General features: G+C 38.0%; 2 protein-coding genes across 2 annotated transcripts; one reads left to right on the top strand and one right to left on the bottom strand.

Annotated features, from left to right (window-relative positions):
• The first annotated feature begins 34,432 nt into the window (after window positions 1-34,432).
• On the top strand, window positions 34,433-104,608 carry LOC131035320 (dolichol-phosphate mannosyltransferase subunit 1). The gene is given in 9 exon segments (XM_059208037.1): window positions 34,433-34,727; window positions 34,853-34,923; window positions 36,462-36,514; window positions 69,549-69,785; window positions 102,926-103,025; window positions 103,163-103,200; window positions 103,437-103,688; window positions 103,791-103,905; window positions 104,131-104,608. Coding segments are annotated over 6 exon segments (720 nt in total). The 5' UTR covers window positions 34,433-34,727; window positions 34,853-34,923; window positions 36,462-36,514; window positions 69,549-69,675; the 3' UTR covers window positions 104,236-104,608.
• On the bottom strand, window positions 34,837-35,657 carry LOC131035310 (uncharacterized). Its single transcript, XM_057966985.2, has 3 exons — window positions 35,325-35,657; window positions 34,997-35,125; window positions 34,837-34,896 (listed from the first exon to the last, which is right to left on the bottom strand). Exons 1-3 carry the CDS (start codon window positions 35,502-35,504, stop codon window positions 34,837-34,839), a joined length of 369 nt encoding a protein of 122 aa, XP_057822968.2. The 5' UTR covers window positions 35,505-35,657.
• Window positions 104,609-144,179: the final 39,571 nt, after the last annotated feature.

Genomic DNA, 144,179 nt, shown 5'->3' with positions numbered 1-144,179 from the left:
TGAGCAATAGGCTCTTTTTGTTTAATCTCTAGAAAGCATGTCTCCCCGTGTGGTCATTAGGACTACTAGTGAGGAGAGAACGACCCAAGTGGTAGCGAGGAAAACCCACCTCTTCCTAACCACTATAAATAATTGTATCCATGGTGAAAGCCATGGGTAACGTGTGTTGATTAGTTCATATCAACACTATGTCTCCTCATAAACCGATTTGATCAAATTTATTTGATCGGTAGTAGGGCGTAACCCCTACCAGCTAGGAGCCTTCTGTATTTACAGAGCTAAAAGTTCCGCATGTATGGCCACATGAGTGGATGCCCTTACTAGCACCTTTTTGTTTTAGAAAGTCAAAATCCTTCTAGTTGTTGGGGCAGGAGGTTGGACCTCTGGAGTGGCCCACACACATACGATTCTTAGTAGAGATACAAAGTTCACCACGGGGAGTTTTCAAGCATCTAAGTATCCGCTCTGAATAGCATAGCCTCGGGGGAACCCCATGTGGGATCAACAACTATTGTCCTAGCCAACCATAAGAATTGTGCTTGTCTTCTTTTGAACATTCAAAACATCCAAGATCAAACATCAAAACATTGTGTCTTTTGTGTCTTCAAGTGTATGCAAAATATTTTTACATCAAACAACACACTTTCTTTGGAGTCATTTTTTAGTCTAAACACTTGCAAACATTGAGTCCTCATCAACATTGTGTCCTCTTGTCACGAGAAATAGTCAAAAATTCAGATTTGGTCACAACAAACAACTTTATACATTGGAAAAATTGCACTTAGTTTCTGGAAACGCGTCTGTGTCTGATAGAACCACATCTGTGTCATTTAGTCATGTCTGTGAAGGGTAGAAATGCATCTGTGTTCTCTTAAGAAAAATTGCATTCACAAAATCTCATAAACGCGTTCGTGCAGTGTTCAACCACGTCTATGTCATTTAACCGCGTTTGTAAAGTATACAGGCACGTCTGTGTTCAAAATTGGAAAAATTTACAATCCAACAAATAAGAGAAGTCAGTTTCAGACTTATTGAGCTTCCTAGGTTATCCCTTTGGGTTTTCATCTAGAATTCAGCCTATTTCTAGGTCTCACAAAGTTCATCATTGCTTTACACCTTACATTACATTCACATTTGTCTAAACTTGAGTCAAAAGGTCACTCGCTTGTCCTCATCATACTTTGTCAACACACTACATACAACAACATTTTGCTAAGTGGTCCCTGATCAAGGTCTATCACCTTTGGGTATCATTTGGTCTTACTTAGAGTCAAGGTCAACTTACCTCATCAAGAGAATCTATCATCTCTTTGGAAGCCACACCTACTCTACTATATACATACTTGGTCTTACACTTTGGACATTGCAAGTACACCTCAGATTCATTTACATTCCATCCAAACTCTTAGTCTTCCATACTCTTTTCCATTTTCATTTAGTCTCACACATATTGGTCAATACCTAGTTCATGGTTGAAACTCGTTCCCAAAAATCTAGGAGAGAAACTAAAGAGGCTCAAGAGTCTGCAAACATGAGTGCCTATGAGTATGACAATGATGTCTTTTTCAATTCTGATCATACCACATTACCTTACATGGATGCCTATAGAAACATTCCAAATGTTAAGAACATGGACACTACAAACAACAATGACAAACGCAATGACAATATGGATAAATTTTTCATACATTCAGCAGAAGTGGAAGACTCCATTATGGATCCTCGTTTCAATCTATTGGTTGAGGAAATAATGAGGAGAGATAGACAATACTTCTTACAAGTGATGGCACAAAGTGGAGCCAAGATACATCATGATTTTGATGTCTCAAATAATGGAACATCGACCTTTGCAACAACCTCACCTCAACATGGATCAACGGAGGCCTAATAGTGGAGGCAATAGAGGACCACATATGGTGCCTGAATCACCATCATATTTGTTTCAAAAACCTAAGGTCCGACATACAAATGGTCAAGCATATGATACTCACCTTCGTAGGCCATTATGGAAGTCTTATGCAGAAAAATATGCTCAATCACATACCAATACTAAGGACCAACCATCAAATCAATTGGATATCCAAAGGCATGCTCAAGATTTGGACACAAGAAAACCCCGCGTCAAATTTGGGGGCAACACATTAGAACAAACTTATGACATGCCTATAGAGTATGGTATACATGGACAAAACAAATATTTCATTCCTCATCATGACTCTATACCAAGTGGTCCTTATACGCAGCATCATTATAGACCTCCTTCATATGAACATGTGTATGATCAATACCATCCATATATGCAACATGCTCCTCCACCTGGTGGTTCAGGCATGGGGTATGGTCTAAGAAGGTGGTCTCCACCTAAGAACAATTTGGAGCAGCAAATTAAGGACTTACAAAAGAAAATGGAGGACATAAATACACTGAAGCTAGTTTACACAATGAGAGACATATGTCCCTATCCACTTGACAAAAGCATTCCAACGCCTCATTTTCCTAGACACATCGTGACACCTAAGTTCGATAAGTACAAAGGCAAAGGAGATCCTAAGGCACATATAAGACAATTTTTCATAGCTTGCATTGAGGTAGTAGCAGAAGAAACATATTTGATGAGATTATTCCCACAAATATTAGGTGATCAAGCTATGGAATGGTTCTCCCAACTTCCACCTGGAATTAAGTCATGGGGTGACTTAGCAGAGGCATTTATCCAACATTTCTCATACAACATAGAGATAGACATATCAGTCACTACTTTGTGCAACACCAAAAAAAGGGATGGAGAGTCTTTTTCATCATTTTTACAAAGATGGAGGAATCTAGCCAGCATATGCTCTTGTGAAATTCCACAAAAACAAATGGTAGAGATGTTCACCCAAAATTTTAACAAAGACATTGGTTATAAATTCAGAAAAGCTTGTTTGTCCACCTTTAAGGACGTCATTGAAAAAGGCTTAGCAACACAAAAGGTCTTAATTGAGCAAGGAGTAATTAAGATATTCAAAGAAAACAAATAGGACTTTAAAGGAAAAGACAAGCCAAGATTTTAGAATAAAAACAAGAACATAGTCAATGATGGTGTTGTCGATGCCAATACAATACAACCCAAAATCATTTTTTGGGGATCAAGCTCTACAAACAATCAGGTGAATACTCAAACAACTTCCAAATCACGAAGGAAGTATACCACATTGGGAGAACCACTTGAGTCAACTTTCAAGAAGCTAGTGGCAAACAAAATAATAACAATTCTAGATTTGCCTCCATATGAGCCAAAGGTCAAACCAAATTGGTGGAATGATGATGAATACTGTGAATATCACAAAAGCAAGGGTCATAAAACAAGAAATTGTCATCAGCTGAAGAACATCATACAAGATCTTATTGATAGAGGTGATATTGAGATTGAAGGACACTCATCCAATCAAGAACATGAAATATTTAAAGAACCATTCCCAAAACATGACAAGGGAAAAGCTAAAGCCACAGATGAGTAGACCAACTATGCCAGAGCATCCTATAACTATGATTCAACTATCAATCACATTTCGATGGACAATTATATCTCTACCATTATCATCAAGGACAAAACACTTGAAAATTATACCCAAAGACCCAAGGTTGTCCTAAAAGGCATTGGATCTTCTTTTGAATCTACCTTTGAATGTAATGTCACAACTCGTTGAGGTAAATTCACTTTGCAAGGTGCTCCACCTAAAAACATCCCTTCCTCATCAACCAAACCTAAGTATGACCTTGTAGAATAGTTAGGGAAGATACCTGTGCTTATCTCCATCCTTGAAATTTTATGCATATCCCCCACACATAAAGCCATTCTTGACACAACTTTGAGAGATACTTTTATCCCCACTGATCTGAACATGGACCAGTTTCAAGCCATGGTGGGATACCTTTCCGTTCCACACTCCCTTACATTCACATAAGCCGACGACACCTCCGTGAGCCAACCACATAATGCACCTTTACACATTGAATTCTTCCTACACAAACATCAAATAAAACAAGTCTTGATAGATGGAGGAGTTGGTCTCGATATATGTACTTTGAACACAATAATACAATTGGGATATTCAGATAAAGTTGTGAATGCTACAAACAAAATTACCATCAAGGCATATGATGACGAAGAACGCTTATCCAAAGGCACAATTACCTTACCTCTTAGAGTTGGGCCAGTTACAAAGGATGTGGTTTGTCAAGTCCTTGATTTAGATCTCGCATACAATATACTCTTGGGACGTCCATGGATTCATGAAATGAGAGTTGTTCCTTCAACATATCATCGATGTATCAAGTTTCCACACAATGGAGTTGAAGTAACAATTAATGGTGATCTGAATCCATTCATATATTGCAACAATTTGTGACCTAGATCAGAAATAACAATCCCAGTCAATCGAGAGGTTGTTCCTTCATCAACATATGTTGATGAATCCTTGAAAGCTTCTACATCAAAGCAAACGGAGCTAAAAGAAAAGTTCAAGATTAAAGACCTGGGATGTGGTGAATATATCTTTCATGTTGATCAACTCCCACTATCTCCTAAGACATTCAATCAACAAGAAGAACCTACAAACAATTTGCAATATCAAGGAATTGGGTGTGAACCACCTAGTGTTGTGGCTACTAAGTCTGAATACAAATCTCCTCTAGTGGTGCAAGCAACTCTTGATATCAATAGTCCTAAGAGTGGTTCCAATGAAGAATCTATTGAGTGTATGGCCAACCCTCTTGAGAACTCACATAGCCTTACCATATCATCCACTCATTCCATTTCCACTCCTCTCTTAGACTTTGATCAACAAGAATTACAAAAGCCCTTACTCATTAGGGATCAAAAATCAAGATTTGAAAAGAAAAATCTAAAAGTAAAAAATAAAGAAAAGTCCTTCAGTCCAAATCAAAATCAAAAGCTATTGGACTCTGAAAAAATCAAGGTCAAGGATAAAAATCCTATGAAAGAAAAAGAACAAGAGATGATCTCCCCTAATATCAAAATAACTGGGGGCAAAATTTCTACAATTTTAAGTCAAAAATCATACTTGTTGATCCTAAGTCTCCATCATGCTATCCTACTTTCACTTATTTTCACAATCATAAGCCTTCATCACTCATCCACTTGTTTAGCACATCCTTTCCCTTCTAGTGATACATCATGGACCTTTAATGGAGCTTCCTCGAGGGACTTTGTTATCAAGGATGCCCAAACTTCTTTAGGTGACACGCGTAGGGGCCTATGTAGTCCACATGCTAGTAAGTCTATCTTAGTTCCTTTATCAAGGAAGACAGTCACTCGAGCTACACATCATTCAATCAAGGAACTATGCAGTTACAATCATAAGGTTAAGCCTCGTACATTTGAGGTAGGTGACTTAGTTCTCAAAGAAAATCCTAAAAATCAGTAAGACCGAGAGAAGAAGGGCAAGTTTGAACCAAATTGGCTTGGTCTTTATATCATCACAGCAACCTATGGATCTAGTGCATATCAACTCTCAACTCTAGATGGCGAACCTTTGGAGGATCCTATCAATAGCATGCACCTTCGCAAGTTTTACACATAGTTCTTCAAAGTATCCTAATTCAAAAATACAAAAAAAATAAAAATACAAAAAAATCATAAAAATTAAAAATTGTTACTTGGTGAAAACCTGGAAAACAGGCGCCTTGTGACACAAAAAAATTGAAAAATAAAAAAAGTAAAGAGAAATAATTTTGTCCAACGGTGAAAACCACTTTAGTGGCGCCCTGGGCAAGTACCATGGTGAAAACTGAGTTACCGACACCATGTGTAGAGACATTGCTCCTCCCTCCTTCAAGATTCAATATCATCCTTTCACTTTGCACACACTCACAACCTATCCATCCATAATAAACACCCATTCTCATAATGGCTTGTTATTGATCTACCCAAGATTGGTTAGCCATTCATAATAACATTCATTTTCATCTCTTTCCATCCATAATAAATTAGTTCCTATCTATGGCTAAGGCAAATCCTACATCTAGTGATGGGCGTAGAACTAAGAGCATCACATGTTCCAAGGAGTACAGTTTCTTCCAGTTTTCTTCAGTCTATCCGTGCAAAATCCACAATAAAGCAACATTTGCATCACGGATCCGCAATAAAGTTTCATCTTCTCCATAATAAAGTATCAGTTGCATGGATTCAATCAGTTTCAGATGAGACATAACAACAACAATGGGTTTCAACAAATCAAATCTTTCAACAGACTCAGACAACATTACGATTCAGTGCTATCTATCCTTTTGTAAAAGTAAACATTGTAACCACAATCAAATAGACTTATACAAGTGATAAGAGACACTAAACTTGAGGACTACAGTGGATGTTGGTGTCGAGTCTTGGTTTTCTTTTGATTTTATCTTTTGGTGACATGTCTTTTAGCTTTTTCGCGATGTCTCTGACTAGAGATTTTATCTCCAGAATGTCTTTGACTAGAAAGGCGAGGATGGGGTATCGTCACCTATTTTTCTTTTGTTGTCTATGGATTGTCTCTTAGTAATGCTATGACTTGTCCAAGGATATGAGGACACTGAGAAGTCTAGTATGAACTGGGGCATTCCTTGTTTGTGACTGTATGATCTCCATGCAAACAGGTACAATGACTTTTTGGGTCAAACATATGCCTCGATTGTCATAACCTACTTGCCATAATAAATCTCAATGATGATAACGCACAAGAAGATCTTTCACTTCCATATCTTCTACCTTCCATCCCCTTTTCTTGATTGACCTCCATCATCCTTCTTGAGTCCATGTAGCCTACTATCACACGACTGAGTATAATGGCACACCAAAAATATCTGCATCACATATTAGCATTTCATACATACATATAGATATATTACAATTGCATCACATCCTGCACACAACACATGTTAGCACATTTTACGTTTTCATCATGTAAATAGTTGTGTACATTACCATACTCATCTACATTTCATACATTCACATTTGCATCATGCATAACATTTAAAAACATAAAAGAAAAAAATATTGCATTTCATCATGTACATATTTGCATCCATATCATAAGCATCACATAGAAACATGCATCACATAGAAATATACATTACATAGGTCCACATGCATATAGATACCGCAAGGATGAATCATCTCATATATATTAAATAATCATAAGTGTCATGATACAATGATGTCAAAATCATATGGCTACAATCACCCGAAGGTGTCATCATACAAAATGATAGAAAACTGATACATAGGGAGCCCTCTAAGGCTATGATAAACTCCCTCCCTCAGAGCCAGCTAGCCTCGATAGAGTCTAAGCCCTGGAAGGACCCACCCCAGGATCATCTCTCCTATCCCCTCTATCTAGTGGTGGTGGAGGACCCATGACCCCACCACTAGATGCATGTCTCCTGTCTCTCCCTCCTATGGTTGTCGCAGTCTGTGATGGTCTCTAGAAGCTCCTAGCTCGCTGATTTGGTGGCACCGCTCCATAGTATAGGTCTCGCCAGTAGCCTATCTCCTCCCCTGCCTGCAAAACATAGGCGTATTCGGCCCCTGTGTCCTTTGCTACCTGCCTCCCTGCCCTCAATGTTGTCTCGGCCTCTGTACAGTGTTGAATAGCCTAATCCCTCTCCCACTCGATGTCCCTCAGCTATCTCCTGAGCTTGGTTGCCTCCTTCTCCAAATCTTGGATCTCATTTGCCTGTCCCTGGCAGATCTCTCTCAAGGATAGTAGCTCATCCTTCTCCTCTTCTCTCCCCACACCTTGTCTGTGTCCAACCCTCATCTCTAGTCCTAGATCCTGAAACACTCATCTCAGTGCATCCCTGTCTCCGTCTCGATCGTAAGGAACCAAATCTGCATCGATCGGTATCCTCAGTATCCTATATATATCCTCTAAGGTGACTGTCATCTCACCCATCGACAAATGAAAAGTCTAAGTCTCTAAGTTTCATCTCTCAACTAATGCAGTCAGCAATCCCATGTTTGCCTAAAACTCAGGCACATACAGAATATGTTGTAGTCCCATAGCCTGAACTGTTGCTCTCTCCTCAACTGTTAGCTCTACTCGCAAACTCTGAGTCGATGAGAATCTCTCTCGTGACTCCAGCATAGGCATGTCCTCTTGCAGTCAAGAAAACAAACTATGTCGATCATAGTAGCATTCCCTATTCATCACAAAGTGCTACTGTTTTTAGTACTCCCTATTCATCACAAAGTACTACTTTTTGGCATTCCCCGTTAATCACAAAGTGCTTCTCTTTTTAGTACTCCCTGTTCATCACAAAGTACTTCTTTTTTATCCTAGTAACATTCCCTGTTCATCACAAAGTGCTACTTTGATCTTATATTTTAGGGCACCTACTTGAGTGTATCCTCTTGAGTAGCTTATCCAATTGACAATGTATATTCTATCACATAATTGTCAATTCTAGCCTAATCCAATTGGCAACGTATGTTCTATCACAGAATTATCAATTTCTATGATACTCCATGTTCATCACAAAGTGTCTTGATCTATCCTATCCTAGGGTCTCTGCTTGAGTGTATCCTCTTGAGTAGTTTCCTGACTAGCAACGTATGTTCTATCATATAATTGTCAATCCTAGCCCTATCTACTATCCTAGTCTTCCCTAGAGGACTTGCTTGAGTGTATCCTCTCAGCAACTTATCCAATCGACACCGTATGTTCATCACAGAACTGTCGATTTGTCCTTAAAGATGCAAATGCGCTTACAAAATGCACATATGCGCCTGCTCTACATAGACACACCTGAATAACACAGACGTGCCTATCCTGCATAAACGTGCCTGCAAGACACAGACGCACTTGCATTGAAGATAGACGTTTTCTGAATTCATAGACACACCTGACACAAACACATACGTGCCTATCCTACCCAGACACGCCTGACACCAACGCAGACATGCCTTAACATTTCCCCCCCCCCCCCCGATTGACATACCTAAAGCACATTTATTGCCCTACTTGACATGCATTTATGAGATCAACAATTAATGCAATAAAGTACAAGGAGGTTTTGTGGTACTTACCGGCTCTCCTGCATCTGCTGGCCTCTGAAATCGACGAATGCGATCGAATCAGTGCACCAATGCCATCATTGTTGACTATTGACTGCTCTTTGCTCTCTCTACACTCTGATCTCTTGGATGTGTGGATGACAATGAGGATGTTTTCCCCTCGTGGTCTATCTTATAGACTGCCCTAGCCCTCATTTCCTGAGTCATTTTTCTTTATCCCGTGACTCTGTCACTTTATCCTATCCAGTCAGTCCATTCTAGCCTTTCTTTCTTATCGAGAGATTGTCTACAATCTTTTCAGACATTTTCATCTAAACTCTCGAGGGGGCATATCATTCCCATCTTGGGGCAACTCTGTATTAGTTTATATTATCTTCTTTGAAACAACACGATAAGCTGCATCGTCTCAAAGAGGGACAAAATGTAGACACCTAAAATTGTCCTGTCTAATTAAATAAATATTTTTATTTATTTAATTATTTTAGCCTAATTCTTCTATCAATTGAATAAATCTTTATTTATTTAATTCATTCATTTATCTTCTTCTAGCCTTATTTCTCATTTAAATAAATACTTTTATTTATTGAAATTACCCTTTTCCTAAATTAAATAAATACTTTTATTATTTAATTGATCCCACTTCCTCTACTAATTAAATAAATCTTTATTTATTTAATTAATTCATTAGCCTTTTCTACCTATGACACATGGCATTCATCTCTTAATTCCTACACTACCTAACCTCTCATTATTTTTCTATTTCCTCTACCTACCCTCTAATCCTAGCCGACCATTTATCTTTTACACCTCTTAATCTTATCCCTCCATTTCTTATAGTGTCTTCTATATAAGAGGATGCTTCCTTCATTATCAAACCTAATCATTCTAAGTAGTCTAATCAAGCATTCTAGCATTCAAACTTTCATATGCGATCAAGCCTACTTGCAAGCACATTTCTGTTCTGTGTTGAACTCTTTTGCACACATAAAATTTGAGAGAAAATATATCAAGCAAGATCAATGGAGATAGGAAGAATGGATCTCCAAACCCTATTGGACATGTGATGGTATAATCTTTGTGATTTCATTTGATTTGCATTGTCTTAGGTAATCTTCATATGTTATGGTGGATCTTTTTTGTTGTTAGGCTAGGGTTTTGTGGTTGAATTCATTTAGTCTTTCAATATTGTTGTTATCCATTTTTACCATAAACAATACTATAGTGCAAAAATATTTCCAAAGAAACTTATAAACTCTTTAGATCTTAACCCATAGAACCAATACAACGAATCAAAAACATTATAAGAGGCAAATCTAATCATATTTTCATAAAAATCCATAAAATTACCAACCAACAAAATAAGATAGAGCATGTCTAAATGTACATGTTATTCATTTATGAATAGGATGGCTTAAGTTGTAAACTAATAGGGATTATATGGTTGAGTCATAGGTTGAAAGACATTTTTGGGCTTAATTTACAGGGGCTTAATTTTTGCATTTGTAAATAGACATTTACATATTGTTTCTAGAGAGGAAAATTGACTGATAAAAGTGTAACATGGAATATTGGAAGAAGTAATTTTCATAATAATAACAAGTGTATATGTGCTAAAATTAAGCATGCCACATGCCTAAATCCAAAATTAATTTCACATAAAATACTTGAGTGAAATTTATGCTTAAGTTTTTGTTACAAAACCCAAATTTAAAGATATTATAAAAAAAAAAAAAACTTTAAATTGAAAGGTAAAATCTCATCACATATTAACCCAACCTATAAATCTTCTTATAATAGTTCAAAACATAAATTCTTTTAGAAAAAAAAAAGTATGAAATAATTCTAAAATCTCAAATTTTGATCATATAATTTTTTATTGAAATTAATAAAAAATAACATTTTTTTAATGAATATTAGCAAGAAAGGATGACATACTCCTCCTACTCTAGTTTAGCATTTGAAATAACACTCTAGATTTTACTATTATTTAGACTATCTGAATTATGATTCTTTTATTCAACTATTATTTTAGGATTTGATAATATTTATACAATAATTAAGTTTTTATCACAAATTAACTAACAAAAATAAGTCCTTTTCATTCCAATCATGATATTTTAAATTTAATTTTACTAAACTTTTATATTCACATTAAAGATTTCTTGTATATGTGATAATTTAACTGACATTTTTTAATTATTATGAAGTTTACTTCTTCCAATATTCCATGTTACACTTTTGTTAGTCAATTTTTCTCTCTAGAAATAGTATGTAAATGTCTATTTACAAATACATATATACATTTGAAATATATTTGTGTCATGAAGTTTTTCCCTTTCAATATTGCATGTTTCACTTATATTATATTTGTGTCAAGTGCACTAAATTAGAATGATTGTAACGATATGTTATATATTTCTGCAAAAATTATTCCTTTCAACATTTTATATTTAGTATCTCTTCACATTTAAAATTTAATTTAAGTTTATATTGTACACAATTTAATAACAATATTTTTTTCGGCATTTCCTATGATCTATTGAGGAGCAAGTGCTAGTTATAATGTTGTTAGCCCTATTGAGGAGCAAACTTCAAGGGATCCTCAATGTGAATTGAGGAACAATTCCACAAGGTGAAATTTAAGGAAAATTCCACACTTACAAATGCGATCCATGCTCAGTAGAATTGATACACAGAGAATTGAAGTCCATGGCTTAAATCGTTGTGCTTCTAACTTTTAATTCTTCCGCGCAAAGCTATTTTGTTGTTTCAAACCACTACAACCAACAAGACATAGTTTTTGAATTATGCCCAAAATTCAAGCTTTTCGTGTAATTTACTGATCAAAAGCTAGATAAAAATCGTTCAACCTTTGACTCAGTTCGATTCTCTAACAACTAGGTATAGAGAGGTCACGATACCAATCACACATGTTTTGTTTGGACAAAGCAATCAACAATTTCATTATCAATAACAGGTAAGCATTCTTCCTAAATTTTAGAGCTCAAACCGAGTGCTTTTCTATTGTTTGTATTGTTGGCTAGAATTTTGTCTTCTTAGTGCAAATGCATTTGGTCTCACACTCTTTCACCTTAAGATTAATGTCATTTAAATTTCAGTTGAATTTTTTTAGGAAAAGCTTAAAGATCAAACCTAATTTGTAGAATCAAAAAAATCCAAACCAAACTTACATGAGGTGAAGTGTCATATAGGTATTGATTCCTTGTGTGTGGTCAGTCAATTAAAAGAACCTTGAAAATACCTGTGCTAGCTCAAGGCTATGTGAAAGAATTTAAATTCTGAATTATCGGAAAATTCAATCAAATCCCTAAAAACCATATGAACATACCCTGCACTATATGATTCGGCTATTTTGTGGATTCGAAGAAACATTTGGACTAAATGAGCATTAGAATCTCAATGGGTTACTATTCATTATCGACTTAACAACTCTTGATTTACAGACCTCAATGTATAGCCTATAACTCTTGATTTACAGAATTTGTAGGAAAGAGCTTTCTTTTTGTAGCAGTTGTTTCTATGCCACCTTCATGGATTGTAAAATTTATAGGAGTTTCTAGTCTGCAATCAAGTTTCCCAAGGACAAGGGGATGCCTGCTGCAGTACAAATGGTGAACCATGGATTGAAAAATCTAGTATTCTTCATCAACTGTTCATTTGGATGTTTAAAACACCTGAAAACTTATCAGTTGTGAGGTGGAGACAATCATGGGTGTTTGGCATCTTTAAAATGTTATTTTTACTGTAGTATCTTTGATGCAAGGATTTCCATTTGTATAGTTGAAAATTAAGAATACAATTTCTATAAATTAAAAAAATTAGTTCTTTGATTTGCTATTGGTTGGTGTAACCATATAGTTTATTTTAATTAAGTCGATAGGCTTTTAGTGGGGGCTTTTTGCTCGCCGAAGTGTAAGACAATCCAATGATTGTTGCTTTTTGGTGACCGGTCACTTTTCCCCACGAGCGGTAGGTGGCTTCTTGGTTGTTTGGCTTAGATTTTGACGTGTGTCCCTTGCACGAATCTTAGTGAAGCGGCGAACGGTAAGTGATGAGTTGTGCTTTGTTTGGTTTTCATTTCCCATTATCATTTCAAATGTTTTTGGTCTGCAAGTTTTGGTTTTTTTAGGGTTCCATCTATCATTCAAGTATTTTTCGTGTGGCCTGGCCAAATCTATGCTTTTATCAGTCAGTTCCCCACCTTGAAGTATGTCTTGAGGATTTTGAAATTTTTGCTATGGATCGTCTCAGATGTAAGTAAGACATTCTTTGTTTTTTTAAGTTTAAATTTTTTTGTGAGGGTTTAATATTTGTAATTTTTAATGTTCTTTTGTAGTTCGTAGAATTTGGATGAGCCTCCCGATGGCTTGCCGCACATGCATAGGCACCTCACATTTGAAATGCCGCTCTAGCAGGAAAATTGCAAAGAACTGATGTTCAATGTTTTTTTTATTGGCCATTCTGGTATTTGATGTTGGGTTTTCTCCTTAGATGTGTATTTCAAAGAAATGATACTGGTTTTTTTTTTGTGTGGCTTGGCCAAATCTATGCTTCTATTAGTCAACTCCCCACCTAGAAGTATGTCTTGAGGATTTTGAACTTTTTGCTATGGATCGTCTCAAATGTAAGTAAGCCATTCTTTGTTTTTTTTTAAGTTGGAGGTATACGTTATGACTATTTGGGTATTTGAAAAATTTGACATTGGTTGTTTTCGTGAAGCACCTTTTGACCATATAAATTTTATGACGCTGGGTGTTTTGCTCCTAGATATCTGGGTATTTTTAAAAACTAATGTTCAATGCTTTTTTTATTGGCCATTCTAGTATTTTGATGCTAGGTTTTCTCTTTAAATGTGTATTTGAAAGAAATGATACTGGGTATTTTTTGCTATTAAGATATTTTTTTCTTGAGAAACATATGAGGTCTCAATCTTATCTAGTATTACACGCGTTTTCTAAACTTTCATTTTGTTATCATTTTCCTCGGGGCATTAAAAAACTTGATGTTTGATGAACATTTTGTTATTGACTATCTTGGCATTTAAAAAAGGACATTGGGCATTTTCTTTATATGTATTTTAAACAAATTACTGTCGAGTTAAAATTATTCTAACAATCAAATGAGGTCTCAATCTTTACTAGTATTGTAACCTCACTAATCCGCAAGAGTTATGGTTTAGATTTCTACAGTGGCCTATGATTTATACCCTAGTCTTGTTCTTACCAATGTCTCTTTTAGTATAAAAAAAAACCTTAAATCTTGGGTCGGGATTAGTTGCCTTGACAGGGTGTGGTATGATCTTGGATTGTATCCTAGATTTGCAAACTGATTCTAAACATACTGCAAAAATACTGATTGTAGAGATTGTGCAGTTACTTGACTCATGGTTCTAATTTCTACAATCATTGAATGTCCACATACCAGAAGATGATATTGGTATGAATGACATTGAGGAAGAAGAAAACAACACAAAGCATGCATGCATCCTCCATTGGTGACAATAAATAAGAATTCTTGATATAAGATTGTGACAATATTTATTTAAGTCATGCACAAAATTAGTCTTGTAATATAGTTACTGGTTTTGTGCATGGCCTAAATACTGTAGTAGTTTTTGGTTTATACTCACAAATGAGATTTTATGGGAAACTGATTTTGTGCATGCCCTGTTGTAAAGATCCCATTATGGCACTGGCTGAGAAATGTTAGGAAAAGATTCATGGGGACTCGATTTACACATGCCAGTTGCATTTTCTTAAATGTCTCCAAATCCTTACCAACAAAACAATTTCCAGCTTTAATACGTGGATAGTTTACAATGCATTAGCAAATTTATGTTTTAAGATTAGCCACCTTGGCAAAGCTTACACAGTTTGTTAAGACTCCATGCCTCTTGACTTTGATGGGACTCCTTGACCTAAACAGAGACTCTAAATACAAAAAATAGCCACAAAATTTAGGAAATATAAATTAGTGTGCTGCAATTATAAGAGAGCATTCACTTAAATTGACATTATGTTTTAGTAATTGGTATCAAAAGGGTGCCAGAGTCTTTTAGGTACTGCCCAAATCTTCTAAACTCTTTCCTTCCATTTTTTGAGCATGGAGAAAACTAAAAATGTATGGGGTCTACATCCGTAATTTGAATGCACTTGATAACCCATGGCCATTAATAGTAACAACAGTAACAATTTTATGAAAACTCACCTTTTTTGTTTTTTATTATATGAAATCTCATTTTGTTTGTTTTCAATTTTATTATTTCCACTTTAAAAATATAAATTAAAAATTTGGCACTATTTAACCTTGCTTTGTTTATTTCAAGGAGATGCTTTGATGCCTAGCATTATTTTTTCCTGGTGCGGGTTTTGGACCGAGTGCAAAATGATCAGCTTTTAAGTCAGGGATTAATTTTAGGTATTTTATTTCACTATTTTTCCCTTGTTGAGTACTACATTTGACACTTCTACAAGAAGATTTATACGTTTTCCTTCCAATTATAGCTATTTCTAAGAGATGTTTTATTTTATAATTTTGAAAGGTTTAAGCCCAAAAACATTGTGTTTTCCATCAACGTTGGATTCAAATGTAACTTCTTATCACATTAGTTGATATTTTTTTAGCTCATTAGAGAAAATTTTATTTCCTATGTGCTTGTCCTGGCAGTCTATTTTAGAAGGGGTAGTTTTAATTAGGTTCTAGAATAGAGGAAGATGAGGGTGAGGGATTTTAAATTTTTCACTCTATTGGCATTTCCCCAATAATGTAATACATATATGATATAAGCACATCATGATTATGGATTTTGCAGGCTAGCTTGAGGGTAGAGTTTGAAGCCTATTTATTGCTATTTAATTGTATCTTTGGTTATCATAATGGTTTAATAATCAATTATCGAGGCAAATGCCATTACTCCATCTCCATTTACAATAGTTTTATGTAAATTGGAATATCCAAAACGTAGTAATAATTTTAAATTAATATATAGATTTATGATTGCTAAATAACACAATACCAGTACAATATATATACTCCAGTATTCTGTTTCGGATTGTCTGTACCTAAGTTTTGTTGAATCTAAATCAAAACTAAGACAACCACATTTTATCTCGCACTAAGATAAATAATATTTACTTTCTCATGATAAGTATATTTGTATTTTTATCTAGAATGCACTTATTGTAAATTTCTTTCAAAAAAAAGTAACCCTTTTTCATTGTTGTCCCACAGAGCTCGCCTAATACCAATAAGAATTGCATCGAACAACATATAATCAATATCAAGTGCTATGTAAGAGGAAATGACCTCCATTCATATTCAATCCATATGAAACGCACTTTTGGATTGTTGATAAATATATTGATGAATTTTTGGGATGGAAAAATAATAATGTTTTGGTCAAACCTTTTATTTTTGACTTAAATTCAATAATCATTTTCCCTATTCCTTTCCCACTTAATCAGAGACATTCACTAGCCTCTGCATTTGGGATTTATTAATGATATTGGAAGAAATAGACTACCAGTACAGTGAAAAAAATAACTCTACATAAAGTATATGCATGTGCCTACTACAAATTTATTCATTCTTTTTCATCTGTTCTCAAGTTGGAGAATCATTGTTTTATTCATTTTATTTTGTAAAGTAGTGTGAGGTACAAAAATTTTAGACGAATATTTGAAATAGTTTTATGGTTTAGAGGTTTAACTGTGATAGAAAATCTTCAAAGAGACATAACAGTAACTTTTAGCTATTTTCTACAAGTCTCACTGCAAGTGTTCTCTATAAAATTTTACTCTCTATAACTTGAATCCTTCACATTATTTTAACCTATTCTATTTCAATGAAGCTCTCTTTGTAGGTTGTGCAAATGGAAATTGCTTTTATTTCTTGTGAGAGCACCTACAACACCATCATGTGGAGACACTATATAACCTCCAAAATAGCCCAGGTGCCACTCAAACCTATATTTACATGAATAGTGAATACATAAATATACTTCAAGATGTTTGCGCATTGCCATTTCTAATGATTGTAAATCTTTGATGATTTAAGTTTTATTTTGGGTGAAATGACTAAGTTTTTGGATGATTTTAAGGTTGTTGGTGGGAGATTTGGCATCCATCTTAATGCATTTTTTTATAAGGTGTGATGTGGTTTTAGTGCAAGTTGACTAACACAGAAGTGGGTGTTGTTTAGGACTTGATTAGTTACACACTTTTCATTTCCCTTGGCATTGAAGTTTTGGTAAGACTTTTTTCAAGACTCAAGCCATAAATTGACCAGAACACCCAATCACAAAGATGACATTACTGACTAAAACATAAAACGTCAGACCGCATCTTTCCATTTTAGAAAATTTGCATAATTAGTCTAGTGACTAAGATAAAAACTCTATCATTTTTTATCATCAGCATTGTTTACTACACAATACATTTTGTGCAGAATCTCGATTAGCTGAAAAAGATGGCAATTTGATCCATATCCAACCAATTAAACATAAGTTGTTTATTATTTGCAATTGCCCATTTATTGTTTTTCATTTTAGACTGCTAGCAACAATCACAAGTGTGCAAGAAATTGTATGATTGAATAAGGGAGAAATCTATTGGGTGCAAACTTTTGCATTTTCTACCACCTTTTGGCATGGGTAGGTATTTTTATAGGCATTGTATTGTATTGGACTTGGCCTCTATCAGTATTTATGTTTGGGTAAGTCGTCCACTCAAGATATGAAGATAAGTGGTCAAAAAGGGGGTATAAGTGGACACTTTTTTTCAGAAATAAGGTGAACTTGAACTTGGAGGCAAAATTTGAAAGTCGTCCACTCAAGATATGAAGATAATCAAAGAATAAATATTGTAGTACTCTAAATCTAGTTTCCAAACTACTAAACTTTTTCAAAATTGGATAAGATTAAGGGGGTAAAATCCTTTGCGTATGAAAAACAGACCCTGATTTTTTCCTGAAAAACATAACATAGTGTCTGACGTGCGTATCAAAAAAGTCATAGTTAGATTTAGTATTTTGACAAATCCTTTGGCATAAAGATAGTTAAGAGTGAGCACTAGAAGTTGTGTATTTTTGTAATTTTTTGTTGAGAATTTTTTTTTAATGATTTTTCCAATCAAGCACATCCTGAAAATTAGGTACCTATTCGTGCACGAAGCATAACTTGCACTAAAAAAATTGAAAATACAATTTTTAAAAAAAATATTGTAAAGAATCAAGTGCACTACAATAACACATAAAGATTTTTAAATTTGGATAAGTAGATCAAAAGTTATTAAAAAATTGTACATGTATGTCTGTGAGAACTATGGAGACACTGGTAAAAGAAATTCAATAATAATATGTTATTGTTGTTCAAATTTTAAAATATATATATATGATTAGAAAGATCAGAAGATGGGTGAAAATATGGTGGCAATTTTAGAAATACCCACTTGATGAAGTGTAAACCCGATGATGACAAAGTCGAGAAACCAAGTTGATAAAACAAAACACGTCAAAAGGGGGGGAAATGGAGGGAAATCAAAGTTCCAACCCATAGCTTTGTCATCCAGACCTATTTCCAAGCCTAAACAATCAAAAGCGTGTACGGGGGTACCTATGGTATAAGAAGCGAGTATGCGGTAATAAAGCTAAAACAGCGCGTATGCGCTACTTTTGTTTTGGGAGTGTGTATAATATGACATTGTATATAATATGTGTGTATACATATAATATATAATATATAATATATTTTATATAATATATAATATATTAAGTATATATATACACACATATGTGTGTATGTATGTGTATTGTCTCCCTCTCTCCCCCTCTCAAGCGCGTACAGGGTGCCTCTCTCTCTCTCTCCACACCCTATACTTCTCTCTCTTCGTCTATCCCTCCCCACTCTTTCTCTCTCCCTACCCCCTTTATCTCCCCTACTTTATATTGTTGTATTGCAATTAGGTCTTCCATGTAGTGGTCACCATTTGGATGAACAGTACACCTAATAATCCCAAGGTTCACAGTTTGAGCTTGAGAGGCTATGCTTTCCTTGATAGACTTAGCATTTGACTCAGTGTACAAAACCCATTGTGCATCATCCCTCTCTCTCTCTACCTCTCTCCCTCTCCCTTCCTCCATACCCCATCTCTCTCTCTCTCTCTCTCTCTCTCTCTCTCTCTCTCTCTCTCTCTCTCTCTCTCTCTCACTCTCTCTCTCTCTCCTCTCTCTCTCTCTCCTCTCTCCATCCATACCCCATCCCCCCCCTCTCTCTCTCCCTCCCTCTCTCCCCCTCTCTCTTCCTATCCCTCTCTCTCTCTCCCCCTCCCTCTACCTCTCTCTCCCTCTCTCCCCTCCTCTCTCTCTCTCTCTCTCTCTCTCTCTCTCTCTCTCTCTCTCTCTCTCTCTCTCTCTCTACCTCTCTCTCCCTCTTCCCCCTTCTCCCTTCCTCCATACCCCCCCCTCTCTCTCTCTCTCCTCTCTCTCTCTCTCTCTCTCCTCTCTCTCTCTCTCCTCTCTCTCTCTCTCTCTCTCTCTCTCTCTCTCTCTCTCCCCCCCCCCCTTCTCCCTTCCTTCATACCCCATCCCTCTCTCTCTTCTTCTCTCCCTCCCCACTCTTCTTCTCTCCCTCTCTCCCTCTCCCTCTCCCCCCTCTCTCTCCCTCCCTTTTCCTTCACATTTTCTTTACTACAAATAGCATGTATGGGGTACTGAGCCTATTAGTTCGCTGCCCTGCCATAACATTTTTAAGGTGTAGGAGCAAGCTCACGGTAATTATGAGTTCTAAGTGCATATAAGGTGAAAAAAAAAATACTATTGGGCTTGCCAACATTGTAGGGACTAACAACGCATGCGTGGTTATTAATATACCGCATACACGGTACTTAGATATAGTTTTATTTGTCCAAGAGCCTCAACAACCTCAAAATAAGTTTTTGAGGTTGTTGAAGGCCCTAGTGCAACTGTGTATGCACTTCTATCACTATTTTATACATAGAAGTAAGTGAATTTTTTGTTTTTACATGATTTCAAATGATTGAATCTTTTGATTGATTGAAAAACAGGTTTTAAGGACCCAAAACCTTTACATCATAGAAAGAAAGATAGCAGCAAAAGGAATAAAAGTCCACATACAAAACGACTAGCCAAAAGACTAGCAAATAGAAAGAACAGCAAACCAACAAAACACAGCAAAGAGACCAAGGAGACACTACATAGCAATTTTCTTTAGCAGATCCTCTGCCTTTGTCACCAACTCATCATAGGTCGCCCCAACTGCTTTCAGCTCCTCCAGATCCTTATTCACTTTCTTTTCCTTCCTCTTGCCTCTGGTGCGGGTTCTGGGACCTTGAGCTTCCCCTGTTCCTTCAGCATCCAGGTCAATTTCCTGGATTTCCTTGTCGTCATCAAGCTTTCTGATGAGGGTATGGGTATTATTGGCCGAGATTTTCAGAATGCTAAGGCTCTGCTCCGCAATATTCTTAAGGCACTCCTCAATTTTTTCCACTTTGATGACTGTGTCCGAGAGGGTTTTTTCACTAGTTACCGCCAGGGTTTTTTTGTCCAGCATCTCCTTTTCAATCTTCTCAAACCTGGTATTAAAAGCATCTCTGATGTCTTCCACTTTAGTAATAGTGTTTTTCAAATCCTCAATATAATCGACCATTGTATTCCCCTCTCCAATGTTAATGGTCTCCAGAATCAGGATTCTATTGCAAAGTTTTTTATACTCATCCACAGCATTCTTATACCCATCAATAAGCCATTCAATAGTTTTCATAAAACCATTCAAGGCCTCGAGAGGAGGGCTAGAAGAGGGATTCACTTTTCCAGGGGTTACCTGTTCGTTTTTAGGAATATGGAGGGCGGAAATAGTGTCGGCGGCCCTGAGAGTCTCCTCCATTGTCTCCATGTCCAGGCTGTGCTCGGCTTCCAGGGTCCTAGTTTGCTTGTCATCTTCCAGTTCCTTACCAGTCTCCTCCGGTTCCTTGCCAGTCTCCTCTATTTTCTTATGCTTTTTCCGGGTCTAGGCTTGGTTTTTACTTTTCTTCTTCAGCAACCCCTTAGGGTTCTTCTTCTCCTCAGAAAAATCATAGTATTCTTCTTTTGAAGAGATACTGATCAAGGGTTTGATTTGAAGTTTTTTGCTCTTAGAAGAAGAGGGTCTTGATTTCCTCTTCTTACTACTCTCATACTCTAAATCATCAGAGCTATCCTCATTATCAGTCGAGGAATCATTGTCTGACTCCTCCTCCTCTGAAAAATCAGAATCGGACATATCTTCCTCAGAGTCCACAAAGAGCTGCATCTGGTTGATTTGACTGGCCTTTAAATGGTCATAAATGAGGACCATAAGACCTTGGTGCATTGCGGTATCGCCCCGAGGATTTTCTTTGTAGGCTTTTAGGGAGGCATTCATTGAGCAGAGCAAGAAGTAAGGAAAATTCACCTTATCATTATGCCTAAAATGGTTTAACAGAACAAAATGATACCCATAGACTTTCGTAAACCTACCATCTAGAGTTATATACCGCATTAAAACAAAGAGAATTGCCTGCCAGGGTTTTGCAAAAGCCCTAGGTGGGTAATAGGTTTTGCTCAACTTTACCAATCTTTTTTTCTCTTTCTCTATAACCGAGTACCTTTCAATGGCTTCCTTGTTGACCTTCCTGTCTCTGTAGAAGTTGCAGCCCTCCCTGTTGAGACCCGTAGCTTTAGCTATTAGATCTTCGTCAATTTCCACCATTTGGTCACCCATTTTTAGCATGCCCTTCTTCCAATTTTTTCAGAAGAGGCTAGTTACCATTCCATCACAGTCGTGGAGTCTCTCTATGAAGCTCGAAAGACCACCCTTCTGCAAAATTTCTCACACCTCATCTTTCTGTTTCCACTCTTTGCAACTACTTGGCTCATATCGTCTCCTATTTCTGCCCATGGTGTCGTTTCTCACAGCCAAATTTTGAAATTTACAGAACTGGTAAAACAAAGAGCTTTTCGGAGCTAAAACAAATACCTAGAAAGCGTGTGTGACCTTAATGTTCTGATAGATTATAAAACAAGTTTTGCTGGCTTTGATGTTATAATGAGTGATTTTCTCATTATAGAAGTAACTCGAGGTGCTTACATCAGTACTTTTCATAATTACCCTGTCAATCAAGAGTCTTTGGGGTACTTCAATATCTTTCATCAATTATGATTTGTTTGACATCTTCGGGGAGACCGCTCTCACCCATCCACATGGTAATAGTCTCATTCTTAACCGCCACATTTGCAGCCCAATCAGTAGAACAGTTGGCCTCTCGATAGATATGGGATATATGGCATTTTTTAAAGGTTCTAATGATGTCAATAGCAGAGCTAATTATATTGTGAATTGACCATGAGGTCTTTGAAGTCCCATTGAGACATTTTATTATATTATTGGAGTCCCCTTCTATCCAAAGATAGGGGCAATTCCATTTTTTGGCTAGGATAATGCCTTGAAGGGCTGCCATAGCTTCCACTTTATGATTGGTTTGAGTACCAATAGGGACAACAATCATACCTTTGCAAATGCCTCTGTAATCTCTAATAATAGCTCCACAGCCTGAGGGACCTGGATTTCCTTTGGCTGCACCATCGAAATTGATTTTGAGCCAGCCTTGGGGAGGGGTTTGCCATTTAGCTTCAAGCCTTTTATTGTAGCTGAGATTAGGACCATCAGTGATCTTCATATTCCACACTCTTAAGATATCTGACTCTAGGGAGTTAGCTGAGTAACAAGAAACCTCCACGATTCCCATATTTTCCTGGATAGCCCTTTGAATTTTCTAAAAAACAGTGTCTTGTTTTAGGGACACGTCCCTGAATATTTGGTTGTTTCTTTCTTTCCAAAGACCCCACAAAATGTGAGGAAGAGAGAGCTGCCACATACATCTCAAAAAAGAGTTAGTCCATTGAATTTGCTAGGAGGAGAACAAATCTCTGATGTTACTGGAAAACACCCAAGCTAAACTAAAGCTCTTGAGGAAACTTTCCCAAACAAAGGCTGAGAAGGAACAGTGGAGGGCAAGATGGTCCACTGACTCTTCCTCTTGAAAGCACAACACACACCTATTAGGAAGGGCAAAACCTCTGCATTTTAGGTTGTCAATAGTAAGGATCTTATTTTGGAGGATAGTCCAGAAGAAAAAATTGATTTTGGGAGTGAGACCTTTTAAACAAGCTTTAGACCAGAAAGGATTTGTAGGAGGGGGGGGGGGGATAGGATACAATACATCAAAGACACAGTTAAAATGCCTTTGGGATCATGTTTCCAAATGAGGGAGTCCTCTTCCTTATTCAGCCAAATAGCAGACAAATGGATTTTGAGCTTAGAGAGGCTAGGGTGAATACTATCAATGTTCTGCCAATTGTTCCCATCCCAGTAATCTGCCACTAAGGAACCAAAAGAGCCAATACAGGAAGGGGCATGGGAGGCCCACTCATGGGAATCCAAAAGGGGTTTATCAAAAAGCCAGGGATCCTCCCAGATTCTAACTTTTCTGCCATTTCCAAGTTTCCATATCACTCCTTTAGCAATCACATCTTTACATTTAGAAACATGGTTCCAAATATGGGATCCATTTATGTTGAGATCCGAATTAAGAAAAGAAGAGAGAGAAGAAGATAGAAGAGAATACTTACTTCTCCATATTTTTCACCATTCAGAGTCAGAATGAAACCATCTCCAAGCTTGTTTGGACAAGAGAGCTTCATTTAAAGTGTGAATCCTCCTGAGCCCCAGACCACCTTTGCTTTTTGGCCTACAGACCTGATCCCATGCCACCAAGGACATTCTTTGCTTTTCCTCAACCCCAGACCATAGGAATCTTCTTTGAATTTTCTCAATAGCTTCAGCATACTTGACTGGAATTATGAATAGGCTAAGAGCATAAATAGGGATACTTTGAAGAGTAGCCTTAAGGAGAAGGAGCTTACCAGCTTGACTTAAAAGAGCCCCTTTCCAACCTGCAAGTTTTTTGTGAAATTTAGAAACTAGAGAACTCCAAAAGGAGTCAAGAGGGGCAATCCCCATGGGGAGTCCAAGGTAGGTAGCAGGAAGGTCAGCAATCTTACACTCCAAAATTCTGCTGATCCTCTGTTGTCTTCTCTCTGGAGTATTAATGAAAAAGACATCACTTTTGGCCCAGTTAATAAGCTGCCCCATTGCAGATGCAAATTTGCACAAGGTATTCTTCAGTACTTTAGCTTCTGAGATGCTTGATTCCCCCATAATTATTGTATCATCAACAAACTGCTGGTGTGAACAAATAAGGTTAGCAGAAGAAGGTTGGAGGCCCTTAAAGGATCCTTGCTGCACCAAATTTTCCATGGTCCGACCAAAGCATTCTGCCATAATAATGAAAAGGATGGGGGAGATAGGATCTCCTTGCCTAATACCTCTCAATGCTTGGAAAAAAGTTGAAGGAGAACCATTGACAAGAACAACAAAGGACGCAGATGTGGTAAGTTGGGAGAAAAGATTATTGTGATTATTTAATAGTTTTGATTCAAAAAAATAATGATAAGATGCATATTTATGGTTATTTGATTCTTTATGAATTTTTATTTACATATATATGTAATATGATTCTATTTAGGACAACCGATATCAACCATGGTAAAGAACAAGTGAGGAACGATGGAACAATGAGAGGTTGAAAAGGAAAGACAAATGAAGCATATAAAGAAATTACGTGACATAAGAACAATGGGACAAGAAGGTATGCCATCCTCAACAACTCAATTAGATTTACCAAATGAACATAATGCACCTAATGCAATTGAAGAAGAGACATTTGATTTACCGTATGAACCTAGTGCAATTGAAGAAGAGACCACATTGAATAATCAATTAAATGATGAACATACACCTGCTTTGTTTGATGAATTGAATGTACACAATGCATCGATGTTAACACCTCCTATAATCATTTGTAGGAAACCAAAGTATCTAATTGGAAGAAACAGTCCGTCAAAGTTTGACAATTTTTGGACTCGAGGCACTTGAGAGGTCACACTGGTAGGGTATGACTCTCGATGTTGCGGCGCTTTAGGATGCATGAGAGGAGCATGCCTAGCATAAACCTGCTCACCCGGACGTGCTCGTGACGTCGGTTTGTACACACGATGAACCGAATCAATTCTAGCCTATCTTGCAACTGACGGTTTTCGCAGCAGGCGAAAAAGTGCTCCCAATTGAAAATGGCTCTGAGTCCTCAAAAACTAAGATAGGCCATTATAAATTAGCCTCACACAACCCCACAGGTTCAAACAGATTGATCATATGTGTCTTGGATTGGAAAAAACAGTCTGTCAAAGTTTGACAATTTTTTGGACTCAGGGCACTTGAGAGATCGCGTCGGTAGGGTATGACTTTCGATGTTTCGACGCTTTGGGATGCACAAGAGGAGAATGCCTAGCGTAAAATTTCCCACTCGAATGGGCTCGTGACGTCAGTTTGTGTACACAATGAACCAAATCAATTCTAGCCTATCTTGCAACTTTGCATTGCATGCAACTGATGGTTTTTGCAACAGGTGAAAAAATACTACCAATTGAAAATGGCTCCGAGTCGTCAAAAACTAAGATAGGCCATTGTAGAGGATCCTTATATGATCCCACAGGTTCAAACAGATCGATCATATGTGTCCTAGATTGGAAAAAATAGTCCGTCAAAGTTTGATAATTTTTTGGACTCAGGGCACTTGAGAGATCATGTCGGTAGGGTATGACTCTTGACGTTCTAGTGCTTTGGGATCCACGAGAGGAGCATGCTTAACGTAAACCTACCCACTCAGACGCGTTCGTGACGTCAGTTTGTGCACAGGATGAACTGAATCAATTCTAGCCTATCTTGCAACTTTCCATTGCATGCAACTGACGATTTTTGTAGAAGGCGAAAAAATGCTACCAATTGAAAATGGCTCTGAGTCGTCAGAAACTGAGATAGGCCATTGTATAGGAGCCTCACGCGACCCCACAAGTTCAAGCGAATTGATCATATATGTCATGGATTGGAAGAAATAGTCCGTCAAAGTTTGACAATTTTTTGGACTCGGGGCACTTGAGAGATCGCGTCGATAGGGTAAGACTCTCGACGTTCTGACGCTTTGGGACGCATGAGAGGAGCATGCCTAGTGTAAACCTACCCACCCAAATGCGCTCGTGACTTTTTTTTGTGTACGCGACAAACTAAATCAATTCTAGCCTATCATGCAACTTTGACAACTTTGACAACAACTAAGCAACTTTTACATCTTTTGTCCAAATGAAGCCAAACTTTGACAACTTTGACAATAATTGAGCAACTTTGACAGTAATTGAGCAATTTTTACATCTTTGATCCAAATGACCCCAAACACAAGAACCAAAATTTGACTATTGCGAGCATGAGGGTGCTCTCGCACCACACATTATTGTTGTTTATATTCATATTGTTGATTACATATGCAAATATTCATTTAAATTTATAAAAGGGAAGCCACCAAATACATTGAATACACAATAATGAATTGAATACAAGGAGTTTTGTAGGGTTAATTCAACATTTTAGAAATTTTATCAAATCATATTCCACGATTGCAATGTTTTATATCATAGATTTTTGTTGTTTATATTCATATTGTTGATTGCATAGGCAAATGATCAATTAACTTTATAAAAGGGTAGCCACGAAATACAACGAATACACAATAATAAACTCAGTACACATTTATTGGATCGAATATTAACACACACACACACACGCATATAAAAAAAAGGCATGTCTGCCAAGTCAATACAAGTATTACAAAAATGTGGCATATGCCATGTCCAAATCAATATACAATAAAAATGTAGAATATATCTACATGTATTGGTCATTATATGACCACAACTAACACTATATGATCCTAAACTTGTGGTGGATCATTAAAATCAAGCCTCTTCGATGTAGTATGTAGCTCTATAGATGGCTGCAAAACCACAATTCAAAAGTCAAGTTAGAATTCTTTTTTCTTATGCATTTAACTATAATTTATTTGCAATTGAAATACAGATTACCTCATCGACTGATCTCGGAGCTAATGTCTTCGCTCTCCTCTCCTTGTCACTCTTAGGAGTCTTCTTGAAGACAAACTTAAAAGGATCCACATTATGGTTGAACCGTGAAGGGGGCTATTGTAGATTAAATGTACAATTAATACTAACATAAATACATCAAAGACACTTAAAAGCTATAATATAGACAACAACGACTTCTCCAATGGACTGAGGATGGCTCACCATCGATGGAGAAACTGTCGCTATTACCTATACAAAAAATGATTAAAGATTAAATACAATTAATATAATGATAAGTATTGCAGGTTAAGAATAATTAATGTAATATATCAAATAAAAGTGTACCAGATCCTGAAATGCTTCTCCAATGCATGGAGGAGGGCTCACCATTGATGAAGCAGCTATGGATATTTCCTGTTGTAGCGTCGTAAATTGTACGCACTTGCTAGGGTGGTACAATTTCACACCTAGTTTAGCACCCGCCTTGGCGCATTTTGCATTTTGCATTGCATTTCCCCTTTAGCACTTAATTAATTAAATTAATTAGGTCTAAGGTCCTATTTTATCATCTCCTATATCATAAAGTTGGGCCCTTTCATTAAAGTGTGCCCCTTTCATTTTATTCTTCCAATACATCATTTAATCAAAAACCCTAATTAGGTCCTATTTTGAACTTGGGGGCTTGATTTCGGGGGTCAAAACATCTCGAAATCACCTGTAACTTCGGGATTATCTCTAAAATCATCATATCCAACAGCCCTGAAAATTTGGTGAAAAGTTGTCGGGACCATGGCGCCCGGAGTGCACATGGTCCTGGACATTTTTCCCAAAATTTTAGGAGCGCGATCCAATCATAAAATAAAGCTTAACCCCAAGAAATTGGCGGGAGATTCAATCTCTAGGTCGGCCAAAAGTTGAAATTAAGACCTAGGGTTTCATATATAAGAGCTCTCTTTCTTCATTTGAAAGGGGGGGAATTTTGGGTTTCAAGGACCTTCTATGCAGCGAAAGAGCAGATCTTTGAAAACTTCAACAACATTTAGCATCCATCCATCAAGCATTCATCAATTTCATTCATCCATTTAGGGCTTTGAAGGCATTGAAGAACAATAAGGGATCACCGACTGAAGATTGGCTTGTACCCCTCCCTTGGGGTTGGGTATGATTTCATGTTGTTTTCATGTCTTTGCATAAGCTTCATTATATCATTTGTATTCATACTTTAGATCACTTTGCATCTTGATTTGGAGCATTTACATTATCATTTACAAGCAATTAGGGTTTACTTTCTAGGTTGTTCTAGTTTGCTTACTTGCATTTTAGGATCTTGCACACACACAAGGTCTGCACACACACTACTTTTACAATAAAACTTGGCTATTCGTGGAGGTGGAAATCACCAAAGCGGGGGTTTGACTAAGGCAAAACCCTATATAGCCGCCCACCATACCTTTTCAGATATAAGTGCAGGTTTCGGGATTCGGACGACGCCGCAAGTTGCAGATCCGACGGAAGCAGATGAAGACTGAACTTCACACCAAATTCCAGCCCAGAAAGCTAGGACAGGGGCATGGGACGCCCTGGTCCTGCCAGGACAGGGGCGCTGGGCGCCCTGGTCCTTGGGACAGGGGCGTTGGGTGCCCTGGTCCTTCTGTCAGACAGCAAGTTTCAGTATTTTTCTGACAGCTTTTCAGGTTGCAAAACAACAGTTTCAGGAGTAGAATCAGGACAGTGGCGCCTGCACCCCCGCCCCAAACATTTTCACTCAAATTTTAACTCCAGTTACGCATCTGCATTCTTGTCTTGTCCTTGTGTTTACAACTTTCCATTATTTAATCTTAATTCTGCAATCTTGTTACTAGTTCATACTTGCACTTTGGGGTTAAGAATTGAACTTGCATCATTCTATCTATCATTTGCAACAAAGGAATAGAAATCCTAATAGGTAGCCCATGGCTCTCTCTTCCACAAAAAGAGGTAGCCAATTGTGTGATACCTCTAGGCTCTTTCGTATTCCACAAGTGTGTGATTGAAAGTGAGATTAGGGCACGTTTGCTTAGTGTCACTTTTTCCCCCACACACCTGTATGAAAAAATTATAAGATTATAATTTATCACAAGTTCACATGTACACATGCATATAATCATGAAATCAAGAAAATAAAGTAGAGATACATACCTCTGCCCTCTCTCAATCCACGAGCGAATCAGGTGCATTCAACAAATCCACGTAGCTCAATGGTCATTGTACATGTTAAATAGACAAAAAACACTAATCAATCTACAAATCCCAACTAAGACAATTTCAACATTTTCAAACAATTGTACAACTAAAAATATCTTCAATTACCTTCTTCCCACATTTTAATTGTTTTGCTTAGGATGAGGCCTAGACGCGGAGGGGGTACCCTAAAAAAACTATATTAAGATGAGATATTAGCATATATAATATATTAAACATAATTTTAAAAATCTAAAATGAAATGACTGCATATTCCATCAAAACAACGTAAAAAGGGATGTACAAGATATGATATCGTATAGCCTTGTAGCCCAAAATCGATCACTGAGAGTGTGATGTCATCAATCAGGGACATTTGGTCCCCTATCAACACCTACAAACCAAAAATTGGACCAAGCGTTAAAGATAGTTAATATATCTTGTAAATTTTTTGAATTCAAAGTGTACTATTTTGTTTTAACATGTTACAAAATTTATGCCTTGGGCATCAAAGTTGCAACTGTAGTAATTACGGGAGGAGTATGGGATACCACTGCTGCATCTTGAAATGCATATTATTTGTATCAATTTAAATCGATGTATAAATGAAAATTCATTTATGTAATTACAAATTTAAAGTGACTGATAAATAAAATGCTATGAATTCAAATCAACACACCTATGTTTGTGGCTGATGGCCAAACATGTTCATCAACTCCTCTGTCAGTGCCACATCCTCAACCATGCGGGTCTGGCATCTACTTCCACAAATCGTGCACGAGTGAGATGTGGATCCATTTGCAGCGGCCGCGTCATCCGTCCCTGAGCATATCCTCGAGCAACTGACAAACACATGTTGAATGGGCTCTTTGTCGCCACCTAGAGAAACTAATGGCTCATCATCCAGTACAAGAGGGTGTGCTAACTGTGTCCCATGTTGGATCATGACACCAGTCAATGTTGTGGCCACTTGAAGAGTTTGTAGCTCCATTGACTCTTTCAGCTCTACTGAGACAACTTGATGCACCTTGGGTTTGGGTGCTAGGGGGCGGCGACTCTTCGAGGCTAATCGCCTACGGCTCCAAGTCTATCTTGGGCAGAGCTGCCACCTCTACCATGGAACTCTCTCTTTTCAAAATAGTTTGGCCACACATTGAGGACAAACTCACAGTATACTTTTCTCAAAAACTACAATTGGACCTCATAATTATTACAAGGTGGATCATCAAAGACCATCCACCACCTCTGCCAAAAAAGTTTCTTCATCTGCACATTGGTACACCAATGTATGAGAAACCTCTTTGCATTAAGAGGTAACGACTGACCAGTTTTAGGATCAACAAAAAGGGCACATATTTGTTATATTTGTTGTTTACTAATATTTTTGTTTTTCACTCTCTCGTATGATAACCCACCAGCATAGTATTGACGACACATATCTCTAAAGTTTCCCCATTTTGTAATTTGTGTGGAAATGGTTGTGGCACCACTAGCTAATGTTTCTAGGCTAGTGGCGAGGGATTTATGATGCTCAAGCTTAGATGTTTTCAATTTATTAATCAATCTATTTATTTTAGATGTGTTTTACCCTAACTGATTAATCAATTGCTCCTGTGTTTTAGGTGTACGGTCAAAAGGAGGAACCAAAGGTGTATCTTATGGGTTTTGTTCGGGGTTTTTATGAGGTACATTTTGTTGTTGTTGTTGTGGATTATCAGAATCCGGTTTTTGAAACAAAAAATAAAAAAAACTAATCAAAATAAATGAAATTTAATTTAAAACATAAAACAAATTGAATAAACGAGAAGGAAAGACAAAAATTGAGAAAAACTAACCTTGATCCATAGCATTTGGTGGAGAAATGTGGCAGCCCATTCATGGTTTTGTGGAGAAAAAAGAGGAAAAAATGCTGTGGTCATGGGGAAAATAAGATCCAGTCCTTCTTTTAAAAACTTTTTTCGTGTACACGATTTTTTAGGGCTTATGAGCACGTACACCCTCACTTTCCTAAAAACAACGTGTACACACTCACTTTCCTAAAAGCAGCGCGTACGCGGTATCTTTCTTTAGGCTCGGGAATAATGGACCTAAGCGTGTATGTGGTGATTTCAAATTTTAGTACTACATACGCGTTGCTTGTTTTTCCATGTTTTTTTAAGGTGGTGTCCACTTTTCTGACCACCATCTTTGTGCACATACCCGTCTATCAGTTTTTTATCTCTACATTTCTTGTTTGAATCCTTTAATCTTTTATAGTGGTAGTATTATTTTTAGATGGGGACCTCAGTCATGGTCATTGACTCCTCAAAATCCTCTTACACTATCTTGGACCCAATAAACAAAGAGAAAGCTTGATAATCTTGACTACATACACACCTTTCCTCATATTTCATTCCCGATTTTTATTTTTCTACTGAGATCAAATGCCTTCCTCACAAGCTAAATTTTTCCCTCCTTATGATGGAAGGGATATCCCTGAGTGAGGGAAGGTGAAAGAAGCCATTGTTTCATCCCTTGCTCACTTCATCAAATCTCTGATCGCTTCCCATTCTACTAATACTGCTTTTGTACTTTTCATCCAGAGTCATAGTTTAGTCTTACATGTACATAGTACTGATGAGCAATATATAGTGTGGCCATAAAGTCATAGTTTAGTCTTACATGTACGCAATACTAAAGATTAATAGATAGTGTTTCCGTAAATTCTATTCTGGGAAGCCTATTACAATTGAGATGTCCTCCATTTGTAGAAGGCTCGAGTATTTGTTTAAGGGTCAGGAACAACAGATGCAAGGAGTACAACCAATTGTTCCTTCTAGTTGAAGCCCAAAGTTTGGTATACATATGCCTACTAGGGAATATGGCTTCCTAGACGCAATCACTCTTATTAAAGATTTGAATCATTATCAACTTCAAGTTATATGTCATGTGAAAAGTATTAATTGCATGTTGATGCAGTTATGTGACCATTGCACTAAGTCATTTTAATTGTTGTTTAGGCAATGCTACTAGGAATGACAATAATTTTTCCTCATTTTCCAGCAAACAGGGAATTAAGAAAGAAACTTTTAGTATATCAGTGAGCATTATAGTCCAAAATTATGTATTTAAACAATTATAGATATAGTTTTAGATACTTTAAATCTTAAGTCTTTTAGGGGAACACTTTGCAACAAAGATCAACCAAGGCAGATCTATTTCCAAATCCTTAAATTGTAGATCTTAAGATTTTTAAATATCATAGGAAATGGAGAGAATTGAACTCTCAACTCCATTAGGAGCAACAATTTTTACAAGTGTTTGTCAACCTTCGACATCACTTCCAATCATTTTTAAAAGGATATTAACTGGGTTGCCAGCTCCCCAATAGGCTGACATCAAGGCATTACTCAAATATCCCCTTTTTCTTAACAATTGTCCTAAACTACATGCATTTTAAAATAGACTCTTTTTTTTTTTGCCTAGATTATTTTTGTTTACTTCAAGTTAGATATTTACCCACTCTTATGCATTTTCTTTTTCATTCTTCAGTATAGGGAATAAGTTGTTACCCAAGCACAATAGATCCACTGTTGAAACCATGAATACTACATTTGTTGGAGAGAATGCTTATTTGCAATCAACTTCAATAGGAACTGCAAATTGAGCATAACACTGTTTATAACTGGAATGATGCAATAGTTCTGTCTATAAAATACATTTGAAAAAGCATCTTGTATTTTCTATGGTGAACCTCAAATTTCAATAAAATATACATGTAAGACCGATGATTTAAGACTTTTTTATATCTATTATACAAGTCACTATTTCAGCGATTATGTTACCAAATTCAAAACTGCACTCAAGCTAATGATAATGCATGTGCATTAAAATTTTATTTTTATTGTTTAAAATTTAAAATTATGGTGATATTATATTATATTAATCTATGTTAATGGAAATATGTTTTCTAAATCATTTTAAATCATAAACTTGATCTAGCTTATGTAGATTATAATCTTCCTTGTCATATGTTTAATGTTGGTATTTAGATCATATATTTACCTTCCTATGATACATTTATTGTATACGTTCAAGATTTAATCGTCCATGCTTCTATCATTAATATAATCATTCTAGACATATAGATCTAATTTTGGTGGTGTAGATCATCTAAGTTTCTATGAATTACGTATGTGTAGAGTCAAGGGCTATCATAAGTTACTATGCAAAGAAATATGTAGGACAGTGAACTTGTTAGCTAGGTAGGACTTTGGAGGTGCCAACATTGATTGAACAATGCCTTGAAGTTGAAGGACATAATTTTACTGTTCATGCCAATGCATTGATTAACCAGTCGTGAATGTCATTGATAAGGGTTTCATGATTACAAATGTGAAATATGTGAGTTCTTGGTGGGAGGACATTTCCTCTAAACCTGCATGTAAAAAGCTTTTCACTATTTGTATTCATGCATATGATAGAATATTAATGTTTATATGTAATAAAGCATGGAAGATCTGCTAGAATAATAAGATTTATTTGCAATGAAGAATGGTAAATTAGTTAGAATATTAATGTTTATATTTGTTAATTTTTTCACCAACCGATGTGTAGCCATGCTAAATAGTTTTAAGGCTTTAATTTGTGAAATGATCAGTGGCTTTTCAATAGCTCTATTCTAAAGACAAATATTATGTATTTTGTTTACTTTTATTATGAATCTTTATTACTTACTATTTTTCGGAAAGAGCTGAGATGTTGATCATCTCAATCTATTTTTAATTTGTCTTTTATGTTCTTTGTTTGCTATTTTTCGCGTTAAAAATATTGTTCTAAGCTCTATAAATTGCTCTAAAATTTAATAGATTTCGATGAGGCCAAATTCCAAGGATTGTCCTTTTTCTTTCCATAAAATTGAGATTCTTCATACTTGTTTTAAATGCTATCACTAATGAAATTAAATACAACTTCCAAACACATACATTCTATAATACAATCACTAATGACATTAAAGGTCGCGCGTTTTACACCATCGATTTTGCAATTCACAGCTGCAATTAACTAACACGTTGTACAAAAAGTCCATTTTAGACCTAGAATAGACATAGCCGTAACAGTAGCACATAGTATTAATCACAATTGCTGAGATTAAAGGTGTAGCCGAATGACGTACTGTTGATAGGGTACCGTGACAGGCAGTGGTATTGAAAGTTTAATGAATGCATATTCAAAGCTTACTGAATGCATATTGAAAGCTTATTGGGTGGAACATTGGATTAATACTGTGCTATGAACAGAGCTTAGGTTGTTTAGTTTGGTTTTAAACAATCTTGGAGATTTCAGCTTGCATATTGGACAGAATTAGAACAGATTTCTGCAGGTTTAGCCTTGACAAATACAATACATTTGATTCTCAGTGAATTTAGGGTGTTGCCTTTTTGAAAGGGTTAAGTTAATTTGGTTTTCTGAATACAAGGGTTGTTCTAAAACTATTGTCTTTTGCAGCTTAAATAGCTCACTGTGCTGCTTGTATGCTTTGAACGCTGCTTCTGATTTGGTGAACAGAAGAAATAAAGGTAATTAACTATTTTGTCAGATGATTTGTGATAGATTTTTATAATAAAAATATATATTTAAAACAGATTTTACCAATTTTTTTAGGGCTTGAATTTTATGATCACAGTTGCGAAGTTCCTCAACGAGCGGCACCGTGTAAGTAATGCACTTGAACGGAGAATTCATGTAGTACGTATTTCCCATATTACTGAGACCTGCTCCCTGCACATTACCAAATTGAACAAATCAGGAAAGAAAAGAGCCGTAATTAGGGTTTCATCAAGTTTGAACCCAAATTTGACAACAACGAAAAAAAGAACATATCAAAATTTACCCCATGGAAGAAAGAAAAAAAATACTAAACAGAAACCCTTAATATAACTCATTAAAAAAAAAAAGAGAGAGAGAACACGAAATTTACGATATTAGGGGTCCAAAAATCTGAGATGTCCCATCTCGAAATAGGCGAGAATTCAGGGGTTGAAGAGGGCGAAAATTCCACCAGAGCCGTGCCTTCGTCGTCGTCATCATCATCTACATCCATGAAATTCGTGGTCTCCCGCTCGAATCCGCGAGTGTTCTCTTCACGATTGTGCAACATTTTTCCACCAGACCAACAAACAAACAAAAAGAAAGTATATCTTAATTCCTCTTCGTCAGAATTAAAATAACTCAAAATCTGTGAATCACAAATCGAAATTGAGCTCGCGGAGCACACTTGCTAGGTTGTAGAATATAGAATTCATCTCCGCAATGCTTCTATCATTCGACGATGCCCACATTTGAAGGTATTTTCTATATTTTACACACACTTGGTTGGCAACATTATCCCCTGATGGTTTTAATTGGCTAATCAGATTGGCTAGTTGCCCATTTGTAAGGCTGTCAATTACCCTTTTCTAGGTATGACCTTAAATCTCGAGTTCTTATTCATTATATTGTTATCCATCTCCTTAATTTTTATCTTGCAGAAGAGTGAGCTTAATTGGCATGTCTTTTAGTAATAATTTTAGTATGATTTCCAAGATCCATAGCATACCAAAAGAGCATACACATATGGAGTTGTGACACATCCTCCTTTTTGAATTTTCTATCTGAGTTCATCTTGGGATTTCCAATTTTCCACCAATTTCTACGATAGGCTTAACAACTCTATAAATCTCTCTTTTTCTGACTGACCACATGATTGATGGACTGAATTTTAGTATAATACTTTGCATTCACTTGCATTACAATGACATTTTGGTTGAAGTAAATTCGTAATCCAATTTTCGTAATGATTAATCATTGCTCTAGTTAATGCTAACTGCTTGTATTGATGAAATGACACTACTGCTCTTCAACACTACTCTTATCTGAATGGCAAGTGTCGATTGCATTTTACAATGGTTTATTGGGGTCTCACTTGAGCTTGCCATGCTTTCCCCTTTAGGAATATGATCCTTAGCATAGTTCCATAATATTTTCATTATTTTTGTTTTTTGTATTTTTAAATATGCTGTGTTATTCATGACATGATTCCTTAAAGGATTTTGTCGCATTTGCATTATCTCTACAGGTTGGGATGAAGGTGTTTTGGGCATGCAACTAGGAGAGATTGCAAAACTTCCGGTAACCTCCTCCTTCACATATCCTTACTTTCTCAACTTTTTATGCAGACATTTATACCAGCCTTTTCTAATTTTAAGACTTAAAGCTCAATTAGTGGACATAAATGTACATTGTAATGGGTTTTGACATAGCAATTCACTGCAGCTATTGACATATGCTTAGGTTTAGAAAATTTCTTAATGTACAGTTCAAAATCAGTTGGTAGTTGGATGTGACTTTTGGCATGTATTCTTATAATTAAAGGGAAAGTGACTTTAGCACCAGTAATCTTTTGATTGTACCAAACAAAGCATCACTTGTCAAAGTAAAATAAGATTAGTAATGCGATTTTCATTGTAAGTGGAAAAGAGAAGCACTTCTTTTAGTTTGATAATGCAACTAACTTCTGCATTTAGCCAACTGACAATCTGTTTAGATTCCGTCCATCTTTCCATTTTTTGAAGGGATTGTAGGAATTCTAGTAGGAATCGCAGTGTTCAGTTATGCCTTGTAGATTCAAACATTGAATGGTTTATATTTCTGTTTATTATTATATATGCTGGTATATCCATTTGGAAATGTAAATTTATTTCTACCTAAAGAACATAATGGGCCATTTGCACAAAATACATGTCCTCCAATTAATTGTTGACTGTTGAACACAAGATGCCACTGAGGGGGGGGTGAATCAGTGGTTTCCAATCTTAGCCCTTTTAATCCCAAATGTGAATATCGGTTAACATATCAAAGACCAAGAGGATTAAACCTGTCTATGTGTACCGGTTAGCAGATTTAACACAAGGTGAATACACCGGTGAGATAAGGGAAGAGATCAATATGCAAGCACACTCAATGACACATCACATAACATCAAATATACAAGGAAAACCCAATGTGGGAAAAACCTCGGTGAGAAATGCTGCTGAAGTCTATTGCTCCAATCCAGCCTCACAAGTAAAACTGATTACAAAGTTTAGGGCACCTACCCCTGATTTTAGGGCATCAACCCAAGGAGCACCAACCCCTACTGATTTAGGGTACCAACCCAAGGAGAACCGACCCCTAACTATTTATGGACACCAACCCTTGCACTGAGCACCAACTCAGTGATTATAATGAATGCATACAATACAAGAGTAATAATTCGATTACAAATTGAGTTTTGTAACCATTGCATTTAATCACCCTACCGGTTTAACCTTGCACAAATCACTACCGGTTCTCTGCTCACACTGTTCTTGCTCTCCTTCACTCTCTGCTGCAACCTAACTGGTTGAGTCCTCTTTTTGTTACTTTGCATCTTCTCTGCCGGTTCACTTTTCTCTGATCTCTACCGGTTCTCTACTCACTCAGACCCACTGCAACTTGTCACTACTGGTACTCTGCTCACTGGTCAAACCCTGCTCTGTTTCTGCCTTGTCGGATCACTACCGGTACTCACTCTTTTCTTCTTCACTCTTCTTAGTCTGATCAACTCTCTAATTGCACTCACTTCACCGGCATCACTCTCTCATGCAACAACATCAATCAACTCTAATCTTCGATCTGTATATTTATATATCTGCTTTCCTGCCAAAATGCAATATTCAAATATTTCCCGCCTAGGGTTTTCTCCACCGACCAAATCCGTATCAAATTAGATCGGATCACCTTTCTTGGATGGATAACCTGCAATGACTCAACCATCTTTGCCATTTTCGATGCTTCCAGTGCACGTTTGCTATTTTTAGCAAACACAGTTTGTTTGTCGCCCATGCTCTTATTGTTTGTCGGCCATGCTCTTTGTCAAACACACTAAATGATCTCGTAGTAGTCATCACCAAATCCGATCCGCACTTGGACATCCTGCATTGATCGTTGCACTGGAGATCTTTGCCTTTCGGTCTGCATCGAGTCACAAACCTTTGAACTTGACCAGTGAAAGTCATAGTCGACATTTAATGTCGACCTACCCATTACCAACCTTGCCAAAACACACTTCATCGACTTCTGTATGTCTGCCCCCTGGAGTCCTATTGATGTGTATTTTGTACACAGCCAAACACAGAATAAAATACCCAAATGGTACCTTATCCTCTCTTGAATAAAGCCTCTGAATGCTGAAGATATCGCGAAAAGGATCAATCAGGATGACTTCAAGGTTCTTCGTTGTAGGATCTCTACGTGTGGATAAGCACCAGTGGTATGATGTGATTTGCTGGAATCACAAGGGGACTTACACTTGATGACTGAACGTCTGATTTGCTGGAATCACGAGTCCTATTTACTAACTGGAAGGCAAACAAATGGCAAAAGATGCAAGGTTCAGGAAGTCTACTCTACTACCTAGAATGCGAGAAGATGGATGAATGACTAGGTGGAGTCCTACTGGGCCGGGTCTCACCATCAGGCTTGAACAATTCGACACCAGCTCAATGCGATCTTCTAAGGGGTGCTTCCAATATGTTCAAATCGTACACCATCAGACACTGATCACCATTCAAGATAATGCATGGAACAATAGACGTGTAACGACTTAAGATTAAGCTCATTTTATTCCAATTGACCACGCAAGGCGCACTTAACATTAGCAAGGGGCTAGTGGTTTGGATTAGACGGATTCCACACAGGTGCATTCAACAATTTTCTTCATTCAATCTAATCATCTACCATCTAGAATTGAAGATTCAACAAGAAACCATGCATATTGCAAGAAACGACACACTTCACCATTACTTAAATGAAAATGGAGTTTATTTACAATCAATGGCAACAGTTTCTTGCCTTGTCCTCCTATTCTATTCTAATTGCTATTCTATCAACTGACTATTCACCTTCTAACTATTAACTAACTATTCCTTAACTATTTTCTATTAGCCTTTTCAAAATGAAGAGTCGGGGCTTATATAGTGCCTTTAATACAATTCAATGGCTAAGATCAATTTGAGATCAATGGCCAAGATTCTACAATGAAAACCCTAATTAGGGTTTGCTACAACAAACTCAATTCTGACCAATGAAATAATTGTATTAATTGGACACATGTCTTCTCTGGAATATTCGACCAATGGATAGTTGGGGTAGTGTTGTGACCATTTCACACATCGCCCCATTAGAATGGGGACCCCCTCTTTTTGCTTTGTTTTTGCTTGTTCTTCTCTCTGCTTTTAGGGTTTTGAGTGAGTGAGTGGTCTGTCTGGGCTAGGGCTAAACCTTAAGGGTTCCTTTGACGTATTCAAGCTAAGTCCAGTCAAATTTTGGAAAGTTGTTAAGTGTCTTCCTGAAGAATTAAGATTGTTGAAATAAGGTAAACCTTTTAGGGGAGTCAAATAGGTCTCAGGTTAAGTTTGGATTGAAGGTTTTTAGGGTGAGGTCCAGTTTGTTTCCAGGTCTGAGTCAGTTGAGCATGGTCAGTGAAGAAAGTGAGTCTAGTGGGCTAAGTTAAATAGGTGAAGAAATAGATCAAGAGCCTGATAATGTCAAATTCGCTCCTGACCCTCTCTGAGGGCCCAGGGCGAAATTCCTTGTAGACTGGATTTCCTTCACAATTTTGGCTAAGTGTTGAGATATTTGAAGGGGAAATTGTGTGTTCTTGCTTGGAGAGTTTTTTGATCAATTTTTGGAAAGTGAGATGATGCCTGAAACAGAGAAGTCGCTCCTGACCCTTGCTGAGGGTCCAGGGCGAACTTTATCCTAAACACAATTCCTTGTTTTGGATGAACTTGCTAACTGGTTCCTGGCCTTGAAAATGACCTAACTCTGCCTTGTGAAGTGATTGGAGACTTAAATTTTGAACAGTTTAGCAAGAAAGGGTAATTTCGCTCCTGACCCTTGTTGAGGGTCCAGGGCGAAAATCTTAGTAAAAGCATATTTGTCATTGACTTTTCTAATTTGTTTTGTGCAGGGTCTCCTGGAAGGAGGATTGAACGTGACTTGAGGCAATTGAAGGTTTGAAGACATGAAAAGAGATGAATTTTGGAGACTAAGGGAAAAATCGCTCCTGACCCTTGCTGAGGGTCCAGGGCGAAATTTTGATTTCCCTCATTTTGCAGTAAAGGGAGACCAAGTGTTGGACATGAATTGAAAATGAATGACTTTCTCCACCCGCCTGAAGGAGTTTTAACTTGAAATGATGAAGGATCTTGTTGGAATCATCAAAATCGCTCCTGACCCTTGCTGAGGGTCCAGGGCGAAAAATCTTATGGAGGTCATTTCTAGCCTTGTTTGGTCGATTTGAGATGTCAAAGGCATGATGAAGGATGAAATGAGTGTGATAAAGTATCTAGACTTGATTGAAGATGATGAGATGATGGAGTTTTGCCCACGAAAGGTAAATTCGCTCCTGACCCTCTCTGAGGGTCCAGAGTGAAATTCTTTATATGCACATTTTTGGACTTTTCTTGGACATGAATTTTTATTCATAGCATGAAACAAGATGACATCTTCCTTAGCAAATAAATTTTAAGATGAAAAGTGAAGCATTTTGGTCTGGATGGCAAAAATCACTCCTGACCCTCTCTGAAGGTCCAGAGCGAAAATTTCAAAAGCACATTTTTCTTGCAAGGTCAAAGTGATTTTTATGATTGGAATAGATGAAAGCAAGTATGTTTTACCCATTGAATATAATTTGGATGATCAACGAGGAAGCAATCAGGCTAAAATTGGAAAATCGCTCCTGACCCTTGCTGAGGGCCCAAGGCGAAAAACCTAATATTGGACCTTTTACTCCGAGTTTGAGCAAAGCAATGCCTATGCACGAGTTTGAAAAGATGTTTAATTTGCCTTGAAATGACAAGGGATCGTTGAAAGTGAGGATTTTGAAGGCAATTGTAAAAATCGCTCCTGACCCTTGCTAAGGGCCCAGAGCGAATTTCCAAAGTTCTCTCCCCTTTGTGTGGAATTAAGACAAAATCTTGCTTGGACAGGAGGAGGACGTAATGTGTTATGCTTTAGAGGCGATTTGAATTCTAAAAGATGAAGGAATATGCCTAATTTGCAAAAGTTGCTCCTGACCCTTGCTGAGGGTCCAGGGCGAAAATCATAAAACCAACATATTTCCTTCAAAATTGTGCTAAGGCAAGATTGTGCTAGGGTAGAAAAGCCCTTCAAAAACATGATGAATGATGATTTGCCTAGAAAAGTTGATGATGCTAAGCCAGGAAGCAAAAATCGCTCCTGACCCTTGGAGAGGGTCCAGGGCAAAATCTTCATGAAGTTTCATTAAGCCTTGTTTTAAAAATTGATATTCTCCAATTTGCATTAGATCGCCAAAATTGCTAAATTTGAGGCATTTGGAAAATTAAAATTAAATTTGCATTAAATGAAAAGCATTTTGGCATTTAATAATTAATTTTAGGCCTTGAGAAAATCAAAATTTTATTTTGGAGGCATTTAAAATTAATTTTCTATTAAATTAAAATTCATTGGTGAGCGCTCAAGGCATTATTTTGCTCTTATTTTACAAGTCGGCCACCCTTTTTGAAGATTTTATTTATTTTTAACCTCCTTTTTGCCAAGTCGGTCTTGTTAGGAAAAAGGGTAAGCGCTCTATATAATGGGGTGCTTTGTTCAGGTTTAATCATTCATTCATCCCTTCCTTTAAGTGCGAAATTGGAGAGCAAGTTGGAGGTGCGAAATATTGCTTCTTTGGAGCGAATTTCTTCTAAGTGTTGAAGGCTAACTAAGGTGGAATCTATTCTTTTGAAGGCTAAAGGAGGCGCAATTCATCTGAGGGAGAACTTTGATCTAAACTTTGCCTAGCGAAATCCATTTTTTTTTGCATCATTTTCAAAGGTCTTAGAGTTTAATACTCAAGAGGAGGTATGGCGAAATCATCTTAACATCCTTGGTCAAGACTTGATGTTTTGGGCACTTTTTTAGAAAAGTCTAAGTGTTGCATAGTTAATTAGGAAATGATAACTCAAGATTTATCATGAAGTTTCCTAATTAATATCTTTAATCTTCCTTTTGAATTTTAATTTCTACACTTCGAGATATAATGCTTAAGGACTAATTTTGAAATGTTGTGTAGGTATCAAGATGGCGACTCCAAAGGTAGGAGCATCCACTAGTCGCCCAACTCTCATCAAGGAAGATCAAAAGAATGACGAATTGGAGACTAGGATCGTGTCCAAATGGAGTAATATCGGAGACACCAACTGGAGAAACTTCAATGTGAAGAAGTTCCGAGAGGTCCCCTATATTGGCAAGCCATCACCTGTTGCGAAGAGGATAATTGAAAGTGGCATCATCAAGGCGACAGGTTTCCCTCCAGCAGTCAAGTGTCACGAGCTGATGATCGAGTGTGCCCGCCACTATGACTCACAATCAAGGTCGATCGTATCCAAAGAAGGGAACACCTTAGCCTACCTTTCAAAGGAAGCTATAAGCGAGGCTCTTCATCTTCCAGAGCATAAAGATATGATTTACAAAAGCCTAGAAGGAGCCAGGTCAATGTATGAAGATGATCCCGACACTTGCCTGAATCTCATCAATAAGAATTGGTTGCTCAAAAGTCGTCCTCGCCTGAACAAGATTCCCAACACACCGCATAGGATCGACTTCTAGGAGGAGTACAGAGATTTGATAACTTTGCTCAATCGAGTTATAGGGGCTCCTCAAGCCTTCTACTTCGAGAAGTGGATGTTCTTCTTCATCCAAGTGATAGTCCAAGGAAAAGGAACGATTCATTGGGCCAGAATTATTAGCCATTGTCTGGATGTGCAGTTGAGAAGGCTAAGACCTACCAAATCATTTCACATGAGTTCATATGTTATATATGCCTTAATCAGGAGTTTCGAGTATGTAGGGCTACCTCACAGAGGAGTGATCGGAAGAGGACTTGGAGAAGTGAGAGTCTGTGACTCTTATGTTCATTTGCATCATCCTCCTAGAGGTGACTACAAGTTAGTCAATGATACCTTCACGATGAACATCACTAGGATATTGCAAGGTGGGATTCATAACCGACTATCTTTGGATGCACAAGAACTTGTGAAGAAGTATGGTGCATGGTTCATCCAGTTTCAAAAGTTTACAATATATCAGAGTTCATGGGTGTCCTTCACCTCCTTACATGTTGCTGAGGTATCCGACAGACAGGATAGTGCTACTTGAGGTAACTAGACAGTTAGCAGCGTATGCAAAGGTATCCAGACACAAGCATGGAAATGGAATTCCGGTGCCCATCATACTAGGGAATTCACTTGAAGTTTGTCCTAACACTCAAGCCTCGGAAGATGCAGAGAAGGAATTGGCCTTATATTCATTCACATCCTTTGCCTCGCGGGAGAACTTTGATCCTCACTGTTATATGGAGGAGATAGTCGGTAAGAAGTACAAACACGAATTTTAGGTGGAGGACTTTTGGATGAATCTCTCGAGCGATTTAGAGGTCAAAAGAAAGATGCATTCTAGGCTACCCTTAGATCTCATCAGGAAATGCAAAGTTTATAGAGTAGCTGATCAAGCTCAGGATAGCGGTAGACATCTCCAGTCGTCTTATGACAAAGAAGACAAAGCAGTGAAGATAGATTGGAATGAGCTTGAGGTTTTAGATTTGAGAGCTTTGATGGCTCCTGTTTTATCATGTACTCACAGATGGGTGGACGTACAACATCAGAAGTTGAGAGAACAGAATGTGTCAATGACTTTTACTTTGGAGGCAAGACCAGAAGAAGGAGAAGCAAGCATAAGTGAGAACACTTCTCATCCTAGAGGTGCAAAGAGGAAAGAAAGACCTGAGAAAAGGGAATCTTCCAAGAAGAAGCAAGAGGCCAATCGAGATCACCCATCAAGCACATCTTCTCGACATGAAAAGAAGGCAAGCCAAGGAGAAGGTCAAGGGAAGACGGTACCTGAAGTTGATGAATCTATGGAGTCCATGGTACAGAATGATAAGCCTGAAAAGGGACAGACACCTCAGCATTCATCAAGTCAATCTCCCCAAGTTGATGAGCTACATGAAGACAAGAATGATGATGAAACGACATCCCCTCTCCGAGAAGATGAACCACTGCCTAAAGAAATACAAGTAAGAGAGACAAGATCTGCCATTCCGGATTGGTTAAAAGAGAGATTGACAAGGGTGATCGTAATTGAAGAAGAAGAAGATGTATTTGATTTAGAAAGCCTCATGGCGAATTCTTAGGGGGTAATGGAAAAGAAGAAGGCCACAAAAATGTCCAAGGTGATAAGGGATGAGACAGGATCTAGGAAATTGCAAATTGCTACACCAGTAGTGGACAGGTATGAAGGTGAAATTCTTGCAGATGAGTATGACTTAGAGACATTTGAGCTTGGTCCACTCACTACTGAACAAGCAATAGAAGAAGCGACTGATTCATGTGAAGCACTTAAAGACAAACTTAAAGAAGAAATGGAGAAGAATAGGAAGCTTGAAAGGGAGGTCGGTGCTCGGAGAGGCTATTTTAGTCATCTCAACCAGCCCTTGAGACGTCAGGATCCAACAGTATCTCCTTTGCAAGCACTTCCCCTTGAATCAGTTGGCGAAGCAGAAAGGGTCAAAAGCTTGGTTCAGCTTATGAGCTCTTGGATTGACAAATCCCACACGGTAGCTGTTGAATTTGCAACAAGAATGATGAAGACAATCCATCGAGCTATCCAGGTCCTTGAGATTATCCACAATCTAATGATAACTGTAGCCACTTTCGTTCACACTAGAGATGTTATCATTCCGGTCCTGCAAGTAATCAGACAAACACCAAGGAGGATCCTAGCACAAGAAAAGATAATGGATGGAGGAACTCATAACCTACTTCAGTGGTCAGCTCTACTCCAGATGAAAGAGGTTCTTTTCGAAGATATCAACACCAAATGTAGTCAAGTTGAAGGTGTCATCCATCCGATTCAGGATAAGGTGTTTGAAGCATTGTGTACCATTCTTGGCAGGCGGATCGAGATTGAGACAGATGTGGACCTTCAATAATTAGAAGAGAGAGTCAAGGTCATCTTTTGCAAAGATGAGAATGTCATCACAGATGAGCAACGAGACCTAATGTTCACTACTATGCTTCTGATTGAGAGGATCAAAGAACTTGAACCTGAATGGGAAACAGCTCTTCTCATTGCCTTTGATTAGGTCATTCACTTGGAAGAACGAATGAAGAATCTTCCCGAGATTCCCATTGCTGAGATTGAAGGAATTGTGTCCAGATTTGTTGGATATGTGAAGAAAGAGCATAGGAAAGGGAACAAAGTTCTAGAAGAAAAGTTGTTATAAGATGAGGTGGCAGCTTAATTCCTATTGGTCTATGTTTCCTCGATATTTGTGCCAATTAAATATTTGGCTATGCATTTAATAATATTTTTCTAAATGGGGATATTTTTGTAACAAACCCTAATTAGGGTTTAGGTGTCAGAATCTCAGCCATTGATCTTCTTTCGATCTGGGCCATTCATTGTAATTGAGGATGCTATATATACCCTCACTCATTTTCATTTTGTCATTAGAAGATTAGAAAAGAGAAGATAGAGAGATTAGAGATAGAAGTTAGAGCTTAGAGAGAAGAAAGTTATTGTGTAGCAAGATTGAGTAGTGAAGAAAGAATTTTGAACAATTGTTGTCCATTTGGCTTTGAGATCAATAAAATATTGAAGTTATGGTGTTTTATTGCAATACTTGTGGCTATCTTCATGGTTGTTTATCTTCTTGAATCATTCTTAGTCGAAGTAGTATTTAAGTTTGAAGGACTAAGTGTTGTGCTTGATCTTTGGTGAGATTCACATTCCAAACCACTAGCTTCTTGCTGATTGTAAGGACGCCTTGCGTGGTCAACTGGAGATATTGAGATTGCTTGAACATGCAATCATTGTTGAAATATTGATATGTATCTATATCCTTGATGATTTGAAAATCACTAATCACCTTAGAAGATCGCATCAATTCCAGTAGACTTGTGATTCCTTGGCGATACTGAAATTGGTAGAATCTTACCAAGTCTAGCGTACATTGAGTCATTCTTAGGATTAGATTAGCATTCGTCTCTTGAAACCCTTATCTTTTGATCTTTTTGAGAATCTGTTAGTATTAGGAAGAACTTGTTCCTGTAGATCTAAAGAGCGTGACATGGACAAGCTTTCTTAGAAAGTGCGTAAGACCCCTTGAAGAAACAGCATTTACAACGACCACTGGTGCTTATCCACACGTAGAGATCCTACAACGAAGAACCTTGAAGTCACCCTGATTGATCCTTTTTGCGATATCTTCAGCATTCAGAGACTTTACTCAAGAGAGGATAAGGTACCATTTGGGTATTTTATTCTGTGTTTGGTTGTGTACAAAATACACATCAACAGGTAGGTACATCGAAGTTTGTGCCATCTTTAATGAGTCAGGTACATTGAATCTGGACATGTTGAGGTGGACCAATCCGAATGGAGGAGTGATGATTGGGATGCCACCTTATCTAACACTTGGTTGATGCCAATTTGGTGATGCCTTCCTTCAAATGCTGGACTGGAGGATAGATGGAGAAGGTCGCCCTTAATGATGCTGGACTGGAAGAGGTTATTCCTGATGATGCTTGACTGAAGAAGGCTGTCCTTGTCGATGCTAGACGGAGGGAGGTCGCCCTTGTCCTGGCTTGATCTTCTTTGATGAGGGTCCGCCAAGTAATTGATCCTCCGACTCCGAGGCTGCCATTTGATGCCTTCTCCTTTGAAAGCCTAACTATACAACCTTGGAAAATGATGAAAGAAGACCGGATTTTGCTGGACAAGGGTTGAATTGTGGTCTTCCTTTGGATGAATTATGCCTCCATTAGCCTCCAAAAGGCCTCACCTTCCACTAGCTTCTCCAAAATCTGGAAATTCGCCTCCACTCTGCTGGATTTCGCTCCTCAAATTGCTCCTCAATTTCACACTTAGAAGGATGAATGAATGATTTGAAACTTGAAGCAATACTCCCCCATTATATAGAGCGCTCACCCTACTCAACCATGAGGCCGACCTAGTTTTTTAATAATAAAATAAGATAAAATCCCACCTAAAAGGAGGCCGACTTGCTTGTAAAAGCAAATAAATGCTCTTGAGCGCTCACCTTTTATTTTTTTAAATTTCAAAATTAATTACAAGGCCCAAAGGTGGATTTTTCATTTATTTCAAGGCCCAAAAAATTAATTTATTAAATTAAAAATGCCTTAATTAATGCGCATTTAATTCAATCTTTCCAAATGTTTTAAATTTGGCAAATTTGGTGAAATTTGGGAATATCAAGGTTTGACTGAGGCTTAGTGAAGCTTCTTCAAGATTTCGCCCTGGACCCTCTGGAAGGGTCAAGAGCGATTTTTCAATTTTAGGCCAAAATTTCACCTTAGTTTGATCATTAAACTCCTTCAAGGCGATCTCCAGGGTTCATTTACCTCCATTACTGAGCTGGCTCATCAAAATTTTGAAGGAAATAGTGCATTTAGGGGGATTTCGCTCTGGACCCTCTGGAAGGGTCAGGAGTGAAATTCATAATTGGGCTCAAAATTTTCATTTTCTAAAGTTCACAACCCCTTCAAGGCATTCCAAATAGCATTTTTCACCGAGGTCCAGGCTTAGTCTCATTCAAAACTTGGAGAAAAAAGGTGGATTTAGGCTTTTTCGCCCTGGACCCTCTAGAAGGGTCAGGAGCGATTTTCCATGCCTAGGCTTACTCCTTCATCATTTTAACTCCAATCAACTTTACAAAGCTAGGAAATAGTCCTCTTCATTCACTCAATCCATGCTTGGTTCGTTCCTGCAAGGCAAAATAGGGGATTTTCAAATTTTCGCCCTAGACCCTCTGGAAGGGTCAGGAGCGATTTTTAGGTTTTAGGCCAATTTTCCAATCCTTTCATCTTCAAATCACTTCCATGGCATAAAACATCTTGCCTTACTCCCCTTCAAGTCATAAAAACCAAAATCTCATCTTGAAATGCAAGGAAAATAGGAGGATTTGGAAGTTTCGCCCTGGACCCTCTGGAAGGGTCAGGAGCGAATTTCCCTTTGGGCATCAAAATTTGCATCTTTAGCAATCCAACCCAACTTCAAGGCAATTCAAACGTCATTTTACACCCATGTCTAAGCTTGGCCTTGCTCAAACTTTGGAGGAAAAGATAGGTTTTAGGATTTTCGCCCTGGACCCTCTGGAAGGGTCAGGAGCGATTTTCAAGTTTTGAGCATGTTCCTCTATCCTTTCAACTTCAATTCACCTTCAAGGCTAAAAACACACTTCTCCTTGCATGTTCAACCCAAGTTTCACTTGATTTCGCCAGGGAAAATAGGTGTTTGAAGAATTTTCGCCCTGGACCCTCTAGAAGGGTCAGGAGCGAATTTGCCTTCTTTGTCCAAAATTCATTATTCTGCATGCTTTTAAATCTTCAAATGTATCAAGTGACGTCCAATCTTCATTCCAAGAGACCCTGCACATAAAAATTTAGCCAAAATTAGTGACAAATAAGCTCAAATAAGATTTTTGCTCTGGACCCGCTAGAAGGGTCACGAGCGAAATCTTCATTCCAGGCTAAATTGCTCAGTTTTTTTAAGTCTCAAACCATTTCACAAGGCAAGGTTAGATCATTTTCCAATTTAGGAACAAGGTTTCAAGCTCAAACAAGGTGGCAAATGAAGTTTATGATGAATTTCGCTTTGGACCCTCGGGAAGGGTCAGGAGCGAAATTCCTAATCTTGGCCAAAATCCTGACTTCATTTTCACATTTTTCCATCCAAACAAGTGTTTTGCCCTCAAAGATGCCTGGGAACGAGTTGGTTCTAAGTTTGGGTCAAACTAGACTGCCTTATGGAGATTTTCGCTTTGGACCCTTTGGAAGGGTCAGGAGCGAAATTTGACTTTTTGAACTCTCCGTCAGGATCATTTTATGGAATATAACATTTAAGTATAAGTTCTTATACAAGTTATATTCCATATATACTTTCAGGATGTTTGAGAGTGGTTTCAGACCTCCAGGAGCTATATTGCAAAATCTAGTTTTTGGAGGATTTTCAGTTTTCCAGACTGTTGTGACCATTTCACACATCGCCCCATTAAAATGGGGACCCCCTCTTTTTGCTTTTGTTTTGCCTGTTCTTCTCTCTGCTGTTAGGGTTTTGAGTAAGTGAGTGAGTTGTCTGGACTAGGGTTAAGCCTTAGGGGTTTCTTTTGGATATTTTCAAGCCGAGTCCAGTCCAATTTTGAAGATTATTAAGCATCCTCCCGAAGATTGCAATTTTTTAGGATGAGCCTGTCAGGAAGTTAGGTATGTCTCAGGTTAGGTCCAGTCAGGGTTTTTTGAGGGCAAATTCAAGCTATGTCTAAGTGTTAGCATTTTGATGATGGAATTGTGTATTCTTGCCTAGGTAAGTTTTGATTAAAATTTTGTTGAAGGCTTGCTAACTGGTCCCTGGCCTTGAAGATGACCTAACCCTGCCTGGTGAAGTGATTGAAGATTTAAATTGTGGATATTTTGGCTTATAAAGGTGAAATCGCTCCTGTCCCTCTCCCAGGGACCAAGGCGAAAATGTTATTTGGTGCATATTGGTTACTGACTTGTTTAAATTGTTTTGTGCAGGGTCTCCAGGGGAGATGATTGGACGTGAATTGAAGATTTTAAGGATTTTGAAGATTTGAAAATGATGAAATTTGAAGGATTAAGATAAATTCGCTCCTGTCCTCCACTGAAGGACCAGGGCGAAATGATTTATTTTGGTCATTTTTGGCCTTGGTTGATCAAATTGAAGCATTAAGGACACAATGAAGGATGAAATGAGCATAATGGAGCATCCAGACTCAGTTAAAAGCAATGAAAGGTTGGACCTTTTGCCTAGCAAGATAAATTCGCTCCTGTCCCTCACCAAGGGACCAGGGCGATTTTCTTTACACACACCTTTTGGGACCTTTCCTGGACTTGGGCTCTCGTTCATGGCTTGTAAAAGGATGATATCTTCCTTAGCAATGAGATTTCGAGATGAAAAGCGAGAAGATTTGGCCTAGAGGGCAAAAAGCGCTCCTGTCCTCCACTGAAGGACCGGAGCTTGAATTCCAAATTTGCATTATCCTTGCAAGATTTAAGTGATTTTACGATTTGAAGAGGTCAAGGGGAGTGTGTTTTGTCCGTTGAATATAACTTGAGTGGGCCACAATGAAGAAAATCAACCTAAGTAACAAAAGCGCTCCTGTCCCTCCTCAAGGAACCAGAGCGATTTTCAAAGGATGCTCCTGTCCCTCAGCAAGGAACCAGAGCGATTTTCTAACAAGGCAAATATCTTGCAAAGTTAAGGCAAGTTTTGTGTTTAAGATGAATGAAAGAGGACGTAATCGGTCCATTGGAGATAATTTCGAAGACTAGCAAAGCACCAGTGAGCTTATAATTGCAAAATCGCTCCTGTCCCTCAGCAAGGGACCAGGGCGAAAAACACTTTTTCTAGCTTCCCCCTCCAAATTTGGACGAATCCAGGCCAAGGCACGAGATTCCAATGATATTTAAAGTGCTTCAAGATGGAATGGAGTTGCAAAGACCATAAAATTCAATGAAAATTGGCTAGAGCGCTCCTGTCCCTCTCCAAGGGACCAGAGCGAAATCTTCAAATATGCCTAATCGCCTAACATTTTGAAATGCTACTTTTGTTTCCAAAACTCAAGATGGAATGGGGAATCATGTTTTATGCCTTAGGAGTAACTGAAGGTTGATGTGGTCAAGAGATTGTGCAATAAACTAAAAAGCGCTCCTGTCCTCCACTGAAGGACCAAGGCGATTTTCTATAAAATCAACAATATCCTCCAAAACCACGCCAAGACAAGGTGATACAAGATGGGGAATGCCTTTTGAAAGATAGTGAACAAGGAATCGCCTCCAAGAATCAACAATCCTAGGCTCAAATACAAAAATCGCTCCTGTCCTTCACTGGAGGACCAGGGCGAAAATCTTTGGAAAGCCCATTTTGTCTTGAGAAAGCGAGTTGAACATGCATAGAACGAACAATGAAGATCATTGCTTACCCCCAAACTTGAATTGGCAATTTAGAAGATAAAGATCAAGGACAAAAGACAAAAATCGCTCCTGTCCCTCACCAAGGGACCAGGGCGAAAATGCTTTAAGGCAAGCTCCTTCCAAAGATCACATGAATTGAACTTAAAGTTCCAGATAAAATGCCATGTTGAATGTCAAGGATGAAGTTTTGAACGTAAAGAAATGAAGGATTGAGGACAAAAATGAAAAGGCGCTCCTGTCCCTCTCCCAGGGACCAGAGCGAGGTTATTGACATCCACCATTTTTCACCATGCCTGGGCACCAATATCCTCCAAACCACGTTAGATGTCAAGTTCGCTAAAACTTCGAAATATTTTTGAAATTTTTTTTTATTAAATTGGCATTTAATAAGGGTGCGTTGGTATTTAATAATTAATTTAAGCCTTGGAAAATCGATTTTTATTATTATTAAGACATTCGAAATTAATTATTATTAAATAAAAAAATTAAAAGATAGAGCGCTTGAGGTATCATTTTAATATTTTTGTAAAGTCGGCCTCTTCTTTTATTATTTTTTTGTTTATTTTGGGTTTTATTTTACCAAGTCGGCCTATGGGAAAAGGAAGTGGTGAGCGCCTATATAACATGGGTATTTTGAACCATTTTAATCAATCATTCAATCATTCATTCAAGTGCGATTTGGAGGAAGCAATAAAAGGTGCGAAATCTGGTCTAAGTTGGAGTGAATTTTGTTGAAGGCTAGGGGTGGTGGAGTTGATAAAGGAAGCGCATTTTGAAGACTTCGATCTACCTTTTCCCTAGCGAATTTTCCTAATTTTGCATCATTTCTTAGAATTAATCCTCAAGTGGAGGTGTCAAGACGACAACCCCAAAGGCAGGAGCATCCACTAGTCATCCAGCTCTCATGAAGGAAGATCAGAGGAATGAAGAATTGGAGACCAAGATCGTGTCAAAGTGGAGCAACATTGGAGATACCGACTTGGGAAACTTTAGCGTGAAGAAGTTTCGAGAGGTCCCTTACATTGGAAAGCCATCACCTGTTGCAAAGAGAATAATTGAAAGTGGCATTATCAAGGCGGCCGGTTTCCCTCCAGCAGTCCAGTGCCATGAGCTGATGATCGAGTGTGCCCGCCATTATGACCCACAATCAAGATCAATCGTGTCCAAGGAAGGGAACACTTTGGCTTACCTTTCAGAAGAGGCTATCAGTGAGGCTCTCCATCTGCCAGAACATAGGGATATGATTTACAAAAGCATAGAAGGAGCCAGGTCCATGTATGAAGATGATCCAGACACTTGTTTGAGCATCATTAATAAGAATTGGTTACTCAAAAGTCGTCCTCGCCTGAGCAAGATTCCCAACACACCACATAGGATCGACTTCCAAGAGGAGTATAGAGATTTGATAACTTTGCTCAATCGAGTTACAGGGGCTCCTCAAGCCTTCTATTTTGAGAAGTGGATGTTCTACTTCATCCAAGTGATAGTTCAAGGAAAAGGAACAATTCATTGGGCTAGAATTATTAGCCATTGCTTGTATGTACAGTTAAGAAGACTAAAGGCTACCAAATCCTTCCACATGAGCTCGTACATCATATATGCCTTGATCAGGAGTTTTGAATATGCGGGACTACCTCACAGAGGAGTGATCGGAAGAGGGCCCGGAGAAGTCAGAGTTTGTGATTCTTATGTCCATTTGCATCATCCACCTGGAAGTGACTACAAGTTAGTCAATGATACCTTCACGATGAACATCACCAGTACATTGCAAGGCGGGATTCACAATCGGCTATCTCAAGATGCACAGGAGCTTGTAAAGAGGTATGGTGCTTGGTTCATCCAATTCCAAAAATTTACATATATTAGAGTTCATGGGTGTCCTTCGCCTCCCTATATGTTGCCGAGATATCCAACAGACAGGATAGTGCTACTTGAGGTGACTAGGCAGTTGGCAGCTTATGCGAAGACATTCAAACACAGGCATGGAAATGGAATTCCTGTGCCTATCATACTAGGGAATTCAGTTGAGGTATGTCCTAATGCTCTAGCCATGGATGATGCAGAGAGGGAGTTGGCCTTATATTCATTTTCATTCTTTGCCTTGAGGGAGAATTTTGATCCTTATGGGTATATAGAAGAAACAGTTGGTAGAAAGTACAAGCACGAATTTCAGATAGAGGACTTTTGGATGAATCTCTCAAGTGATCTAGAAGTAAAAAGAAAGAGGCATTCCAGATTGCCTTTAGATCTCATCAGGAAATGCAAAGTTTACAGAGTGGCTGATCAAGCTCAGGACAGTGGTAGATATCTCCAATCATCTTATGACCGAGAAGACAAAGCAGTGAGGATAGATTGGAACGAGCCTGAGGTTTTGGACTTAGAAGCTTTGATGGCTCCAGTTTTGTCATATACTTGCAAATGGGTAGATATACAACATCAAAAGTTGAGAGATCAGAACGTACCAATAAATTTTACTTTGGAGGAAAAGATAATGGATGGAGGAGCTCATAATTTACTCCAGTGGTCAACTCTACTCCAGATGAAGTTCTTTTCGAAGACATTAGCACCAAATGCAATCAAGTTGAGGAGGTCATCCATCCAATTTAGGACAAGGTGTTTGAGGTGTTATGTTCTGTTCTTGGCAGAAGGATTGAAGATGAGACAGATGTGAATCTTCAAGAGTTGGAAGAGAAGGCTAAGGTCATCTTTTGCAAAGATGAGAATATTATCACAGATGAGCAAAGGGATCAAATGTTCGCTACTATGCTCCTGATTGAGAAAATCAAGGAACTCGAACCTGGATGGGATGTAGCTCTTCTCAAGGCCTTCGATCAAGTTATTCACTTGGAGGAACAAATGAGGAATCTTCCCGAGATTCCTATTGCTGAGATTGAAGGAATTGTATCCAGATTCATTGCATATGCTAAGAAGGAGCATTGGAAAAGGAACAAGGTTCTAGAAGAGAGGTTGTTATAGATGATGTGGCACCTTAATTATCATTGGTCTATGTTTCCTAGATTTTTGTGCCAATTAAATATTTGGCTATGCATTTAATATTGTTCAATAAAAGGGGAACTTTTTGTAATAAACCCTAATTAGGGTTTAGGTGTCAGAATCTCAGCCGTTGATCTTCTTTTGATCTGGGCCGTTCATTGTAATTGAGGATGCTATATATACCCTCACTCATTTTCATTTGTGAAGTAGTAAGATTAGAATGAGAGATTAAGAGGAGAAATAGATATTAGAGTCAGATAGTTAGAAGTTATTTTGTAGCAAGATTGAGCATTGAAGAGAGAATTTCAAGCAATTGTTGTCTATTTTGGCTTTGAGATCAATAAAATATTGAAGTTATGGTGTTTTATTGCAATTATTGTGGCTACTTTCATGGTTGCTTACTTTCTTGAATCATTCTTGATTGAAGTAGTAATTAAATTTGAAGGACTAAGTGTTGAGCTTGATCTTTGGTGAGGTTCACGTTCCAAACCACTAGCTTATATTGAAGTTATGGTGTTTTATTGCAATTATTGTGGCTACTTTCATGGTTGCTTACTTTCTTGAATCATTCTTGATTGAAGTAGTATTTAAATTTGAAGGACTAAGTGTTGAGCTTGATCTTTGGTGAGGTTCACGTTCCAAACCACTAGCTTCTTGCTGATTGTAAGGACGCCTTGTGTGGTCAACTGGAAATATTTGGATTGCTTAAACCTTCAATCATTATTGAACTATTGATATGTACCTTCATGGTAGTGTCTATGATTCTTGATGAATTGAAAAAAAATCATTAGTCACCTTAGAAGATCGCATCAATTTCAGTAGAGTTGTTATTCCTTGGCAATACTGAAATTGGTAGAATCTTACCAAGTCTAGCCTACATTGAATCATTCTTAGGTTTAGATTAGAATTCATCTCTGCAAACCCCACCTTTTGATCCTTTTGAGAACTTGTTAGTTTTAGGAAATTCTATTCCTGCAATACGGAACGTAAGGCCCCTTGATGAAACAGCATTCACAACGACCACTGATGCTTATCCACATGTAGAGACCCTACATCAAAGAACCTTGGAGTCATCCTGATTGATCCTTTTTTGCGACATCTTCAGCAATCAGAGGCTTTATTCAAGAGAGGATAAGGTACCCTTGGGTATTTTATTCTGTGTTTGATTGTGTACAAAATACATGTCAACACAGACTTAGCCAAATTTCAGGATCAGGGCATTCCAGACTTAGCCAAATTTCAGGATCAGGACATTCCAGACTTCATCACTCATCAACTTGACCTCACTCAAGCAGAACCTGCTATCCAGGTGATCCCCTTGGTGACACTCGAAAGTTAAAGGCTAACAGACAAAACCCTAAAAGACCTAGAAAACAAACCCTAGAAAGCAAAACGCAGGGGTCCCCATTTGCAATGGGGCGATGTGTGAAATGGTCACAACAAGTCCATGTGTCCTCTTTGTCGGTATCCACCTCAGCTCAGTCCATTGTGTCGGTTTAAGCATAGTCACCGACCAACACACTACCGGTGTTTATCTATCGGTTCAACTTCCCTACCGGTTATACATTTACCTGCCAACCTTCATGCCATCTCTTCTTTGTTTTGCCGTTTGGATCACATTTGCCCAGTCACCAAACTCAGACACATGTCCATCTGATAGGAGCTCTTCACTTTGTCTCTTTTGCTCGCCTACCGGTTGACTACACTCATGTCTACATACTGGTAACATCCATAGGATCACTATGTCAACAATCTTCAGCTATGTCCAACCATGGCAACATCAATCTCCATCTGATCTTCTAGCATACCAGTAGATATGTTTACTGGTGGACAACACTCTTGCCTGCATACTGGTGACACCCTTGATGACTCCATGCCTTCAATCTCCAACTGTTCTCCATCTGCATCCCAGTAACACACTTTTGCCTCTTGGTGTAACTCTATATCTATAGGGCTAAGGTACTTCTCCTTCATTAGCTCGAACCTCTTCTCAACTGGTTTGCCAAAGTGGCAAACTCATCACTCCTTATCCTACCTTTTTTGTCTTGGTAGCTCATCATGCCTTCTCTTGTTGATCCGGTACATATCTTTGATCTCATACACGTGAGTCATCTTTATGTTCCACCTTGATCATCCGGTATGAGTCTTCAATCACTTGCCTTATGTTTCTTGATTGACCTATCCCAGAGAGTTATAATGCATTCCATGCATGTTGGGTGATAAGCTCAGTATTACCACTTACCGGTGGAAGTGGATCCTTGTCACCTGCTGGCCAATAACTGGTGGGAATGGTTGTCATCATATTGTGCTCTCTGCTTCCGGTATTGCACCAACATGACTTCCCTGTTTGAGCAGACACAACATCAATCAGACATATAACCCGGTAACCTTCCCACATGTCTTACTTGCTATCATGAGGCAGCACACTCTCTGTCAGTCTTCTCTTCATCTTGTGACAACATCTTTAACTGGTGGGAGTCCTGCTGCTAGTCCTCAAATTGCATACCGGTTGCATTGCATATTCTTATTTGTTCAACCCTGCTTTCTTACCGGTCACATCCTTACCGGTTGGCAACAATACAATGCCAACACATCACTCACCGGTTAACATCAATGACAACAATACCGATTGACATCAATGACAACACAATGCCAACATATATTGGTATATCCATTTGGAAATGTAAATTTATTTCTACCTAAAGAACATAATGGGTCATTTGTACAAAATACATATCCTCCAATTAATTGTTGACTTCTTTCTAAAAAGTCCTGTAAAGATGCATCCACGAGAATGATTTGAAATGTAGGGGAACAATTTACACATGGAGTTAGTTCCAGAAAAAACTGAACGACATATTTACCAACTGATTAAAGTAAATGATTTCTAATATTTCTAATTTTTTTTCATGGTAAATAAATTAACCAGGTTTAAGAGTTTTTTTTAATATTTTGAGTACTTAATTAAAAAATAGTTGCTTTACTTTGACAATTCAGCTACCCATGATTAAGCCAACAATCTATAGAAGTTTAACACCCTGTATTGAACATTTCCCATGCAGGGCACTCCACACACACCACTTATCAGGCAACTTTACGTCTACCATATAAATATCTACACTCTAGCATCTACCATCTAACATATCCATGTACTAGTAGACTGAATTGCTTGTATCAGTGACTGTGAATTAAGCTTAATAGAAAGCCTTGATAGAAAGACAAGGAGGTAAAGGTCAATTGGACCAAGGTGGAAATCACAGATTTGAAAGACTTGATGAGGCAAGTCTTGGCCTATACATGCAAATGGGTAGATATCCAACATGAAAAGCTAAAAGAACAGAATGTGCAATTAACATTTGACTTAGCAAGAAGAGCAGGATTGTTAGAGGATAATGAAGGTGGTGTGAGTGCAGGTGGAAGCGCCACCCGATCAGCTCAGCTCATCCCAAAGGTTCCAAGAGGAAGGAGAATCATGAGGAAAAAGGATCATCACGTAAAAGGCATAAGTCAAATTCCGGTCATCCTTCTACTAGTACTTCTTGGCATGAAGAAGAGATGCATCTAGATAAAGGCCACAAAAATCAAAGACTTGAAAAGAATTTGAGTCATGAGGTGAATGAATCAATGGAATCAACAATCCAAAATGATAGAAGTGAAAAGAAAGACAAAGGAAAACAATTACAAGACCAAGAAGATCCCGTTCCCCACATTCAAGTGAGTGATGAAGATGAAGGAGAAGATAGTGATGAGACAACTTCTCCTCCTAGAGATGAACAATTGCTCGAAGAAACACAAGTAGGAGAAGGAAGATCCTCTATCTCGACATGGCTTAAAGAGAGGCTTGCCAAAGAAGTAATAGCAGTAGATGAAGAACCATTGGGTGACTTGGATAGTCTCCTAAATTGGACTCGAGAAATCACTGAAAGGAAGAAAGCAACAAAGATGTCTAAAGTGATAAGGGAAAATACAGGTTCTCGAGTGATACAAATCGCTACTCCAATGGTTGATAAATTTGAAGGTGATATCACAGCAGAAGAGTATGATGTGGAAACTATTGATTTGGGTCCGCCTACCATTAAGCAAGCATTGGGTGATATGAATGATTAAGTGAAAACAGTTCATGATATACTTACGATGAAAGTAGAAAATAATAAGAAACTGGAGAGAGAAGTGCATGGAGAAATTATTTCCAGTAATTCAAGGAGCCATTAAGGCAACATGATCCATCGGTTACACCACCACCTTTGCTTCCTCCAGAATCAATGAATCGTGTGGAGAAAATAAGGAATTCAGCACAACTAATGGATGCTTGGATAGACAAATCCTTCAAGAAGGCTGATAAATTCGTAAGAGATATAATTAAGATACTTGATAGAGATACAAAAGTTCTTGGGAGAACTCAAGCTCTCATGGCAGCATTTGATACTTTTGTCTACACTAGGGACATCACTATCCCCGTCTTGCAAGAAATGAGGAAAACACCTAAGCAAATTTTGGTGAAAGAAGGGATATTGAAGGATGGACAGTCACCGGGCTTTCTGCATTGGGGAAGCTTGCTTCGCATGAGAAAGGTTATTTATGAGGATATCAATAATGGCTGCAATCAAGTTGATGAAGCAATCCACCCTATTCATGACAAGATTGTGGAAGTAGTACAAATCATTCTTGAAAAGGAGATAGACGTCGGAATGCACAAAGATACCAACGAGTTGGAAGAAAGATAAAAGTCATTTTCCACGGAATTGATGGGTTGATCACAAAAGAGCAGCTAGATGACATACATGCACTCATGGTACTTGTCTACAAGACAAGGGATTACGAGCTTGGATGGGATACTACTTTCGTCTCCGCCTTTGAAGAAGTTATCTATCTAGAAGAGCAATTGAAGAACCTGCCAGCAGCTCCAACAACTAAAATTGAATGCATGACGACAAGGTTCATTGAATTCGCCAAAAGAGAAAAGGAAAAGGGGAACAAAATTCTAGATGACAACTTGCTGTGATCCTATGTGGCGATGGTGTTTTCTTATTGGAGATTTCCTCCTTGTAATTTGTGCCAAATGGCTAATGTGCCTGATCATGTTTATATAGATAGGTTTTGATTATATCAAACTTTAATTAGGGTTTAGGTGGCAAAATCTTGGCCCTTGATCTTCATTCAATCTTGGCCATTTGTCATATTTGGGAGAACTATATAACTCCCACTCATTTTCATTTTTAGGGGATTAGAGGAGAGACTTGAAAAATTGTTGCTATTTTTGCTATTGGATTAATAAAGACATTGAATTGTGGTGTTTCTATTCAATCCTTGAAGTGTTTGCATGCTTATTCATCTTCTCAAATCAAGCTTTGAAATTAGTTTAAGTATTTAAGTTGAATGATAGAATGTTGTGTATGATTCATGGTGAAACTCTTAATCCATACCACTAGCAGTTTGTTGATTGCAAATTCGCTTTGTGTGGTCAATTGGAATCTTTGAAAGTGCTTTAGTTCAATTGTTATTCAATCGTTGATAATGCATTTAATTAATGGTGCCAATGTTTGGTAATAATTTGAAAATCATCTAATTTCCTTAGAAGATCGCATTAGCCTTTGTGGAGTTCTTGTATGTTGAAGCAAAGACTAATAGAGTTTCATCCAAAGTCATCCTTCACCCTTGCATTCTTAGGAGTAGCTTAGTATCTCTCAACCCTCAACTTTTGCATTTTCTTTATCAAACCATTAGAAGTAGCAGTAAGTAGGAAAGCTTCGTTGCATATCATTCGAAAAAAGCATTCCTTGAGGTCTAGGCATCCATCTCTTAAGAAGTATGCAAGGCCCCTTGGATTACCAGCAATCACATCAACTAATTGAGCTATCCACATGTCATGACTTGACTATAGAAACCTTGGAGTCATCTTAATTGATCACATCATTTAGCATCCAAGAAGATTTTGATCAAGAGAGGATAGAATACATTTGGTATTTTATTGTGTGTTCGATTGTGCTAAAAAAACATCAACAGGGGGCTCTAACATAAGCAGGTGGGTCCCATAAATAGTTTATTTGTAATTCTTTTAATGCGCAAAGTGGGGTGCCAGCATGAGGGACTGATCCTCATAAAACAGACTCAAACTAATTTACTTTATTTATTTTTTTAAATATAAATATGAATAGAGGGCTGCACTCATTATTAAATATAATCTGTTTTTTCTGTCTTGCTTAGCCTTTGATATTCATACTTACAAATCCTTATTATCATTCTCCTTGGTTTAGATATTATTATCTTGTTCAATATGAATTCAATGACAACTGTGATAACTATCAAGATCGCTGCACATATGAATTTGCGGCCACTGCCATTGTATAATCAGATTGGAACTGTAATATACATGTATGATCAGACTGAGACTATAATCACTGTATGATAATCATCCCTGCTGATTAGAGTTGGAGATTGGGGAGTGCGGCAGGGGTATGTGGGTTGGTAACGTCCAGCCTGTGCACATCCAATTATATCAGCGCCATGGTATGGACTTGTAATGAATGGATGGGTCGTGGTTTTTGAAGGAGCTGCTGTTTGTGGAAGTGTGGATCTTGCAGACATTAACAGTTTCTTTATCTGAACTCATGCAGATTTATATTTGACTATTGTGTACCGAATAAGAAGTTTTGTACTGTGTTCAAAGGAAAAAAACAAAACAAAACAATATTGAGATAGTGTAATGCTGGGAAATTAAAGAATCATTTCATTTATACTGTCTAATTGCTCTGATTTTAAAGTACAGCAGTACTGTACAATGGCTATCAATGTTCTTTTGATTAGTTATTGGTTGTTAAATTCACTATGCATGAATATGCTAGAAATTGAATGAATGCAAAAAGCAAACAAAACAAACGCACCAGGTTCAACTTAACCATAGTCCACAGAGGAAAAGAAAAAAAATCAGTCATTCTTCTTCTTCAGATAGGGCAGCCTACTACAATGGTATCAGAGCCGAAGATTCTGCCAACCTGAGGGTCTAAAAACTCATGCATCATCAGTATTATTTCAAGAGAAATAGATCCAACAATAACCTTAACCTAAGTTGCTGGTACGGGTACGGGTACGTGGGCATGGTACGCTGGTACGGCAATTTTTTTAGGGGGGGCTGGGTACATATGGGTACGTCCGTACAAAAAAAGTAAAAATCATAAATATATACATATATACAGTCTAATAAGTAGAAACAAAAATTAAATTTAGAATCCCACATATCATCCATATGCTAAACAAAACTTGGAACTATCATATATGATTCATATTGATATAACTATAACAAAATTACAAATTTACTGTAAGTCTAATCTAATATGAAATATCCATTTGTCAAACTTTGAATGTTATGATAGATATCGAATTCATTGTTCATTGGCTCAACCATTCAACAATAAAATAACACAACTAATAATCAGCAATAGCATCATATGGGTCACTAGGAAGATCAAGATCAACATCATCATTGACATTAGATGATGTAGGTAGAGTACTGGAACCACATGCAGCCTCACTGCCACTTGCACTAGCAGCACATTGGCTATCAGACTCACCAGAAAGTAAAGATTGTGTGGCAGCTGAAAAATCCAAATCAGTTCGCTCTGGATCTACATCCCAAAACTTTGTGCTCCCATCCTTATACTCATTTTGTTTATGAGTAAGAAGGCGCAAGTTTGAATGCACATAAACGAGCTCTTCCGCCTTACTTGCTGCCAGTCGGTTGCGTTTCACTAAGTGGATAAAGGAGTGTGTGCTCCAATTTTGCTCAGATGAAGAGGAACGAGCAACCTATTGAATAATTGACACAAAGTGAGAGGGTGACAATTATAAAATAGTAAAAAATCTAAATTTAGAGAGCAATAAAAATTAAGAAACTTACTTGCGATAAAACTTTGATTGCAAGAGTTTGAAGGTTTGGTGATGTATGGCCATTGAGGTACCACCAAGCATGAGAATCCTTTTTATACTTGTCACCGAGAGCGGAAACACTTTGACCATTGGAGGCTACAAAATCAGCAAACTCACTTGTCATTAAATCCTTCATTTCAGAATCGGGGAAGAGTTTAGTAAGTGCTGTCCTACACCCTTCACTGACTTCTGAATCTCTATATGGTGGTACCCTTGATGGCTTAGCAAGCATTTAATCACTATAAAATTTGGGAGTCAATGCAAATGCAAGAAGATGTAGTGGGGTGGTCATTTTGTTCCACCACTCAACACAAATTGATTGTACCTCTTTGAAGAAAGTTTCTTCGGGATCTTGCTCTTTTGCATTGATGATGGCTTTCATTTTCTCATCATCGAGTCAATGCCATCATATACCTCTCCCAAACATGGGTGATCCATGTCAGTATAACGGATCATACTCATGATGGGCTCAGTGAAACTCAAAAGATATTCCACTCGATCATACCAAGTGTCATCTAGGATCATGCGCTTTACATTTGCTGCCCTCTCAGTATTGGATTGCCTCCATAGGGACCAACTTTGACTAATTACCATGCCAGCAAGTGGTTGTCGCACCTTCACAAGTCGCCTCAAGATGTTTGTCATTGGATGCAAATCGAGTCTCGACAACCGATTCAAAAATTAAAAATAAAAATTAGAATACAAAGAAGACATGATAAAAAAATAAAAATTAAGTAACCATCAAAGTGAAATGTAGATTTTAAAAATTGAAGTGTTTCAATTACCTTTAGCAACTCCAACTGTGAAAATGATCTGAAAATTGCCTGTGACATGTTATGGTTTGTGATGAACATTTGGATCTCTTCAGCCTCAACATAAATTTGTTTGATCCAATGTATTTTTCTGCCTATCTTTTGTAGCATGAGGTTGAGAGAGTGGACAGCACAAGGTGTCCAAAATATGTGTTCAAACTGTGTCTCAATCAACATACCTGCAGCTCTACAATTCTTTGCATTGTCCGTTATTACTTGGACAACATTTTGAGGTCCCACATCCTGAATGCATTGTATAAGGATGTTAGCAATAAATTGTGCATCCTTCACCCGTCCCTCACAATCCACAACTTTCAGAAACATTGCCCCTTTAGGGCACACTGCAATTACATTAATTAATAGCCGATTTTTGGTATCCTTCCATCCATCTGAAATGATGGACACCCCCGTTTGTTTCCATGAATTTCTAATGGGAGCCAATGCATTGTCTATGTTTTTTACGTCCTTTGCTAGTAAGGTGCTATGTACCTTCTCATAACCTGGCCCTGTGTACCCTTGTGGAGGCTCATTTACCTTTCTCAACATATCCTATCAATATGGTGATCGTACCACATTAAATGACAAACCGTTTGCATATAGACATCTTCCAACGGATTGATCTGCAATCTCTTTAGCATCATTCTTAAATGCTCTCTCTAATGGTCCCCTGCTTCTCTTCACAATAACAGGTTCTTCACTAATTGGGTCCAAGAATGGGTGGCTTTCTACCACGATATCAGGAAAATCGATATAAGATGGAGAAGTAGGGGGCCTCTTTGATCTACTTCCTCTTCCTATCAACAAAGGATGGTTTGAGGCACGACCAACTCTTGCATCTGCTTCCTCTTGCTCTCTAATATATCCTGCTATTTCTTGAGGTGACATCCCATTTCCATCCTTTCCTAGACATGGTTTGATTCCTTGTTGGGGAATGGCACAAAAATGGGCTTTGACACAACTGTAGGAGCTAGTTTTTTTCGCACTATAGAAGTTGCATATCCATAAAAATGTTCCACCACCTTTTACTTGGTCTATTATTTTGACATATTTCCATAAAGGTGAATTTGGGTCAGTTTTGAAAGTCCGTTGAGGAGTAGAGCTTTGAGGAGTAGAGCTAGTAGTCGTTGCCATTATGATTTCTACAACAAATTAAAAAATAATTATTAATATTTAATAGTAAACAATAGATTCTAAATGTTAAATATATAAAATTAAATTTAATAATTTATTTAAAATGAAAGTAATTAAATTTAAATTTTTAATTACAAAATTTATTATAGTTTGTTAAATTGTTTGTTAAATGAAAACAAACAAACTAATAAAAATATAATTTTTCATTTTTAAATAATAAAACTATTTTCAATTTTGCTAGTTAATAATAATAATTATTATAAATATGAATATTTTAAAATATTCATATTTATAATAATTATTATTATTAACTAGCAAAATTGAAAATAGTTTTATTATTTAAAAATGAAAAATTATATTTTTATTAGTTTGTTTGTTTTCATTTAACAAACAATTTAACAAACTATTAAACAAACTATTAAATAAGCTATAATAAAATTTAACAAACTAATAAATTTTTTAAAAACTACAATAAAATTTAACAAACTATGATAAATTTTTTAACAAACTGTAATAAAATTTATAAGAGAAAACCTGCAGGGGAAGCCCGAAAAAATGGAGGATGCGCCAGAAAGAATGGGGGCTGGTCGTCGGCCGTCGCCGTCCTGCCTTGGCACCTCCTGTCTCGCCTCCTTTGTGCCGTCGTCGCACCTCCTCTCACCTCTGTGCCGTTGCGCCTCCTGTCGTAGCACCTCCTCTCACCTCTGTGCCGTCGCGCCTCCTCTCACCTCCGTTTTTCGGTTTTCCTTTTTCACTGTGTGTGGCGTGGAATGGTTTCACGTTTTTTAACTTTTGGCTTTGGTTTAGGGTTTAAAACGTTAAACGACATGATTCGACCCGTGAAAAAACCCTCGAAATTTATGACCGATGCGGATTCGTCAAAAAAACCCTATGGAATCGCCACGTCTACATCGGATGCGTCGGGAATCGTGACTCCAAAAACGGATACGTTTCAGGAGGAAAAAATTAGTACCCTGTCTGAATCCACAGGGATTCCAGGGCAAATCCGAACCCGATACGTATCGTATCCGGATTTGGGGGGAAAATGTGAAGTACCGGTAGCTTAGACCTTAACAATTAGACCAGAGTAGAGCCAGAAGATCCACCCGTAATTGAAGAAATAGGTGGTCCTTTTCTAGTTAAAAATATGGGTGAGAGAAGAGATTCGGGTGAGGAGAGGTTTATACAGCTATTAGATATGCTGGTACAAGGGTGGCAGCAGTTAGCAGAACATAGAGAACAACAACAAAATTAGTGGTTGGACTTGTTGACACAGATGATAGCATGACAGATGGGTATCAATGTGAATAATTTGGGTGGTGGACATAATGTAGGTAACAATCAACAAGGGGGTAATAATGGGTAAAATGGTGGAAATAATGGAGGCAACAATGGTGGACATAATGGAAATGGAGGAAATGGAGGAGGACAAATGGGTGATAATTTTGAGCAAGTAACACAACCCACCAAGACAGTGAGTTCTAGGCGTCTTTTGCCTACCTTTCCACCTAGAGTTCCAGCACAGCCAATTGTTGAGCCACAAATTATAGATCTACGGGATCAGTTTAGGAGAGACTGGGAGAGTGGAGGATAGGATTTTCAGGCAGCTATATCTCTACGTGACTACATAGATGTGAGGATGAGACATATGCCTCGTGCAAGGGACAGGAACCAAAACTATGACTTGAAGAAGAAAGTAGGGAAGTTGTCTCTACCATATTATGACACTTACGGAAAAACTACAACACGAGCTTGGGTTCGAAAGGTGGACACTTACCTTTAGCTTAATCCTATGCCTAAAGAAGAAGCCATTAAATATGCCGCTATTCACCCTGATGGAGTTGCACGAGTGGTGGCACCATGGCATGGTGACTATGGGACATGGACAAATTACTTCCTCTGTTGAGTTTACAGAACAATTGATCGAGAGGTTTGACACCAAGGACCCTGAGTTGCATTTCAAGGAGCTAGCACAACTTAGACAATGGGGTTCTGTAGATGCCTTGGCTGCAAAAAATATAAAGGGTCAAATTTAAACCCTAGATGAAAACCAGAAACCCTAGGTGGCACAAACATGAGCCCTAGATGCAAAAAACAGAGGGCCAGCCACGGATTGTAATGGTGTGCATATGGAGAGGGAAGTTGCCGACAAAATCCTATCAAAAAACATGACACAAACACAGGCGAAAAATGCCAACGCACGGGTTGGGAGTTCGTCGTGCACAGATCAAGAGTCGTCGCACGATTTGTGAAATCCTTTCTCGCACAAACAAAAGTCGCATGGGTAAAACACAGTTGCTAGCAAAAGATAAAATTGCGACATAGAGGTAGGAAGAAATTGAAAAAAACGCGTGGAAGAATTCCGCTGAAGAAGAATCCTACCATCACGATGCAACATAGAGACACAAGCAGGAAGAAAAATGCCATGCGAAAACACCAATCGACAATAAAAATTGCGTTGCAATTCTCAGTTCCGTTGCACAGAGGAAGGGTTGCGCGGGTAAAAAAAATCCCATCGCCGTTAAGGATAACATATGCGAAAAACCCTCAGGTTACATAGGTGAGAAAGGATGCATGTCGCACGACACCTTTAGAACCGAAAAAACTTTGAACAATTTTCATTAAAAAAATCCCATGAGAAAATTTAGAATTATAAATTTTCAAAAACATTTCTACCTGCTTTGATACCATGAAGATTTGGTAAAATGCATTGTTATTTAATATTTACAAATAAACGAGAGTTCATAGAGCAATTACATTAGACGATGTTTCTTTATCAAAACAATCGTTCAGAGAAGCCAGAATTAGAAACAAACTAAAGAAATTAAAAATACCCTAAATATACAATATTGACCATTAATTAAGATATACTAATATTATTCTAATATTCATAAGTAGAGACTGTCCTCTTGTTAGGGTACACAACATAGTTTCTCATTAGCATTAATATTAGAAAACATTGGTAAAAAATCCAAACTTTATTTTATGTTGAGCAATGGTTGATTGACAATGGCCATAAAACAAACTTACATGCATATATATTTCAAAAGCCTGTATCTTAATGCTAAAGCCTGAGAATTCTTATTTCAATGCACTCTGAAAGAAGATACAATATATAACAATTTCTATTACATTCTCTTAAAATTAACATCTGATACTGACAGGAGCTATCCACTAGGTGGCTTTTGTTTAGATTCAATGTGCCAATGATAAATGAAATTTATCATAGTTACCCATAGATGTAGGGGTTTGGGTATAGGTATGGGACAGGGACACCTATAAAGTAGGATAGCTGTCATGTCCCCCCATTTATAGCAGGAATAATTAATATAATTTTCGTCATATAATATGTTAAAATTATATTATACTATATTACATTGATATTTAAAAAAGATATCATACTATTAATTTACATTTTATATTTTGGATAATGTTATTATATTAATAATGTATCGAATAATGTTATTATAATGTACATTGTATTAAAATGGTGTAATAATATATATATTAATAATATACATTATATACAGTGTACACTAACAATATGGAATGATGCATTTTATTAAAATATATATTATATTTGTCAAAGTCCCGATGCCATTGTTTAAGTACTTAATATTGGCAAACTTTCTTAAAGTTCTGATAGACTCCCTTAAACGGTATGACTCCCACATCAGCACATGGTGGGTCCCGTGGAGTTAAAAGGTAGCAACCCTTCATTGGGAGAAATTGCTACCCAATGAATCATCGTGGCCTTTCACCACGATGGAGGGGGTAGAATAAATACCTCCCTCCCTGTGCCAATCGGGGGATATAAGGTAGAGAGCAAGGAACGGAACAGCAATCCAGACACAAAGGAAAAGGCACGGAAGAATCATTGAAGCCGGAAATAAGGAAAAAAGAAGCAGTTGGAACCAGCGACCAGGTACGTGGATATCTGAAATTAGTATAAAGCATACTCCAGTCAATATATTACATCCAGACAGGTGTATAAATGAATATGAACTAAACGTATGATCTTAATCAAATTTATGACTGTTAATATACTATTAAGTTAAAGGGGCAAGTTATATTTGAACAGCATTAAAATAACAGTACTACTGGACATAACATATAAATATATTTCTGCACATAAATTTAAGAAATCTTAATACACTCAAAATCAGTTTACACAAAGTACGGTAATGCTGTAAATTCATGCTAACAGTATAAGGAATAAACTGATGATAACAGGATAATAACAGTAAATGATTAACACTGACGTAATGTAATATGAACAGAAATGTGATGATAATTCAATACAGGGTAAATATGTAATATAATACGATATGGTAATTATATAACTGACTATCATAATGGAATGAATTGAATGAATATAACTTCATTGGAATACCACAAATGGTTCATTATAAATGCGGGGCTCTCTCTTAAGTACGCCACTCCATAGTGGATGTCTAACACCTGCCACATGGAGCCAAGAGGGGTGAAGCATCTGCTCTTGGGCTTAAGAGAGAAGGTAGTTGAGATGAGGGGGAACGGTGACAGAACACCTCGCTGGGTAGGCCACTCCATGATGGATGCCCACCTGCCACATGGAGCCAAGAGGGATATGGTATTCTGCCCTTGGGCGTAGGAGGGATGGTTTCTTGGACACCCTATCCAACTAATGGACTGAAGGAATTGATTACTAACAGACTTACAAACTGACATTATATAATAATTTGATCTCATCTATGAAGTATAATAATCTGATTATATCCAACAATTATAATTCTAGCAGTCTTTAATATAGCAGATTTAATTTCATTTAATATAATTCATATTTCATTTTTAAGTATTACTTCATATATGTTCTCTAATTTTGTTGCAGGAAAACTGTATACAAAGGTACTCCCTTAAAACTTAATTACCTATTTCAGATTAGGGAAAATTTAAGATAATTTAGACTATAACTAATTAGGGGACATTACAATAGCTGAGTAAATGAATAGGGGTAGGTCTATTTGTATATAAATGTAGTCACAAAAATATGTGGGTATGGGGATAGGGATGCGGTCATCACCTATAAACTTGAGTTTCCCACTAACAATAGAAATTATAGAGAAATTTGTACAATCCTGAAAATTAACTTGCCCTTTGGAAAATGCCAGAGTGGTGGTTCCTATAAAAGTTAGTCTTAATAGAGATTTGGAAATTTTGTAGCTTTATTTTTTTAATGATTTTGCCATTGTGAAAATTGTTCAGTGCAATGAGCAAAGGGGCGTCAATTGGAGGAGTACTTTCACTTCAGTGAAGGGAAGTTCTCTGCATAGGCATTATTTGCTCCGGAGATCCATTTGAAAAAGATTAACTGATACCTTTTGTGGGAGAAATGGGTAAAGAGGGAGACCCATCATCTTACAAGTACAGCATATTGATTCCTACATATAATGAGCGTCTCAACATTGCTCTTGTCACCTACCTCATCTTCAAGCACCTCAGGTAATTTTTTTTTCTTTTTCTTATATTAATCACAGCGGTAGATGTTGCATTTGCTTCAGCTGCATGTATGAATTGGATAAGTTCTGATGATCTGTCCCATGGCTCCATTGCATAAACTTCAAAATGAGGGCCTGGAAATGTTATTTTCAGTAGAGAATCTTAAAGAAAGTTTTCCCACCATTTCATGCTATGTTACCAAATTGGCTGGAAAAATGATGGTTTCCAGGTATGAGTCATACCAGAATGGTTTATGGGTCGGAATCAACTGTGGAATCAGATAGGGTAAACCAGGGCATTCTGAGGTTGATGTGGCAATTTTGTAACGATTCCATAGTGATTCCAGCATTGATGAAGTTTTCAAGGCATTTTTTGTTGACTATTTGACCTGCAAAACCCTGCATGACTGCCCCCAAACACTTTACCCCTGAATTTTTCAAGGCTTATTTACCCATTTTGTGTGTCAAGTGCAGCAATGGGGAAAAAGTAAGAATGAAAGTGTATTTTTTTTGTCAAATTCAGCAACAAGGAAAGCCATTGCACTAACAAAAGGAGAGACATGAACAGGGAAAGGATAGGAGGTGTGTTCAAACAGTTGATGACTTAGTTTCCTAGCCCACAGCAAACAGCTGACATGGTTTTGGCTATTGTGTTCCTTTAACATAATTATCCTTTAGTTTGGGGTGAATCTTGGATCATAGCATGGAGAGGACTTTAGTAAAAATGATAAATAATGTTGGGATACCTTCAAAATTCAGATTTGTAGTGTGCATTTTTTTAACTTCTAATTTAATTTTTTAATGATAAAACACTGTGTGTAATTTGATGGTCTATTGGCACTTATATGGATTGGTGCTTTTAAGAACACCTCATTTATTAAAAGTTCAGTATACCAGAAGAAATACTATTTATGGTATTTATTTTCAGAAGTTACCATTGTTTGCATATGAATCGTGGGTGTTTGGGTTTTGTCTTAAAAAAAATTTCTTCATATAATAAAACAATAATTAATAAAGCCAAAATCTCACGTGAATATGTCCTTTTAAATATGTTGTGTGGATTTCCCACATCATGTTAATGGTAGGACAAATTAATCCTTTGAAAAATCTAAAATAGAATATTTGTAAAGAAATAAAATGGATTCTTCTATTAAAATATAACAATAAGCTAATTATTGTGACGTATTCACACATCACCACATTGCAAATGGGGACCCCTACTTTTTGCTTTCTAGGGTTAGTTTTCTTTGTTTGGTTGTCTGGTCTTGGCTATTAGCCTTTGCATTGGAGAGTTGTCAGAGGGATCATTGAGATAGCAGACTCTGCTTGAGTTGAGGTGGGTCAGTAGGTGGTCCAAGTCAGGCTTTCGTTGGAAGCCTTCCTTGGGTCAGGCCTTGCTCTTGTTTTAAGGTTGGGTTGAGTTTGAGGAAGTCCTTATATCTTGCTAGCAGTCTTGCCTTTTGAGACCTAGGGCATTTAGTCAAGGAAGTGATGAGGAATTTGAGTGAATTTCCTTTGAAGCCTCTTTTACTCCCAGTCTAGACCTCAAAGCTTGCCCCTACATCTTGACTGAGTGAAGAATGACCTATTTTTGCCTTGTGAACAAGTTGGAATGAGTAAAATAAGGAAAATGAGCCCAAGGAAGAATTTCGCTCCTGACCCTTCCAAAGGGTCGAGAGCGAAATTCTTGGATAGATGCTGTCCTTCCAAAGGTACCTAGGCGAAATGGCTAAGATGTCCTTGTAATCCAATTTTTTTGAGCCAGGAACTTCTTTAAGGTGGTTTGTTAGCATGTATTGAGGTGAGAGTAACATGAATGAAGGAGAGATTTGAGTGTATGGGTGGCATCTAAGGCTAATTCCTAAATTTCGCTCCTGACCCTTCCAAAGGGTCCAGAGCGAATTCCCTTATATCTCCCTTCTTGGTCTCAAATTACCTCATAAACCTTGTCTTTATGGCGTAGTGAAGAGAGAATTGTTGTGTGAAGCGAAGTGAAGTGATAAAAGGTAAGGAATTTGAGCATAAATGTAAAATTTGCTCCCGACCCTTCCAAAGGGTCCAGAGTGAATTTTTTCAAGCTCCTGACCCTTCCAAAGGGTCTAGAGCGAAATCCTCCTGATAGCTCATTTCTTCATTAAGGACATCAAATTATGGTCATGTATGGCAAGGAGAGGATTCAAGAAGGCAAGTTTAAAGCATGATGAGTGAAAAAGGGATGAAACTTGAGCTAAAATGAAAATTTCGCTCTTGACCCTTCCAAAGGGTCCAGAGCGAAATTTCCCAAATAACCTAAGTCTTCACCTCAGTCATTGAATGGTTGGGCAAATTTGCAAGAACATGGAAGGAAATGGATCAAGGATCAAGTCTAAGGCAAAGCCAAGTGGAAGAAAAGGTAAATTGGGCCTAGAAGAGCAAATTCGCTCTTGACCCTTCCAAAGGGTCCAGAGCGAATTTCTCCATAAATCATTCTACCTTGCCCAAACCTATGAACTAATCCTTGTCCCATGCATTTTTGAAAGCAAAGCACTTGTTTTGATAGGGAAAAGTTGGAGGTGAAGTCAATTTGAGCCTAAAGCTTGAATTTCGCTCTTGACCCTTCCAAAGGGTCTAGAGCGAAATTCTTGAGAGAGCTTATTTCCTCACTAAAACCATGAAATAAACACCACTTTGAGAGCAAGTTGACGTGATGGTGATAGAAGGAGGTTTGACAAGTTAAATACAAGGCAAAGAAAGGAGAAAAGAAGTGTGAATTGATCCTAAGGAAGAATTTCGCTCCTGACCTTTCCAAAGGGTCCAGAGCGAAATTTCTTAAAAACACTATTTTCCTCCTTGTTCAAATCAAGAAACTTATCCCTATGGTGGAGTTGAGGGATGATTGATGCATATTTGCCTTGCAAGGTGGATTGGAGCAAAGGAAATGATGGAATTAAAGCTAAATGGCAAATTTTGCTCCTGACCCTTCCAAAGGGTTGAGAGCGAAATTTCTTAAAACACCTATTTTTTCCTTGTTTGAGGTCAATATCTTAGTTCCTAAGGCATAGTTGAGGGAAGACTAATATATTCTTGCCTTAAGAACTGAATGAAAGTGAAGGCAATGATGGATTTGAGGGTAAAAGACAAAATTCACTCCTGACCCTTCCAAAGGGTCCAGAGCAAAATTTTATAGAATCCTCCCTTTGTTTCAAATTTGAACTAATTTTGTGCCTTGAAGCCTTAGCTAGGATGCCATCATGCCTTGGAAGCAATTGAGGGGTGAAAAGGTGGAGGATTTAGGCCTAAAATGCAAATTTAGCTCCTGACCCTTCCAAAGGGTCCAGAGCGAAATTCCTAAAACCTCTATTTTTGCTCATGTTTGAGATCAAGATCTTGATTCCTAAGGCATTGTTGGGAGAGAATTGTTAAGTCTTGCCTTGAGAAGTGATTTGGAGCAAAGAAAATGATAGAATTAAGATTAAATCACAAATTTCGCTCCTGACCCTTCCAAAGGGTCCAGAGCAAATATTCTTGAAATCTCTTTTGCTCCCAATTTTGTGTCAAGCCTAACATTGATGGAGGTTGATTGAACTTAGAGGTATCCCTAGGCATGCATTTGAGTGAGTTGTGATCACAAAATGTGAAGGATTTGTCTAGATATGTGGAATTTCGCTCTTGACCCTTCGAAAGGGTCCAGAGTGAAATTCCTTATAGGTCTTGTCCTTGGTCAAAGTCCAAAGCGAAATCCTTCTTTTAGGCCATTTTGAGGGTCAAATATGTAATGTCTTCATGAGAGAAGGATCCAGAGCGAAAATCTCATTATAGGTCCTGTCCTTGGAGAGGATCCAGAGCGCATTTTCATTATAGGTCCTATCCTTGGAGAGGGTCCAAAGCGAGTTGATCTTAATATCTTCTTATTGACGATTTAAGGTAAGAAATGCTATGTTAGAATGAATATATATCATGTATTCTTAATCATCTTTTGTTTATTTTGCAGAACAACAAAATCAAGTTCGAGGGAGATCAAGCCAGGATAGGGGCGACCTTTTTCAGTTCCATCATTCATCAAGGATACTTCAAGCGCATAAAAGAAGACTCAAAGTGTTAAAGACTTAAAGTGTTCAAAGAGTTGCACGTGATGGACGAGGCTATCCTCAAAGGCCTCATCGAACACAAGAGTCATGGAGGTACGCCATATTAAGTACACCAAGGACAGAAGAAGATCAACCAAAGCACAAACGCCAGACAAGGTGGCATCCCAGTCATGGTTCCTCCAGTCAATTTGGTCCATGTCAGCACGTCCAGATTCAATGTATCTGACTCACCAGTGATGGCACAAACTTCGAGGCACCTAACCCTGACATCTATTGGTCCATTCTCATGAAATGTAATTTTATCATTGGCTAAAGGAGTTTGTTATAACAAACCCTAATTAGGGTTTCTATCTTGTAATCCTAGCCATTGATTGTAAATCAATCAGAGCCATTTAAATGTAAGGAGCTCTCTATATAAAGCTCCGGCTCTTCATTTGTAAAGGTTAATAGTTAGTTCATAGAGGTTAGAATAGCTAATGATTAATAGTGAATAGAATAGAAGTTAGAGTAGATTAGGTGGAGAAGGCAAGAAATTGTTGCCTAAATTGTAAATGAACTCCCTTTTCATTGAAGTTATGGTGACATGTGTCGTTTCTTTGCAATATGCATGGTCTCTTGTTGGATCTTCATGTTAGATGGTAAATGATTAGATTGAATGAAGGAAATTGTTGAATGCACTCGTGTGGAATCTGCCTAGTCCATACCACTAGCCTCTTACTGATTGTAAGTGTGCCTTGCGTGGTCAACTGGTATTGAATGAGCTTAATCTCGAATTGTTATACTTACATTGTTCATGCATTAACTTGAATGGTGATTAGTGTCTGATGGTGTAACGATTTGAACATATTCGAAGTGTTCCTTAGAAGATTGCACTGAGTTGGTGTCGGATTGTTCAACCTGATGGTGAGACCCAACCTAGTAGGACTCCACCTAGTCATTCATCTATCTTCTTGCATTCTAGGTCTTAGAGTAGACTTCTTGAACCCTCAATCTTTTTCTCTTTTTTATTCTCCCCGGTGAGTAGTAGATAGGACTCAAGTTCCAGCAAATCAAACATTCAGGCAATCAAACGTAAGTCCCCTTGTGAATCCAACAAAATCACATCACACCAACAAAGCTTATCCACACGTAGAGACCCTACATACAAGAACCTTGGAGTCTTCTCGAATGATCCTTAGGCGAAATCTTCAGCATTCGAGGAAACTTTGTTCAAGAGAGGATAAGATACCTTGGTATTTTATTCTGTGTTCGCATGTGCATAAAAAACACATCAACACTAATTTATTCTACAGTTGTGATAAATCATGTAACAACATTTTAAAATTTGGAAATGATTTTGAATTCTGAAATTAATTTATATATCGAATTAGTATACAGTACGGTCTTTGTAATATTTATGGTAGTTCTATTTAGCATCTGCATGATGTGGTATTCTAAATTGAATTCCTATATTAAGGCTGGAAATATCAAATAATAAATATGTATATATTTATGTTTTTTTTTGTATGGATCTACCCAAAACCTACCCAACTATTTTTTTTTGCCGTACTATACCATGTACTTGTGCCTGATTCGAATTTGACATCTTTGTTTTATGTTTAGAATATGATCTATTCCTCCTGTCTTGTAAATAGAGATCAAGAATCCGACAACAATATATGAGGGCTAACAAGAATTGGTCCCCACATATTAGAATGTCTCGACATCACTCTTATCACCAATCTGATCTTCAAGCACCTCATATACCTTTTTTCGTTAATATCAATGGATCATAATAGCATATATTGCATTAGCATTAGCTGCATATAGGAAGTGGACAAGTTATGATGATGTGCCCACATGTCTCCATTATGCTATGTTGCTGAATCAGCTGGAAAATTGATGGTTTCTAGGTTCAAGTTATACCAGAATTGGGTATGGCCCAAAATTGATTGTGGAATCAGATGGGCAGTTTGTAGCAATAGGATTTGTTTGAAAACGTTGTAGGGTGAACTTAGACGATTCTAAGGTTGATGTGGTGATTCTAGAGCGACTCTAGCATTGGTGAAGCTTGTAAGGCATATTTTGTTGATTCTTTGTCCTGAAAAACCCTAAATGATTGTCCCCAAACACCATACCCTTGAACTTTTCAAGGCATATTTACCCATTTTGTGTTAGGAATTTTACATCATTAGGTTTGTTATGGTTTGTTAGAATATAAAATGTAGGATAATATAATATTAGTTGTGCAAGTATTTGTTTGTATTATGAGTTGTTAAACATTTTGTCTAGGTAAGGGAGTTGTTATGGGACCTCTCCTATAATATAGGAGATGAAACTCCCATAAATTTGTAATATCTTATTGGATGTGTCATGCCCCTGCCCTGATGCCTTCTTGAAATCTGATTAAGAAAATTGTCTTATTAATAAGACATCACAATTTTGTAATATCCCCAACAATTTTTCTTTGATTTTTTAACAGTTTTACAAGCATGCCAACACCCATATGGGTTAGAATAATGAAATCTAAACCAGCTGAAAGAAACCCTACACCTTTTGATCACTGAAAGCCCAAGCTGGGAGGGTGAGAGCATATGGTGGCAGGGAATCGTTAGATGCAAACTTTTGAAAATGCTTATTACAATAATGGGTGGCAAGCCAACCCCTTCCACTTTTACAACGGGTAATGGAAATGCAGAAAACACTTCCTGGTGGTAAACCGGCCAGGAACTCACCACACAATAGAAAAGCAATCACTCTACTGCATATCACAGCGGGAGGACTTTCCACTAAACAATCTCAACTCGACCGCTTATACAACGGGAGGACAATTACAAACAAGAATCACTCAACCGCTTGTGCAGTGGGAGGACGAAACTACAATTGAATTACAAATACTGAAGGCGGCCAAGCCATCCTCTTCCACTTGTGCAGTGGGAATTACAAAGAGAGATGCAAACAACGATAGCTAATGGTATTGCCATTTAGCTTTACAAATAAATCATTACAGAAGATGAATGTGAATATGAAGATATAAGCCAATACAGATACTGAACTGAGAGAGAAGCACAAGAACAAGGAAAAACTGTACAAGAGAGAAAAATCACTATACCAAGCTGTTGTTACAGAGAACAGCCTGCTGTAACTCCACCAACAGCCACCACGAACCTCAGCACACACAAGGAAGTCACTCCAACAAAGCTCTAGCAACACTGGAAACTTGCACAAGCCAAAAAGAACTAACAAACGCTGAATACACCACCAAAAACACCCATGTAGAACACTCCAAAACACACCCAACAACACACCAAGGAAGTACGGCCAGCAAGGAAGGTACGACCAGCAAGATGGTACGGTCTCCTTGGAAAAAACACACACTCCACTAAAATCACGCGCCCTTCAAAGGTTGAATCACGTGCCCTTCAAAGGTTGAAGACACCCAACAATCAGCTTTCCAACAAGACGATACCCACAAAAAACGAACCAAGCATTTTGAAGATCTAATCACAGCTAGGAGTGATGTCTCACACTCGAAGTCTGTCGAAAACCCTAGGAGATTTTCACCCTTGAAGATGTTTGGAGTCAATCCGATAACATAACGGTATAAGTTTCTCTGAGATGATCAAATGAAGTCCCAAGCCCTGTATTTATAGAACAAATCTCTCCCAAATTCACTTCAAATTCATTTCCAAATGAAATGAAACTCCATCTCATGTATGGGCGCCAAAAAGAAAAAGACCACTTAATTTTTTAATAAAACATTAGTTTATCTTCAAAGTGGGTGCTAAAAAGCATAAAGGGCGTCATAATATAAGTTAAATTTGTCTTTTAATTCAACCCCTTATCTCTCCATAGTGGCATCAAAATTACTCTAACCATAGGCTAATGTCCCTGCTAAGTATTTCCCCAATAGGACGCCAAAATAAAACAATTATTTCAACAATAGAATATGACGATAATATAAAATGTTAACTTAAGTCATTTAAATGATAAATGACTAAGTCCATTAAACTGCACAACTCTGCTTGCCAAAAATAGAACTGAGTCGTTGAGTCATCCCACAAAACAGCCAAAAATAGCTGGTGCTGCCTGGCTTGATTGAAACCCTAAAAAGTCACACTCACTAAAAATAGTAAGTGGCTCCCAACTCCGTTAGGGCACTGTTGACGTGTATTTTGTACACAATCATACACAGAATAAAATACCGACAGGCATCTTATCCTCTCTTGAGAAAATAGTCTCTAACTGCTGAAGATCTGCAAAAAGGATCAGTTAGATGGACTCCAAGGTTCCTTTTGGTAGGGTCTCTACATGTGGATAAGCTCTTCGTGGTATGATGTGATTTGCTGGAATCACAAGGGGACTTACATGTGATGATTGAACTTCCGATCTGCTTTGCTGGACACGGGCTCTTACTAACTTAGACTTGAAAAATGAAAAAAAGGACAAGGGCGAAGAGAGGATCTAATCCTAATACTAAGAATGTAGGAGCAATGATTGATCTTTGACAAAACTCTAACTAGGTCTTGTTTTGACATCAATGGAACATCTACACAAGACTAGTGCGATCTTCTAAGGGAGCTTTATGATGTTCAAATCATCACCGCAGGCATAGATACCATCCAAGTTGATGCATATCAATGAAGAGGCGACAAATTGAAATTGAGCTTAAGCTAAACGATTCCAGTCGACTACACAAGGCAAATTTGCAATCAACAAATTGCTAGTAGTATGGATATATGAATTTCACCATCAATCAAGCACATTTCCTCCATTCATCTAATTATCTACCATCTAAGATTGAAGACTCAACAAGAAACCATGCAAATTGCAAGAAAACGACATATTTCACCATTACTTCAATGAAAATGGAGTTTGTTTACAATCAATGGCAACAATTTCTTGCCTTGTCCTCCTATTCTACTCTAATTGCTACTCTATCAACTATATTCTAACTCTTCCAACTATTTACAACTCTCTCTCTAATCATCTAAAATTAACTTTTTTACAAAATGAAATGCCTGGGCTTATATAGTGCCCACAATACAATTTGATGGCTTAGATCAATTCAAGATCAATGGCCAAGATTTTACAATGAAAACCCTAATTAGGGTTTGTTACAACCATTACATAACATTTAATGTTTGACCAATGATAAAATTGTATTGCTTGGACACATGTCCTTTCTAGAAAAATCGACCAATGGATAGCCGAGGTAGGTACATCGGAGTTTGTGCCACCTTCCATGAGTTAAGTACATTGGATCTGGACATGCTGAGATGGACTTCATTGATTGGAGAAATGATGACTAGGACGCCACCTCATTTGACACTTGTAGCTTGCTAGATATTCAATTTGATGTCGTTGAGAGGCTATCTTTAATTAACTCTTGTTCTAACTCCTTTTGTCCTTGATGTGCAGGATGACGATGTACCTCGCCTTGGAACGCTGGATTGAAAGAGGTCGCCCATGTCTTGGCTTGATCGTCCTGGCGAAGACCGTCCTGGCGAAGACCGTCCTTGATCCGGCTTGATTTTCCTTGAAGAGACCTCCATTTGATGCCTACACAACATTTCAAAATTAGTACCATGATTTTGCAATACATAACATAAATTAGAGAGCAATTTTTTAGGAAACTTAATGATAAGTCCTTTATTAATCATTTCCTAAAAACGATTGAGCTAAGGAAAAACAAAATTTCAAAATTCAAAATTAAGGTAATGACGATCAAAATTCGAAATTAAAACAAGAGATCTTGCCATACCTTACTTGAGAGCTTAACTCTAAAATGCAAAATGAATAAAAATTGCCTAGGCAAAATTTGAAATAAGATGATCTTGATGTGATCTTCAAAAGAACGTTCCTCTTTATTAATTCGCCACCCTTGGAATCTTTGATGTGTTCCTCAATGTCCTTGGCAAGTTCGCCTAACTTGAAACTTCAAGTTCGCCTCTCCTTTGGATAGTAGTTTCGCACCACCTTTGATTGAATTCGCTCCTCTTCTTGAATGATAATTTCGCCCTTCCTTTGTATGAAATTCGCTCCTCTTTTGCCTTCTCCAAGTTGCATATGAGAGATGCTAAATGATGATGTGAAAATGAAATAAACACCTTCCTTTATAGGCGCTCACCTTCATATTGACCTTAGGCCGACTTTTTGCAAAATATAGCAATTAAAACGATTTTTAAATAAATAATAAAGGCCGACCTTGACAAAATAAACCCAAGCGCTCCCTTTTGATTTTTATTAAATTAATAATTAATTATTAAATGCCTTTATTTTTAATTAATAAATTTCGATTTTTAATAAAGGCAAAATAATTAATAAATGTCAAACGCCATATTAAATGCTAATTAAATTAGATTTTCAATTTTATCGAACTTAGCATTTAAGGAAAATTTGAAATGTTTATTTGGCGCCAAAATTATAAAAATGAAAGGGACGTACCTCATCGCTCTGGTCCCTTGGAGAGGGACAGGAGCGATTTTGCTCTTATGGGCCTCATTTCACTTCATCACCTTCGAAAATTATATTCAACGGATTCGCAATGCCTCCTTTCATTCAATCATGCCTTGAGATCGGTTGAAATTTGGCGAGAAAATCATCTACAACAAAAATCGCTCTGGTCCCTTCCTGAGGGACAGGAGCGAACTTAAGCATTTTGGTCCTTTGTTGACGTTTGATAATCTTCAATTTGTCTTCAACGGGTTCGATTGACCTCCTTTCTTGCCTTCGAACATAAAATTTGCTTAATCTTTGCCCAGATCGTACCTTATGAAGAACTTCGCTCTGGTCCTTCAGTGAGGGACAGGAGCGAATTTGACCCTCTAGGCAAAACTTCATCATTTCCTTGTTTTTGATCAAGTCTGGATGTTCTATCATGCTCATTTCGTCCTTCACCATGCCTTTGATGTCTCGATTCGTCCAAACAAGGTCAGGAATGGCTCAACTAAGCATTTTCGCTCTGGACCCTTGGTGAGGGACACGAGCGATTCGCCTTGGTCCCTTGGAGAGGGACAGGAGCGCTTTTCGCTCTGGACCCTTGGAGAAGGACACGAGCGAAATTTGACTTTTCGCACTCTCGATCAGGACAATTTTAATGGAATATAACATTTAAGTATGTTCTTATACTTTAAGTTATATTCCATATATACTTTCAGGATGTTTGAGAGTGGTTTCAGACCTCCAGGAGTTATATTGCAAAATCTAGTTTTTGGAGGTTTTTTCAGTTTCCAGACTTAGTCAAATTTCAGGGTCAGGACATTCCAGACTTAGCCAAATTTCAGGATCAGGACCTCACTCACGCCGGACTTGCTACCCTGTTGATCTCCCCGACAGCACTTCAAGTTATATTCATTTGATAAAATGTACCTCTTTGGACCTTCTCACATCGTCAAGACGTTAAAATCTTGCAAGGACAAAGCAAAATTGGATTTGTAGCTCCGGTCCTTCACTGAGGGACAGGAGCGATTTAGGCAATTAGCACTGTTTTGGACGTCCCAAAAATCTTCAATTTATATTCAACGCATTTATCTCATGTTTTTCCTTGTTTTTGAACGTAAACTTGCCTTGACCTTTGTCTGGATTTTGCATAATGAAGGAAATCGCTCTGGTCCCTGGGAGAGGGACGAGAGCTACAAGGTACCTCGCCCTGGTCCCTTGGAGAGGGACAGGAGCGATTTGGTCAATATAGGTCATTCTCCTTCGTTTTTGCATCTCAAATTATATTCATTTGGCAAAGTATCTTCCCTTGGACGTCCTCAAATCATTAAGCTTTCAAAATCTTGCAAGGACAAGACGAAATTTGAATTGTAGCTCCGGTCCTTCACTGAGGGACAGGAGCGATTTTCCTCCTGGAGGTATTTCTGTGCTCATGAAAATCTTCAATTTATATTCAATGGAAAGATCTCGCCGTTCTCCATCACTTCAAACGTAAAATTTGTTTGGACTCTGCAAGGATGATGAGATATTTGAAATTGAGCTCCCGTCCTTCACTGAGGGACAGGAGCGATTTTGCTCCTACAGGCCAAAATAACAAGATTTTTCACATTTTATCACTTCACGCGGCGAAAACAAATCAATTCCAATGCCCAGGATCAAAATTCAAAAAAGTTAAAATTTGGTCAAAATATTCAATCGGACAAAAATTCACATTGACGGTCAACACTTAGACAAGTTTAAGCTCTGCATGAACATTCCAATTGAAAATTAGACCATTTTGGCGAATTCATTGCATTCAAAATTTGCATTCTAGAAAAGGAAATTCAAAAAGCTCTCAAAACTGACTGGATTTTGGTCCGAAAAGACGATAATTAAAACCCTAAGGCTTGACCCTAAATCCAGACAACTAACAAACTAACAAAACCCTAAAAAAGCAAAGCGAAAACGAGCAAAACGAGCAAAAAAAACATGGGTCCCCATTTGCAATGGGGCGATGTGTGAAAACGTCACAACAGGCACAAACCGAGATCAACTGTTACTTAGTAAAAATAGCAAATCCACTAAAGAATAGTCAGATGAAGTTGCATGTCATACTGTTGGTAAACTCCTAAAAACCCCATAAAAATGTGCTATTTTGACCCTACTTACTAAAAATAGTAAGTATGCAAACCTCAATTGAACACGATGCATGTACCACCACTGCGAAGCTCTTTGAAAACCCAAAAAAACTCCACAATCAAAAATCGCAAATTCCAATTGCTTCCCACTCAAAATCCTCTCGGAAGATGGAAACCTTAATTCTGCCAAAAATAGCCTACGGGTCTCCTAAATAGGCTATCCTCCACCAGGAGTGATCACTGGTTGGAAGGGGACATTACCAATTTTCTCATATCTGGCCGACTCCCTTATGTAAATACTTAGGCTTGATAAAAATAAGTAAAAACAATGTTGGCCGACCTAGTCTTGATTGCTTGAGATAAATTCTTAAGGAGGCAAAGTAATTAATAGCAAGACAAAATTAATTAAGGGCTGACCTTGTAAGTAAGTATTAGCATCATTATTTTGATGATTTAATTTGCAAATATATAATTTAAATAAGGGGCCGACCCCTTTTCATTTGAGCGCCTGTTGTGACGTTTTCACACATCGCCCCATTGCAAATGGGGACCCTTGCTTTTTTTGCTTTTTAGGGTTTGTTCTTTAGGTTTTTTAGGGTTTTGTTAGTTAGCCTTTGCATTTTGAGTATCGCCAAGGGGATCACATGGATAAGCAAGTCCGGCTTGAGTGAGATCCTGATCCTGAAATTTGGCTAAGTCTGGAATGTCCTGATCCTGAAATTTGACTAAGTCTGGAAACTGAAAAAACCTCCAAAAACTAGATTTTGCAATATAACTCCTGGAGGTCTGAAACCACTCTCAAACATCCTGAAAGTATATATGGAATATAACTTATACTTAAATGTTATATTCCATAAAAATTATCCTGATAGAGAGTTCCAAAAGTCAAATTTCGCTCCTGTCCTTCACTGAGGATCTAGAGCGAATTTCGCTCCTGTCCCTCCTAGGAGGACCAAGGCGAAGCGCTCCTGTCCCTCACCAAGGGACCAGAGCGAAAATACTTATTTGAGCCATTCCTGACCTTGTTTGGACGAATTGAGACATCAAAGGCATGGTGAAGGACGAAATGAGCATGATAGAGCATCCAGACTTGATCAAAAACAATGAAATGATGAAGTTTTTGCCTAGAAGGTCAAATTCGCTCCTGTCCCTCACTGAAGGACCAGAGCGATTTTCTTTATATGCACAATTTTGGACTTTTTTTTGGACATTAACTTTTATTCATAGCATGAGGCAGGATGATATCTTCCCTAGCAAAGACATTTTATGGTGAAAAGTGAAGCATTTGGGCCTGGAGGACAAAAATCGCTCCTGTCCCTCACTGAAGGACCGGAGCTTGAAATCCAAAATTTCCTTGTCCTTGAAAGATTTGAACGATTTCGCGAATTGAGAAGATCAAAGGAGATACATTTCATCAGTTGAATATAATTTGAAGACGCGAACATGAGGAAAAATGGACCAAAAATGCAAAATCGCTCCTGTCCCTCAGTCAGGGACCAGGGCGAAGTTCAGTGTAGCTCCCGTCCCTCTCCCAGGGACCAGAGCGAAATTCCTTATAAGGCATGTTGTGGGCAAAGATCAAGCAAGTTTTAGGTTCGAGGCAAGCAATGATGGTGTAATGGATCCGTTGAAGATAAATTTTGGAGTTAACAAAGTGTGATGGAGCCTAAAACATCCAATTCGCTCCTGTCCCTCAGCCAGGGACCAGGGCGATATCTTAGTTATGTTGCCTTTCCTCCAAGTTCAAACCACTCCAAGTCAAGGTTAAAGGTGGCAAGGATGTATTGAAGCATCTCAATGAAGAACCAAGTATCAAAAGTCGCCAATATTGAAGGAATTACACCAAATGTCCCAGTTCGCTCCTGTCCCTCAGGCAGGGACCAGAGCGAAATTCCTATGAGGGCCTAAGTTTTGAAGGGTTATCAAATTTCAAGTGACCAAGGGGGATCAAAAGACTTCATTTTACACGATGAAAGCAATGGCAAGTTAATGAAAGCAAGCATGAGCTCAGGACATTGAAGTTCGCTCCTGTCCCTCTCCAAGGGACCAGGGCGATATTTACTATATTTGCCAATTCATTCAAAATTCACGCCAAGTCAAGGTTGTACAAGGTCACAAAGGGTCCAAGGTATCTTAAGAAGATGATATGCAAAGGTTTCAAGCGTCAAAAGACTATCAATTTGAACAAGGAAGCTATATCGCTCCTGTCCCTCATCAAGGGACTAGGGCGATTTTCATTAAATCATTCGTTTTCCTTCAAGATCACGTCAAAGTCAAGGTTCGCAAGATCAAGGATATCATTTGCAAGGTGATGAACAAGGAGTAAAACTTGAGAGATAGCAAATGTTGGCCAGAGCATGAAGTTCGCTCCTGTCCCTCACCAAGGGACCAGGGCGATATCCACCTTAGAGGGCATTCATCCACCAAATCAAGACGATCAAGCTCGAGTTTTTTGACAAACATGCCGGTTTCAACGTGAAAATGGAGGTTTTGAACATAAAAGCAAGAAGAATTAAGATCAAGGTGATAATTCGCTCCAGTCCCTCAGTCAGGGACCAGAGCGATAGGTTTGTGCCCTTACCTCTTCCAAATTTGGCGCTAAAACACTCTTTAGATTTTATTAAATGCTAGGAAAAAATCGATAAATTTGAAATCCAATTAAAGTTAGCATTTAACATTAGCGTATGGGTCTTTATTAATTAATTTTTGCCTTTTAAAAATCGAGTTTATTTAAAATTATAGGCATTAAATTAATTAATTATAAATAAAATGGGGTACTTGATTTAAAATTTGTTTCATTTTACAAAGGGTCGGCCTTTAAGTTTATTTTACATTTGCCTTATTCACCAAAGTCGGCCTAGGATCAATATGAAGGTGAGTGCCTATAAAGGGAGGTGTTTATTTCATTTTCACATCATCATTTATCATCTCTCATATGCGATTTGGAATGTACAAAGGAAGTGCGAAATTATCATTCAAGAGGAGGTGCGAATTGTGTTCAAGATGCGAGTCTTATCAATAGGAAGGCACAAGCATTATCAAAGGAGGTGCGAACCTTAATTTCCATTTGAGCAAACTTGCCAAGGACATTGGAGATCACGTCAAAGTCATCTAATTTCAAATTTTGCCTAGGCGATTTTCTTCATTTTGCATTCTAGAGTTAGCTCTCGAGAAAGGTATGGCGATATTGATTTATTGTTTTGATTTTGATCGTTGATCGTCATAGTTTTGAAATTTTGAATTCCAGTAGCCCAATCGTTTTTTTTAGGAAATGATAATTCAAGGACTTATCATGAGGTTTCCTAAAATTAATCTATGCTATTCATTGCAAAATCATGTTACTAATTTTGAAATGTTGTGTAGGCATCAAATGGAGATCTCATCAAGGAAAATCAAGCCGGATCAAGGACAGTCTTCGTCGGGACAATCAAGCCAGGATAGGGGCGACCTCTTTCAATCCAACGTTCCAAGGCGAGGTACATCATCATCCTGCACATTAAGGACACATGGAGTTAGAACAAGGGTTCGTTGAAGAAGAAAATAGTTCCAGATGAATTAATCAAAGCAAGCTTCTCAACAACATCAAGTTGAATATTTACCAAGTTACAAGTGTCAGACGAGGTGGCATCCTAGTCATCACGTCTCCAATCAGTGAGGTCCACCTCAGCATGTCCAGATTCAATGTACTTAACTCATGGAAGGTGGCACAAACTTCGATGTACCTACCCCGGCTATCCATTGGTCGATTTTTCTAAAGAGGACATGTGTCCAAGCAATACAATTTTATCATTGGCCAAGCATTAAATGTTATGTAATGGTTGTAACAAACCCTAATTAGGGTTTTCATTGTAAAATCTTGGCCATTGATCTCAAATTGATCTAAGCCATCGAATTGTATTGTGGGCACTATATAAGCCCTGACATTTCATTTTGTAAAGATAATTAGAGATAATATAGAAATAGTTGAAGGCAGTTAGTAGATAGAGAGTAGTTAGAAATTGATAGAATAACAATTAGAGTAGAATAGGAGGACAAGGCAAGAAATTGTTGCCATTGATTGTAAACAAACTCCATTTTCATTGAAGTAATGGTGAAGTGTGTCGTTTCTTGCAATTTGCATGGTTTCTTGTTGAGTCTTCAATCCTAGATGGTAGATGATTAGATGAATGGAGGAAATGTGATTGATTGATGGTGGAATTCGTATATCCATACTACTAGCAGTTTGTTGATTGCAGACTTGCCTTGTGTAGTCAACTGGAATCGTTCAGCTTAAGCTCAATTTCAATTTGTCGCTTCTTCATTGATATGCATCAACTTGATGGTGTCTATGCCTACAGTGATGATTTGAACATCATAAAGCTTCCCTTAGAAGATCGCACTAGCCTTGTGGAGATGGTCCATTGATGTCAAAACAAGACCTAGTTAGAGTTTCATCAAAGATCAATCATTGCTTCTACATTCTTAGTATTAGGATTAGATCCTCTCTTCGCCCTTATCCTTTTTCCATTTTTCAAATCTAAGCTAGTAAGAGCCTGTGTTCCAGCAAAGCAGATCGGAAGTTCAATCATAAGTCCCCTTGTGATTCCAGCAAATCACATCATACCACAGCGAGCTTATCCACACGTAGAGACCCTACATTAAAGAACCTTGGAGTCATCCTGATTGATCCTTTTTCGCGATATCTTCAGCAATCAGAGGCTTTATTCAAGAGAGGATAAGATGACTTTAGGTATTTTATTCTGTGTATGATGGTGTACAAAATACACGTCAACAGCGCCCAAGTTTGATATGAAAAGTGCACATAAATTAAGTGTTGCCATCCCTTGCAAATGGACATATCCTTTCAAACTCGCCCCCTTGAGAAGATGTAAGAAGAAATTAAGATACAATAGTCTGAAACGGGAACAGGATGGAAGAAGAACAGTTCTGATATAAATGAGCATACAGTGACTGAGCATTACATCAGAAATCTGGTATGGGATGGTAATTCTTGGGGTAGGTGACATAAAGTAATTCTTCTTATCTTAAAAAAGGCATTAGAATTAATTTCGCTCTGGACCCTTTGGAAGGGTCAAGAGCGAAATCTTGCATTTTGCATAATTTTCCTATATAAAAATTCATTTCTCAACCTTATCTTATCAAGATCAAATCATTCGCTTCCAAAATTGCTTAGGGATAGGTTTCGCTCAAGGGCCTAGGCAAAACATTAGATCCTAGGAATTTTGCTCTGGACCCTTTGGAAGGGTCAGGAGTGAAATTGGTATTTTAGCTCAAATTTCATCACCTCTTTGTCTCAAATCACTTTTCAAGGCAGGTACACATCAATCCTTTCCCAACCATGCCTTAGGAATCAAGATCTTGGTCTCAACAGGGAGCAAAATAGAGGTTTAATGAATTTCGCTCTGGACCCTTTGGAAGGGTCAGGAGCGAAATTTGCATTTGCACTCAACCTTTCATCATTTTCTTGAACTTTGCTCCTAGTCTAGGCCTTTGGGTCCTCCCCCCATACTATCAAGCCAATCTACCCTCAAAGTGATGTCCATTTCAACGTTTTTGGCAAGAAATTAGGCTATCCTATGGATTTCGCTTTGGACCCTTTGGAAGGGTCAGGAGTGAAATTTGCATTTTAGGCCCAAATCCTCCACCTTTTCACCCCTCAATTGCTTCCAAGGCATGATGACATCCTAGCTAAGGCTCCAAGGCACAAAATTAGTCCAAATTTGAAGCAAAAGGGAGGATTCTTTGAAAATTCGCTCTGGACCCTTCGGAAGGGTCAGGAGCGAATTTTGTGTTTTAACCTCAAATCCATCATTTCCTTCACTTTCATTCACTTCTTAAGGCAAGAATATATCAACCCTCTCTCAACCACGTCATAGGAACAAAGATCTTGGTCTTCAAACAAGGAATAAATAGGGGTTTAAGAAATTTCGCTCTGGACCTTTTGGAAGGGTCAGGAGCGAAATTCTTCCTTAAGCTCATTTCACACTTCTTTTTTCCCTTTAATCACCTTAAACTTGTCTTATCAAACCTCCTGTTACCATGATCAAGTCAATTTGCCATCAATTTATCTTAAAACAAGGTTCTTTTAGTGCATTAGGCAAAATAAAGAGTCTTTCTAGGAATTTCGCTCTGGACCCTTTGGAAGGGTCAGGAGCGAAATTTGCATTTTTAGGCTCAATTCTCATTCAACTTGCCTAGGACTTGTCCATTTCCCCTTATCTTATCATACACGAGCCAACTCGCTCTCAAAGTGGTGTCCACTCAATGCTTTTGGTGAGGAAAAAAGGTTTTTTAAGAATTTCGTTCTGGACCCTTTGGAAGGGTCAGGAGCGAAATTGATGTTTTAGGCTCAATTTTCTATCATTGACTTCATTTTCAACTTTTCCTCATCAAAAACAAGTGTTTTGCCTTCAAGAATGCTTTAGGAATGGATTAATTCAAAGGTTGGAGCAAGGGATAATTCTTCATGAAGAAATTCGCTCTGGACCCTTTGGAAGGGTCAGGAGTGAATTTGCTCTTTTTGGCTCAATTCATGTGGTTTCTTACTTAGCTTTTCTTTAAGCTTGATGTTTGATCCTTTTCCCTACCATGCATGACCATCATTCAATGTTCCTAGTGAGGAATTAGGTCATTTGGAAAATTTTGCCCCGGACCCTTTGAGAGGGTCAGGGGCGTAGACAAATTTCGCTTTGGACCCTTTGGAAGGGTCAAGAGCGAAATTTGCAATTATGCTCAAATCCTTCACTTTCCATCACCTCACTTTGTTGCACACATCAATACTCTTTCAATCACACCATAGGGATAAGGTTTATGAGGCAAACTAGGACCAAGAAGGGAGATGTAAAGAAATTCGCTTTGGACCCTTTGGAAGGGTCAGGAGCGAATTTGAGGAATTTGCCTTAGATACCATCCAAACACTTAAACTTCACCCTTAATCACATTGCTCTCACCTTAGGACACACCAACAAACCACTTTAAGGAAGTGCCTAGTAAAAAATGTTGAATGAAAAGTGCATTTTAACAATTTCGCTTAGGTACCTTTGGAGGGACAGGACTTATCTAGGAATTTTGCTCTGGACCCTTTGGAAGGGTTAGGAGCGAAATTCATGTTTTAGGCTCAATTTCTTCATTTTCCCCTCAACTTTGCTCTTAGACTTGGCTTTTGGGTCCTTCCATCATCTTAATCAAGTCCATTTGCCTTCAAGGTGATGTCAAATCAATGCTTTTGATGACAAATTAGGTCCTAAGGATTTCGCTCTGGATGCTTTGGAAGGGTCAGGAGCAAAATTCATGTTTTAGATTCAATTTCCTCATCCCATCTCGTTCCAACTTGCTCACAAGGCATAAATAGACCATTCCTCACTCAGTCAAGACGTAGGAGAAAGCTTTGAGGTCTAGATTGGGAGAAAGAGAGGAATCTAAGGAAATTCGCTCTAGAGCCTTTGGAAGGGTTAAGAGTGAAATTTCCTAAAATGCTCAAATTCTTGACCTTTCTCCAAATTATCAAGTCTAGACTTGATCATTAGGCGTTTTCCAAGGATAAATAGGTCAGTTTTACATCAATCAATGCCTAGAACCTCATCATTCATCAACTGGACCAATCTCAAATCCTCAAAGGGAAAATCCTTGATGATACTCACTAACAAACCTTCATTCACTTTCTTAACTCAAAGACATAGGTCTCAAAAGGCAAGACTCCTAGCAGGATAGAAGGACTTCCTCAAACTCAATCAAGACTTAACCTAGAAACAAGAGCAAGGCCTGACCTAGAGAAGGCTGTCAAAGAGACCCTGACCTGGACCACCAATTGACCCACCTCAACTCAAGCAGACCTTGCTATCCTAATGATCTCTCCGACAACTCTCCAATGCAAAGGTTAAAAGCCAAGACCAAACAACTAAGCAAAGAAAACTAACCCTAGAAAGCAAAAAGTAGGGGTCCCCATTTGCAATGGGGCGATGTGTGAATATGTCACAACAATACCTTACCTAACATTTCCATGGAGGAGTTAGATTCTGTATTGGCTAGATTCTTGGAGTATGCTAGGAGAGAGAGAGATGTAGGGAGGAATCTTCTAGAAGATTCTTTATTTGATGACTAGGTATTTTTTTATTGGGCCATATGTTGGTGGCACCATTTTTGATGTAAACCCTAATTAAGGCAATTCTAGGGTTTTGTTGGCATGATCTTGGCCCTTGATTTAGTTTTAATCTTGGCCATCCATTTTGTATGAGACTATATATATACCTATTGATGTGTGTTTTATGCACATAACATTTCAGAATAAAATACCAAAGTAATTTATGCTCTCTTGAACAAAATTACCTCTGATGCTAAGGGTAAGATCAACTAAAATGATTCCAAGGTTTCTACATGTCAAGTCTTGACGAGTGGGTAGCTCAATGGTCAATGTGAACTCTTGTGTTCACTTGTGGACTTACACAAATGTTAGGATTATCTTCTTTGATCGTGAAATAGGTAGAATAGGTATGCTGACAACTTAAGATTTAGCAATGTAGTTCTGGACTTAGTTACAAAAAAAAATGGGCAAAAGGAATAGGGTTCAGGAAATCTATTCTAGGCCTAGGAATGTAGGAAATGATGAACAAATTTAGTGGAATCAAACTAGGTAGGGTCTCACAAGCAGGTATTGACACAAGCTTAGTGAAATCGTCTAAGGTATACTCAAGGATTTTCAGACTATCACCATCAAACATTGACACCATTCAAGTTGATGCTTATCAAGGGATGTGTAATAGTTGAAGTTAATCTTTCTCAAATTTCCAGTTGACCACACAAGGCGCACTTACCATCGGCAAGAGGCTAGTGGTATGGATTAAGGATTCCACACAAATATATTCAATAAATCTTTCATTCAATCTAATAAACATGAAAACAAATTCTAATCTAAAACTCTAATCTAACTCGGAGGAATTGAGAACCATGAATGCAAAGACAACATTTGAAGAGCAAAATCATCAACAATTGAACAATGATTTAGATTCAAATAGCTGCAGCATATACCAACAATTCTACAAAAACTCTCTTACAATGAGAGACAAGGAGGTATATATAGAGTCTCTTACAAAATAAACGGCTAAGATTAAAACTAAATCAAGGGCCAAGATCATGCCAACAAAACCCTAGAATTGCCCTAATTAGGGTTTACATAAAAAATGGTGCCACCAACATATTGCCCAATAAAAAGATACCTAGTCATCAAATATGGAATCTTCTAGAAGATTTCTCCCTGCATCTCTCTCTATACTAGCATACTCCAAGCATTTAGCCAATACAGAATCTAACTCCTCCATGGAAATGCTAGGCAAGGTATCCTGTTGCAAATCAATCACGTCCAGTGAATCCGAGCAAGCGTCCAAAGTGTTCTCCCAATTTGGCGTGAGCTTCTGCGAACTATGAACATGAATCATCTTGTTCTTAATTTGGCTAAGTGTAAACCACTAGCATCACTAACATCAACACCCAATAACTCCTCAATTGAGGCAAGGATCTTCAACTGAATGTCCTGAATCAATCCTTCCATCTCTATACAACTCAACCGGGCGTTCTCATAAGTTGATTTTTTCACGGCCAATGAACAATACTAGCCATGGAAATCATACCTGTCTCCACTGTGCACAATGCTCTTGCTGATCAATGTGGACTTGGGAATCTTCTTCAAAGCTTTGAGCCGTGGAATAGTCTTTTCCTGAATAGGCCGGAATTCTTCCCAAACTCCCTCCAAATACTGGATTCTAAACATGAGCCCTGTTGTCCTATCATATGCCTGGACAAACTGAGTAAGGAAATTATCTGCCTTTTTTCTTGCACTCTCAATCCACTTCTCCACCTTTGAGAGTGCATCTCTCGTTGCCTCATAGCGTGAATGTAGTCCATTATCAACCGCAATAGGGGAAATAAGGGTGGGATTCTCACGCTTTATCCCCGTAATATACTCTCTAAGTCTGATATTCTCTTCTCTATACTTCTCCTTCTCTTCAATTTCTCTATCTAACCTTGTGCTGATCGCCTTAAGGTTATCACCAACCTCCTGAAACTCTTGCTCTCTTGTACTACGACCAAGGTCAACTGAAGTAATATGGAAATCCATAGGAGTAGCAATGTTTGCCGTCACACCTCCAATAGGAACAACCATCTGTGCAATCCGCATTCTTGTCTCATCTCTAGCTATGTGCGACAAAATCTCAGCTCTCTTAGGTTCTTTCTCCTTATTGCTCCTAGCTAGGTAGTCATCAATGTTATCAATAGGCTGTACCTCTATCATTTTCTTGCTTTTTTCCATACTTTTCATTAGCCAATCAGGAATAGGGGCCATCTCCATACCATCATCGAGACACATATCTTGATCAAGTCCTCTCAATGCCGAGATAACATCATCATCATCATCAGGATTACTCCTGGTCAAATCATATATCTCATTTCCCAAACTAACCTCCAAAAGGATAGTAGGGGATCCTGAGTCCCCGATCGATCATCACTCTCATTTGGTGGAGCAGATGTCGTTGTGGCATGTATCTCCTGAATATTCTCTGGTAGTATCACCGTGTTGGAAACTTGGAACATCGCTGGGTTTCCTTATTCTGTTCTATTATTTCAATTTCCTTAATTGATGAGACACTGAGAGGTGGTGAAGGAATGATAGGTGAAGGAATGATAGTCTTTTGTTTCTTCTTCTTGACCTCCTCAATCTTCTTCCCTCTGGCCTTGACTCCTCTTGGCATGTTTTTCCTTCTCTTGGGATCTTGATTCTCTTCATCTGCATGAATCTTGACATCATTGATAGCCCTCCGATCATCTTCGGAAGTAGATTCTTCCGGCTTCATCTTTTCATAAGTGAAGGAAACACCCATATCAACTAACTTATTCATCTGAATATCTACCCATGTACGGGAGAAACTCAAGACCTCTTTCATCAATACATTCAAATCAATCTCTTCTGATTTTGACCAATTAGGCAATAAGATTGTCTTCTTCATTTCATTTTCATACTGTGGATGCGTATGATCCTTGTAATCTAACACCTGATCAGGAATGAGGAAAAGTTCACACTTCCTCATGAAATCCACTGACATTCTGGATCACATTTGTTTCTTCATTGCCTGCTCGTCCATCAAGTTAGCCCAATAATCTTCTATGTCTACCTTGTGGATGGACTTCTCTCCATTGATCCTTCCAACTTTCTTATTTGGATCAAATCTTTCTCTTTTCTTGAAGGTTGCAAATCGATAGAATGCAAGCTCCTCACTCGCAGTGCTAGCAACTAAGGCAGACTGGCAAACCTCCAACGTCTTCTCAACGGAAATAGGGAATGTCATGCCTGTCTTATGCTTCTCTCTCTGAATGGAATCAAACTCTAGAAGCTGTCTCACCACTTCCAACAAGATCATTCTGTCGGAAGGATACCTAGGAAGCCTGTAGGGTTCGGATTGAAATCCATGAATCCTAAGGTACATGAAAGTGGGAAACTGAATATACCACGATCCATATTTCTCTATTAGCTCTGTTGCCTCCTTGGACAACCTCTTGTGGATTTTGCCTTGTAGCATCCGCGTGACGTACATTGTGAATACGCCATTCACTCTCTTATAGTCTTCAATTCTATACATGTTTAGCTAGGGATAGCACTCACGACTCCTGAATTGTCCTTGCCTATTCCCGACTTCACCTCTGCATATCAATCCTTTGTATGAAACAAACCGTGCAAGTGGGTACACCAAGTAGGAAGTCATGGCGAATAAGTTGGACCGCTCTACATTCCTCAGCTGAAAGTCCAGATTGTCACTTATGATTCTAGACCAATTTATCAAGGTCCCTCTAAGACAATCCTAGATGAAGTAGAACATCCATCCATCGTATATTGCACCCTGCGGCATCCCCATCACTCTGTTAAGCAGGAATACTAAGTCACTATATTCCTCTTTGAAGGTTGTGCACATGAGTGTCTTGGGAGCCTTGGAATGATGGAGCCTAGGCTCGATCAACCGCTCTTTGTTTATTATATTTTTACACGCATCCATCTTCTTCGTGTACCGCTCTTCATATTCATCTTTTGTTGCATTCTTCATATCTGCTCCATGTTGGATTTCAAACACTTTAGCAATCGCATCCTCAACAATGTAGGCAATGACAACGCCCTTAGGAGTCTTGATCATTCGTGAGCGAGGATCATAACATCGTGCACACTCTAGGATAAGCTCACTGCATTGTATGGATTGTGGAAATCCAGCGGCTTGAAAAATACCACTCTTCATAATGTTTACATATGCTGGGGAAGGAATCCGATTTCTGACTCCAAACATCCGCTGTCGCATTAGGTTCAGGCTCAAGAAATGCATGTTTGTATCCGTAATCTCCTTCCATCTGGATGACATCTTGGATTCTGGATAGAATCCAGTCTCCAGTATCTTCTGTTGTTCTCTTCTTTCCTTAAATCCGGACTTCGACATCGCACCTGTACGAAGCTTGAAGTTGGAACTTAGGAAAAATATAACATTCTTAATAGAATTCTTGACTTTTTAATGATTTAGGCTAATTAGGGTATGAAGTGAGGAAAATAGTCCACACTCTAGGTAGATCTTAACAATTTAAATACAAAATTTGACAAGATTAGGGTATGAAACCCTCATGAAATCAACACCTCCTTATACTTAGAAATTTCACGTAAATTATAGTGCAAAGGAGTATACCGGATTAAGAGTGACTAGGGAAAGGTGTGAAAGGTTGTGTTTTCACAAAAAATTATGTCTGAAGACACCTTCCGCAGTCAACAATGGAGGTCACAAATCTGAAGACAACCTGCAACTATATGAATAAACCTCTTAAAACAAGTTGCAATCATTCAAAAATATGCACAAATTTGATAAAAATCAGTCTTGATGATGAAAACAATCAAACTTGGGAGCATTGATATGGTTGGTAAAAGATAAGTTTCTGAGGACAAGCAGCCAATAACAAAGTTGCAGAGTTGAGACAGCCCTCCAATGGTCTGAAAATGATCCCAAAATGTCTCCAAAATGTCCCCAAATGCAAATCGCTATAGTTGTGGTTGGCTGGGCAATAAAAGTTAGGTCTGAAAATTGATGATTAGCCAACAATGGAGATCGAACTAGCTGAAGCAATGGCTTCAGAATTCAGATCTGCAGTAACCTCAGCAAGTAGGAACAATGGTAGCCACCAAGTGTGAAGGGATCCACCAAACTATGACACTAAACCAAAATCGAAATTTTCCAGCTATGGCGTCACCTCACACAAGTCTGAAAATGTCATCAATGGCCTCCAAATCTGCCAACTTAGGTCTGAGAACAGCAAACAAGGATGGCGACATTAATAAAAATCGTCCAAGTTGGAGGTAGAAGCTCCAAACACAAAAATCGCCCTTGCACAAAATCGCTATCTTCACCAAAAATTGTGGCACTTAATCAACAACGGCAGCCACCAATCATGTCGCCTAGCTGGAAAATGGAATGGCAATGGGAAAAAATGGCAGCAAGAAGAGTCTTCAATCAATCACTTTACTTGAACACTTGCTCCAAAATCGCCAACTATGGAGAAAATTGCTCTTGCACAAACACACTTGGCAAATTCAAATAATAAAATAATTTTGGACGACTCCCTTTAAACTTGCTTTCATCATCAACTTTACCACACAAGCAATGTGGGATAAAACACTTGCTCTTATACTTGCTTGGGTAAAAACTGATTCGCCTCTAGAAGGTTGAAAACATTAAATGCTCATTGCAAATCATTTAATTGATTTTTTAATTTATCAAATAATTGTTGCTTTATTAAAAAACAATTAAAACGAGGCTCTCTTATTAAAATATTTCAATTTAAATAAAAAATGGGCCAAATTGGGGAAAATCGATCCTAGTAAGGATTTATCCTTACAAAATCACTTAAAAATCATCAAATATCCCCTTAGGGGAAAATCGATCCTAGTTTGGATGAAAATCGGGACTCAAAATCATCAAATGTGCATAAAAATGGGGCTAGGGGAAAATCGATATAAGTGTGGAATGAAAAATTCCACTTAAAATTAAGTCATCACACAAAAATACCCCTCTGGTGGAAAAACGACCTCAGTGGAAAATCGACCCAGGTGTGGAATCAATGCAAATGTCATCCGCAACCTATCCATACCTCCCTGGTGGAAAAACGTGGGTAGTCAGGATAAATCCCGACACTTAGTCAAATTGTATTGCTTCCAAGGGAAAAATGACCCTAGTATGGATTCACAGTGGTGGAAAAATGGAGCAAGTATGGATTTCCCCTGAAATCCATGTCCAGTGTGGATTCTAAGAGGGGAAAACCATGGGTAGTTAGGACTATGAGGGGAAAAGCACCTCTAGTATGAAATTTTGACCTTTTAACCCTTAGAATATGGGTTTTCATCCGGAAAATGATAATTTTTCCACTTAGAATCACTTAGAAACTTCAAATTTCAATAAAACTCATTTGGACTTAGGTAAATTTATCAAAATTGGAGCGTAACACAAGGAAATCCATTGGGACAAAGTGCGAAATCAACTTGAATAATTCTCTAGGAGCGAGAAAACAACTCCAAAAGGTCTGAAAACTCCTTAGCACTTAAAATCACCGATGAGGACATTAAAAACACGTTAACGCTCCAAAAGGGTCAACACTTAGACAAACTAGGATCATTTAGAAATTTCAATTTTCACGTGCTTGATCCTATAACCTCAAAAACCCTAAACGGTACTAGGCATGATCAAAACTCCAAGACTCGGGCATGAGAAACACAAAATTGCCCACTAAGCAGCCAAAACCCTAACCTAACAACGTAGAAAGCAGTGTTCCACGGGCGTTCGGGACGGGGGGACGAGGGGGACGCGTCTCGGGGACGGGGGACCAAGGGCCTAAATTTGGGGACGGCGGGGGGATGGCGGGGGGACGGCGGCGGGGGGGTGGCGGGGTGGTGGTGCTCATATATATACATATAGTACTTGAAAAACTAGTTTTGAAAAGATGTATAACAGTATAACAGTATAAGAATTAGATTTCAAATGAAACTATAGGAAATACCAAGATTACTTAGATTAGTGATACGTAACTAATTGCTAATTGCTAAAACTAAAAGTAAATAAAATTTGACAAATGAAATTGTCAAATTGGAGATTTCTCATTTCTATCATATGAATATCGAAAAAGGAAAACGAAAAATATGAATATCTGATGCCATTGCAAAGTCTATAATAATAAAGATGATTACATGATTCATCATTACAATGAGTAGCCAAATACAAATACGTGTAGCAATAGCATTACAAAAGAGACGAGTCAAATACAAAATGACAAAACTGAAAAGTGAAAACTCAAACTGTAGCTAATGGAGGCCTCTAATCATTTGCAAACTCCTCCTCACTGGAACTGCTGGACTCCTGAGGATCAAGGTCCCTCAAGCTCACACCAACTAGCCCTGCATCTGAAGTGGTAGGATCATCCTCATCAATCTGTGAAGGCTCCTCTGGCTCTACATCCCATCGTGCCGCTGGACTCTCCTTGTACATAAGTGTCTTGCGGTCAATGAGACGCAAAGCACTGTGTACAGCCACAAGCTTCTCTGCTCTCTTAGAGGTAAGTCTGTTCCTCTTAAGAGAGTGGATGAAGCTATATGTAGACTAGTTCCTCTCAGCAGCTGAAGAACTGGAAACCTGGGATAGCAGACGGATGGCTAGAGTGGTGGTCAAAGATTTCGGGCCATGACATTTCCACCACAAAAGTGGGTCCTCCCGTGCCATAATGTCTATATCCATCTTTGCTGCATCTGAATAACCTCTAAGAGTGGCAAATCTTCCCCACTCAGTGCGTATTGTGCCGGCATCTCTGGAATCAAACATCTTCTCTATGCACCTAACTAACCTGCCTTCACCTCATCATCCTCAATCGGTGTCGTTCTACCCGGTCTAGCCTTGTACCACTTAGGATTCAAGGCAAAGGCAGCCATATGCAAAGGAGTGTTCAACTTGTCCCATCTATTCTGAATGATAGGCTGGATTTGCTCATTGTAGAATGCTAGAGAGGGGTCCTTCACTCGCACAGCAGCCCTCATCTGGCCAAGCATAGAGTCAATGCACTCATACACCTCTCCAAGGTTAGGTGCATCCCCATCCCCATATCTGATCACCTGGAATACTGGAGAAATGATGGAGACAATGTATTTCGTATCAGTCCAAAACACATCACTCTTCACTATCTCCTTCACCCTTCTCCCCTGCTCTGTCTTGGCCTCAGCCCACCTATTCCACTCATTAGTCATAACCATGAGTTGCAATGCCTCTTGCAACTCAATCATTCTCTCCAAGAGAATGAAATAGGATGCATATCTAGTCTCAACTGGTTTCAAGAACTCCTCCTTCGCGAAGGTCCTGAAGAGTGCATGTGAAATGTGGTGGTTGCAGATAAACATCTGCACATCTCTCGCATCGGTGACCACTCCTCTAATCCAGTCAATCTTCCCCATGTCCTTGAGTGCATTGTTCATGGCATGCACACAACATGGGGTCCACCAAATGTGTCTATAGGCTGCCTCAACGAGTGTCCCTGCTGCTCTACACACATATGCTGCATCTGTCACTACTTGGACCACATTTTGTGGCCCAACCTCCTCAATAGCCTCCCTGAGGACCTGAAACTGGAAATCAGCATCTTTACGATGCCCTGTACAATCAACTGCTCTTAAGGAAGTATGGGCCCTCTGCACATGTGACCATGATGTTGATGAGTGGACGATGGCTAATGTTCGTCCACCCATCCATAACTATGCTGCACCCCAATGCCACCCAACATGCCTTCATCTTCTCCATCAAAATATTGATCTTGGAATAGCTTTTATCCAAGATCGAGGTCCTCATTTTCGTCTCCCCTGGTGGCACATAAGATGGTCCTCCCTTGGCCACCATATCTATCATCTTCCTTTAATAAGGAGACCGTGAAACATGAAATGGAATGCCATTGGCAAATAAGAAATTGCCAATGGATTCATCTATCTCATCTCTCAACTGCACATTAAACATATCAGCAATGGGGTTGCTCTGTGGTGTATGCAACTTACGTTTCCCAGTCCTGGCAGCAGTAGAAGTGGAAGTAGATGGAGATCCAAACATCATTCCTCCCGCCTGCGAAGCATGATAAGTATGTGGCACTGGCACATTCTGGCTGTCGTGAAGTGATGCCCTAGCAGACAAAGTAGTAGGCATTGAAATATTTGTGTCATCTGGAACCCCCCAAAGCCTGTTAAACTCAATTCTGTACTGTATATTTTTGGGTTCCTCCAAAAACTTACAATGTTTCACGCCTTTTCCTCTCCAAAATAGAAAGTGTGCATTCACCCTGCTAATGCTACCGAACCATTCTCTGTCACAAATATTGCACTTCCACTTCCTTGTTCCCCCACTTGAATGTGATGCAGTGCCTTGTACTGATATTTGTGAAGCAAACTGTTTTAGAGGAGACTTAGGATCAAAATGACCCCTAGCATATGGTGCCAACAACTCTGAAGGGCAACCTGTACTAGCTGCTGCACTTGCCATAGAACTAGATTGGGCTCCAGGATCAGCCCCATGGTCACCCCCCTCATTTTCAGGTTCATATTCTGAATCATTCTCACTATGAGAATGGATTTCCATGTTATCTTCACTCGTGCCTTGGGAGCTCATTGTGAAATTTTCAAATTGACACTGCATTTCACAAAATAAAAATAAAAATAAAAATAAAATCAGCCTTGTTTAACAATATATTTTTAAATTTTTAAATTTTTTTTCCTATTCATCTCAAAATGAGATTTGATGTTGAATCTTGAGGGCAAAATGATGAATCATTTTGCCCTCAAGATTCAACATCAAACCTCATTTTGAGTCTTAAGATGAATAGGGAAAAAAAATTAAAAAAACCAAAAATGACATAGAACAATGAAAATCAGAAAGTAAAACAAAAAAAAAATAAGAAGTTGAAAAACCCTACCTTGTGCTTGAAAAATCTCTCCAAAATGTAGAAGAATCTTCTTCTTCCTCTTCTTCTTGCTTCTTCTAGCTCCTATCACACTTGTAGTCACTTTTCTCACCCCTTCAATCAATCTTCTTCAAGCTGTTCCTCCTCTTCAAGCTGCTGGAAAAAAAATCAGTTTTGCATAATGAGAGTGAAATCCAAACTAAACATGTTTTTGTGTTGTTTTGGGGGGTGGGGTGGGGCCCACGTCCAATTAGGGTTACCCCTTAACCCCCCCCCAAAAAGCACATGTCATAAAAACTTAAAAAAAAAATGAAAACTGCGCTTTTTATCCCGTGCGAACGCGGGAGACGCCTGGGCGTCCCCCCGTCCCTCGAGAGACGTCTGGGCGTCTCTCGAGGGACGGGGGGACGCCCAGGCGTCTCCCACGGAGACGCCCAGACGTCCCCCAGGAGAGGCCCAGACGTCTCCGCGTCGGGGACGTCTCCCCGTCCCGGCGGAGTTTGGGTGGCGGTGGCGGGACGGCGGGTCCCCGTTCCCGCGTCCCCGAGACGTCTCTGACGGGGGGACGCGCCCAAAAATGGGGGGGACGCGTCCCCGTGGTTCACTGGTAGAAAGCAGGAAAAGAGGGGGTCCCCGTTAGCAATGGGGCGATGTGTGAAAAGGTCACAACAATACCCCATTGTCTCTCATTTGTAAGAGAGTTTTTGTAAAATTGTTGGTATATGCTGCAGCTATTTGAATCTAAATCATTGTTCAATTGTTGGTGATTTTGATCTTCAAATGTTGTTTTGCATTCATGGTTCTCAATTCCTCCAAGTTAGATTAGAATTTGTTTTTATGTTTTTTAGATTGAGTGGAAGATTTGTTGAGTATATTTGTGTGGAATCATTAATCCATACCACTAGCCTCTTGTCGTTGGTAAGTACGCCTTGTGTGGTCAACTGAAAATTTATTGCAAGCTTAACTTCGATTATTATGCGTCCCTTGACAAGCATCAACTTGGATGGTGTCAATGTTTGATGGTAATAGTTTGAAAATCTATAAGTAACTTTAGATGACTGCACCAAGCTCGTGTCAATACCTGTTTGTGAGACCTTGCCTAGTTTGATTCTGCCTAATTTTGGTCATCATTTCCTACATTCGTAGGATTAGAATAGATTTCCCGAACCCTACTCCTTTTCCCCCCTTTCTTAGTAAGTTTTGAAAGAACTAAATCCGGAGCTACATTGCCATACCCTAAGTTGTCAGCACATCTATTCCATATTTTATGACCAAAGAAGATTGATCCGAACATTTGTGTAAGTCCCCAAGTGAACACAGCAATTCACATCAACCATTGAGTTACCCACTCGTCAAGACCTGACATATAGAAACCTTGGAATCATTTTAGTTGGTCTTATCCTTAGCATCTGAGGCGATTTTGTTCAAGAGAGGGAAAATTACCTTGGTATTTTATTCTGAAATGTTATGTGCATAAAACACACATCAACAGGTACTAAAAAACATTTTCACAAATTTTGTTTAAATGTCTCCAACCTAGACGTGCAAAAACTCTATTTTAATTTTGCTGTCATTTTATGAAAAGTCTGCACTATTTTTTCTTTGCAACGTTTTTGTTTTATTTTAAATATGTGAATATAATGTCAATTTATGTTTGTTCATATGGTTTTGTGCATCTGCATGATATTTTTTTGCTTGTTTTCTTTTGGTTTGTGGCATAGGGGGCAAAGGGTGTCTCCGACAGACATCTGAAGACATCTTCTCTGTCAGACAGAAGGCTTTTAGATTCTGATAGATATGACTGAACTTAGCTAATATGAAAATTATGTTATGCATTCAAATTCATAATTTCGATCTTGTATTTGAATATTCTAGCTCCAGGGACTTAATTGACCATTCTATATTGAAATGTAAATTATTTCATTTTCCACAGACATTTACAAGAAAATTATAATATTCTATGCAATTCCTCAATGTATACCTGTATCTGATTATCATTTAAGGAAAAAAAGTATTTGAAATTTTGGGAAAAACTATTTGAAATTCTAACAAGATTCTACAATATCTATATGCTGAAAATCCTTTTTTATAAGACAAATATAATAAGCCTCTTTGCACACAAAGGGAAGCTACCAGGAGAAAAAAGTACCAGCTCCGTTTTCTTTCCCACTTCATTGCTGAAGCTGTCTCTTGATTTGGAGAAAAAGAACAGTATTTCAGAATTATATACTTTACAAGTTAGAGTTTCTTTTGTTTGTAATCCTTCTAAAAATTGTCAAAATATGTGTTTCCCAGAATTTCCCCTTCATAATTATAGTGTTTTCCAAAGAAATAAATTGTACGTATTGTTTGTAATATTTGGATATCTGGAGTATCCCAGCTGTTATAAATAAGCTGAACAAAAGAAGACAAGGATAACCCAAAATTGCAACTGATGTTTAATATGTAGTGTGATTAATTGACCTGTGAGTTTGCTGTATTACTTTTCATGAATTCACTTTTACCATCTTCAAAGTGGGAGTGTAATATCTTGATTCTTTTCATTTCTGCAGTGGCATCAATTTTGAGATTATTGTCATTGATGATGCGAGTCCTGATGGTACTCAAGAAGTTGTGCAACAGTTGCAAAAAGTTTATGGGGGAGACCGCATAGTGTGATTCCTAACCTTGATTATTGCAGTTGCCATCAGCTTAAAAGCAGTTTGATTTACATTTTGGCTTCTCAAGTCTTCAAAAATCAAAACTAATGCTTTTCTTTTCTTTTTCCCCATGGCTGCGTTTTGTTACAGCTACTGAGACCACGGCAGGGCAAACTTGGTTTAGGTTTGTATGCATTGGAATTTTGATTTCTCTGTTTTGTATGTCTGTGACGCTTAATGAGTTTACAATCATTGCACATGATTGTTATGTAGTGGATGATAAGCTAACAAACCACAACCTTTCTGACTCTCTAGCAATCTAGCTGTGCAAATTTCAGTTCATTGGTATCTTTTTAGTATTTTGCCGATTTTCTGTTATACTTCCTTTCTGGGTCTATTATGTATGTCAAGTTAAGAATTTGAGTTATGGATGATTTTATGTCATGTGCTTCTGGGTGTTTATCTTTGCTTTCTTTATTTCTGTTCATTTAAAGAAAATATTTTGTTTCAGAAAGCAGATAGAGACTGGTGCTGATATTGTTACTGGGACACGCTATGTAAAAGGAGGAGGTGTACATGGTTGGAATCTCATGCGTAAACTAACAAGCCGGGGGGCAAATGTGCTTGCACAAACACTCTTATGGCTAGGCGTTTCTGATTTAACTGGTTCATTTCGGTATGTAATGTCTTTGATGATTTGTCTTGAACATCTATGCAACCTTTTGAAACTAATGGGTACCTGACTTTGATCATATCTATTTTTGCTGCTATTTTACAGTCTTTACAGGAAACCTGTACTTGATGAAGTTATTAAGACCTGTGTCAGTAAAGGATATGTTTTTCAGATGGAGATGATCGTTCGGGCTTCAGGAAAACATTACAACATTGAAGAGGTATTGTGTCCTTGCAAGGATACTTATACCAGTTCAAATTACCATACAGTTACATTTGCTCATATGGTTTAGCCATGAAAATCTTGTGTAGCATTGATGTATGATATTCTTAGGTTTTGCTTCTTACACAACATTCTGCATGTTGTCTTATTGGGTAACAGTTTCCTCAAATACTCTGGCCCTTACTCTGACATGACTAACATTATCTGGATTGTTTGCATGCAGGTGCCCATTACTTTTGTTGATCGGGTCTTTGGCAGCTCCAAACTAGGGGGGTCTGAAATAGTTCAATATCTGAAAGGGCTTGTTTATCTATTTCTAACCACTTAAATGGAATTTTGCTGATGATAAATTTTATGTTGAATAATGCTGCATTTTTCATGCCAATCTAGATTCCCTGATTGGTCACCTTAAATATAGCTGAAGATAAAATTTTAATTCTTTACCGGGTAATTCAGATGGCAAATGAGTACCAGCAAAATGTACATTGAGATGTCCTCGGACTGATTTAGGAAAATATGGGAAAAGCCATAGATGATCTGGCGTTCTTGATAATTTCTAAAAGCTTTCAAGGAAAGAAAGAAAACAGCAGAAAATAGACTTTACTACACAGGCTGAAGCAGTGGGGAATACACAGATATGTTTTTTTGTCAACGTCCAAGAATTGAAAGGCATTATAGATGATTCTGAATTTTCATTTTCATAGGGTGCATGGGTGTCTGATTTTTTGAAATGTGGATTAACTTACAAGACTGAGTTAATTAATTTAGTTAAACTGTAATGTGATAATGACTAGTTCACAGATTTGCAACTGTGTTTAAATGACGTTGAGAAAATGATATGGATGTTAGAACCCCTGCTGCTAATAATAGTAAATGAGTGTCCGATGCCTCTGTCAAATATGGATTACTCGCGTGATTAGGAGATTTAGTCAAGGTGTAGGTGCGAGGAGTTAATTGTTTTGTAGGGATTCTGGACTCTTAATTTTGCGTTCACAAGCTTCAGGCGTTTTGCTTGGATTGGCAAGGCCTGGTGGGAATTTAGGTCATACAAATCGGGGTTTATCCAACTTAGGTCTTTGGGAAAAATTAAATAACTTTTGTCAATCTGGAAGTCATAACTCAAAGGCTAGTATAGTACTTACAGATGTTTGACATGCTTCGAAATATTTGATTTTACAATATTAAAATTGGAGAATCCACAATATTATTTGAGGTTGTTAGAAAATGTGTTGAGGTTATTCATAAGTTTATATTACTTTGATTTTGGAAGGAAATTATTAGAGAAGCAATGCAAATGTAAAGCCAGTAGTATATGAATATGCCACATTGTTTATCTTGGGGTATCTTTATGGAAAAAACTCAGCAACAATAACACACTAAAATATTATTATTCAAATAAACAAGGTTATAGTAAAATGAATTTCAGTTTTGTCAGTGAGGGTTGGAGACAATCCGACAGCATGCCTCTGCTAAAATTACCTTACAATCTCCATTCCAAACATTCAAACCAAGGAGATTCGTGAAAGCACCAATAGTTTTCCGAAGTCAGATGGTTAAACCGCGAGCCAAGTCTAATAAGTCAAATTGGTTCAACTTGGATTCACGCATTTCTCTCCAAGAGTATTTTCTCTCAACATAGCATGAAACCTCGCATGGCGAATATGGATTTATCAAATTAAGGGGGGTGCAATTTGTTAACTCAATTGTTCCACATTGGAACTATAATTGCTTTAAAACTCTCTTTTTCATGGTTATAAATAGCTGGTCACACACATGCTCCTCTAGTCTCTAGTGTAACCCACAACATTAATGTTCTCTTACACGTCATAATATCATTCAAGAAATTTCATGGATTCCATAAGGATAACCGCATTCTATGATGGCCTAAATATTAAAAACATTACAATTATTAAATATTGCATTGTTCTTGCAATTTGTTAGATTTATATCACCTAGTACTAACAAATTTTAAAAAAGTTGAAATAATATGGAAAATAATTGTAGTCTATCAGAGTGGTATTATCCTTTGATATAAGTGTTGTGGTTGATGCCTTCAAATAATATTTTAGTAAATTTGGTGGGAGAAAACTATGGTATATTTCTAAATAGTATTTGAGTTAAGTAATTGAATATTGAACATAGAATTGTTAGTATATAAAGTTGAAATTTTAATAACAAATATTCAAAAGCATATTTTTTTATAGGTATTTATGTATAAAATATAGTAGGCCGAAAGAATCAATACATATTGATATGCTTATGTAAATCATGAAAAATGAAGTGGGTTGGGTATATACATTCATGGAATAATGTATTTTGATTAATCAGAAGTTTAAGTGATTATCATATAAGACAAGTGATGTAAAATCAAGAGTGTGCACTACTAAGCAACATATCCACTTAATCCATCTATTATAATTTGAGGTAGATGTAAGAGTTGTATCCACAAATGTGATATTTTGAAGAGATTAGGACTCTAGGCTTAAATTTTTTTCAAATGATTCTAAGTGCAAAATGATTTCTAATGGTTTTGTAATTTTCTAAAACTGGTTTAGGGAGACTAGAAACTCATAATGATTGATACCAAAGATTTCCGTGTTTCCCTCATTAACCATTTCATTGATAATAAATAGTAGCACATAGTGTCAAGTGATTTTGGGATTTATTGATCTCAAACATTAAAACTCAAAGCGATATTAACTATATAAAATATGCTAATAATGATGGGTAATACATAATTGTAGACTTTACCCTATTATTGGAATTACTTGTGCAACAAATTTATGGTATCAAGGATGCAATTTAACTTAGTAATATAAATGGCAATACCAAGTCATTGTCACTTTTGTGGTTAACATCTTTTAAAGGAATTGGTGATACATGGTAGTGGTTGCTTGGTGTGGACAGGCAAAGGATGATTGAGATCTAGCATAAAGAAGCTTATATGGACATTTTAGTGTTCATGTGGTTAACAAAACCTATATTTGTATAAAAATATTTTGTTGAAGATCTTTTATTTTAGTGAGATCTTGGAAACTAATTTACATCAATTACACTCAAATATAGGTGAAAATTACCTATTTTTGACAATGAAAGATGATGCAATGCACATTAAAAAGGTTTACCCAATGTCACTTCAAAAGACATTGTTACGAAAGCAATTGACAAAAAGGGTGCGAACCATGTCAATTCACCATGCCATCTCTTTATAGGTACTTGCGTTAGGTATTGTTAAAGTCACTAATGGACCCAAGCTCCCAAGATCACTTGCAAAACCAACAGATATATTCCACAATAGGGCAGTAAGAATAAAATATTGCCTAAATATGAGCACTATGGATTGATTCAAAATGAAGATGTACATACGATGCCTTGCTTATAAAGGTGAGATTGAGAGATAGGACCAATAGGACGATGATACGTTTCTTAATCCTATGCCATGTGATAACTAGAGACTTCTATAAAGATATCTAATTTCGTAAGTAAATTTAACATGTGAAAATGTGTGAAAAGGGCCTAACTAATAACTAGTGAGACAATGTTCCTTGTTCACATTATAACGTGTGAAATTGGATGGAAGAAAGAATGTAAATAAATGCAAATAAATATAAAAACAAATATGAGCAAGTGATGGATGGAGAATTAAGACCCCCTTGTGACTTTTTCACACATCGCCCCATTGCACACGGGGACCCCCTTCTTGCCTCTCGCGTTGGTTAGTTTAGGGTTTCGGTAGCATAGTGGGCTAAATTTTGTGTTTCCTTGCTTGAGTCTCAGAGTTTTGATCATGCCTAAGTGTCATTAGGGTTTATGAAGTTATAGGATCAAGTTTTGAATGTTGAAATTTTAAACGATTCTAGTATTTTGTCTAAGTGTAGACCATTTGAGCGTTAACGTGTTTGTAAAATGTCTTCGTTGGTGATTTTAAAGTGCTAAGGTGTTTTAAGACCTTTGGGAGTTGTTTTTTCACTCCTAGGAAGTTATTCGAGTTTATTTTGCGCTTTATCCTGATAGATTTCCTTGTGTTTCGCTCACGTTTTGGTAAATTTGCCTGTCCTATTGCGTTTAATTGAAGATTCTAAGTGGTCAAGCAATTTTGAGCGGTTAAAATGTTAAATTCCTAAGGGAAATCCATGTTCTAAGGGTCAAAATGTCAAAATTCCATACTGGAGGTGCTTTTCCCCCCACATTCTCGATGACCCATGATTTTCCCCCACTTAAAATCTTGATTGGTGGTGAATTTCCACCAGATTCTTGATGGATATCTTCCCCCCCCCTCAAAATCCAGACATGGGGTGATTTTCCACCAAATGACTGAAATTTGGCTAAGTGTTGGAGATTTTCCTGACAAACCACGTTTTTCCACCAGGATTCCAGATGACTTTGACGAGGACTTTTATGACGATTCCTGACATGAATCGATTTTCCACCAGGACTTTTGTGACAAGATTTTGTGGATTTTTTGTCTGGATAGTAATTCCAAATCCTAGGCGAATTTCCACTAAGGATGTTTCCGATGATTTTTAAGTCCGGATAGCTATACACAATGCCATACAATATCACTGTCATGCCACGTATCAATCTGGTTAGCCCAAAAAGATGCATTTATACATGATCAACTACCGGGCCATCATATGTCATTTAGGTCTTTTTCCAATACCGCCCAAGACATAACCACCTCAATCCATTCTACCGGAGTTAATAAAATGATCCTATACCTCATTGTCTTACATAACCTGCAAATACTAGTTAGAATTCATACCGGTAACCTATTGCACATACTAGTTTCCTATACTTGTCCATGAACACTATCGAAGCATCTTCCTCTAACTCTTGTCTTCTTGTGTCAATTTGCTTCTGATCCCAATTGAAAATTTTCCATCCATTGACACATGCAATAGTGATCCATCTCTCATCTGTAGGTGTGTAGCCAAGGTAACCACTACACACACATGTCATCTCATTTTCTTCTCTCTTACCGACAACAACTTGTTCTTCGATTTGTCTTCTTCCACTGAGGGGGTGAATGATATGGTAAGTGTACTACTCCCCCTAAGGTCTTGCATCTCCTTTAAGCCTCGGGAGATATCACTTGTGCATTGAATGCATAGTGCCGGTCCATGGTCCTATTCTCTTCCTTATTCCTCCAAGCCTGCTTGATTTCATTCCTCTTCCCATTTTGAGTCTTGGGAGCAGGTCTTACCTTCTTTTGTTGATTGGTCCTTGCTCTACTGGATTCTGCATCATGACCAAAAGCATTGTTGTAGAAGCAAACTATGTTCATTCCATACACATAATTGGAGGACCTTCTAATATACCAGTTTTCTCCTCCTTTTCCGATTAAGCCATTGTAGCCAACTATCGGTCTCCATGGATTCCTTGATTGCATAGGAATACTTCTCCTCTTGTACCTTGCAGGCCTTTGTTGCTCATATACCCTATGTCATGCTCTGTGAAGTGTACCTGTACCTGCAACCACAATGCACTCAATAAATCATTATAAGCAATGGTTAGTAAATCGAAACAATAAAATGTAAAACCATAGCTAATTGACTTATTGCCTCCTAGTAAATGCGAGTATAAAAAATGCTCTCAGATCTGGTTATGCATATTCCAGTGACTTGACTACACTTAGATGGAGGATTTGAATGATGAAAATGCATGATCTAGCAAGAATAGCATGATTAAGCTATATGAGTTCATGATAAGTCTAGAAAATAGGCTAGAATGAAGATGCAATTAAGCTAAGATATGAACATGATAACATTGCTTGAAATGATAAACTATAAACTAGATGCCTATAGTAACAATGCATAAGATCAGAATGAGATGAGATCAAATGATATGGAAGAATGATATGAAATTGAGACCCTTTGAGCTCCAAAATGGGGTCTATTTATAGGATTTCCAAGGCTAGGGGTAAGGTGGCAAGAATCAACGGTCAAGACTAATATGAAGATATCAATGGTTAAATTGGAGGAGGTTGGCAACGAGGGTTGGATTAAAGGGAACATCTATCATCTCTATGGTGACAAGTGTCAAGAGGCTTCTAAAAGAGGTTAGATGAAAGGGAACACTTAGTGACAAGTGTCATAAGGTTCTAGAAGATGTTGGATGAAAGGGGACATGGTGGTAGGTAGAATGGGTTAGGTTTAGGAGTGGTAGAAGTTAGGAGAATTTGAATTTAGAAATTCAAATAATAGGAAAAGGCTAATTAATTTCAACAACTCATGAATTTGATTTGTTTTAATTAATTAGGGGTTTTAGAAGAAATGATTTTGATGGGGGGAATTAATTAATTTGAATTAATTAATCAAAGGGGTGAAATGAACCTATTAAATAAATCCTTCAATTTATTAATAAGTAGATGAAAAGGAAATTTAATCAAATTGCTTAGTGAATTCAATTAAATTGGGGAGGGAGAATTAATTAAATAATTGCTTATTTAATTAATTATCTTCAGACCATTTTTAGGTGTATACATTTTGCCCCTCTTTGAAGCGAGGCGTGATGACGCGTTGATTCAAAAAATAATCTCATTTTGATGTTGATATTGATTTGATAGGATGCTATAGCTCTTGATTGCTAAATTCCAGTATGATGATGCCCCCTCGGGAGTTCAATTGAGATAATTGAACTTTGGAGTTTTTGTGAGATTGATATCCTGATAGATTTGATTTGATTTGATTTCTGCAACTGTGGTTTCATGAAAGTGAGAGTTCTTCGATTAGCTTGATTGCTTAGATTGATAAGATCAAGATTCAGTCTGGTTTCAGGAAGGATTCATCCTGTATTAGACATGATTAGAACATCTGGTTTCAGGAAGGATACATCTTGTATAAGACATGAATCAGAATCAGATCGTTTGGTTTCATGAGGGATTCATCATGTATAAGACATGCTCTGAATCAATTAGGTTTGATTGATTGATTTGATTTGATAAGGTTGATTAGATAAAGAACTGACATTTTGTTGATATCAAGATGCAGAAATATTTGGATATGTTGATTGTTGATTCTATTGAGAGAGATAGCATAAGATTTGGGCTAGGTCGATAATATCATGAGGAAAATATGAGTCATTATTCTGATTCCGTATACACTTGTGATGATACTTGATGATTCCTACGATAGATTTAACCTTGAATAAAAGGAGCTTTCAGGATCCCATGCAAGAATGAAATGCAAGTTAAGCAAATGAAATGCAAACTATGATCGGACTAGTCACTGAATTATTTTGCATTTTTGTCATCATTGAACTTTTGAAATGTGGGAAGTGAGTGCAAACATCGATGGTATAATTAAACCATGATGACCTGAGCACTTCTCTCCTGGATTTTGATATAGCAAGTTAGCACAAGCATCGAGGTATAATTGAACCGAGATGACTTGAGTGTTGCTTGCATAAAACAGGCAGTATTAATCATTTCAATACGCAAATCGGAAATGTATTCAATGATATTCTGATGATCATGTCCCGAGACAAATTTGCACATATTAATGATTAATTTTCAGACATCAAACAAGAAAAATATCATGTTTCTTCCTTGTTCCTCTAGTCAATGACATCCTGGAGTCACTCAGAAATCATGATAGAGAAAAGTAATATATAAAAAGTTGAACAATCATGTTAAACTCATTATTCAAAAAGATATTATCCATTGAAAAGTATGTGATGTGCTTAGATTTATTTTGTGATAGCTTGATAGTTGATAGTTTGATCTTGTGTTCAATGTTGGGTGTGTCTCAGTTTTCGCTTGATAAGAGTTGTCTAACTGTTTTTCTACCTATTTGGTTAAGCTCAAAATGATCAAGAGTTTACCCTCAGCTAAGTGTAGGATTTTGCCCCAAGCCTAGAAACAAAGTCGTTATGATATATCCAATGATCCAAACCATGGTGAGAGAGCAACTATGATGCCTGAGTATGTACAAAGCTTATGATGCATATGAATAGCGCTGATGGAAAATAAATGCAAGCATAAGGATGCATGAATTAATAGATGGAAGAGCTAGCTGACAGATAGCGCCTGTTTGCCAGGTTTTCACCGTCTGTTTTTATTGCACTTTTTCTGATATTTGATTTTGTTTTTGTTTTTCTGTTTTTTCACTTTTTAGGATTTTTCTACTTTTCACAGTTTTTGATTTTTTTTTATTTTTCACTGTTTTTGATTTATCACTGTTTTTTGATTTTTTTTCACTGTTTTTTGATTTTTCTGATTTTTCAGACATAGAATTTCTTCAGGTGCATGCTATTGATAGGTTCCTCGAGCTGATCTCTGTCCTATGTTGATAGTTGATATGCTTCTGACCCAAATACTACTGTGACCACAAACGAACCTAACCAGTTTGGTTCAAATTTTTCTTTCTTCTCTCGATTTCCCTGGTTGCATGGATTTTCCTTTAGCACTAGTTCTCCCACTTGAAAGATTCTTGGTTTGACCTTATGATTATAGCTCTGACATGTTCTTTGCTAATATACCTTTAGATGATCAAAGGCATTTTGTCTTCGTTCATGGATTAATTCTAACTCTTGCAGTCTAGATACTCATTGTTCTTCATCTGGGATGAGACCTTTTAGTGATACATGTAGAGAGGGTATCTCTACTTCGACTGGCAATATGGCTTCTGAACCATATACAAGAGCTAAAGGTGTGGCACCTGTCGGTGTGCGGATACTGGTGTGGTAAGCCCATAGAGAAGGGTTTAGTTGAATATGCCAATCTTTCCCAGCATCGTTCATTGTCTTTTTGAGGATTTTCAGAATAGTTTTGTTAGATGCTTCTGCCTCCTCATTTCCCTGTGGATAATATGGTGTGGAGAATCTGTGCTGGATTTTGAACTTCTCACATAGCTCTTGTATATCTCGATTCTTGAATGGTCACCCATTATCAGTGATAATGGTCATTGGTATTCCATAGTGATAGATGGTGTAATTCAAGATAAATGCAACAATTTGTTTTCCTATGATATTTATGAGAGGTACCGCCTCAATCCATTTTGTGAAATATTCAGTAGCTACAAGGACGAATTTGTGTTCATTAGATGAAGAAGGATTTATCTTTCCTACTAGATCAAGACCCCATTGACAAAAAGGCCAAGATGTTGCTAAAGCATGTAGTTCTTATGCTGGTGCATGGATCAAGTTCCCATGGATTTGACATTGTTTGCATGTTCTAGCTATTTTAAAAGAATTTCGTTCCATAGTCGGCCAATAATAGCCCAAGCGTATGAGTTTTTTTGAAAGGGTAAGACCACTTGAATGAGTGCCACAAATGTCGTTATGGACTTCATGTAAAGCCTTCTCAGATTCTTCTTGTTCGAGACATCTTAAGAGAGTATTGTCTAGACCTCGTTTATACAAGGTATCTGCGACGAGAGTATAATGAGATGATTGGCGAATAAAGTTTCTCTTTTGGTTTTTCAATAAGTCTGGAGGTAGGATGTTATCTTTCAGGTATTTGTAAATTTGGCCATAGCGGGAGGAATCATGTCCAATAAATTGACAGATGGTTTGGGAATCAGGACAATTAAAGGCGGGATGAAACAACTCTTCAACCAAGAATTTATAACACTGTTGATTTTCTTGTGTCTGTAATAGAGAAGCTAGTGTAGCGCGTCTGCTGCTTTGTTGTCATTTCTTGGAATCTGATCAAAAGTTATTTCTACAAAGTACTTCTTGATATCATCCACTATCTTTTTATAAGGCATGATTTTGTCATCTTTTCTTTGATAGTCATCATTGATTTGATTAATGACAAGCTGAGAGTCTCCAAAGACCTGAAGTTGTTTAATGTTCCATTCTACAGCCATTTTGATACCTGTTACCAATGCTTCATATTTTGCTATATTGTTTGTGCATGGAAAGCTTAATTTGTATGCTTTTGGGATTGTATGCCCTTGTGGTGTGATAAATAGAATTCCGGCTCCTGATCCATGTTGTGTTCCATTATTGATGTTTGCTCCTGGACTGATATTCAGGTGATGTATTGTAAGATATGGATTGAACCCTAGAACGACTGTATATGAACAGGTAAAATTGACTTGCCATCTTTTGAATGGTTTCAAGTATTTTTGTCTTGCTAGTTCTGATAGAGAGATTGCTGGATGTAGATCAGTTGTGCCAATGATAGTTGCCTCTGCTGGTTCTATTATGATAGATAACTTCTCTTGATAACATTTAGGTAAGGTGTCAAATCTCCCATCTTCCGGTGCCTCAAGAAGGTTTTCACAGTTAGATGCGTCCTTTATTTTTACTTTTTCTCGGTCCAATGTTGCTAATAAATGGTTTTCAGCATTAGACCTGATATTGTTTTCTTGATTTTCACTTTTGCGACTAGGATATCTGGCACCCACTTGACTCAAAGATACGTTAGCAGAATCCCTAGTGAAAGTTATTGTGGGTTTGATTTCATTAAGATATAAGGATATGGCATGGTCATTTGGAAATGTATCAATGTCAATATGTCCTTCATTTTCCTAGTCCATAGGTTCAGGAGAGATTAAGGATAAATGATCTTTAGGTTGAGATGTTTCAAAGATATTAAGGGTCATGATAGAGATGTCAGAGCTTTCAGTATGTATTTTGATTTCTAGAATGATACTCTCATCAGAATGACCTCGTATAAGAAAATCTTGATCGTCCTCGGTTAAGTCCATGTTAGCCGAATGTGATTCTAATTCAAGTAGGCTAGTTCCTAACGTTTGTTCTGCATACGTGTGAACTATATCGACTTCTACATCTGCTTCATCATCCCTCTCAATTTGAAGTTGCTCTTGTTTGTTTTTCCATGATAGCAAATATTCTCCATTCCCTCAATCTTTTAGCTGCATTTGTTCTTCCATGTTTGACAAAATTGATGCAAATGATTGTTCCTTGGATTGTGTGCTTGAAGCTGCTACCTCTCTGTTATGTGAAACAATGACCTCTTAAGCTGGTTTTAGATTATCACTGCAATGGATTTGAGTCTGCCGATACTGTGATTTCCTGTCCATTGTATGGGAATTTCAGGCATTGATGACATGTTGATGGTATAATTTGCATGTCCTGAATCCATGGTCTTCCCAAGAGTATGTTGTATGGTAGGTCCAAGTCTAGAACTTGGCATGCTATGTCTTTTTGTAAAGGTCCCACTCTGAGCGGTAACACCACAATTCCTTTGGAGTAATGTTCTTTTTCACCATACGCTTTGATTTTGATTTTTTTCAGGGGATCAACTGCCTCTTCTGAATAACCCAAAGCATGGACAAGAATCAAATAGCAGATGTTCAAGCTAGCTCCCCCATCTATAAGGACACGTTTAACAAGTGTTCTATGAATGAGGACTTCAATTTGCAAGGAAGCATTATGGGAATTTTGCAATGAATCAATGCTTGGATATGAAGGAGATGAGCTTTGAATAGGATCCTCTGAAATAGGTTTGATGGACATTATGGATATCCCTTGGGTAACTTTAGCTTTGGATGTATTCTTTGGTGATGAGGCAATGGAAGATTCTTGCAAGCTTTCAAGAGGTGTAGGAATAGATGCCTTTGGAGAGTCAATTTGCTTATGGATGGATGGGTCATTGTTAGATATAGGTGTACGATTTTGATCTTCTTTAGCCAAATCCTTTAGGGATCTCTTTAAGAGCTGCATAAAAGAGCCACCTTTCTTTTGAGATGTATTTAAATCCTTGTGAGGTTTTAACATAGTTGGATTCTGAACTTGTTTGATTTCTCTGATATGTTGGTTTGTCATGTTTTCTTCTTGTGTTTTGCTTTGGTATGTCATGTTGATATGATCTTTAGCTATTTTAAATGTTTCTGTTTTTGTTTCAGGGGTTTGATTGTCTAAAAGTTGTTTTGAGTAAGTGATCAATAGTCAATTTCAAGGCAATAGAGTGATATGACACTATAGGAGGATTCAAGCGTTTAAAGGTTTGCAAGTTTTTCAATATTCGGTTTAGGAGTGCAATGATGGTGATTTGATAAGAACCAGGTCTAGTAGGAACGATCTATCCTACTATGTGGGACAAGGTTATCCTAACCAAACGTTTCAATTTCATGATAAAGGATGATTGATACTGATGAGAAACTATGTTTGAGTGATCAGTTTATCAAAGAGGGTGATAGTGCACTTTGAGATGTTTAGATTTTGAACTTGTTGGGGGTGAACACTTGAAAATCTTGAGGTGTTTATCTTCTAAAGTCTGATTTTGATGGGTGATAACTTGACCAAGTGAACCAAGCAGACAATCTAAGCACGTATTGACTTATAACATGTGTTTATGCTTACTGCAAATTGATCAGGCAGAAATGATAAATCTGAAATAGGCATGCAGGACATAGTTCTAGACTGACAAATGCAGAGTTCCGTACGAAATGATATGTAGCTTAGGATGACACAAGATACAGAGCCATATGACAGAACAAAGTTTTTCATATAAACAACAACAACTTGTACGACTTGGGATTATAGACCATACGACAAAACATATGACTCATACGACATATGATAGCAGATAGTATGACAAATGATTTTATGCAAGTTAACTCGTTTGACAAAGGTTATGACTCGTATGACAGGGAATTAAAGTTCGTACGACAGGTTGCAGAGAATGGTAAAAAGTGTTTGTTTTGCTGATTTTGATCTTTGAATTCTGATGATGTTTTGCTGATGTTTTCCAGTTTTAGGTGTCTGATTTTCTCATTTAGGGATGAATACATAACAAACACATAATGTGATAAATGACTCCAATCAAGCTAAACCCTGAGGAAGTTGGCTGAGAATGAAAATCTTTGCTTGCTGAATTAGGTACACACCCAATAGCTAATCAGAATACAACCACTAAGTCTCACGCAATGGATTCTCAACACCGTATTATCCGACTCCAAACACTAATGGGGGCACGATATGGCAAGTGTCTTGGGAGAGTTACTATCTCTCTTGCACAAAGATTATCACCCTTTCAGAGGTGAATCAGGTAGCTTCTATTTTAACCGACACTAGTAAGGGATCCGTTCAGTGCGTCGAGGTATAAATTCAATTAAGAGGTCTCCCAGCCTTGAAAACCAAGGTTTGATATACCCGAAGGTATGAAGGAGAGCTATTCCCGAGCACTGCCGTTTCTTTGATTTTCATCAAAAACACATTTATGTTATAGTGGGTTGGATTAATTGGCGTTAGCCATTCCCACTTAGGTCGTTCCCCTCTCATCGACCTTAAGGGCTAAGAGTTAATAACTCCTCGGGAGGGCAGGCCTACTAAAGAGATGCACTAAGGAAAACAAAAGATGAGTCTAGCTTTCTGATCACCTAAGAAAGGTGAGAGCATACTCGCCTATCATCACAAGCACATAAGAAATAGTTGCTCATTTCTTTAAGCCCAAATTGAAGTGTGCCTAAAAATCTTAAAGAATACACAAAGTTTTTGTTGAATCCTTAGGCAACCTGAAAAATAGATCCATTAGTAGTCATGATTGTGTTTTGAATTTGTCTTTGACAAGCATCCTACAGAAAAGAGTTAGGCTACCCAAAAATCTCACAGACAGAACAAGATTAGCATTAGAGATCCGAACTATGAAAATTTCAAAAAAAACTATATGAAATTTTATCCTAACTTCAAATAGGCATAACTTTCTGCTCGGGACTTGAAATTACAAGCTGTTTAACTCGTTGGAAAGGTCTCCAAGAGTTGCAGATGATTGTTCCACCGACTGCCATAGGACGGATAATTCTTCTTCTTGCATTCATGACTGCTATGGCCAAAACCATTGCCTTGATAGTATAAATTATTCGCATAACCAGGAAAGGGGATATGCATGTTTCTACTCTTTGAAATGCCTATATGTAGGATATCTATGGCAACCTAAATTGTTTCTCCTAGATACCTTTCTATACATTCTTCTTCTCTATGGCCATATCCATTACATGCAAAGCAATAACCAGAGAAGGAGGACTTATTACTTACAAATTTATTTTGCCAAACATGAGGTGATCTTATCAGTTTGGCATCTCCATTTCTGCTTCTCCGGGAGTGGATCCTAGGTTGTCCACTTTCTGCAGCTCTTCCATCTGATCTCTTCTTTTCCTACACTTTCTTTGTCTTGTGGGCAGTAGCATTTCCTTGTCTTCTATTGGTAGGAGGTCTTCTTTGCAGTCTTCTCATGTTATTGCTTCTAGTGAAGCTGCCTTCTCCCATCTTCCCTTTTCCTTTGGGATTTGTATTGTTGCTCCTTCTTGCAGCATCGATCTTCATCCTTAGCTTCATGTCTTCACCGGTTGTGGTTAGATCAACCTTCTTTCAGGGAGAGTTCCGGACAATGAAGGTTTGTCCCTTGTTATCTCCATTTGAGGAGACAAACAAAATATCATTGTGGGGACATTCTTGCTGGTGGAGAATTCACCAGAACCACTTCCTAATCCTCAGATGTCCTTGGGATTATTTTGCTTATTCAACATTTTTTACAAGGAATCACTGCTACCATCAAACTGGATTCTCACCTTGAGCTCATCCTGACATTTCTCAAGGTCATTTCAGAGATTCTCCATTTCTTCTTCTAGATGCTGATACTTTTTATTCTTGGCTTCTAGCTCAGATGCTAGATCATTACACTAGCACTCCTTGGAATCTTCTTCTTGAGTCTTCAAGTCTGAGATACATTTCTTAGATTCTTCAAGGCATCTAATCAACCGGTTTTGTTCCACAACTGCAACATTCTTGAATAACTTGTATTCATTCCTCACTCTACTAAGTTCTTCGAGTGCACTTACAAGTTCTCCTTCAAGATCAACTTCTGCTTCATCTTCTTCTTCACCTTCACTATCACTGCCAAACACATCTCGCCAGTAGGAATGATCTGCATGATCATTCTCAGATGTGTGCCTCTCATCTTCTGACTCTTGAGCCATGAAGAGGTGAGTTTCCTCTTCATCATTTCTGCTGCTGCATACTGATCTACCATCATCTACAGACTCATGTGTTACATTTTCTTTCTTGTTTCCACAAACCAGTTTTGTAGTGTTGGGCTCATTTCCATAGAGCTTATTTAATCTATCCCATAAACTCTTTGCCAATTTGCATCTGTTCACCTGTGAGGTGATATCATCAGATAACCCACAAAGTATAGCCTTCATTGCTACATCATTGCACTGGTTTCTTCTTTCCGCTTCTGAATTGGTGGGAGGAGTGACTTTACTAGGACAACCATTGACAATCGACATCCACACACTAAACCCTAAGGAGGAAAGGTAGACTTCTATCCTACAACTCCAAATAGAATAATTTGAACCATCAAAATTTTTAGTAGGGATTGACACTAAACAATCCATTGTGTTCAAATACCAGAATCTACCCAAGCTATAGAAAGCTTATCAACCGGGAAATTTTCTCTGATACCAATTGTTGAACATAGGATGTGACTAAGAGAGGGGGTGAATCAGTGATTTCCAAATCTTTTCCCTTTTCTATTTTATGTGTATATACCAATTAATTGATCTAACACAAAACAAACATACTGGTTAGATGGGAAGATAACACAAATACAATGACACATAAAAGGGACATCACATAACATCAAGTGTACGAGGAAAACCCAAGATGGGAAAAACCTCGGTGAGAAATGCTATTGGAGACTACTGCTCCAATCTAGTCTCACAACAAAAACCTTAGTTACAACATTTAGGGCACCAACCCAAGGAGTATCATTCTTACTTTAGGGCACCAACCCCTGATTTTTAGGCACCAAACTAAGGAGCACCAACCCCTGCACCGAGCTCCAACTCAGTGATCTACAATAAACATATATTAGATACAAAAGTAATCTCTTTGTTACAAAAGAACTTTGTAACACTTATGCAATTCCCTCCACCGGTTCTCCTCTCTCCAATTCTCTATAGGTTCTCTTCTCACCCTCTCACTGCTACAACTTTATCTCCTGCTGCAACTCACTCTCTGCTTCAACCATACCGGTTCAACATCTTCTTCTTCTCTGTCATTTCTATTCTCTACCGGTTCTCCTTCCTCTCTGTTCTACTCTCTGCTGGTTCTCCTTACTCTCTGCAGTGAAGAACCTTATCTTCAACAGATGGGAGCCTTCTACATCTGTACTTTGTCAGCTTTACCGATGGACATACTTACCGACAACCACCTTGATGACACAATGTCATCAACCTTCAACAAACTTCATCTTCAATCCGGTTGCTCTCTCTGTTTGCAACTGCTCAACTTTGCCTTCTTCATCATTTGACTGGTTCACCTATCAACTAGTTTGTCAAAGTGACAAACATATCATTCCTTTTCTATACTGACAACATATCATGTTTACTCAACTGATACGGTTCACATCTCGGATCTCATGCACTTAAGGCAACTTAGTGTTTCACCAGTTCATCCGATGTGTGTTGGCATTGCATGAAGATTGCATTGATGAACTATAGTATTGTCATTGATGTCAATTATAACCAGTAATGGAATTGTATTGCAACCGGTAGTGATGCAGTAAAGAAACTGGTAGTCGAGCAAGTGAAGGAAACCAATATTACTATTGAAGCAGTGAGATCAACCGGTAACCCTAACCTATTGATATGCCGAACCCCAACTGATGGAGCTTGGTGAACCAGTTGTGTTGAATTATGATCGAATGGTGATCGAAGATGATTATGCCATGTATGCATGATGCACATGACAAGTTTCAAAATGGTTTTGGTGCGTAGAGATAATTGTTTTATTTTGGGAATGAGAAAGTGCATTGCATGAAGTGGAAATCATGTGATGAGTTACATGATCCAATGTGCAGTGATCTAGGAGCGGTTGAGGTTGTTTAGAACAATGTACAGATGATTGCTATGTAATCCAACGGTCATGTTTGAACCAATTTGTTTGTAATCTCTATGAGATCTTAGGTTTTGTGATGTGTTACTAACCCATTGGTTTGCTTATAAGGTCGATGAGTTTTTTTGTAGTAGTGTTGGCAATTTTGGTTAAGTGTGTCAGTGTGATTGATTGCCAAACTAGAAGGAGTATCTGCAAAATGTGTGAAGGTAGTGTAGCGTCCTAAAATTGTGACACTTGCAATTTCGACTGCATTTCGGTCTTCACGATGGCGACGCAACACGCAACCTGAATGGAGACCCCAAAACTTGCTCACGACACCAAAAACTGCATTTTTCAAGCACCCTGGCCTGAACCTCCTTTGCACCCCGCTGTCCCGGAGGTGGGACCAGAGCGCCCAGTGCCCTGGTCCCTCAGGACCAGAGCGCCCAGCGCCCTGGTCCCTCAGGACCAGGGCGCCCAGTGCCCTGGTCCCTCAGGACCAGGGCGCCCAGTGCCCTGGTCCTCCAGGACCATGGCGCCCAGCGCCCTGGTCCCTGGGTCCTATTTTGGGCCCGGTCTCCTAAGTGGTATCGGGTCTTTTTGTTTTCAATTTGGAAATAAACTTCCCTGGTCGGCCTAAGGTCGGGAAAATCAGTCTATCGGCCCTAATTGACAAGTATATAAACTCCATTTTTCTCTCCCATTTGGGTGGATGAAAAAAGTAAGAAGGACATATGTGTACAAGCGTGGAAACTATACTTAAGCATTCAAGCATTCAAGCATTCAAGCAATTGATCATTCCAAGTCTCCATTCAAGGCTAAGTGTTGCATTCAAGTCAAGGATTCAACCATTGAAGAGGAGATCACTTACTTCATGCTACAACATACAACATACAACATCTAAACCTTCGCACATAAGGATACAAACATCCTTAGAACAAGGTATTAGTACTTGTTTTACATTACAGTCATTTACATTTACAGCACTTGCTCGTTTCTTGGTTAATTCCAAAACCGGGGTTTGACCTAAAGGAAAACCCCTAATCCCTAACCCCCCAATCGTCTTCGCTTTTCTGTGTGTAGGTTGCAGATACGTGGCTGAGATTGAAGATCTGGAATCCTTGTGCAGAGACAAACAGATCCCACTTCGTTTCGCGGATTTTTCGGAGGACCGTGGCGCCGGGCGCCATCGTCCAGACAACTTTTGCTCAAATTTGCAGGACAGCGCCGTATCGACATTCTACTACTAATTCCAGGTCCGCAGCTTCATCCTATAACCTAAACTCAGTTTATAAGCGAATCTTTATGACTTTCTATGTATTCTTAGCTTAATTTCCTTAACAACATTCTTTACAAAAGAGGGTAGCCTTGCTTTCCGAACCCTTGAAATTCATCTAGCATCCAATCTTACATTTTGTGGGATTGGATCTTATGAGTTTCAACCCCTCTTTTGAATGTAAAGTCTCCCCCCTAAGTGAAAAACCATCGAATCCTAGCGAACCTCCCTTCTCTCTCCTCGAAGTTGGAAGAGGGGAGACCGACTAGGGTTCGACCGCGATTTTTCTGCTTTACATTTTGGTGAACCCGACGTGAACATCCTTTCTGATTTTTCATGCTTAGATCTGAAAAAAAAATTGATTACATTTCCATGTTTGATCTCTTGCAAAATTTTAGAGGTGATTGCATGAAAACCCTAAATTTTCTTTTTGAACATTGAACTTGCGAAATGTTTAATTGTTAATGCTTGTTTCAGATCTGCCCTTCTAGTAAAAATTATCAATTCATATCTGTGCTTTAATTTTGAAAATTAAGTGGTTAAAAGTCAAAACCCTAATTTTTGAAACCCTCTTGATTCAACCTTTGTCTGACAATTTGACCGATCAAAACATCTCCAAATCAGCTGTAACTTTGGATTCTGCAATAAAATCACAATATTTTTCATCCCTGAAAATTTGGAAAAAAGTTGCGAGGACCGTGTTGCATTCCGAGCGCCATCGTCCCCGACATTTTTTCCAAAATTTCGGGAGCGAGATCTTGCTGTATTTTCCTGCTAAAATCCGGAATTTTGGCTGATTCTACCAATTATAACACCTTCAAAATTACAGTCAAAGTTGGTCTTGCGATTGCTTGGTCTAAGGCTTCTAATCATTCAAAAATTGTCAAAATTGAAATTTTGTGCCAAAATTGTGTTCTTACTGTCTTAAATCTGAAAAGTGTATTTGCATTCATTCGAAATTTCAGTGCTTTATTCAAATTCTTGCAATTTGTGACTTTTGAAATTAAGTGCTTAATTACAACAACTTTGATTTCTGCTTTCAAAATTGAATTTTGTGTGAAATTGAGTCAATTTTTAAATTTCAAAATTTGCATTGCTTTTGACATTCCCTCTAAAATCATAAAATTCAAAATTTCACTTTCCCTCTATTTTAAAAAATTCAAAATTTTGCATTTTTTGACAATCTTGATAGGGTTCAATTTTGAGATTGCAACTTTAATTTGGCCTATCTACAGATCGTAAAATCACTCAATTTTTTCAGATTAGCTTTAAAATCATCATACCTTTCATCCCTGCAAATTTCGAAAAAAGTTGCAAGGACCGTGTTGCACTCCAAGCGCCACGGTCCCGAACATTTTTTCCGAAATTTCGGGAGACTGTTGTGATTGCATTTAACAGCTTAAATCTGGAAAATTGGCTGATTCTACTGAAAATTGCTACCTCTAAAATCAAAATCTTTTCTCTCTCTCTAGTGCATGAGTTCTACAACAACAAGCCCTACTTACACTATTCCCGTTAGACGAAGCCGTAGAATTAAGTCTTTCCGAGGTTTAAATACCGAGGAGATGGAACCTAATTTGAGTAGCCTTTTTAACGAGGACATGGGTAATTCCTCTAATCCTCTGAATGATGAAGAAGCTCCCCATGAAGTTTCCGTTGAACAACTTTCAAAATTGGATAACCAATTTGACGATTTTCACCAATGGATGTCTCATGAGTATCCCGATAGTCAAGCTCTTCCTTTAATTGAGGGTCTAAAACGTATGCTTCAAAGTGATAAGAATGGAATTGATGTTTTGCGTGGTATTGCACACATTGTGGATTCGAACGTGATGCCTATAAAGAGTTGTGCTGAATCTTTAGGTTATACACAACCTCCTACACAAGTCAATCATTCTATTCCTTTGACAACTCCTATTGCTAGTATACCTACCTTTACATCAAACATCATGGCTACTTCTATACAAGACATTCCTCCTGTGATTACCAGTCATGGGGGCAATCCTCCTTCTTCAGTTAACCCTATTCCTTCATTCAATCCAACTTCTTCATTCATTCCTTCAATGAGTGTTCCTATTACATCTTCACAAATGAACATGACGCAAGGGGGCAATTCATTTAACCATTCCATTCCTGCTTGTAGTGTTCCTCCTATCCAATCATCCCCTATTGTTGACTATCATAGGGTCCCACCACCTTACTCTTTACCTTCTTTCAATAACATAACACCTCCATCTCAATCTAACACACCTAATATGAACTCTTCGACTGAAGCTACCATTAATAATCTTGCACAAACTGTCTCTTCTTTACAGCAACAAATTGCCTCTATGAATCAATCTAAGTTTAGTGTGCCCACATTTGATGTTGCGAGCCCACTTTCTCTTGACATTGTTTGAGCTATCCCTCCTAAACATGTTGAAATCCCGCATTTGGAGCTTTATAATGGTAAAGGAGATCCTCTAACACATGTTAAGACTTTTCAAACAATTTATACCGATTTTGCTTATGACCCAAGGTTGCTTGCGAAACTATTCACTAGAACATTAAGAGACAAAGCCCTACAATGGTATTGCTCGTTGCCTTCTTATTCTATTACTTCTTTTGAACAACTTGCAAATGCTTTCATTCAACAATTTCAAAACAATATAAGTCCTAAAGTTACTTTGATTGATTTAATGCATTGTAAACAAGGTGTTAAAGAAAAAGTGACTGATTTCATTGGTAGATATAAGCATTTGTATGCTCAAATTTCTTTTCTAGTGCCTGATAATGATATTCAAAGAATCTTTATTTCTAATTTGCAAAAAGATATTCGAAACAAACTTCTGTTTTCTGAGTTTACTTCTTTCCAACAGTTGTGTGCCACTCTTCACAATTATCAACTGACTGTGAGTCAAATGGAACAATCACATCCTATGGCTCCGAGTGATAAGGGTGATAGCAGTCAACAACCATTTGGGAAGATTAAACCGAACAGAGATTCCATCAAATTCAATGAAAACATCATCAACAACAATGTGAATGCAGCATCAGGTGTGCCTCCTATTTCTAAATTTTTCAAGAAAGAAAGAAAGTATACTCCTTTGAATGAATCATTGCATGGTATTATGAATAAGTTATTGGAACAAAATGTGCTTACTCTTCCTCCTATTAGACAAATTGATCCTGCAAAGATTACTTCCCCTTATTTTGATCATAAAGCTTTTTGTCATTTTCATCATCAGTCTGGGCATGATACTGAAAAATGTTTTTCTTTAAAGGGTAAAATTCAGGATTTGATTGATAATAATACTATTTCTGTTTCTGGAGTGAATGATAAAGGCAACACATCTGTAGCTCCTCCTAACCAAAATCTTCAGATTTTTACTGATCCATTACCTTCTCATACTTCTCATACCTCTAATGCAATTGAGGCTAATGATTCCTCTCTCTCATCTGATGGTCTTGTGTCTATGACTCTGAATGTGATTAACTTTGTAGAGCAGCAAGAAAACCCTAAAGAACTTTCCATCACATTTGATTCTAGTGAAACCATTAGAGCACCTGATGGTCCCTTATACATAGTTGCAAAAGTCAAGAATATGCCTTGCCGTGGAGTGCTTATTGATCCTTCGTGCATGGTTAATGTTATTACTGAAGAATTTCTTTTTGCTTTGCAATTGAATCAAGTGATCTATGATAAAACAGATGTGGTTGTGAAATTATTTGATGCATTTTCTTCTCCTGCAATTGGTTCTATTACATTGCCTATTGAAGTCCATAACAAATCTCTTGATGTGAACTTTGCTATTATTCTATCTTCCAAACAATTTCGTGTGAAGCTTGGCTATCCTTGGCTATCTTCCATGAAGGCTATTGCTTCCCCTATTCATAAGTGTTTGAAATTTCCCCATAATGGTGAAATTGTTACTGTCAATCATAGTCTCTTTAAACCAGCTGAAAGAACCTCTAGTGTTCCTGTTGATTACTTTTGGCCTAAACAATTCCAGTCTCTTCCTCCGCGAAGTGATCATCTTTTCAAATCTTATCAAAAGTGGAAAACAGATATGATTCTATCTCTAAGTGAACCTAGAACACCTAAACTTGACATTCCTATCATTCTTGAGAAGGAAGTTCTTCCTTTGAAAGATAAAACTAATGTCTTTCCTCAAGAAGATTCCCAACCCGTCCCCATGGATGTGACTATGTCTATGCCGAATAAACCTTCTAAGAGTAGACATATCCCTCCTCGTCATGATGGACTTGGTCTTCTTCCTAAACCAAAAATTCCTCCTTTATATGGAGCAGTTCCTCCTCCTGCCTTTTATAGAGAGAAGAGACCTTCTTCTTCTTCTATTATCCAGCCTAAGAGACCACAACCTAAACACCCAAGTGATAAGGATGAGAACATTCCTCCTCCTCTATCTTCTACACTTCCTACTAAGACTAGACGTAATCGTTCTGCACGCGAACATCGACGAAAGCGTCATCTTAGGGCTCAAGCAGCCGCTTCTCAAAACTTACAATCTCCAAAAACACCTTCAACAAGCATTATTCCATTTTCTCCTCAGTCGGATATTGAGCCTAAATCTCCTAAACATAAGATGCATGATGGTCTTGATCCTGTGCGAGTTAAAGATCCTATTTTTATAAATCTTGATGATGATATATTCATGATGAAAATGTTATTCATGATGAAAATGTTACTCCTCTTGCTTCTGATAGTGAATATGAACTTGTTGATGTTGATAACCATTTATCTAATGAATTTTCTAAAGCACTTATCCTAGCTCCTAGACAAGAACAATGTGGCTTGGAACATGAACATAGCCCTTGTTTGGATCTTGTGATAGCTCCATCTGCTGTGTTGGATGTTCCTCCTCTAGCGTGTTCCCTGCCTTCCAGAAACATTGATTAGCAAGATCGGGGGGTAGATGATGTGCTAGACTAGTTACATTAGCATAGCAGATTCTCTCCCCCTCTCTTTTGTTACTTCTTCTATATGTTATTCTCATTCTTCTATTTGTCATCCTTAGTGTTGTCTACTTGAGGACGATGCAAAGCATTGAGATCTCTTTGGTCTCTCTCATGTTGACTCAAAAGACACATGTGTTCCCTTCTTCTAGGTGACCTTCCTTGATTGGGGAATGAAGAATAATTATGCATACATACATATGATATATACATGACTTATCATACAGCATACTGACCCCGAGGCAAGCGAAGTCACCTCGTGCTTTGTGTTGGTGTTTATTATCCTTGGGTTTATCTCACACTTGGGGGCTAAATCTTTGTGATAACGTGCTCCTTTCCTTTCTCATTTCTTATGTGTATCACTACGTTAAAACAATCACCCCCGTTGAGGCGTGTGCGATCACTTTAACGTAGGGGGGCATACACCCTGTCTATCCTTTCAAGATACTTGAAAATTTCTTGGCGAACTTAGCTTTGCCTTGAAAATTTTTGGTATTTCTCTTGCATGACTCATAGTGAGGGAACCTTACTACTGACAGTCATGGTTCTCCCTCGTGATCTTCCCTTTTACTTTGTCAATCGAAGTCGTAAGATCCTTAGTCCACTGGGGGCTTGGTGTATCTTGCCTCCTTGACATGGTGAAAGTCTTTCAATCTTGTTTCCTTGTACTTTACCGAAAGTATGAGCTCACATACTCCCGCTAAAGTGGGGGCTAAATGTAGCGTCCTAAAATTGTGACACTTGCAATTTCAACTGCATTTCGGTCTTCATGATGGCGACGCAACACGCAACCTGAATGGAGACCCCAAAACTTTCTCACGACACCAAAAACTGCATTTTTCAAGCACCCTGGCCTGAACCTCCTTTGCACCCCGCTGTCCCGGAGGTGGGACTAGAGCGCCCAGCGCCCTGGTCCCTGGGTCCTATTTTGGGCCCGGTCTCCTAAGTGGTATCGGGTCTTTTTGTTTGCAATTTGGAAATAAACTTCCCTGGTCGGCCTAAGGTCGGGAAAATTAGTCTATCAGCCCTAATTGACAAGTATATAAACTCCATTTTTCTCTCCCATTTGGGTGGATGAAAAAAGTAAGAAGGACATATGTGTACAAGCGTGGAAACTATACTTAAGCATTCAAGCATTCAAGCATTCAAGCAATTGATCATTCCAAGTCTCCATTCAAGGCTAAGTGTTGCATTCAAGTCAAGGATTCAACCATTGAAGAGGAGATCACTTACTTCATGCTACAACATACAACATACAACATCTAAACCTTCGCACATAAGGATACAAACATCCTTAGAACAAGGTATTAGTACTTGTTTTACATTACAGTCATTTACATTTACAGCACTTGCTCATTTCTTGGTTAATTCCAAAACCGGGGTTTGACCTAAAGGCAAACCCCTAATCCCTAACCCCCCAATCGTCTTGGCTTTTCTGTGTGTAGGTTGCAGATACGCGGCTGAGATTGAAGATCTGGAATCCTTGTGCAGAGACAAACAGATCCCACTTCGTTTCGCGGATTTTTCGGAGGACCGTGGCGCCGGGCGCCATCGTCCCGACAACTTTTGCTCAAATTTGCAGGACAGCGCCGTATCGACATTCTATTGCTAATTCCAGGTCCGCAGCTTCATCCTATAACCTAAACTCAGTTTATAAGTGAATCTTTATGACTTTCTATGTATTCTTAGCTTAATTTCCTTAACAACATTCTTTACAAAAGAGGGTAGCCTTGCTTTCCGAACCCTTGAAATTCATCTAGCATCCAATCTTACATTTTGTGGGATTGGATCTTATGAGTTTCAACCCCTCTTTTGAATGTAAAGTCTCCCCCCTAAGTGAAAAACCATCGAATCCTAGCGAACCTCCCTTCTCTCTCCTCGGAGTTGGAAGAGGGGAGACCAACTAGGGTTCGACCGTGATTTTTCCGCTTTATAGGTAGATAGGAGAATAAAAAGGATCTGATCAAGTAGAGTAGTGCTATTACTAGATCAGAAAAAAACCCTATTTTTCTCTAACAATTACAACAATTAAATCCCTTAACTGGGTAAGCTTTATCAGGCTTGGTGCTTTCTAAATCCTCTAACCAGGTGACCCATTAGCTTGGATTTGAAATCCTTTATCGAGGTTACTCCTAATAGGGAATTGCCTTTAAGAGGGTATTGTAGTCAATCCCTTAACCCGGTGGTCCTTAACTGGATCTATTCCTAATAGGACATTTTTGTAAAGCTTCTAACAAGGCTTGGCTCCTAACAGGGCGAAATTCAGAAGAGTTCAGAATACTTGTGGGTATTCATCCCCACCGTGGTTCTTTTCCATTTAGGTTTCCACGTCAAAAATCATTGTGTCAAGTGGTGAATGGTTTTTGTGATTATGTTTTGATATGTTTAAACTGTTTAACTAGTAAAGCCACTTAGATGTGTTTACATGACCATAAGTGATCTAAAATGTGCTATTAATAATGTAAGTAAAGTGGTTTAATGTTTTGGTTAAATGGATTGAGAGTTTCAGATCTATTACAGTGTTATATTGGTATTCTAGTTGACTGGTAAACTTGACAGTGCAGTTCTAGTTTATAGAATAGTGTTTGAACCGATTAGTTCAATGATTGATTTATGAGTTGGGTTTGAGTTTGGTGAAAGTTAAGTTTGTTTTCTATCTACTGATTCATGCCCCCCTCTCAGTAGTTGACCAGATCATTATTGATTCATCATATCATCAGTGTGAGCCTTCAATCTCCTACCTTTAACACTTTTGTCTTATCTCAGAGAACTATGATGCATTCCATGCATAATAGGAGAAAAGATCCACTTCCTGGTGCAAGTGGATCCTTATTATCTGCATCCTGTATTGGACCAATGTGGCTTCCCTTTTTAAGCAACATATCTTCAAACATGCACATATGATCCGATTGGGCACATTCATTGTCAATCATCTCTTCATATGGTGACTACATCTTTATCTAGTGGAAGTCTTGTTGATTGACATCCACACAACATACTGGTGGCCTGCACATACTACACCTCTGATGTTGATGTAATTTTCGTAACATTCTACCTTGTCATCACAATAAAAAACCCAACATCTTGCTCTCTTGTCAGTTGGCAATAATGCACTACCAACATGTCACTTATCGGTCTGCAGTCCTTATGTCTTCAACATATGTCAACACTAACCTATGTACCGGTGACCTGCTAGGCTAGGTTACATAAATGACACCATTTCTGGTATTCATCAATGAAAACACTTCTCATCAATCTTCCATACTAGTTTCCATCCTATACCAATTGACATCAATGATAACACAATGCCAACACCTATTTCCATAGGGAAAACATTGGAGGTTTGTCATTCCACAGTAGTAGCCAACATAGTAATTGAGGAACTTGCAATCTGTCTCCTTGCGATGTATAAGAAAAGAGAAACATTTGATTTGCACAAAAAAGTTGAAAGGATCAGGGGTGATAAGTTCATATACTTGGGCCAACCTAATGGACGAACACCCAGTACAAAGAAGAATATGGTCTAGGATGTCTGTGGATTTTATAAGGAAATGTGAACTATTCCTCATTCCTAATCTAGTATTCGATGATAATGATCATACACATCCTTTATATGAGAATGAAGTAAAGAAGGCAATCCTTTTTCCTAATTGGTCAGAACCAGAGATTACAAATTTGAGTTTGTTGATGCGAGAAGTATTGCATTTCTCCCGAGCATGGGTGGACAAACATATTAATAGATTGATTGATATGGGTGTTTCCTTCACTTATGATAAGATGAAATAGGGGGAATCCTATTCTAAAGGTGATCAAAGGACTATAAGTGATGTCATAATTTATGCGGATGAGGAGAGTCAAGCTCCCAAGCATAGGAAGAACACTCTAGGAGAAGTCAAGACTAGAGGGAAGATGGTTGAGAAGAAGAAGCAGAAGATTATCATGCCTCCACTTGTCATTCCTTCGCCTCCATCATCAATAAAAGAAATTGAAGTGCCAATGCAAAATATGGAGTTTGAACAATGTTCCAACACAATTATATTACCACAGAATGTTCAGGACTTGTGTGCTAATGCCACATCTGCTCCACAAAATGAAGATGATGATCAACCAACATCTCCCTCTATCCTTTTGGAGGTTAGTTTGGGGAAGAATGCATATTATTTGACCAAGGACAATCCTAAAGATGATGATGATGTTATCTCAACACTGAAGGAACTTGATCGAGAGATGTGTGTGGGTGATGGTATGGAGATGGCTTCTATTCCTGATTAGATGATGAGAAGTATGAAAAAGAGTAAGAAGATGGTAGAGGCATAGTTGATTGATGATATTGATGACTACTTAGCCAGGAGCAATAAGGAAGAAGAACCTAAGAAGGCTATGATTTTTTCATGCATAACCAATGATGAGACATGGATGCAAATTGCACAGGTTTATGTTCATATTGGAGATGTTCCTCAGTATGCTACCACTCCCATGAATATTTAGAATTCCTCATTTGCACTTGGTCCAACTACGAAGGCACAAAAATTCCAAGAACTTGGTGATATAATCAGAGTAATCAATGCAAGAGTGGACCATGAAGAAGAAGAAAAAGAGAAGTATAAAGCAATGATTATCAAACTTAGAGAGTACAATGCAGGGATAAGGTGTGCTAATGCCACCCTTATTTACCCTATTGCTATTGATCGTGGACTACATATGAATTATGAGGCAGTGAGAGGTACACTCTCAGAGTTGGAGAAATGGATAGAAGACACAAATAAATAGGCAGATGATTTCCTTACCTTGTCCTGGATTTTGATAGGAAAATTGCGCTTATTTTCAGGATATAGTACTTGGAGGGAGTTTGGGAGGAGTTCTGACCTACACAAGAGAAGACTATTTCACGCCTTAGGGTTTTGAAGAAGATTCCCATGTCCACATTAATTAGAGAGAATATTGTGCATGATGGAGACACATATGATTTTCATGTCTGGTATTGTTCATTAGCCATTCGGAAATTCACTTATGAGATTGCACAAAAGAGTTGTACAGAGATGGAAGGATCGATTCATAATATTCAGTCGAGGATCCTTACCTCTATCGAGGAATTATTGGGAGTTGATGTTAGTGAGGCCAATGGTTTACACTTTGAAAGAATTGAGAGACAAAATAAAATTCATGTATTTCAATCAGTTAGACTCTTTGAAGAAGAGTCAGATAGATGACTTGGTCTCTTTGTTGATTTATGTCCACAATTTGCAGAAGCTTATGCCAAATTGGGAGAATACATTGGACGATTTCTCGGATGTGTTGGACGTGATTGATCTTCAACAGGATGCCTTGCCCAACATATCCATGGAGGAGCTAGATTTCTTATTATATAGATTCTTGGAGTATGCTGTGAGAGAGAGAGATGTAGGGCATAATATTCTAAAAAAATCCTTGTTTGATGACAAGGCATATTTCTATTGAGCCATATATTGGTGGCTCCATTTTTTTGTAAACCCTAATTAGGGAAACTCTAGGGTTTAGTTGAAATGATCTTGGCCCTTCATTTTGTTTGAATCTTTGGCATCCATTTTGTTTGAGACTCTATATAAGCCTCATTGCCTCTCATTTGTAAGAGTGATTTTGTAGAATTGTTGGTATATGCTGCAACTTTTTTGAATATAAATCATTGTTCGACTTGATGGTGATTTGCCTTATTCAAGTGTTGTTTTGCATTCAAGGTTCTCGATTCCTCCAAGTTAGATTAGAAATTTACATTAGCATTTTCTTTAAGTGTTGTTTTGCATTCAAGGTTCTCGATTCCTCCAAGTTAGATTAGAAATTTACATTAGCATTTTCTTTAAGTGTTGTTAGATTTGAATGTAAGAATTTGTTGACTATATTTGTGTGGAATCTATGAATCCATACCACTAGCCTCTTGCTGATTGTAAGTGTTCCTTATGTGGTCAACTGGAATTTTATGTGCACTTCACTTCAATTATTACTCATCCATTATTTATGCATCAACTTGGATGGTATCAATATTTGATGGTAGTAATTTGAAAATCTATGATTTACACCTTAGATGATTGCACTAAGCTTGAGTCAAAATCTATTCGACTTGATGGTGAGACCTTGCCTAGTTTGATTCCACTAAATTTTCTTATCATTTCCTACATTCCCAAGCTTTGAAGAGATTTCCTGAACCTTATTCCTTTTGTCCCTTTTTTAGAAATCCTTGTCAAAATTAAATTCCAAAACTTCATTTATAAATCTTAAGTTGTCAACACACCTATTCACACCTTAGATGATTGCAGTAAGCTTGAGTTAAAAGCTATTCGACTTGATGGTGAGACCTTGCCTAGTTTGATTCCACTAAATTTGCTTATCATTTCCTACATTCCCAGGCTTAGAAGAGATTTCCTAAACCTTATTCCTTTTGTCCCTTTTTTAGAAATCCTTGTCAGAATCAAATTCTAGAACTTCATTTATAAATCTTAAGTTGTAAGCACACCTATTCCACATTCCTAAATTTGATATGAACACTTGTGTAAGTCCCTTTGTGATACCAACATATCACATCAACCATTGAGTTACCCACTCCTCAAGACCTGACTGTAGAAACCTTGGAATCATTTTAGTTGATCTTATCCTCAGCATCTGAGGTGATTTTGTTCAAGAGAGGGTAAAGTACTTTGGTATTTTATTCTGATATTTGTGCGTGCATAAAACACATGTCAACATCTTTTGGCACTAGAAGGAGGGTTCCTGTGGTCAAATTAAAGACTATGATGCAAAATGGTGTTGCCTAAGGAAGAACTTATCTGAATTGAACAATGAGATATCATTTCACAATTCAACACTCTTGCTTGGAGAAACCAAACTACTCATGCTGAATTCAGACAAGTGAGAGCTATAATTGATAAAGAGGAATGATTGGGAACTTTTCCTCCAGTCATCATTGTTCCTGAAGAAGTAAATAGTGAGAATCGATCTGGTAATCAACAAAGAAGAAATTGAACTAGTTGAAGATTTCCAAGTTGGTATGAATCAAGATGGTGTTGCCTGATCCTGGTCGATGTAACAAGCTTGATAGGGAGGACCTTGAATTTAAACAACTGAACTTGGAAGAAGAAAGAAATATCATATCCATTTTGAACAATCTTGCTTGGGAAGTAAAGACAAGTGTACCACAATATATTGGAGTGTCTTTTGTGTTGGACAAAGAAGAAGAGATTGTTGAACAAATCGACACACAAATTGAAGCACAAATTGAAAGGGATCTACTTGCTCAAGAATTACAACAAGTCAGGATTGATCCTAGATAGGTCACGCTGGTTTGCATTAACTCATTTTTGCTAGAGAATTTAGAGAATTCTAAGATCCACTCTAGGAGAGCAAAGACATTGTGAATTGGAAACTCCTCGTAGATCCAGATTTGGAAGCCATGAGGCTTCATCAAGTTTAGACGTAACAGATAGGGATAGATTGTCTAATCAAGAGGACGTTCCAAGAGGAGAAAACATTTTCTAAAATCCTCTATTTCAAGATCAAAATCAAGAAGAAAATCAACAGTTTCAAGAGGAAGATCAAGCAATAGCTCAGAATAACAATCAAAATCCACCTCCAAATGGTGTGATATGGTTTCTTACCAGCCCATCACCACTCACATTTGAGTAGATTCACGAAATGCTAAAGAATTCGAAGAACTTTTGTTCAAAGTACAATGCTAGTGATTTGAACCAGACGACGAAAGATCACAGTAAGGTGTTTGAAGTGTTGGCATATGTGCAGAGTATGATGACATGATGATATTGTATATTGTCATTGATGTCAATATGCTAAAGAGTGAACCGGTATATTGAATTAAGTGACTTGCAAGGGAACCAGTATGATGTTGTGAACCTGTACATGTGAAAAGTGAAGTGGTATGTCTGTCCATGTGAACCGGTATATGGAATGTTTTGTATCAAGGTTTCATATGGTATGACTACCGGTAGGTAGTGTTAGCTTCAGGGTTTTCAGTTGAAGTATTCCAAGCCTGTGTGATTCAACCGATGATATCTTGTGATGAGTTAGCATTGTAATGAAGAGCACATTGTGTTGCCACGTCAGCCTTGTGTGTGTGAAGGATCTTGCATGAAGGAGATTGAACCTATCTACCTTGGGAATGTGCGAAGTCTCTCTAAATGATGGAGAATGCGTGATGGGTTATCAGCCTCTAAGAAGTGGTGAAGAATGAACATTGGAGAACATGTTTAGGGTTTAGGGTTTATGCTACCGACCTATCTTTCCTATAAGGTCGATGTTGTTTTTCATGTTGAGTTTGTTGGTAAATGTTGTGTGTGTATCTAAGTGCAGAGATACATGATTATTGCCAGACCAGATAAGAGAATAGATACCTACAGAGTGTGATTGCAAAAGAAAGGAACTAAAGTGGATCTACATTGGAATTAAAGTGTTGCTACCAGATCATTGTAATACCTATTGACCTCTAACCACTTAAACAGTTTGAAAATCCCTTAACAGGGTAGCTTTAACCAACTTGCTATAAATCCTTTAATAGGGTGACTCAAAATCATTGAGTTCTTAAAATCCTCTAACAAGGTAACCTTTAACAAGGTATTTTAGCCATCCCTTAACCGGGTGATCCCTTGCAGGATCGGTTCCTAACAGAACCTATTGTAAAGTCTTTAACTGGACTAGGCTCCTAACATAGCAGACTTCAAAAGGGTTCAAAGAATAGCTTGTGGGTATTCATCCCCACCATGGTTTTTCCTAGTTGGGTTTCCACGTGAAAAATATGTGTATTATGTGTGATGTTTTTCATGTGATGCTTTGTTATTCTCTGTCAAGCGGTAAATCATGTTGAACCGGTAGGTCTTTACATTTCTGTTGATGTATTACTAGTGTATGCATATGGGTAAAATGGAAATAAGATGTTAGTTTCTGTGGAAAACTAAGAGTTATTGGTTTATGTCTTTCACATTCTTACTGTGTTTAATCGGTAGTAATCTGGTTTAGACTGGTGTTATTGCTTGCCAGTCAAGTGCAGTGTTTTTAATCAAACAGGTTCAAGGAAAAGTGTTTTTGTCAGTATTGATTCACCCCCCCTCTCAGTTTGGGTTTGGTACGAACTGTTCATCATTGATTCATCAATTGGTATCAGAGCATCTTCTAGGTCCTCTATGTTGTAAGCTTAACTGCTTGAGGTAAAGATCCAACTCTAATGATGAAGAGGGAAGGTCCAAAGTTCAACAAAGACAACTTTAAAATATGGAATGACAGAATGAAGATATACATCAGAAGCATGGGTGCTCAACACTGGAGCTATGTTGAGAATGCTTATGTTATCCCTACTGGTACTCTCATCGATGATCAAAAGAGAGAGATTCAGGAGAATGGACAAGTCATGGAAGCCCTAATCAGCAGTTTATTTGACATTGAGTTTATTGATGTTCAGGATAAAGAGAATCCCAAAGAAGTATGGGATGCCCTTTAGAATATCTATGGCGGTGATGAGCATGTGAAACAAGCTAAGGAAGAAAGCCTCAGGTGAAAGTTTGAAGACATGCAGATGGTTGAAGGAGAGACCATTCAACAATATGGAATAAAAATCAAAACTATTGTTGGAGATATCAAGAGTGCAGGTGGTAAAATGAAAGATTCCACTGTTGTTAGAAAAGTTTTGAGATCCTTATTACCGGTCTATGCAATAAGGGTTGCTGCTATTCAGGAGTTGAGGTCTGTAGACAAGACAAAGGTATCCTTGGATTCCATCATTGCAAAGTTAATAGTTTATGAGCTAAATAATTATGATGGCAGTATTCAGAAGACTGAATCAACCATTAGAGCATCTGCTGCACCATCTAGAAAAGGCAAAGAAGCTAGTACTAGTGGTGAACCGAGACAAAGTAGAGAAATGGATGATGAGGAGATCCTGATAAAATTTGAAGCTCTTCTTGCCAAGAGACTTCCCAAGGGAACTGATAAATAAAGAGGTAAGCTTCGTTTGAAATGCTTTTCTTGTAACCAGATAGGACACATTGCTATAAACTGCCCTAATGGTGATAACAAGGACAAACCAGAGAGGTTCAAGAAGTTCAAAGGAGGAAACCAGAGAAACTATTTTGTAGCAGTTGATGAAGGTGTCACTGATGAGGAATCATAAGATGAAGATATTATGTTTGTAGCAGTCAAGGAAGATGTGTCAGACAAGAAGGCTCTTGTCTCCCGCTTTGATAATTCCAATGAGTGGATTATTGACAGTGGCTGTTCTCACCATATGACTGGTGATTGGAGTAAGTTTCTATCTCTAGAAGAGTATGATGGTGGTGTGGTTCATTTTGGTAAAGATGCACCATGTATGGTAAAAGGCAGAGGGTCCATCTCTCTGAATGGAAGAAGCAGTGTTGACAATGTGTATTGGGTAGAAGGTCTCAGACACAACCTTTTGAGTGTTGCTCAAATGAATGATAATAGACTCACTCTGGAATTCAAAAATGGAGTGTGCAAAATCAAAGGAAAGAATGGTGAACTAATGGCTACCAATATGTAGACCAAAGGTAACCTATTTCAGCCAAATGCTAATGTCAGTACATGTCTAATGGCTAAGTTTGAGGATAGCTAGATATGGCATAGGAGACTCTGCCTTGTAAAATTTGATAATATTGTGAAGGCCAGTAAGATCAAGGCAGTTAGAGGATTGCCTATGCTGAGCAAATCGGAGAATCCTCTGTGCAGAGAGTGTCAACTGGGGAAAATGTCTTCCTCAACCTTCAAAGGTAAACCTTTCATTGCAGACAATTTACTTGATCTTGTGCATACTGATTTGTGTGGTCCTATGAAAACTAGGAGTGTGCAAGGAGATAGGTATTTTATGATTCTTATTGATGATTTCTCAAGAATGATGTGAGTCACATTCTTGAAGGACAAGTTTGAAGCCTTTGGAAAGTTCAAAGCCTTCAGAGAACTGGTAGAAATAGAAAGCGATAAGAGGATTAAGTGCCTGAGAACTGATCAAGGAGGACAATTCACTTCTGGTGAATTTAACAAGTATTGTGAAGAGAACAACATCAAGAGGCAAGTGTCTGCCCCCCAAAATCCATAATGGAATGGCCTAACAGAGAGAAACAACCAGACTGTAGTTGAAGCAGCCAAAACAATGCTGATCCAAGGAAAAGTTGCTCACACTTTTTGGAGAGAAGTAGTGAGCACTGCAGTCTACACAATGAAGTGGGTACTCATCAAAAAGGGTAAGGATAAAATACCTTATGAGTATTGGACAGGTAAGACACTAGTGGTAAGCTACTTTAGAGTGTTTGGTAGAAAATGTTATATCAAGAGGAGTTAACATCAGAGCAAGTTTGATGCTAAATGTGATGAGGGAATATTCCTAGGGTATTCCACAAAGAGCAAAGCTCTCAAATGCTTCAAAAATAGGACTCAGAGAATTGTTGAAAGAATCAATGTTAGAGTTGATGAAACCTTTGAGAAATCTAAGGAAACCGACAGTGAGCAAGTAGGAGATGAACCGGTAGTAACCTTCTGGGAACTGGTTGCAAAATAGCCTAGCACCAGTAACATGATGAATACTGAGGGGGGGGGTGAATTAGTATGCCAAAAATTACTGTACTTAAACACTTTACTATACTAGCAGTAAATCGGTAAAATAGTTTAGCAAACAAACCGGTTAGCACACATGCAAACTAAATAGCAAATAATGCATTCACCCACATAAGCACAATCACCATAACACAAGAGATTTTGATGTGGAAACCCAAATGGGAAAAACCATGGTGAGATGAAACTCACAAGTAACTATCTGCAGAATAGGAACCAGACCGGTTAAGGTCATACAATGTTCTTTACCAGAACAAATCCTGTTAGGAATCTCAATCTCTATTAGGAGATAAGTCTGATTAAAGACTACCTTGCTAAAGGATTTTAGATCCACAGATGCGAACCACCTTGTTAGAGGATTTACAAAAGGCTTTTTGGACCTACCCGGTTAAGGGCTTCAGACTTGTCGAAGATGTGACTAATCAACGAGTGATCTAGAAAATAGCACAAATTGCTTGGTTAGATCCTTGATAGCTCGTTCCTAATGCATTCCAGCATTACTTCAGTCTTCAACATATTCACATTCTACTTTCTCTCACAGACCTGAACTTCTCTTCTAAATTCACACTTACAAAAACTCATCAACCACCTTAAACCCTAGCAACAACCTGAAACCCTAGACATGATGTCCTTATAAAGGAATCTGATTTCATGTCGGTCCAATAGGTTTACAATACAATTTCCTAGGTTCAATACATCTAGACATATTTGGTAACACGACACAAAAAGCAACGCCAAAGTGTCGGCACCGCTAAACAATCGGTGGATGGTAACTCATCACAGAGTATTACTGGTTCATACAAAATACCAGTTGTCAGTTTGACAAAATGAAGACTAGGAAATATGAGTTGTGCCGCTTCATTCCTTCGTACCGCTTGAGATCCTCAAACCACTTGGGGTCTTCATACCGCTTGAGATCAGTAAATACTTTCTGCAAAATACTGATAGTCTAAAGACTATAATACATCATACCAGTTGGAACAAATACCGGTTGAGCTTTAACTGATACATACCAAAAGTGATCTCAAATCAAGTGTGTGTCCATCAATGACAATCACAACATCAATCATAAAAAATGCCAACATTCTCCCCCTTCGACATTGATGGCAACACTTAGGAAAATTTTGACATCTAAGTGTTTTACAACAAAAATATGGCATAATCAAAATTACTCCCCCTAAGCATATACACTATCCCTTTTGCATAAAATACAATGTGTACTACTCCTTAACAGAAATAACATGAAAGTATACATCAAAACATCAAAATTTATATACTTCTCCCCCTTTGCCAACAATGACAAAAACATTGCAGACTAACTCCTATTCCATTAGTATTAAAATAATAAGTGTTTATGACTAGTAAAGAGTAAAACTTGTCAAAAATTGATTTAAAGTCCTACAAAAATTGCTTCATGGATAAGGACCATGAGTCAAGTAAGCAGGTAGCCACCTCTTTCTCTATCTGCATCTGGGAGACCTATTCTTCCATGGCATCTATCGTGCTCATCTCTTGAGTGACCATGAAGGCATCAAGATTTAGATAGCATTTATGGAGAATTTGCAGTCTTGGCAATAGGACCAATTGAAGTTCTTGAAAATTTCATGTCCGGTTGCTTATCTCTACCTCTAGTCTTGCAGACTGAAGTTGAAACCAGTGAGCAGTTTGGCCATATGTGGAGAAGGAGTCATATGGCATCTTGAATGTGCTAATAAATGACTGCATATTAGTGTGCAATTTGTCCTTCTGAGCGAGCACATCATCATAGAATAAATGAGGTTGGCAAATCTTGGTGAGTAGTAGATTTCCCTCATCCATTGCATCTCTAATGTCCTTATGTGCCTTTTGAAGATCATATCGGAGCTCTGTTCACTTTCTCACCAAGGCAATGTCTAGAGTCTTTTGATGTTCCTTCTTGGCATTTGCTTCTGCAACCTCTTCCATGCTTTTCACCTGGTCTTCTACAACTGTGCATAGGAGCTTCAATTGTGCAAGTGAGGAATCAGTACTGGGAAGGTTTGTACTAGGTATCAAACCAGTAAGAGTGTCCACCGCAGCTTGGATCACATCTTGCTCCTTTTTCCTCCTTATCACTTCTAGGCATTCTTGAGCAGCCTTAATGCTCTGCAGTAACTCAGATTTGTTTGCAGACTAGAGGTCAATGGGACTAGTAATGTTGGCTAGTTTAGCCTGACTACCAATTGCCATTGGGGTCTCCACCTGTGTGCTCTTTACCGCTGCTTCCTTGTCCTTGGCTTTTCGCTTATCTTCTTGAGCCTTCCTCTGCTCCTCTTCTTCTTTCTTTCTTTTCTCTTCTTCTTGTCTCTTCTCTTCATCTTTTCACTTCATCTCTTCTTCATCCTTCTTCTTCTTCTCTTCATTCTTCCTCTTCTCCTCCTCCTCTTCTCCTCTTCCTTTTTCTACTTCTCCTCTTCTTTCTTTTCCTCTTCCTTCTTCTTCTTCTCTTCCTCTTGTTTCTTATTTTGCTCTTCTCTTCTCTTCTTCTCCTCTTCTTCTCCTCTTCTTTTCTCTTATCCTCTTCCTCTTTCCTCTTTTCCTCCTCTTTTCTCTTATCCTCTTCCTCTTTCTTATTTTTCTCCTCTTTTCTCTTTTCCTCTTCCTCTTTCCTCTTTTCCTCTTCTTTTCATGTATCCTCTTCATCTTCCTGTTTCTTCTTTTCTGCTTCCTGTTGCTTCTTTTCTTCTTCTGTCTGCTTCTCCTGTCCTGTTCCTTCTGATGGTGTACCCTAAGTAACATTTTCACCATCTAAGGTGTCAACATCAATGGGGTCCATTTGTTATGTGACCGGTTCTCCTTCACTGTTATACACCTAATCCAGTTTGCCAGTTTCCAGTTCTTGCTCAACTTTCCTGTTGGCTTCAGCCACTTGATGCATTTTTAGAGCTTCTTGAGCATGAGTATGTGTATCTTTTATCACTTCATGAACCTTTCCTTCCAATAATAGGAGTCTTCTTCTTCTCATGAAGAAGAGGCATTTGTATTTATTCATAACGTCGAAAAGTTCTAAATTTGATACATCAGGAAAATATTGAGCAAATATTTCCTCCCTCATTTCCTGTTCCTTTTCTATGGCAATGTGCCATTTTTTGTCTAAAGAATTATATAAAGAATCCAATGTCTCAGATCTAATTTCTGAAGGGAACCGGTCATTAACACACAAATACTTAATGATTTTCTATTCAACTTTTTCCTTTTCATCATCATTGAAGTCATCAAAACAATCAATTAAATCATTCAACAATTTCTCCTAATATTCTTTATAGTTCGTTGACAATGTGTCAAATGTTTGTAAGAAGAAATATCAATATTTATCAATGCAGATGTTGCCAGTTCATTCTTTGTCTTTTTCCTTGTTTGCTTGATCTTCTTAGGCGGTTCTTCTAACACAGTTTCTTCTGAGTCTAGTGTATTGCTTTTTGTCTTCCGCTTCCTCTCAAAGACTTTGGTAGGTGCCGCTTCCGGTTTCTTCTTAGCTACTTTGGGACTGGCTGCAGTAACTAGTGCCGATGCTGAAGGCACTACCTTTTCTTTCTTTTTTGAGGGTTCTACAACCGGTGTAACCCTTTCCAAATAGGTGCCGGTTCCCTTTGCCTTAGGATCAAGGGGCGAGGCGATTAGGGTAGAGGCATACCCCTCTAACATGTCATTCATTACCTCATATCCCATTGGTTCCACTTCTTCCTGTCTGGGCTCAACAACCTCCATTATGCATTCATCTAATTTGATGGTGAAGCAAACTTCTTCCTCATACTTTTTGACTATATCACCGAATAATCTTATCCTTTGACTTATCTTGTGTCTGAACTCATCAAAGTATTTGTTCAGCATTTCCGGATAGCCAGTTCCAACTGCTTGTAGGATTTCCTTGATTTGTTTTGTCACCGGTTGGTCAACAGACCATTGAATATGACCTACTCCTAGAAAGTAGCCTTGAAAGTAAAAGAACAACCCAAGCAATAGTTGTCCAAACTTAAATCTCAGTGCATTGTCCTGCTTGATTGAATTAAGATTCAACAGAAGTTGTCTTTGCATACAAGTGCACAGATCAAATAATGCATCTTCCTTGATCATCCTATAAGCGGCATTTACTGCTGCAATAGAGACATAATTAATTCTGCTAGCAGAGAACATCCGATAACCTATCACCATGCAGGCATACTTGACCAGATCATCCTTGATTAATTTGACAGTCATTCCACGTGAGTCACTCACTGAACTGGTGAGCTTGGACATTACAGTCTTGCTGACCTTCCTTAGGGCTAGCACTTCCCCTGTGTTACAGAAACTGGTAATGACATGAATCGCTTCCGGTGTGATATCATGCATCCACTCTAGGTACATCTTATCACCATGTACCCTGCTTAGGATAATGCGAATGTGATCATCTGAAAATTCTTCAAGAAAATAGACTACGTTGTGAATTTTCTTCTTTTCCAGAATGCAGAATTCTGGTTTAATCTTCTTATCCTTTCCGTAGAACAAGATCAGTTGGGAATGGATCACAAGAGACCCTAGGTCTTCGATTTTGCAGTCTATGTAATTGGAAATGCCTTCTTCCACTATAACACTAGTAGGTACTTGAGGTAGGGCATTGTATTTTGACTTTTGTTGAATGAAGTCTATAGAATCAACGGGTGCACTAGAGCTATCATGTGATGCAGAAGCCATGATAAATGAAGAATTATGAAAAATACCTTCATAGATCGAAATTTAGGGCTTCGTAGTTTGAAATTCACCACACACTCCTTCGATTGCAGAGATACCGCTTTGCATTCTACACTCCTCCAACATATGTTTGCTTCAGATTCTTCTTCAGGAATTTGATAAATTCTTTGAATCGCAATGTAAATCTCTTTTCTTCGCTCTACACTTGAAAAACTTCTTCGCTCGAAAAATGATAAGTGAGAAATAATTTGAAATTTCCTTTTAAATAGGTTCTCCACCTACCATAATAAATGCTCCACTATTAGGGTGTAAACCCTAATTTGCCTTTTACCGTTTCTGGTCTTTTGCCGACTGATAGGTATCTCATACCGGTAAAGGTCTTTTACTGGTGTCAACTCAGGGTTTAAGATATTTCATCATTTTCTCCCCCTAAGCTTTTTTGATGCTTAGTTTGTCAGTTTCGTATTTCCACACTAGGTGCAGAAACCAGTTCTTCATACAACATTGCTGGTTTCTTTTTCCAGGTTTTGTTCATATCTGCTTGAACAGTTTCAATATTAATCTTTCCTTTTGGAGTGATCGGTATGTCATCTGATATGTTCTTTCTTGTTCTACAGAATCTGGCAATGTGACCCGGTTTGTTGCAATGATAGTAGACCATTCCAGGTACTCTCCATGGTCCATTATTCATGTTACCATTCTTCCTCCTACATGTTGCAGCAGTGTGACCATGACAATGAGAAATCAAACAGTTTTCTCTCCATCCGGTCGCCACTTGATACCCACTGCTACCTGATTGATGATTAAAGGTATTACACTAGTTTGGGTTCTGGTTCCCAGAGGGTTCAGGAAAAACTCCTTGATTCCTTTGAGTATATCTTCCAGTGTTGTTCTTAACAGACCTGCATTCAGATGCTCTATGCCCAAACTTGTTGCATGCATAACAATTACCATTGAACTTATTGGAT

The sequence above is a fragment of the Cryptomeria japonica genome, chromosome 7, assembly GCF_030272615.1.
Source record: "Cryptomeria japonica chromosome 7, Sugi_1.0, whole genome shotgun sequence".
NCBI lineage: Eukaryota > Viridiplantae > Streptophyta > Pinopsida > Cupressales > Cupressaceae > Cryptomeria > Cryptomeria japonica.
This window is presented reverse-complemented; position numbering and strand designations above follow the sequence as displayed.

What these genes read in the sequence shown, in the direction of transcription:
- LOC131035310 (XM_057966985.2), bottom strand. Translation starts at nt 35,504, where the DNA reads ATGTTGCACAATCGTGAAGAGAACACTCGCGGATTCGAGCGGGAGACC. An exon ending in ATTTTTGGACCCCTAATATC is followed by an intron (nt 35,126 to 35,324) that starts GTAAATTTCGTG and finishes GGTAATGTGCAG; the next exon opens with GGAGCAGGTCTCAGTAATAT. An exon ending in TTCAAGCCCTAAAAAAATTG is followed by an intron (nt 34,897 to 34,996) that starts GTAAAATCTGTT and finishes TCACCAAATCAG; the next exon opens with AAGCAGCGTTCAAAGCATAC.